The 118271-nt window shown below is 46.6% G+C and overlaps 4 protein-coding genes and 1 non-coding gene across 6 annotated transcripts; 4 read left to right on the plus strand and 1 right to left on the minus strand.

The window, feature by feature from the left end:
• Positions 1–9321: 9321 nt before the first annotated feature.
• Positions 9322–15924, minus strand: LOC129329956 (forkhead box protein D3-like). Its single transcript, XM_054979723.1, has 3 exons — positions 15607–15924; positions 11131–11303; positions 9322–9619 (listed from the first exon to the last, which is right to left on the minus strand). The coding sequence occupies exons 1-3, from the start codon at positions 15922–15924 to the stop codon at positions 9322–9324; spliced, it is 789 nt and encodes a 262-aa protein (XP_054835698.1).
• Positions 15925–23424: 7500 nt separating this feature from the next.
• On the plus strand, positions 23425–56526 carry PIAS4 (protein inhibitor of activated STAT 4). Of its 2 annotated transcripts, none has more exons than XM_054982011.1 (11): positions 23425–23504; positions 33495–33945; positions 42795–42879; positions 43534–43575; positions 46051–46141; positions 47052–47180; positions 49788–49893; positions 50857–50930; positions 51565–51725; positions 52717–52859; positions 55529–56526. In XM_054982011.1, exons 1-11 carry the CDS (start codon positions 23478–23480, stop codon positions 55735–55737), a joined length of 1518 nt encoding a protein of 505 aa, XP_054837986.1. In that variant the 5' UTR covers positions 23425–23477; the 3' UTR covers positions 55738–56526. The 2 variants fall into 2 exon arrangements, with proteins under 2 accessions (XP_054837986.1, XP_054837987.1); XM_054982012.1 differs by having other exon boundaries at positions 23452–23508.
• Positions 56527–64816: 8290 nt separating this feature from the next.
• On the plus strand, positions 64817–77993 carry EEF2 (eukaryotic translation elongation factor 2). The gene is made up of 15 exons (XM_054981938.1): positions 64817–64958; positions 66854–67068; positions 68122–68303; positions 68648–68859; positions 69336–69514; positions 70177–70282; positions 71335–71448; positions 71687–71825; positions 71976–72171; positions 73257–73515; positions 74065–74172; positions 75337–75690; positions 76224–76406; positions 76494–76626; positions 77753–77993. The coding sequence occupies exons 1-15, from the start codon at positions 64956–64958 to the stop codon at positions 77944–77946; spliced, it is 2577 nt and encodes an 858-aa protein (XP_054837913.1). The 5' UTR covers positions 64817–64955; the 3' UTR covers positions 77947–77993.
• LOC129331557 (small nucleolar RNA SNORD37) lies at positions 70363–70431 on the plus strand. The gene has a single exon (XR_008597206.1). It is a non-coding gene; the product is annotated as a small nucleolar RNA SNORD37 (small nucleolar RNA).
• Positions 77994–81680: 3687 nt separating the features above from the next.
• DAPK3 (death associated protein kinase 3) lies at positions 81681–107817 on the plus strand. The gene is made up of 9 exons (XM_054980833.1): positions 81681–81787; positions 83277–83417; positions 87871–88231; positions 93549–93678; positions 93810–93858; positions 94277–94303; positions 95561–95713; positions 101832–101877; positions 103371–107817. The coding sequence occupies exons 2-9, from the start codon at positions 83356–83358 to the stop codon at positions 103911–103913; spliced, it is 1371 nt and encodes a 456-aa protein (XP_054836808.1). The 5' UTR covers positions 81681–81787; positions 83277–83355; the 3' UTR covers positions 103914–107817.
• Positions 107818–118271: the final 10454 nt, after the last annotated feature.

Below are 118271 nucleotides of genomic sequence, written 5' to 3' on the forward strand. Positions count from 1 at the left end.
TTTGGGTGAGCTCCAGTTGGACAGTTTCCAGAACAATTTTTTCTGGCTGCTAAAGGTACCGATTGACCAGTATCTGAGATGCTGCTAACACGGCTTCTGCTCCCCTCTCCCCATCTCCAAAGGAATTTTGCAACCAGTTTCTAAAATCTTCACATTTTGTGTGGAAAAGTATGGATTTGTTTATATACTTCCTTTATACTCCACCTTTATCACCAAGGGTGACCCAAGGTGGCTTATATAATTCTCCTGTCCTCCATTTTATCTACACAACAGTCCTGTGAAGTAGGTTAGGCTGAGAGTATGACTGGCCAAAGGTCACCAAATGAGTTTCATGGCAGAGTGGGGATTCAGATCTGGTTCTCCAGGATCCCAGTCCAACACTGCACCACCCTGGTTCTGAATTAGAATCAAAGAATCATAGGGTTGGAAGGGACCTCTAGGGCCATCCAACTCCCTTCACAATTTTATTTTGTATTTATTTATTTATATTTCAATTTATATACCGCCCATCCCAGGGGCTCTGGGCGGTGAACAGTTTAAAATCGGTAAAAACAAGAAAACAACAATACTAAAATCAATATACAAAACAATAATGAAATAAATTAACCAAGTGCAATGGTGGGGAGAACCCTCCCCCACCCCAAAGGTGGGAGGCCGACATGGCACCGCCCCCTTCAACCACCGAATGGCTGGCGGAACAGCTCTGTCTTACAGGCCCAGCAGAACGATAATATGTACCACTGGGCCCGGGTCTCCATTGACAGAGCGTTCCACCAGGCTGGGGCCAGGACTGAAAAGGCCCTGGCCCTGGTTGAAGAAAGGCGGGCTTCCTTAGGGCCGGGGACCACCAGTAAACAATGCAGGAAATTCATAAATACCTCCCCCCCCCACACACACACACACCCAGTAACCCTTACTCCATGCCCAGAAGATGGCAAAACACAGTCAGAATCCCTAGCCAAACTGGACTGGGGAAAATTGCTACCTGACCTCAAGGTGGCAATCAGCTTTACCTTGGGCATGTAAGAAGGGACCGCAAGAACTAAGCACCAATGTAACCCTTCCTGCCCTCCCTCTCATGATCTGCCTGGGTTCACAGAATCAGTATTGCTGTCAGATGGCCATCTAGCCTCTGCTTAAAAACCTCCAAAAGAGGAGAGCCCACCACCTCCCGAGGAAGCCTGTTCCACTGAGGGACTGCTCTAACTGTCAGGAAGTTCTTCCTAATGTTTAGCTGAAAACTCTTTTGATTTAATTTTAACCCATTGGTTCTTGTCCGACTGTATGGAGCAGCTGAAAACAACTCCACCCTTCAATTAAATTGAATATGTATGCTGAATTGAATATGCATGCTGGTTTTTGATAAACCGGACAGCCCTTCTGATTTATGACAGACTCACCTGAACGTCTGTCTGGAATGTAAGCTGCAAAGCTGGTCTCAATCATGGTGAAGTCAGTGTTGTGAGTTGTAATCAATGTGTGTAATTCAGGTTTCCAGGATGGTCTATTTGAAGTGTCTGTGGATGTGTATTGCCTAGTGCCAGTACTGTCAACAACTTTCTGTTATACCCTACTGCCAGGGCTTTTTTTCGGCGGGAACGCGGTAGAACGGAGTTCCAGCACATCTTGAAAATTGTCACATGGCCAGTGGCCCCACCCCCTGACCTCCAGACAGAGGGGAGTTTAGATTGCCCTCCACGCCGCTCCAGTGGCACGGAGGGCAATCAAAACTCCCCTATGTCTGGAGGTCAGGGGGTGGGGCCATGTGACCATTTTTGCTGAGGGCGATTTAAATTTTAAAAAACTCCCACCACCTCTTTTCCCAGAAAAAAAGTTCCACCACCTCTTTTCCCAGAAAAAAAGCCCTGCCTACTCCTATCTTTCCAAATTGTGAAATCAATCTTTGGGGGTCAAGAAAATGGTTGCTACTGCTCTTAAAAGCTTTCCTCTGACGACACATGAGAGAGATGCCTCTGACCCCTGATAATTTATTAAGGGCTGGTGGCACAGCATGGCCCATATTCCCCCAATTTGCCATAAAGGAGCTTTCCTGGCTCTTTTCCTCCTAAGCAGCTTGTCTTCGGTAGGGCGAAGTAAGTGTGCCTTGATGCTGGATCAAAAACACAAAAGGCTGTGTCTAATCTGCCTTTTGCACGGATTACAACCCAAGAAGCTCGGCTAATTCTGGGGCTCACGGTCGGTTGAGGAGCTGAGTTAGAAATGCCTCTTAGCTGGGGGACAAGCTGTCACTCAGCGGGGACTGGCAAACAGATGGTGACAAATTTAGAGTTGGGGGGATTTGGAATGGGGGGGGCAGGCTGCTATCTTGGCTGGGGAGGTGGAATTGGTGGAAGCACTGGAGGTAGAGCCAGAATGGGATGGGACTTCCATGTACAGAAGCAGTCTATCTCTGAATGGGCTAGTAGCAAGAGAATGCTAGCCCTTTGATTCATTAAACATAAACTTTCCTGGGCCAGCATTTTGCTGTTTGCTCTGCCTAGATACTTCGTTTGATACTTCAAGGGCAACTCGGATGTTCTTATGGGGACCTTTGAGTTCTGAGTTCAGTTACTATGATTTGCATCAACTACCAATTAAAAAAAATAAAGATCTTCTCGCCCAGATCTTTGGAGACTGAAACTTAAGCCTCTAGGTATGATAGTCAACACAATGCTCTCAACCAACAGGAGCACTGGGGGGGGGGGGGCGGCACAGGAAAATAGAGGTCATGCCTATGGTTTTACCATAGAGTTTTGGAGGACTCCTAGAGTAATCGCATCACTTCCAGATTCATGCCAGAAGTGACATCACAATATCAGTATGCCAGCTATTCCCCCCATTTTCCCCTACTGTGGGCAACTAGGGCTACTGGGCAGGGTGTCATCTGCCTTAGCCAAGTATCTGGCAGCCACAGGGCCGGTGCGTCCACGGAGGTGTGTCCGGCAGCCGCCTCGAGCACTGAGGTGATGGAGGGCACCGGGGGCGGGTGCTGTCGAGCTGGTGGCGGCAGCACTGGCAGCTGAGCGGGAGGGCTGGGAAGCCACATGTGCGCCACCCTGGCCACCTGCTGCGCCCGGCCAGAAGCACGTGCTGGCGGTGGCAGCGCGGGGCAGTCTGAGCAGGCAGCCTCCCAGCCCTCCCAGTCAGTTGCCCCATGCTGCTGCCACCACCTGCACAAAGCTGCAGGCCAGGCACGGCAGGCAGCCAGAGCGGCACGGGGCAACTGAGCAGGAGGGCTGGGAGGCCACCCACACAGCGTCCCAGCTGCCTGCCATGCCAATGGGGCCGGCTTGTAGTGGCATGCTGCGCAATGACGTCACATACAGTGACATCATCACGCAGTCCGGGTGCGCGCATGCGTGGGGGCAGTAACAGCCCCGAAGCTGCCCCTGGCCTCAGGCGCCAGAAACTCTGGCACCGGCACTGGGCAGCCATATCTTTAGGCAAAGCATGTTTTCTAATCTGTATCCCCTCTGACATTGCTGTAGATGTTTGCTCATGAATATATAAAACCAGCTTCTTCTGAGTTAGACTATTGGTCCATCCAACGCAGAACTGTCACCTCTGCCGGATAATGACTTTCAAGAGTTTAATTTGAGCTGTGAAGATCCCCAGATCAAATTCCTCATCAGAGTAAGTCGCTTGTTTGTCAAACCCTGCATTTGCAATATGACGCAGCACTGTGTAAATCAACGGTTCGAATCCCAGGCAGCCTACTTTTCAGTCATTCTTAAATGACTAAAAATCGAGCTGCAAGAGCACTGTAGAAGTTAACATTGCATCTAGATAGAAACAGGTTTCAAGCGGACTCTTCTTCCCCGATAACTCTGGCGAGCTATATAGTTGGAGTGGGTGGGTGAGTGAAGAGTCTCTAATGGAAACATTTTTACGAAACATTCTACAGTGGCTTTAGATTCTATACTGAATCAGAACTTCCTGGGTGGGTACAAGAAAGATGCCAGGCCATTGGCTGATGTTGCTATGTCCTGACAGGCAGTGGCATTCAGGTGCTGGGAGCCCTGTCCTCCAAGATGGAGAATCCAAAACTGGAAGCTGGGACTATCTGCAAGCAAAAGGTGGCCTGCTACTCTACAGCTGTGCTCAATGAACGTTCAGGCTAAACGGTCTCCTGCAATGAATACACCTGGTTAAGATTTGCAGGATCCAGACTGGTTCAAGACTAGGCAGCAGCATGGTTAAAAGGGTGTCCACCACAGTGCTTCTCACATGAACTGGGCACATCCGGGGATGCCGTACCTGCCTGACTCCTCCCCGGTTTGGTTACATTACCTTTACCTCTTCCTTCCTTTGGGCACAAAGGCTGACACCACTGTTAACCGATTAGCTTGTGTCATAAGCCTCCTATTTTTCGAGGCCGCGATCAGATTTAGGGGGGCTTAGCTGGAGGGATTACAGGGCAAAGTCATCTCCTTTAAGGCCCCTTAAGTGCCCTGGATCTGCGATTTGCATTAAGAGCATCAAAAACAATTAGCAGCCAAACAATTAGGCCAGACCTTCCTTGTGTATTATGTATTCCTTCAGGGGTTTTATTTTTCTCAAATAAAAAGGCAATCAAGCAAATGGAATGATAAAAATCCATCCTCTCAGCTCGTGCACAGAAGACGAGTGATTGAAGGCTCCCCAAGAGTCCCATGATATGCTCCAACAGACTTTTAAAAAGAGCATGATAGACCCGGGTTCAAATCCCTTCTCTGCTGCAAAGCTCCCTGGGTGACTTTGAGCCAGTGACACTCTCTCGTCCTAACCTACCTCAAAGGGTGGTTGTGAGATTCAAGAGGGTAGGACAGAATCATGTATGCTGCTTTCATCTCTTTGGAAGCAAGGAGGGATAAAAATACCGAAAATTCGGTTTGCATGTGACACTTTTCTATTACTATGAGCAGCTCAGAAAGTTTTTCCAGGTCCTTTCCCATCCTTGTTCAGCCAGCCTCTGGCCAGAGCCCAATTATTAATTTTGGGGGCCCAGTACAAGCTTGTAAAATGTCCCCCACTTACACACTCACCAACCCCACAATATTTCAACTCATACATACAATCGTGTGGATCCTGAAAAACGTTTGTTTTGGTTAAGAAATGAGTTACATATTCTACATTTGAGAAAAATGCCATTTTTGCAATTTCTGTTCAGTAATGCCCAGCCTGAGAGTCCTAGATTTTTAACTATTTTGTAACTTTTTGTTCACTAAAAAGGGATTACCTTGTCAATGTCTTGTTAAAAAAACTTCTAATGGACCAACTCGGCTGCAAAGATTAGGCCAATTAAAGCTTTATTTTTCCTGGTCTTTTCCATTGCAAAATCATGAATTATTCCCACCAAAGTCAACTTCTCTTGCAAGTTAATACTCAATAGACAAGAAGGGGAGGTGGCTTAACCATTCTTACCTCACTGTATAACACATGCACTTCTTTAAGCGATGTCATCATGTCATTGGCCTGCTGGAACTGTTCTGGTATATGAGCAAAAACTCTGGCAACCCTAGTGCTAGCTTACTGAAACTTCTTTCATCTTCTACCACTAGGGTTGACTCCCCTGGCAGGAGATTGGGAGCCTGGCGCCTACCTTGTTGCTGCCCAGGTGCTTGTTTTCGTGTGCGCGCATGCTCCTGGCTTGTGTGATGACATCACTTCTGGAAAGTGAAGTCATCGTGTGGAAGTGATAACATCACTTCTGGAAAGTGATGTCATTGTGTGGGGTCAAAGGGCGGCCGGGAGTGCTCCTACGGGCTGGATTGGCCTGCTGTGGGCCACGATTCGGCTTGAAATGGGCCCATGGTGGGGCGTGTTTAGGCCTGAATCGAGACGCTGTGGGTGCAGGGGTGTGCTGTGCTGCCCAGGGGTGCCCTGGGAAGTAGGTCCCCCTGCGGGCCAAGTAAGTGGGTGCGAGGGGGGGTGAAGGATGGGAGCAGGGGATCCCCCATCCTGGGTGGGGGAATGGCAGCCGTATCTATCACAATCACTGGCACAATCAGTTACACAGACTCAGTCTTGATACTGAAATCATTTTTATTTTAATTTTGTTCATGTAGTGACCGCCCTCTTCCACCAAGTATCCCAGGCCAAAGTGCGGTGCGAGTTTGGAGTTTTGCACTCTCCGAAGCAGCCATTTTCTCCAGGGGAACTGATCTCTGTTTCCTGGAGACCAGTTGTAATTTCAGGAGATCTCCAGCCACCCCTTGGAGGCTGGCAACCAACCCTAGCTGCCCAGCACAAGGCAGGAACCACTGAAGGAGAAGGGGAAGGCTAGGGGAGTCCACAAACCTACTTAAAATCAAAATGATGGTTTCCTGGGTTGCTGAGTTTTGAAACCTGCTGATTTAGAGATGAAAAATATACACCAAACTAACCACACAAGCCCACCTGCCTCCAAACTCTATGGATTTAAGTTGCTAGATATAGTGATGGCAGCTGATCTAAATGAACTTTTTGAAAAAAGGATCAAACAAGCTCATGGAGGATACAACAAATAGAAGAGGGAAAAAAACAATCCACAGGGAATACAATACTAGTCTACAAAATTACAAAAATGTATTCAGAGTGCAAAGGCTACAAAATTTCATCACTGTGTTCAAATAAATACTCTTAATACAATTTCCAGGCACATACATGAACAATACAATACTTTTTACATAATCATATAGGGCACATTGCAGTGGACATCCACAGTTTCCACAGTCTTTTTGAAATAATTATAACAATTCTTTCCAGGGCTCCCCTTGGCAAGTGAAAGAGATTTTCAAGTTTATGTTTTGGGCATGCAGGATTTGAATACATTGGAAGTTTCCTTTTCTGCTGTAAAGCATTCCACATGCTCCTGATGAAGGATTCCGATATCTGCCACAGATAGCCGGCCCCAGATTGAGCGTGGGTTGGAGTCTGCTTCACGGCTGGGCTTCACCATTCACTTGCCAAGGGGAGCCCTGGAAAGAATTGTTATAATTATTTCAAAAAGACTGTGGAAACTGTGGATGTCCACTGCAATGTGCCCTATATGATTATGTAAAAAGTATTGTATTGTTCATGTATGTGCCTGGAAATTGTATTAAGAGTATTTATTTGAACACAGTGATGAAATTTTGTAGCCTTTGCACTCTGAATACATTTTTGTAATTTTGTAGACTAGTATTGTATTCCCTGTGGATTGTTTTTTTCCCTCTTCTATTTGCTGTTTCATAAGGGAATAGCCATTTTGTTCTGCATGGAGGATACAACAGCTGTTAGTGTGACTGTTGAATGGAACCTCCCTGTTCAGAGGCAATATATCTCTAAATGCCAGTTGAAGGGGTGCTTTCCCCTTCCTGCCCTATTTGTGGGTTTCATGGAACCACATAGTAGGTCATTATGGGAAGCAGAATACTGGACTAGATAGTCTGATCCAATCAGCCCTTCTGCTATGTCAGAGAAATGTAATTAGTAGAGCCGGGTTAGGCAAATGGATCCTCCATGTTCAGAAGCAGCAAACCTTTGAATACCAGATATTGGTCAAATGCACATTACTCATTCTAAGTCGCATGTTCCCTGCATTCCCCACGCAATCCTGCGTGCCGGTCACATTACCTCATTAAACAGACGCATTTCATTCGCATTTCTCCCGAATATGTGGTCACAGGTTTTCAACGGGAGTTTCACGGTGGCCGTGAATGGGCCAATGCGCAATTTATGCGTTTTTTTAAAAAAACCACCCCCCTTCCTGTCTCTCCGGCCGTTCCGAGAGTTCCTATTGGCTGATTCAACTTGCAAGTGCTCCGTAGTCTGCAAAAGACTGTTTTTGACTTCATAGCATTGGATTTATTGATTATGCTGTTTCTGAATCAAATCTAGTAGTTTGAAAAATCATTTTGGGGTGAATCCACCCTCAGAACGGACTCGCGAAACTTCCTTTTTAACTGTTTTTTATTTTTTTTATTTTATATTACTGTAATATCGAAATTACGAAATATCGAAATAATGACACTCCAAGGAAGTGAAACTTCAGTAAAATTCAGGCACTGAACTGTCCTGCATAGGAAATGCCCACGAAAGCTTCCCACATGCTTCCAAATTTCCAAAAAAGAAACGGGAGAGAGCCATCAGTGCTGTCAGTGGGGGAAAGAGAGGCATCATTATCTTCAATGATATTTCTTTATAAGGCAAGATCGAAATAACGGAAAAGTGCACTAAAAATTTTTTTTAAAAAAATGGGCGGGAAAAAAGGTCCCGCCCAAAAAAGCAGTTTTCGAGCGGCCGTGTGACCGGAGGGACGCGCGAGGAAGACGGATTGGAAGCAGGAATGTGAACGAAGAGGGAAAAATCGCGGATTGGAGGCAAACAGAAGATATCCGATAAACATGCGGGTAGTGGGTGAATGTGGATTCGACCTTAAGCAGCAAATGACAAAGGTGGACTATTGCCTTCCCGCCTTTCCTGTGGGCTTCCAGAGTTGAGGGCATCTTGCTGAACCCGCATATGAACAGGATGCTGGACTCAGGGAACCATCTTGGCCTGTGGCTTTCGTTATGCAGTAGGGTTGCCAACATCCAGGGGGTGGCTGGAGATCTTCTGGAATTACAACTGATCTCCAGGTAAGAGAGATCAGTTCCCCTGGAGAAAATGGCTGCTTTGGAGGGTGCACCCCACGGAGGCCCCGCCCCTTCCCAAACCCCACCCTCTTCAGGCTCCGCCCCCCAAATCTCCAGGAATTTCCCAATCTAGACCTGGCAACCAGGATACTACAGCTGTCCTTCTTACCCCTATCCAGCTGCTTAACCTCTACTGGCTGGACGGGAAAATTGAGTCATCTAGCGATCTTCCTACAGTTAATTGGCGGAAGGGGGTCAGCCTGGGTGAATACAGGAAACATTTATGAGAGTAATGAGGAAAATTTGAGATTCTAATTTGGGATGTCCCTGAGAAGGAGGTGTGTACAGCTAGTGCAGGCTCTTCTCTTTTAAGTAAGACTTCCTTTGCAGGGACGAGCAGCATCTGCCAGTCTTAGCTTTATGCGAGAGCAGAGGAAGTCCCAATTCAATCCTTGGCACCTTCAGTTATGCTCTAGGGCTGCAGGTGTTGGGCAAGACCTTTCTCTGCCATAGACCTTGGAGAAGCCCTGCTGGTCGGAGATGACGATGGAGTTTGAATGGAGGTTGGGTTGGAGGGGCCCCGGTTCACTACTCAACACCTCCAGTTACAGAGATAATAGATGATATCAGACAGAGGGCTCCCTTCAGGATTGATAGGCCGGTGGTATGACAATGTGATGCTTACCTAGCCTTGCTAGGAAGAGTAACCTGCAGGTCCTTCTACAGCTCGTTTCGGCTAGAGAGGTCAGAGGTTGGTGTGGGTTTGCAGGGGTGCCATTGGGAGGGCTGGCCTGTTTCCGGTGGCCCAGCGAAGACGTTTTTCAGCTGGAGATTTCTCTGTCCCTCCTCCAGGGAAGAAAGGGTGAGGGAATAAGGAGGCAGCTGCGGGGATCAGGAGAGGTGGGTAACTCGGCAGGCAAGGCAGAGGCAGGCCAGGAAGCCTGGGGTGGGTATATGGAGAACAGCCAAGGCAGCAGCGGCTCAGGCAGCAGCTGAGTCCGTAAAAGGTGTACGGAAGATGGTAGCCAAAGTTCACTGCCATCCTGGAGAAAGCAGAAAAGAGGGGAGGGAGACAAACACATTTAGGATGAATAGTTGTGTGTGCATTGACAGCTCCATGGCACCTCTCCATCCCTCCATGTACAATAGCAGTGTGTCTCTGGGTACAAATGCCTTGCTTGGGGGCTTCCCACAGGTATGTGGCTGACCTCAGCTGGAAATGTTATGGGCCTATTCACTGTAATGGCTAAACGGAGCCTCCAAGTTCAGAGGCAGTCTACCACTGCATACCAGTTGCTGGTCATAAATGAGCAGGTGGGGGCTGATGTCTTCATGCCCTGCTTGTAGAATTTCCAGAGGTGTCTGCCTCTGTTGGAAAATGTTGGTCTGAAATCCAGCTAGGACGTTTGTGTATTTACATGACGTATTTCTAGCTTTTCAGACACTTTGCAGGTATTATCTCAAACATCTTTACAACAGCCCTGTAAGATAGACCAGTATGATTGATTATCCCTTTGTTTGCAAATGTGGGGGCGGAGGGAGAGCATAACTGGTTAGAGAATTAGTAGCAGAAGTGAGACTCGAACCTCAGACTTCTTAGCTTTACAGTGAAAATACACACCCAAGGGTTTTATAAAAGAGGTATCATTCGCATGATTTTAGAACAGTCAAAATATTTCACAGCTATTTTCTTTGCAACAACCCTATAACATAGGGCAGAATAATTTCTGCCCTATGTTACATTATAGCAGGGCTCATTTTGAGGGGGAACGCGCCGGAATGCAGTTCTGGCAGTTCCCCAAAGAGGTCACATGTCAGATGGCCCCGCCCACCTGACTCTAGGCCATTTTGGGCCTGTTTCGGCCTGGATTGGGGCCGAAACAGCCAAGATCGGGCCTTTGACGGGTGGTGGATCACTCTCTTGCTCAGCAGCGGCCCAATCCTGACTGTTTTAGGCCCCTCTTTGGCCCTTTTCAGCCCCTTTTTGCCATTTTGGGCCCAATTTTGGCCCAAGATTGGGTCCAAAACAGCCAAGATAGGTGATGTCAGGGATGTGTGGCATATGCAAATCAGTTATGCTAATGACACACTTCTGGTGATGTCAAGGGGCATGGCATATGCTAATGAGTTATGCTAATGAGTTCCTCCAGCTCTTTTTCTTTGCAAGGACCCCTGCATTATAGCTATATAATGTTATACTCTCCCTGTATTATAGAGAGGCAGAGAGGGGAATGGGTCTTCCTTTGCCAGGTCAAGGCAGAGGCGACGTTTGAACCCAGGGCTTCCCGGTTCACAGCTCTTTGTCACTAGGCTAATTCTTTCTTCCCAACTGGAGAGTGAAAGGAAGATAGTGGATCTTTCCATTGGTTCTGGAGAGGTCAGCTCAGGGTCAGAATGGAGGGCTAAAGGTCTTATCCTCCCTGTGTTCAGGGTCACCGTGGAGGTTAATAGAGCCCATTAAGGGATAGGAGAGGGAGGTCTTACCCTGCATATGGTGCGGGGATCAGGGGGAGGATTTGGGGCAGCAGCAGTCTGGAAGCTGCTGGCCTCTTACCTCCGGATGCGGCGCCGAGCCCTTCGCCGGTGATAATCGCCCTTGGAGAAGTCCTCCAGGTTGGCTGGGTGGATAGCCCAGAAGTGGCCCTTCCCGTTGTCGCTTCGGCCGGCTTTGACAAAGCACTCGTTCAAGGAGAGGTTGTGCCGCACACTGTTGCGCCAGCTTTTTTCCTGAGAACAAAAGGAGCAGTGGCACGGGTTAGCCACCAGTTTAGTTAGCTTTAAAAGGGGATTAGATAACCTCATGGAGAAGAGAGCAGTCCATCGATTAAGACAATTTGAAACCTCCATGTTCAGGGGCAGTGTACCTTTGAATGCTTGTTGCAACAAGAGTGAAAGGTTTTGGCCTCCTTGTAAGACCTCTGGGGACATTTGGAAATAGGATGCTAGACTGGATGGGGAATGGTTTTCCAACGAAGGTATCTAGAGCCCCCCTTTCCCTGGTACGCTTTTGCCATTTTAACAGTCTCTTGCTACCTTCTGCCTCAGTCCTTGGTCTAATACTGTTGCGTCAATCGAAGTGTTCCTTTCAGCAGAGTTAGATGAGGCAATAGCACCCCCTGCTGAAAATTTGCAGAATAATTACACAATGCACTGCAGGACCCTTTGTTCCTGTACAGTTAGGTATAACACAGCCGCCCTCAGCGGCTGTGCTAATAGCTCTGAATTGTGAACACTGGCTGAAATGTTCTTATGGAAGCAATGTCATGCGCAGAGAGGGATTTCAGAGGAAGTGAAATGTGAATTTTTAAAGGGATAGATGTGAATGTAATGAACGGCATGCTAGGTGCTGTACCCAACACAGATATAGCAGCCTGCTTACCGTTTGGAAGCCACAGTGCAAGGGAGCCCCTCCCAGGGTCGTCCATGGCACAGAAGGAGCAGGCACACAAACAGCTGCTGCTTCTGGTCACCCAGAAAAATGAGAAGCCACCACCACTTGCTGGCCTAGTGGCCTGCCTTCTCCAGCAGCTTGGCTGCTAGCTGGTGCAGGAGTGTAAACAAGCCTTCTTTCCAGCTATCTGAGAGAGAAGAAAAGGAGAAAGCAGAAGGTGATGTGTGAGGGAGAAAGAGTTCGGGGGCTCAGTACCATCTTTGCCATCTCTGGTTTGGGAGGGAGACTGTGGCTGGTACTCCTGCACAGTGGCAGGCCCTCTTCAGGCTATAGGGCCTTGGGAAGCACCCACCAATGCCAAACCTTTATGCCAGCCCCAGAGCAATGTGATGGAAAGCCCTGGAGATAGGAGCACTAAAAGGGTGCCAGTGGCAATTACACAAGAGTTGGGGTCTCTGAAACTTTATTGTAATTCAGGGGTCTCCAATGCGGTGCCCATGGGCAGCATGGCTCCTGCCAGTACCTTTCCTAGTGCCTACCAAGTGTTTTCAGAAAGTGGGTGAGGTAGGGCTGCCATTCCCCTGGTGGGGGACCCCAAGCTCCCAGCCTCTGCCTCCACCACCACTCACCTGGCCAGTGAGGGGAAAAGGCTTGGGGAATGGACCCAGGAGCTCCAGAGCATGCTCTGACGTGCTCTGGACTGGAGCCCTCCTTGTTGCTTCAGCAGCAGATACCACCACTGCTCAAAGATCTTCATTGAGTGACACAAGGCAAGCTGTTTGTATGCGAGGTATGAATATTTTAAAACAGTATATTCCTTTTAAAGGGCATCCTGTTAAACAGAGCCTCTGCCTGAAATCTTGAAGAGTTACTATGCATTACCTCACTCATGCCGTTCTGTGGCGGCCATTTTGTGGCTGGCTCTGCCCCCAGTGGTGGCCATTTTGTGGTTGCGCCCACCATCCAGTGTCAGCATTCCAAAGGAGCCCACAGGCTCAAAAAGATTAGAGACCCCTGTCATAACCGATCACACATGAAAATGCATTAGACCATCAGTCCTGCCTACTCAGTCCGACAGCATCTTTCCAGGGTTTCAGGCAGAGGTTTTTCACTTCACCTACTGCCTAGTCTTTTACCTGGAGATGCCAGGGATCAAACCTGGGACCTTCTGCATGCAAATCAGGGACTTTTCCAGTGAACCACAGCCCCTCCTGAATCAGGCATCTGGAATCTGCCCTGTGGTTCTGAGTGTCTCAGACCCAGACCTGCCTTCTCCACAATCTTTTCAAAAATTCCAGCATCCCACAGGAACTAGGGAAACCGCTGGAACGCAGACCATCTTACCACCTCTGGAGGGGCTAGAGGAGGCATGAGTTCAAATCTCTTCTGCATCACAAAACGCAATGGGGTTGTTGTGATTATAAAATGGAGGGGAGAAGTTGGGGCACAAATTAATGGAATGGCAAGAGAAGAGCTAAGAAAGCGGAGGAAAAGGGAGAGCTATAGCAGGAGGTACAAGTCGCCTGAAACGGATGGGAACTAGCATCGGGTTGACAGGAGGGTAAGGGAGATCATGGGAGGGGAAAATCTGACAATTCAAATGATGCTCCCCTTGTAATCTTACTGAATTCAGAGCAGCATAACAATCACCTGTTGAGGAATCCAGAGTGGGTGAGCAGATGTTTTCATTTGGTATGCCTGCCTCCCCCTTTTATTCCACTTGGATACCCGCATGGTTAAAATTATCAATTTCTATCAGTTTGTCACAAGAATGGGGAGTCCTCACTAAAGATGAGAGCATTTTCCCTTTTCTGTGTGGGAATTCCCCACCCCAGTGCGGCTTTCCTCTGAAGCCAGTTTTTCCAAACAGTTCTAAAATTCCATTTGGAATTAATTCCTTGACTTTCCTAACACTTGCATCTTTTTTCTTCCTATGCGACTAACACATACAATGTCCAAAGTGCTTCTCAAACATTATCTCACAAAGGTTTGCAACAGTCTTTGAAGGTAGGCCACTAAAGAGCAGGATGGGGGTGGGGGGGAATGAGAGGCTGTGCTTGGCTAAAAGTGATCTGGCTGGGATTGTACATGATTCGTTTTGTTGCTGGGTTTTGTACATCCACGTCAATAAAACACCACACAAAAAGAATCACCCACGCCAGTGCATCAAGATTACCTATATTGTACTCCATGGATTACAGTATTGTGCTTCATGATCTTGCCTGGCAGATTCATATGCTGAAAAATCTCACCTTCTCCAATTTTTTCATCCCTTTTCATGCTACTGAACAAAGACAATCCCACCCCGCCCTCCAACATACAATTTTCCTAGGGGCAAAACAATCAGGAAGATCCTCAAGGAAAAAACACAAATTCTTCACTCTGCATGCAATATCAAAATTAATTTCTGCCTACAGGGAAGCAAAACAGCTTGTGCTGATCCCACCGATGATGAACTCAGTGTGGCTCAGCAAGCTTGCATAATGTCTAAATGGCTTGATAAAAATGGAGCTGATATTGCAGATCTGTAGGAAACATGACACCAGGAAGAGGTGTTACGTGTCATCCAGAGTTCCACACCAAGTAAGTGTCTTCGGGAGAAAACTGATTACTTCTGTGGAATCCACAAAGGCAGCAGGATTGGCATTCTCAGGATGCTAGAGTGCAACATTCTACTCAACACTGCAGGATTGCATCTGAGCATCTATGTACCATTGCAGGAAATCAATGCAGAAAAATCTCTCCATTCACAACCTGCTTGGTAGCCCTCAAAATTATTACTACCCTTGAAACAACTGAGTGGGTTTCCTCTCTCACCGGATCTTGTCGAGGTGTGACAGGCAGATGTGGATGTATAAGGGCTAGATATCAGGAGCCGAGTGGGGAGAGGATAAGGTGGTGATACAGGTGAAACAAGGTGATACATATTCTAGCAAAGAACAGGGATTAAAATCTGGCTACAGGAACCTAACGGGCCCTAGACCCAGGGAAACCTTACGGATACGGAGACATTCAGAGGCCCAAATCGTGGCGAAAGATATCTCTGTCTGGCAGGGTTCTCGGATACCTTTCCAAGCCCTCATCGCAGACTTTCTATGGCTTGGAATAAAGGGGTATAGAAGGAAGTCCTAAGAACACTGTCCTGGGAGTAAGCCCCATTGAATAAAATGGGACTTATTTCCAAATAGACCTGCTTAGGATATGTCCATGTGGACTTCTAGAAACTAAGTTGTCGGTTTTCAGCTTCCCCAGCAGTACCAGGAAACCAAGAGAGCATAAAGCTGCCTTATAGTGATTCAGACCATAGATCCGTCAAGGTTAGCATTGTCTACTCTGATAGGTAGCAGCTCCCCAGCATCCCAGGCAGAGGTCTTTCACATCACCTATTACCTGAATGTTTTAACTGGAGATGCCGGGGATTGAACCTGGGACCTTCTGCATGCCAAGCAGATGCTGTACCACTGTGCCATGGCCCCTTGTCTCCTGTATCGAAGCCAGGTAAGCTCAAGGAAAAGGGACCCCAGATTTGGGACAAGCTTGATTTTTGGATTCCACAATGTGCGTCCATGTAGGAAAGGGGGTTTGGTCTTCTTCTGCTCAAATTCACACCCCTGTCCAAGAACCCACTGCCAAACTCACCTTGTTTTTGAAGTAGGGGTACTTATCCATGATCCACTGATAGATGTCGCAGAGCAGCAGCTTCTTCTCCGGGGATGAGAGGATGGCGGTAGAAATGAGGGCGATGTAGGACAGGTTAGGTTTATCCAGAAGGTCTAGAGACCCCTGTGACTGTGGTCCCACCACTGCTGTGACCTCTTTTCCTCTGGAGAATCCAGGGTCCTGGTGATCCCGAGACTCCGGGTCCTCTTGAGGTGCTTTTCCTTTATCAAAAAGCAGGTAATCAATGGTGAAGGAAACTCCGGGCTGCCTCGGCCCCTCAGCTCCAGTTCCCTCCATGGTTCGGCCAACTGGACAACCCCTTGGTCTCAGCTCATCTTTGAAGGTCCAGGAAAGCCCAGGAGGGTCAGGGAAGCAGTACCGGACCACTGGAGAATCCTAGTGATGGCCAGCTTGCAATTAGTGCAGATTACAAGGTTTGCTAATTGTGTTTTCACAAACGGGCTGCCTTCGCAAAGCAGCCTGTTTATCTGGCAAAGTCTTAGCTTTAGCGGGATTTGACGCCTAAGCCTAATAAATACATTGATTAATCCACTTGGGGTGGAGGAATTCTGAGCCAGGTTCGCCAACAGGTTGGCGGCAGCTGGAGGTGGGGGTGGAGCGATTGGGGGAAGTGTCAGGAAAGGGGTTATAAAAACAAGGAAGTGGGGGGATCATTGGGATAGTCTGGTGAGATGGGGGGGCATTGGAGGAAGCCCCATAGAATTCTCCAACTCTGCCCCCATGAAATCCAGTGTGGTAGAATCATGGACTAGGATCTGGAAGACCCAGGTTTGATTCCCTGCTCTGCCAGAGAAGCTTGCTGGGTGACCTTGTGCCAGTCACATACCCTTAGCCTAACCTACCTGTGAGGAGGAAAAATGGAGGAGATGAAAATGACGTAAGCTGCTTTGGGTCCCCATTGTGGGGAAAGGTGGCGTATAAATGAAGTGATTTTTTAAAAATGGTTTTTAAATCAAGGACCAGAAACCCCTTTGAAAGCAGCAGAAAGCTAACCATGGGTAAAGGAAACCAGTACAGCAGACAGCAGCATTGCCAGCTCCAGGCTGAGAAATTCCTGGAGATTTTGGGAGTGGAGCCTGTGGAGGGTGGGGTTTGGGGCTCAAATTGGGGCGCAAAGCATGGGAGCGATCCTGGGGCCTGTGAAATGGCATCGCTCCTGGGACTGACATCATCGTGCCACACCAGGAGCGCACCCCGGGAGGCCCGTTCCCCCACCTTTTTCTTCCACCGGCCAGGTGAGTGGTGGCGGAGGGGGCTGGAGGAGGCGGGGAGCAGGGGAACCAGCAACTATGAGCAACGAACTGAGACATCCTTGATTTGAATTTTGTTTATGCCCCCAACCTACTGGATGGCCTTTGGCATACTCCTCTGTCTGCAATATGGGGAGAGCAGTGACTCATGAAAGCTCATACTGAAATTAGTGTTGTTAGTCTTTAGGGTGCCAATAGATTTTTGCTTTATAAAGTGTTTTGAACACTGGGTTCATTTATCTAAGAGGTGGAGATATGACAGGTAGAAAATTTTTGCTCTTTTACCCAGTGTCTCCCCCCGCTTTCACTCTTCGTAGTCTCTGGTGCAGTATATAGGTTTCAGGGATGAAAGCCCCTTTTCCTGATCAGAATCATTGGCAGCTTCTCACTTTATGGGCGTCAAGCCCGGGTTTGGTCATAAGCAGGGCTTTTTTTCTGGGAAAAGAGGTGGTGGAACTCAGTGGTGGAACTCAGGACTGCACAATGATGTCACTTTGGGTCAGCTGGAACAAGGGGGGAGTTTTTAAAAGTTTAAATCGCTCATGACGAAAATGGTCACATGGCCGGTGGCCCCACCCCCTGATCTCCAGAAAGAGGGGAGTTTAGATTGCCCTCCATGCTGCTGGAGCGCTCTGGAGGGCAATTTAAACTCCCCTCTGTCTGGAGATCAGGGGGCGGGGCCACCGGCCATGTGACCATTTTCAAGAGGTGCCGGAACTCCATTCCACCGCGTTCCCACTGAAAAAAAGCCCTGGTCATAAGCAGAGTCACAAATACAAGTAGCAACCTAGCAGCAATTTCCACCTCCCTGGCAAACGCATCTGTTCCACTGCCACATGCACACATAAAAGTTTTTAGTTCTACAATGAGAACCTCTGACGTGAACCCCTGGATAACATAATGTGTAAATTGGCTTTAATGTTTTGTCTGCCATCTATGTATTTATTGCAATGCAAACAGGCATGTGCTGTTTGTGATTGAAGTCATCATTTCTATGTTTTGCCATTTAAACATTTAAGAACTTGGATTCAAAATTATAACTTGATTAACATTTGAATGGCTATATTTAACTTCATAATTTTTGATTCAGTACTGTATAATTGTCTTCCTTGGGTAAGGATGGTGGTCATTATAAATAGTTGGAGTTGTTTTAATAATTGTCTAATGAGTCATTAATAAATTAACCTGGCAGTTAAATGAACAGATTGTTTTATGATTCATGATTGAATGGCTTAATTGCTTGGCTCATTTGCCACCTAGTTAATTGCTTTTTTTTACTGTGTAGTTAATTGCCGAATTGGTTTGTTTACTTGTTTGCTTATTTAAGATTTTCTTTAAAAAAAAAAGAAAAGAAAAAGAAAGGTCACTTTTTACTTGCAAAGCATTATGTCTAATTGGTTTTTATTTAACAACCCAATGATACGTTCCTTATTTAAATGTCTCAGTGAGCCATTTGCTATGGGCCAATTCAGAGGGTATGCCTGGTGACAAGGAGCGGAGGCAACACAACTACAAGTGGAATAACACGTAGTGTTTGGGTAGCAATTTCAGCAGCTGAAGCTTTTCTGACAATAGACCTGTAAGGTAGACCGTGATTATAATCCCCATGTTGCTCCGAGGCTGAGAGTAGCTTGCCCAAGGAGACCTAGTCAGTTGGTGGCAGAGACAAGATTTGAAACTGGAGAACCTCCCATATCACAGATCATTTGCTTGGCCACTGTGTCATGCTGTGTGTGCCAGGGGTGCATTAGTCAGTCAGTTTTATTTGTTGCGCTGTTCAGTCAGCCATAGCCAGAGGTGCATTTTGCTGCAGGCACACCCAGGTATGACTGTTGGGCATTTGAGCAGGTATTCACCGCTGCAGCCCAAAAAAGGGCCAGCCACCTGCAGAGATGCTAGTAGGCTCCATCCACAATCTGTCTCTTTGCATCATAGCTCCCTCCCCAAAATCTCTACTCACACAGCCCTCAGCTAAACAGAAACTGTCAATTCTAGCTGTATGTAACTATTTACATATTTTATTGATGGTTGCTGTGGATTTTCCAGGCTGTATAGCCGTGGTCTTGCCCAAGACCACGGCTATACAGCCCGGAAAATCCACAACAACCATCGTTCTCTGGCCGTGAAAGCCTTCAACAATACGTATTTTATTGTTTTCACAAAAGAGCCCTTCAGGTAGGAAAAATACAGTATATCACACCTTACATCATGTAATTTCTAAAAACAAAAAGAGTCCAGTAGCACCTTTAAGACTAACCAATTTTATTGTAGCATAAGCTTTCGAGAATCAAGTTCTCTTCGTCAGATGCATGGTACAGAAACTGGTCAAATATAGAAGAGGAGGGAGGAGAAGGGGAGGAGAGAGAAGAGGCAATTAGGGTAGACTGCTTATGAACAGGAAAGCTCCATTTAGCTATGATGGCTAACAGCTCACCCTTATCTCCCCTCCAGATGTTCCCAGGCAGCCCACAATCAAGGCATGAAGGCTGCAGCCACCCCCCGTTGCTTGCCCTCCCCCAGAAGCTGATAAGCTTCTGAACATTGTGGTTCCATAAAACCTATAAAAAAAAAATGCAGCGATCAGTGGAAATGTGCCTGTCCTGAACCAATTATGGTATTGAGTGTGGGGACCAAGAAAACTGAGTAGGGGGTCCTTTTAAAATCAACCCATAAGGTTGATAAATAGATTTAACGGAAAAACTTGACTAAAGGGCCCACCCATAACAATCCTAAATTGTGATCATTTGGCAATAGGTGAAAGGCGCTCTGGACACACATAGGTAGTTGTGTTGTTTAATTATGTCAGTCTTAGAATTGTATATACTCTGTTTCTGCATTTCTTCAACTCTGTATTAGATATCTGCTGGTTTTAAAGCTTTGCAAATTTGTATTTATACCCTATTACATTTTTATTGAAATATCCTTGAAAATGACTTGTACTGACTCACGCTGCGTAATCCACCTGGAGACTCAGTAAGAAAAGTGAACTATAAATAAGGTAAATAAAATAAAACGGGAGGCCTCTCACTCTGTTTTCAAATGAATACTACTCCATGTTTATAACTCTTAAACTCTGGTTATGTTGCAGCATCTGAAAGGCACTCTTGACTTGCTCAGAGGTCTTCCTGTGCCTGTGTATTTTAGGCGAATTAATGTTCATGGCTGTCATCGTGACACATAGTTGCTCAGTAACGGCTCTGCCCATATGCCCAGGAGTTCTGTCACACAACACTTATGTACAAATACTTCTTAATGTTGTATTGTCGAAGGCTTTCACAGCTGGAGAACGATGGTTGTTGTGGGTTTTCCGGGCTGTATTGCCGTGGTCTTGGCATTGTAGTTCCTGACGTTTCGCCAGCAGCTGTGGCTGGCATCTTCAGAGGTGTAGCACCAAAAGACAGAGATCTCTCAGTGTCACAGTGTGGAAAAGATGTTGGCAGGTCATTTATATCTACTCAGGAGGGGTGGGGTTGAGCTGAGTCATCCTGTAAGAGTTTCCCAGGGTGTGGAATGCTAAGGGCGGGAGGCTTCACTGTATCCTGAGGAGGTTCTTTTGCATATGGACTGGTGCTTGATGTGCTAATCTGCTCTGCAGGGCTATTGTTGGGTATAGAGTGTTTTGTTAGCCTGGTGTTTTTCAGAACTGGAAACCATGCTCAGTTCATTCTTAAGGTTTCTTCTTTCCTGTTGAAGTTTTGCTTATGCTTGTGAATTTCAATGGCTTCCCTGTGCAGTCTGATAAAATAGTTGGAAGTGTTGTCCAGTATTTTGGTGTCCTGGAATAAGATACTGTGCCCTGTTTGAGTTAGGCTATGTTCAGCCACTGCTGATTTTTCAGGTTGTCCAAGTCTGCAGTGTCTTTCATGTTCTTTTATTCTTGTCTGGACGCTACGCTTTGTGGTCCCGATGTAAACTTGTCCACAGCTGCAGGGTATACGGTATACTCCTGCAGAGGTGAGGGGGTCTCTACTGTCTTTTGCTGATCGTAGCATCTGTTGTATTTTTCGGGTGGTCTGAATACTGCTTGAAGGTTATGCTTTTTCATAAGCTTTCCCATCTGATCAGTAATTCCTTTGATATATGGCAAAAACACTTTTCCTGTAAGAGACTGTTTTTCCTTGGTTGTTTGATTCATCCTGGGTTTGATTGCTCTTCGGATTTCATTTCTGGAGCAGCCATTTGCCTGAAGTGCATGGTTTAGATGATTAATTTCCTCATTGAGAAAGTGCGGCTCACATATCCGTCTTGCACGATCCACTACAGGAAAAGTGTTTTTGCCATATATCAAAGGAAGGTTATGCTTTTTCATAAGCTTTCCCATCTGATCAGTAATTCCTTTGATATATGGCAAAAACACTTTTCCTGTAGGAGACTGTTTTTCCTTGGTTGTTTGATTCATCCTGGGTTTGATTGCTCTTCGGATTTCATTTCTGGAGCAGCCATTTGCCTGAAGTGCGTGGTTTAGATGATTAATTTCCTCATTGAGAAAGTGCGGCTCACATATCCGTCTTGCACGATCCACTACAGGAAAAGTGTTTTTGCCATATATCAAAGGAATTACTGATCAGATGGGAAAGCTTATGAAAAAGCATAACCTTCAAGCAGTATTCAGACCACCCGAAAAATACAACAGATGCTACGATCAGCAAAAGACAGTAGAGACCCCCTCACCTCTGCAGGAGTATACCGTATACCCTGCAGCTGTGGACAAGTTTACATCGGGACCACAAAGCGTAGCGTCCAGACAAGAATAAAAGGACATGAAAGACACTGCAGACTTGGACAACCTGAAAAATCAGCAGTGGCTGAACATAGCCTAACTCAAACAGGGCACAGTATCTTATTCCAGGAAACCAAAATACTGGACAACACTTCCAACTACTTTGTCAGACTGCACAGGGAAGCCATTGAAATTCACAAGCATAAGCAAAACTTCAACAGGAAAGAAGAAACCTTAAGAATGAACAGAGCATGGTTTCCAGTTCTGAAAAACACCAGGCTAACAAAACACTCTATACCCGACAACAGCCCTGCAGAGAAGATTAGCACATCAAGCACCAATCCATATGCAAAAGAACCTCCTCAGGATACAGTGAAGCCTCCCGCCATTAGCATTCCACACCCTGGGAAACTCTTACAGGATGACTCAGCTCAACCCCACCCCTCCTGAGTAGATATAAATGTCCTGCCAACATCTTTTCCACACTGTGACACTGAGAGATCTCTGTCTTTTGGTGCTACACCTCTGAAGATGCCAGCCACAGCTGCTGGCGAAACGTCAGGAACTACAATGCCAAGACCATGGCAATACAGCCCGGAAAACCCACAACAACCATACTTCTTAATGTTATTGAGCCCAATTCAAGATATTGGCTATCACCTACAAAGCTCTTCATCATATCTATAGGACCGCCGCTCTCCTTATATTCCACCACGGCAACTTTGCTCATCTGAATAGGGTCTTCTGCAGCAGGTACCACCCCTCTCATGGGCAAAATCAACAACTGCCTGTACACTGGCATTCTCTGTGGTGGTACCCACTTTATGGAAAGGCTTACCTGAGGTTAGGAAAACTCCCCCTCTCCTGGTTTTCCATAAACGAAGCAAAACTGAATTGTCCAAGAGGGCTTTCTGCTCAGATGGGAGGGCTGTACTGTATGAAAGAGGCCTCAAGTGATCCATCAGTAAAGGGGTAAGGAGGGACCACACACTTCCCTACTATTTCTGCAAACAGTGAGGGACCATAGACTTTGCTACTATTGCTATAAGTATTATCTTCCTGGGTAATTTTTATGTTGTTTAATATATCAGTCATGGAAATTGTCTATTTCAACACTGTTAAACTTCTTTCTTTCTTTCTTTCTTTCTTTCTTTCTTTCTTTCTTTGTTTTGCAAATTGCATGTATATACCCATTACATGTATATTGAAATGTCCTAATATTGATTGTAATATATAATGTAATGCGCCTTGAGTCTCAGTGAGAAAGGGGGTCCAGAAATGACATGAATAAAATTGAATAAAATTAAAATGACATGATAAAATTAATGAATGAACGAAGTTTAAATGAAGCCTTCTCCTCACGCATCCATTTAAAGTGAATTAAATTGACTCCACCACTCGGCTCGCTTTTACGGTTGTGTCCCTTTAATGGCTCGAAAGGGGGGGGAAGGAGCGGTTTAAGGCTGAGTCAAAGCTGTTGCCCTTAGTGCGCACGCGTCGCCCTTTCAGACGACAGGCCGGAGGACCTTTCGCCTCTCTGCGCAGGCGTTACACTTTTTTAGCGGCAAGTGGGAAGAAACCTGAAAAGCGGGCTCGCTTCGTCAGCACTGTGCGCATGCGTCTCTTTTCCTCGCCGACTGGGAGGCCCCCCTCGCAATGCGCAGGCGTTGCCGGTCTCCGAATCCCTCCTCTCCGAGCGGGACTGCGCACGCGCCCGCCTTTTCTCTCCTCCATTGGCTGCCACCGCCTCCTCTGAGGTGCCGCCCCGCCGTCTGTCACGTGACGCTGGCGGCTGCGAGAGCTTCCCTCCCCCTCCCTCCCTCCACCTGTCCCCGGCGCGTTGGACGCTGGAAGCCAAAATGGCGGCAGAGCTGGTGGAAGCGAAAGTGAGTGAGTGAAAGACGGGAAAGGGAGAGGGAAGCGGGGCCCCGCTCCGCCCTCAGGGGGGCACAGGGCTTACCGGTGGGGCTCTGAGGGGGGTCCCCGCTCACCTGAGGGCAGGGGGCGTGGCTAAAGGGAGGCGCGCCCCCTCCATGCAGGCTGAGGCCCCGCCCCCTGACCCCAGAGGTGGGAGGGAGGCCCCCCCGGCCTAGTCTGACCCCCCTTTCCATGAGTCCCCTAGCAGCCCCCTCAGGGAATTGGGGCTTCCAGCCCCTTCCCTATCCCCCCATCTCTTCACCCCCCCTTAGGTCTGTCATGGATTTATTATCCTCATGCTTCACCTCCATCTTCCCCACCAACTGTTCCTTCTCAGTTTTAGAAGAATCCCCCCCAAAGAGGGGTTTTCTCCTCTTCTCTTAGATCTTTTAATAACATCATATTTCTCTCTCTCTCCCCTCCCCCCATCCAGTGCCCCTCCCTGTTCCCAAGGTACTCCCCTTCCCCCCAAGATGTTTGTCCCCTTCCCCTTCCATCTCTCCTGCTTCTTCTTTGGAAGACCCGTTTGAATGGGATGCTGCCATTGCCATTTCATCAGGCTTGTTATTTGTATCTTTTTCTTGAAGTTCTGCCCCGTATGTCTGCCTCCACCTGCCCCCTGTGAGGTGGCCATCGTCCTTTTATTTGGATCGATGAATGCCATTGGCTTTATAGTTACTTTCCAACAAAAAGGGTTACAGCCTGTGTGTGTGTTTAATGACAGGTAAGCATGGTGTGTCCAGGACCAAAATACAGCAGCTTTGCGGTATGTGTTACAGACAATATTTAACCAAATGTTGCTTGCATTGGTCTTATTGTCAAATCAGAACACTGCTGTTTTTTTAAATTGATTGTTGTATTGTCAGCTGTGGAGCCCCTGGTTGTGTTTGTCTGTGAATTCCAATGATAAGTTCTTTTACAGCTCATATATTGCTGTAAAAGTTTAAATGTTTTCCAAGGCTTGGAGAACTGGCAAAGGGTTACCTGTAAATTCCAGGGTCTTCAGTTCCTGTGGAATGTATATTTTTTCCAGTGCTTTCCTTCCCATTGATTGTCGGCACAATACTGATATTGGCACACATGCTAACTTTTATTTCAAAAACAAGTAGCAGAGCTTATAATATGTGTCTGTGCTAGGTTGTGTTAGTATTTCACTGGTAATGTTTTTGAAATTTAAGTGGTTGTTTTATTAAACAAAATTTGTATTTTTGAGAATCGGTAGGTAGGCTTAAGCAAGTTAAGGATGGCTTTACTTGGAGCCCCTCTGCAGCAATATGGGGAGAATGATGCAGGCTTATTTTACAGGGTTGTTGTAAGGGTTGCATCAAGATAATGTATGCTGAGATTTTAGAACATACCATGATGATTCTTCATGCAATGGCCAGTTCAGAACTTGCCTTGATCTAACTTGGTGGCCTCAGCTAGCTGTTATTGGCCTTGACACACATACGCGTCTATGAAATGGGCAGTTGTCAGCCTGCCTTGCCTTATGGGCCAGTATGTGAAATGCTTTCAATCTAGTGGCTCCATTTCCTTTCTCAAAAGGAACTTATTTTCCATTCTCTGTACAAAATACACTAGGCTCTCACCCTAAGAGATGCCGGGTTTTGGATCAAATCCATGTGTCTGTATAAAGGACCTGGGTCAGTGGCAACTGTTGATTTATAACAGGCCTTTTGTTTTTATTTGTGTGAGAGAGACTCAAGGCCAAATATTGTCAATTTGGTATTCTGTATCCACAAAGTAATACAGGTTAATACTCAACAGCAACATAATGGTAAAACTGGTGCAGATTCTGGATAGGAACACCACCTTCCAATTCTGTCCTACATCACCCTCAGGAGTAAATGGTGCTGCATTCAGTGTCTCTTGTTCTTATGGAAGTGCACATGAGATATGACTCCAGGAGGATAAGGTTATCAAAGATAGCTAAATAGAACCTCTGTTTGCTGAGGTAGACTGCTAGATATCTGGAATAATGGAAGGGGAGGAATGTTTCTTTGTTTATTGGGGGGGGCATTTTTCTGGAATCATCCTGTTGAAGACAGGACTAGGAACTTGCATTTATGTTTCAGACCCCCGTGAGGGATGTCCTCTAGAAAAGAGAAACTGAGTAAATCCTGATGAGTCCCCACACACACCTTAACATCCCACTGTTGCAAGTAAAACTGTTCATGCTCCTTAAAATAAGGTGTATGTTATCTTCTGCATCAGCCCCACTTGGTAGGCCAGTCTTGTTTAAACAGTACGGGCATCTGTTTCCTCCTCTGTTGTATACTTGCTTTTATTTTGGTGAATGTGGCTCCTGCCTGCCTCTCTGTATTCCTGTGCTATTCTGAGCTTGGTGTCTGCCTATGTGCATGCACACGCAACTGTGAAGCATTGGTGAGATTTTTAGTAAACGGTTTCAGTAGTTAAGTATCTCCAGGGGACTGTCAAACTTTGCAGGCTCTCTATGTGGTAAGCAGTGAAGGTGCGACCTGATTTTTTAATTAGACAAAAGCAGAGGAGGCTTTCAGAAATGCTCCATAATTTCAGAATAAATCATATTTACACAAATTATGCATTATTGAGCCACGCTTGAAGTGGATCAACTTCTAGCTAACCTTTGCAGCTCTATCATGGCAAGATGTTTCTCCATATTGGGGGTCCTTAAATTTGTGCCTTTGGGCATTTTTGGAAAGGGTAGTGGGTGCCACCACGAAATTATCACTGAGAGGGAGTAATCACAATACGTTGGGAGTTTCCAAGCCAAAAATCGTCCTATGATGGGAGGCTGCTGTTTCAGAACGGCTCTTCTGTGCAGTCCCAAGGATGATGCCTGATGAGGTTCTCTGAAGCAGCTGCCTCAGTGAGGGCGAGGAAATCCAGGATTAGCTCTCTGCTTTGGAGGATTGATTCCTTGGGGGAGAAGTAAGTGGGTGCAAGGAAACACTGGTACACACCATGGCACCCCCAAGCACCACAGACATCATTGCCCCATATAGTTCCATCACACCGTCTGCTCCCATAGAATCCTTTCTGGAAAGTACATTCTCTTCTGAGGCTCTTCTGTGTTGCCCCTCACATTCTGAAGTTAGGTGGGTAACTGCCAGAGAAAGGGCCTCTTCTACAATAGCCTCTTGACCAACAATCTCTCCTTTGAAGGAGGGTGGTGTGTGTGTGTGTTTCTATCCTTTTTGCTGTAGGCCTGCCTTGTTTAATAATAATTTATTATTGTGTTTTCACTGTTCAGAAAACTATACATAAGCATGTGCCTTTACTTGCATTCAAACGTCACAGTATACCATAGCTTGTGCAAAAACCTGTGGTTAGTGTCCCAAATGTAAGTAACAAATCCCACTTGCTGCCTAAGCCTTGATTTGTCCATTGTTTATATCCTCCCAGTCAGGAGGATTATCTCCCTCTCCTGCCATCTTTGTGGCCAGGCTGCTGTGAAGGTGGGCTCAGCAAAATATTGTTGTGAATTTATCACAGCGAACCGCAATTAGCACACATTTTGGTTTACAGATTCACTATAAAACCTAATTTGCAGTCCTGGTGGGTAGGTCTGCCTGTGTTCGGACATCCCCGTTGACTGGGGGTTGGTAGAATATGATTTAGGGGATGGTCTGTGGCTCAGTGGAAAGCGTTTGATTGGTGGGCAGAAGGTCCCAGATTCAGTCCCCCAGCATCTCCAGTTAAAAGGACCAGGCAGTAGGTGATGTGAAAGATCTTTGCCTGAGGCCGTGGAGACTGGCAGCCAGTCTGAGTAGACAAGACTGACCTTAATGGACCAGGGGTCTCATTCAGTATAAGGCAGATGGATGCTGTGTTCATGAATTATTGTGATGTCTGAATGCAGCCACTATATTGCCATCGTTATAACAGCCCTCTGTTATTTTCCTAGGATTGCAGATGGTGGGGAGGGGCAAATTGCGAAAGAGGTGGCTTGCCTCAAGGCCAACGAGTGTGTCCGTGGGAACAGAGAACCAGGGACTGCCTGGATGAGGGCTCATTTTCTTGACCCCCCCTAGGCCACATCAACTATTCCCCCATGCTTTGGGGGCATCGATTCGTTGAACTGGTTGCTGTGGCTTTGTATGATTCACTTTTCTGGTTCCATTTTTTATACCATCTGCTGGCTAGCTTCGTTTTCCTTTAAAATACTCCTTTTTACTATTTTGTTTGTGAACTGCTTTAGACTCATTTTGATAGAAAAATAGTATGGAACACTTTAAATCAATTAAACTTCTAAGATGGCGAATCAAGTTTCAAGTCTTCGATTTAAAAAAGTATGGCCTGTTAAGGTGGCAGGGGGTGTGCCAAACCTGTCGCAGGAGTATGGATTAAATCACAATATCCTCCAATTATACACAAGTATTCTAGTGAACTTTGTATGACTTCAATGAAGTTTGTTAGCAAATTGTGTAATACACAGCTGTTCCTCTTATCTTTTGACAACCCATTAAAAGTGGTTGGACAATGGTAGATTAATCATGCTTTAATTTCTAGAATAGACCACTAATAATTTGCTCAATTAACGTTTTTGGACAACTTTCAAGATTTATAGAGTTTATCATGTACCTGCACGATAACATCACACTTGCTTTAGTAAAATGACATATGAGGGAAAATCTGAAGAATCAGCTAAATCTAAGACCATATTTTTGTTTCTGTCATGTGTAAAAGATCTTAGAGATTTCTTTATAGATAGCACATGTCAGTTAGTATAAAAGATGACACCCAAATAAGAACTTCAGTGTCGTTTCCACACATCCTAACATCGCGCAACTCTTGCAGAACTAGGGCATCTTCATGGTGCAATTTCTGACATTATCGCACCACGAAAACGGGATCATGGTTCGATGACGTCAGAAATTGCGCCATGAAGATGCCCTTGTTCTGTGAGGACGTGCGGTTTTGATCCAGGTTTTGGTGAAGGAAATTTCATGAAGATAATTTAAGTGAGAAATGTTTTTGTCTGAGTGTTTATTGAGAATCCATTGCATTTCATAGTAGACTTGAGTATGATCTGGTTCTAAATCATTCTTGGCTTTAATTGAGACACATTAAGAGATTTACGTTTTATTGCGTACATACATTCATCATTATTGGTTTCGTTTTAATAAGCCTTTATATTTTAGTATCTTGCTTTATTAAAAATATTAGAGCTTATTTCAATAAAGTATAAAGATTAAAGTCTAAAAGAAGTCTCTGTGTGCCTTGGTGGCAAGGGTTAAACAAAGAGGACTCACATTAAAATTATTTGTACTAAGCAACAGGTTCTTTAAAGAAAGATCTCTGTCTCTAGACCTTATATGAAACTCTTTGAGCTGTTCAGAATTTGGGATATAAATCTCAGAACTGGACAGTTTGGAACCCTTAATGAAGTACAAAGAAATCATTCTGTACAGACCTTTTACAGTTAAAGGGCAAATTACGTCAAAATTCAGAGCAAGACGTCAGCAAAGAGCAGATAAGAAAGTCTGAAACAGTACAGTTTAATATTGTGAATAATTGGCATGTTGTTGAATAATCAGTAATGTTTCTGCAGCCCAAACACTGGTTGCTGCAAGTGCTCTGTTTGGTAGTGGCACACATGAGGCCCCACAATAAGTCATCAACTTATAGTAGAACCCTGCACAATTGTTTTAGTGCACTGGCAGAAATCTCTGCATGGTTTGTTCTCCCTCACTTCCCTTTTGATAAAGCATCTCTAAAAAGCCCTTTAGTTCCATAAAATCTTTGCCTGTTCCCTTCCCAAACTGCTTATTCTGGTCCCCCCCCCCCCGCCATCTCCAATATACCTTAGTTAAGGATGTGATTTGTTGAAAAGCCACATACAGGTTTCAGACCTCAGCGCTATAAATCACACTGAGTTGAGCCGCACTGAAGCCTGGCTTGCAGGCTTTTGTGGGTCTCAGGCAGCATCCAGTGACCATGTCTGCAAACCTGTCCTTGCCATGCTTCCTGAAGTGATCTCCTTTGGCCAAGGGGGGGGGGCACAGATTCTCCCCCCAGGCATTCCTTCAGTCAAGGCTTCAGATTTTAGTGCTATAGATAATCTGTGCACAATGTGAATTTTCAAAGGACTTTGTGCTATATCTTGTTAGGCCCTGCAGAGGGTATGTTGGTGGCAGTATCCTCATATGGTTGGCTTTTGGGGATAGGCTGAGATGAAGTGGTAGTCAGCGTCTTGTGTAATTCGGGGGCATCCTATCAAGCATGCGTTGTTGCCCTATCACCATACTGAGTCCCAGTATGGTGTCTAAATACTGATTTTTGGCTTCTCATGTTGGATGGTGACTCTTACAAATTCTGGGCAAAAGTGCTCTCTGATTTGACATCAGCCAGTAAGAATCTTTTGTGCTACTGGGTACCAGAATTGGATTTCTTGAGTCAGCTTTGCGTTTTTAAGTAGTGCCCTATACAGGGCGTGGGAACATCAACTTCTGCAGAAATACCTAGACACTTTTCCTGGCCTGCTATGAAGGTATTTTTCTTGTTTCTTAGGACTCCTATGGATGCTTGCAGGGTTTCACATGCTGCTTTGAGATTTTGCCAAATGATAGGAGAGGGCCAGAATTATGATTGCTCTCAAAGCAGTCATTCTAGGAAATAGGTGCATTGGCATGGCTGAATTTTGATCATGGAAGGAAAGAACAATGCACCCTCCCCCTTAAAAAAATTCATCCTTCCCCTGGCCGTTGGGTGTTTTGGTGTTGGCATCTCTGTGAATATATCACGGTGCTGCAGAATTTGGGCTGGATTCTGTTTCAGTAGTTGAGGAAGTTCATGTTGAAAGGCAGTGTAAGGCATTTCCACCTATAACCATGCACGTGTAACACACATGGACTCATGAAGCCGCCTTATAATGGACCCTTGGTCCATCAAGGTCAGGACTGTCTCCTGACTGGCAGCAGCTCTCCAGGGTCTCTGGCAGAGGCCTTTCACATCACCTAGTACTTGATCCTTTCAACTGGAGATGCTGGGGGTTTGGACCTTCTGCCAACCAAGCAGATGCTCTACCCCAGAGCCACTGTGTGTCAGTTTAACTGCATTGGGTCTCCCCCCCACCCCACCCTGAAGTCTGGGAATTGGAGTTCAGTGAGGCTTCTGGCAGGCCTCTGTTACAGAAGTCCCTAGTTAGCTGATTTATGAAATATGAACGTGCGCTGAGGAGAAGGAATACCTGCCCAGGTCTTTGGAGAAGGTCTCATGTGCTTTCCTCTTTCAATTATGGGCTGCTGAAACTGCGGGAGAGTGATTAGAGGGTACAGATACTGTGACTGAGCTTTATCTGGCTTGTTGGTCATGGGCAATTTTAACGGAACCTGTCCTCTCCACAGAGTGCAGGTCCTCAGGAACCAGCATGCATGATTCCCTGTGTGAAAGTGGAGGGAGGGTTGACTGTGCCGAAATGATGCTGTCACCTTGTGCCAGCTTGTGACAAACAGAGTTGAGTGCAGGCTTTTGGAGAGTTGGTCCTGGTCGCATCCAGTGGGCCTGGCAGATGCTACTCCTTCATTTGGTACCTGTTTGAGCCTCTGCCTAGTTCTTCTGTGGTTCTTAAAAGCTGTCCAGACAACGCTTGTATGTCTGTAAAGGCTGGAAACGTATTTTGTTAGGGTGGGAGCAGAACTGAAAACGTTCTGAATGAAACCTTTATTTGTCTGTGAGTGGTAATTTAGACGGGTGGGTTGTCTTTAAGGAAGACAATTCCTCTCCCACAAAGAACAGTGTCGGCTGTCTATTTTGCCTCCACCTCTGCCTTGTGAAGTGGCATCCCTCCTGCCAGGAGGTGTCCAGACCAGCGCTGACTGGCTGCAAAAATGCTCAGCAGCACTCACTGGCCAGTAGGTGCCTAGATGCCTGAAACATAGCTGCTGCCTTTAAAAATTTAGATGGGTGGATCTGAAGCTGATGATATGAGAACTGGAAATCTTTTTGCAGAGATGTTCTCGCCTGTGCAGTGAATCAGTTTAAACCAGAAATTAAGTCCTCCCTACTTTAGCTTGCATCTTTCAGCTCTTCATCCTAAAGCACAGCAATGACAATTAAAGCTGTTTTTTACTTACTTCAAAAACCTTTTGTTCGTGCTGACTGGGAGCGCCATCTGTACCACAGAATAATACCTGGTTAGAGATGAGGTGGGCAGGTGGAAAATGAACGGATTTCCGTTCTCTGTCCATGTGCAAGGATTCTAAGCCAGATCAATCAGTTACTGGGCAGAACAGCTCTTCCCCATGAGTTGGAGAGTTAGGTGTTTTACAGCTTCCCAAGGGTAATATGTCCCATCTTCAAAACTGGACATCAGGAACTGGATCTCTTTCCCGCTGGTTCAGGAGAAGACAGCTTCCCCCAGTTCATATGAAGACCGTTGGCCTGGGTCAGTATTGCCTGTTTTGACTGGCAGCTTCCTTCCAGGCTCTTGAGCCTGAGAAAGGTCTTTCCGAACATCCAAGATCCTCTAACTGGAAAGGCTGGGAATTTAAATTGGGCCCTGCAGCACGCAGGTTGCTTTGCCACTGAGCCACAGCCTCCTAATGAAGTTCCGTTTGCCTTAGAAGAAGAAGAGCATTCTTTAGCTCGGTGTGTTTGGTAGAAGGAAATGGGTTACGTTTAGGCAATAGCTGTAGGCTTAACATGTTTGTGTTAAATACAGATTCCATTCTAATCCGTTTTTTGAAGAACCTTTCCTATGGCTGGAATTGCAAATGAGCTGAGTGTAAATATTTTTAAAACTTGGTCTATTTCTTTAAATCCACCTTCCTTGGCCACCTGATGAGATGTTACAGGTGGGCAGGCAGTGTTCTTCCAAATGCAATTGTAATATAAAGGGAGAGAGAGGTAGGATCCTGGCAGTTCAAGCAGACTTGCATCTGTCCAAGTGTGTTGAAGTCAGTTGCCTTAAAACAGACCTTGACCAATTTTCTTCAGTTTTAGGAGCCAGACTTTTTTTCAGACTTCAAGGGTTGTATTTTAATTACCATATTTCCTAACTGTTGCTACCACAAAACCTAATTCTAAGCTCTTCTCAGCTGCTCGTCATTTTTAAAAGCTCTAACAAAAGAGTTGTGGTTGTTGTCATTACAAAAGTTAACCTCTATCCATCACCTTATTAAGTTTTGTGCTTTTGCTGAGAATCACCAAGATGCATTATAATAAGTGACCCCTGAAAATAGTAGGTGCCATAATGAAATTTCTAGAGACCCTGGAGCCTGGGATTTGTCAAGCCCTACTTTAGGATTGCTCTGTAAGTCTCTGCTCACATGAGACTTGTCAGTTTTCCCTTCCTGTTTTAGGGAGCTATGTTGCACTCCACTTTGTTCCTGAGGGTCTAATCCCCCCAGTAGTATTTTGGAGAGCACCATAGGCTGCTGTAGGAAGGGAAAGCAGAAATGGTCTGTCCTATGAATGCCGCTCCACTCATAAAATTAAGAATCCAGCTCATTTTTTTCATACATCATGTATACAAAACAATGTGTTTAGTGTAAATGTTTTAAAATGTTTTAATTGTATTCCATTTTGTGTCATTGTGAGCCGCTTACAAACATTTACTCAGAAGAGTGGGATCATTTTTATATAAGATTTATGAACCTCAAAATGAAGAAGAAATGGGGCAAAAATATAGGTTGCGTGCGACATTTCTTCGCTTAATTAAATCCAACTGTTTGGAAAGAGGGAGTCCAGATTATTCAAGCAGATGTTTTATCCTGTTAAATACATTTTTTCAGACTTTTCACCCAAGCAGATAAACTGGCAATCCCACTTCTGATATCTAGGGTTGAAATTTAGACGTCTAGCCTCTCAAATCTTGCAGTTCTGTCAGCAGGCGATGGGTTCCTTGCAGGAGTTCCTGCTTATGCTGTGCTGTTATAAAGAATATTTGCAGTCTAAGTCACTGCTGGATTTCTTCACTGGAGGAACAGCTTTTTGACAGTAGGTTATTTTTGGTTTGTTCTTCTCTTTCCCAGAACATGGTGATGAGTTTCCGAGTCTCGGACCTCCAGATGTTGCTGGGATCAGTGGGCCGGAGTAAGAGCGGTCTAAAGCATGAACTGGTCACGCGGGCCTTGCAGCTGGTCCAGTTTGACTGTAGCCCAGAACTGTTCAAGAAGATCAAAGAGATCTACGAGGCCCGCCATTCCATAAGCGCTGATCCAGGCCAGCCACCACAAGCGCATCAGCAGCCGCCCCCAACGCACCGACCTCCTCCGGAAGCCCTCTCCTTGCATTCTTCCTATGACCGTAACTCCGTTCCCAGGACTGCCCTTTCCACCCCCAACATTGACTATCCTTCTCTCTACGGGAAATACTTAAACGGACTTGGACGGTTACCTCTCAAATCCATGAAGCCGGAGGTGCGGCTGGTGAAGCTTCCCTTCTACACCATCTTGGATGAGCTTTTGAAGCCTACTGAGCTTGGTGAGTTGGGGGGCATGTGTGGTGGTCTCAGAGATCCAGGTGTTGTGCCATTTCAAGCTAGCAAGGGGGTGTTGGTTGACAGAAACAGCTGTCATAGAGTTCTCTGCAGGCATGTGGTGAAGTGTGGGGGGGGTTCATTGACTGGAGTGTAAAGTGGGATGTCTGGATAGCATAAACCATTCGGCTTTGCTTGTCTGGTACTTGGTTACTATTTTCCAGGCTGTGAACCTTGGAATCAAGGAAGACACAGCTTTCTATAGTACTGAGGAGGGGGAGCTCTCCGCCACCATCCCTGGTCTGTCTTTGGAGCATCAAGGATGGACTCAAGACATTGGAGGGATGGGCTACAATAAAGGGGCTGTCATGAGGTTTCATTGAGGAGACTTGACAGATGGGTTTGCAGACACTAGGGAGTCCAACAGATAATAACATTCGATTTATATACCGCCCAGGGCAACTTAACGCCCACTCAGAGCAGTTTACAAATTATGCTATTATTATCCCCAAACAATCACCCTGTGGGGCTGAGAGAGCTCTGGAGAGCTGTAACTGACCCAAGGTCACTCAGCTGGTTTCAAATGGAGTGGGGAATCAAACGCGGCTCTCCATATTAGAGTCCCACCGCTCATAACCACTACACCAAACTGGCTTCCCCGCCTTGCAGTGTAAATGGCTTACAACTTTCCCCGTTGATCTGGATGCTTTTGCCTACGTTTTGGGAGCCCTGTGGTTTGAAGGACTTCTGGGCCACACTCCATGCTGTCCCATTAGTTGGTGCTATGCACCAGAGTGGCCCCTCGCATGGTCATCTGCACCCCAGGCTATATTTTTGTCTTATTTTTTAGCACAGCTGTTTTACTTCTTAGCCCAACTGTTGCTTCCACTTTGGATCAGGCTGAAGAAGAAAACATAAAATAACAGTTTCAAGCGGGTAGTTGTGTTGGTCTGCACTAGAAGAGCAAGATTCAACCAACCAGACCAACAAGATCTTCAGGGTTTAAACTTTCAGGAGTCAGTGCTCTCTTCATCAGATATAAATAGGAATGGAGATACCTGAGCCCTTATATCCCGGTCAGAAGGTGGGAGGGGTGTCACAAAGAAGAGAGTCAGGATGCAGTGGGTCAATACAAAATGTAATCAGCTTGATGAGGGAAGGGGAGAAATGCTTACAAGGGGATTACGTTTTGCATTGTAACTCTTCATTATGACTCCCTTCTTTGCAACACCTCTCCCACTTTCTGACTGTTATATGAGGGTTCAGTGATCTCTATTCCTATTTATATCAGACAAAAAGAGCTTTTTTTAGGGGCGTGGTTGTGTTGGTCTGCTGTAGAACAGCAGGATTTGACTCCAGTGGCACCTTTCGAGACCAACAAGATTTTCAGGGTATGAACTTCTGAGAATCAGAGTTCCCTTCTTCAGATACCTTCTTCAGAAGGGAGTTTTAACTCTCAAGAGTTCCTACCCTGGAAAACTTACTGGTCTTTAAAGTGCCATTGGAGTTGAATCTTGGTCATAAATAACGTAAATGCTTTGAGACACATTAATCTCTAGATTTTCCTCATTATAAAAACAGCAGTGTGGAAAACAATGTTGTAAACACATTCGCCAGTTGATCACCAGCCAAAAATAAATGATTTTGCTGTTCTTCTGGAATGCCAGCGGGTGGGGCTCTTGAGGGAGGGAGGAGCTACTGAGAAAGCCTTGAGGCTTCTGGCAGATGGCTATTCCTGCCTCTGCATAAGATGGCATTGGAGACAGGGCCTCCCCAGCCAATCCTGAATTTCAGAGAGGTCCTTATGCTCCTGTCTGCCCTCCCCTTCCTTCAGCTGTGCCTTTAAAGAAGCCTGGCACAGAAAAAATTCTGCAGGTGAGGCATTTCCCTGAGATCTTCTGTTTAAAGACATTGGGAATTGAACTTGGGATCCTCTGAAAGCAAAGTCAGTCCTTTTCCTCTGACAAATGGCCCCTCCCCGGTTGTCCAAGAGCTGCAACAGTTAAAGGGCAAGACTAGACCCCCCATCCTGTGTGATGGGAATACTTGGTGGTGCATGCACGGCTGGAATGTGGAGTTACTTCCAGATTGGGTACAGCAGTGGTAGCCTTCATCGTGTGGCTTGCCTTCCTCCTTTCTCTGTCTTCTTCATTTCCTCCCCCTCTCCCAATCCCTGTGCAGCTTTCCAACTTTTTAAAATGGCCCTTTGATTGACACCAACCTGCGTGGCTGAAGGCCTGATATCCCCAGTGCGAACAGCAGCAGAGAATTGGGCATAGGCACCGCAGGTATTTTTAGGCATCTCAGGTGCTTGCTTGTGAGTAAGCACCATTGAGGGAGCCACTGCAGAGCACATTGGCAGGGGGTTGAAGAGCCCTTTGCCCGTGTCTTGGCTTGATGAAGTCAGTGGAGTGCAAATAGTGTGTCTGCCTGTCCCTGGGGAAATACATCAGTCCTGTATAGTGTGCATCAGAGGATGCTGCATAAAAGTGCAGGGAGCTGTGGCTAAAAATGATGTGGTTAGGAGTCCTAAGAACCCTCCTGCTGGAGCAAAGCAATATAGTTCATCTGTCCCAATAGCCTGTTGCTAGCATTTGCCTATCACGTGCCTCTGGAAAGCCTGCTAGCAGGGTGCGAAGGCTGCCGTCTCTTTACTCCTCAGCAGCTGATACTCAGAAGTACACTGAAGCATGGAGGTTCTGTTTAGCCCTTATCCCAGTAGTCCTTGAAGGGCAGAACCTGGGAGGTACAACAAAAGTCATCTTGTCATGTTGTGCTGAACTTTTGGGGCGCTCAGAACATATCCGCAGCATGAGGTCAGGGGCGGATCCACCACTCTCCTCCCAGCTCCAGGCTGGGCCCCCTTATGCTTGCTGGAGTGGGCAGGCACCCCTACAGGCTGAGCTGCCTTGTAGACATTGGAGTATAACCTCTTGCGGCCCAGTGGTGATACATAATGTGTGGGATCCAGATCTTGTAGTGAATGGTGACATATTAGGGTAGAATGATGACACAAGGCCTTTATTTGTGGGCGAGTCAGTCAGATGGGCCAGAAACATTGCAGAGAGATCAGAGCCCAGCAGTGTATACTGGGAGTTCACATGGTTAATGTGACCTGAGGACTGTTCTGAAGTTAAAAGAGCTTGGGGACCAGACAGGCATGGTGAGAAAGGGGTCCTCTGAGGTGGACAGGGAAAACCAGTTTTGACTTCTAGGCACTTACATCAGAGATTTTAAAGTCCTGTCTAATGCTCCTTGCAGGCAGCATTGCCTAAATTTGACCCCAGAGATCCCTTGGGTCTCTCCAGGATGGCAGCCATGAGGGATTCTGAGCTTTAGAGTAAGGTTGTATGTCAAGAGCCACCGCAGTCTCTAGGAGTAAGCTTACTTTACCAAGGACTTCCATATCGATCCCATGTTGTTGGAAGAAATGTGGGTTTATAAATATTTTAAATGTGTGGTCAGGATCTCAAGTAATATTGATGCTACCTTGCTGTAAGGTCTCACGATCAACCAACAGTATGCTCAGGTCATGGCTAGAGTATTGTATGTAAAGCCAACTTTGTATTAAAAGAGAGTATGTGTTTTCTAACGAGTCCAACTTTTACTGCTTCATGATCAGAAATGTACTAGAGCTGCTCAGGGCACCAGCTAGGACTGAACTATGAGCTGGTTTAGGCTAAGAGTGTATAGCTGGCCCACGATCATCCAGCAAGCTTCTGTGGCAGAGTGGAAATTCAAACCCGGGTCTCCCAGATCCTAGCCTGACATCCTAACTACTACATCACACACTGTAGCAGCAAAGCTGGAGATGGGTCTTACAGGCTGTACTAGATGCTGAATTTAGGCTAGATTGGGCAGTATTAGTGGTTGAAGGGCACCGGTTTTTAATTTCCTTTGTTGCTAGTGTGAGATCTCTTGCATTGGTTGTGAATAACCTAAGAGGTCTGCAAAGAGCTTTCAAATTGCTATTTTGAAGGCCTACCCTTAATGGGGGGGATGGCATCCTTCCTCTCTTTTTTCCTCACTCCCTCACCTCCTCACCCAACTAGAGGCAGAGTTCTGTTAACCCCTGAAACTAACTCACCGTGTTGCGATTTTTTTACTTGAAAAAAGCTTTCCTTAATAAAAAAAATATTACACTGCTGTTCCCACTTAGAAGAAAAATTACAACTGCCTAAACTAACTGGCTGTGGATTTGTGTCTCTCTGTCGTGCTTCTCAGATAAGAAATGTTGCCCGAAGCAACGTGCAGCAACTAAAATTCAAAGCTTGGCATCTGTGGCATGTAAGCACTTGACTGGGAAGACTTGACTTCTGTGTAGCATCCTGGTGTAGCTGAGGGATAATGGTTGGAGTGGGGGCTGAGGGCAGGGAGAGAATCTTCTGTCTGTCCCTAGGTCAGAAGTTTGAATGTGCCTCTTGGACTCTGTAGCTGCAGTGGAAGGCTGAGGCAATGTTGATGTTTTGATTGCAGAAGCTAGGGAGCTCCCTCTGAGGAATTGCTGTTTCTCTGGCTTAACGTCACTGCTGCCATGCTACAGCCTGGATTGGTCATTTTCAGCCTGTTTAGATAAAGAGGCTCATCTTGAAACCACGACATGAGGAATCCCACTCCCCCCCCCCAGTGTATCCTTGCTCGTATGCTGATTTCTTTTCTATCTTGCATGTGAGGAGCAAAGGAAGGGGGGGCGCCTATGTACAGACTTGGTTCTGCAAATCCATTCTGCCAGCGCGTTCCTTGGGTGCAAGGAGTCCTCCCCTGACACAAAGACCTTCTTGCGTCAAGTGAAGGCTAGTGACGCTGGAGAAAAGTGTCATGGCACATGGGTGGATTTACAGGATCCAGCCCTGAGGTAGGGATTGGTAGCGTAAAATCCACATCTACTTAAATGCCTCTTTCAGCACTGCTCTTTAAATATTAAGGAGCTCAAGTCCTCACTTGCATCTAGATTACCCCCGCAGCGCGTTTTTCACTCTTGTGCCTTCATCCTTCTCTCTTTAAAAATAAATCCCAAGCAAGTCCGAAGAGAACAGTGCTGGCAGAGTTGCTATTGTGACCCACCTTAAGTTGTGGCCAGACCCTCTTATGACTCACAACCAGCTGTGTGGTGTTTGAGTAGGCCCCCTCCACCAGCAAGCTACACAGCAAAGCAGGCATGTTTGGTGACTTGCTCACAGCTGCTTAGTCCTCCTGTCTTTGCAGCCTACCTGGGACCTCAGTGAAAAAGGAAGCAGTTGTGAAGCACCTGGCAGTGCTCAGTCTGGTGGCTGCATTCAGCTGAGTTGTGCGGGCCTGGCGTAGAGACTGCTAGAGGGAAGGGAGGGTTTTTATGAACAAACTCCATTCTGTGCCACCAAGCTGAATACACCGTAGCTTTCTTCTCCTCTTCTCCCCACTGCAGCCATTACCAGGCCAGCAGGAAAGACAGTCCTTGGGTTACCCAGCCAGCATTTGTGCACTTCACCCCCCTGATGATGCACTTTGCAGTGCAGGCCTAGCTCTCCCTTTCTCTGTGTCCCTCCCGACCCTTTCCACATTGTGCTGTCCCTCCTTAAATTGCCGCCCTGCCACCGCTTCCTCTCTCCCCTTCTCCAAAAGTCAGTTCCTGGAACTGTTCCCCCCCCACCACCTCCATGTCCAGAGAAGGTTCTGATATGATTCAACCAAACCCGAACGACCGGCGATTAGTGCCACCCGTGGAAGTTGCATCAGGCTGCTGGCTGAACAAGTTGGCGCTCCATAATTAACGTATTTAAATATAGGCTGTGCTGGGACAGTGCCGCAGAGCGTGCAGGCAGGGTGCCTGTGTACTTGTGATGTTCTCAGGGAAGCTGCCTCCTGCGTTCCTCAGATCTGAACTCCCTATGGCTGAGGGTGGCAGCTCGTTTTATTCTCCCCCGCCCCCAGTGTTCATTGATGCTGCAGCAGGTGGGGCTGTGTGTTCCGGGAGGGAGCATATTAAAAAAAAAAACCTGTTAAGTTCTTTCCACAACTTGGCTGGTACAATCACTCTCCCGTCTTATCACTAAGACTGCAGATGCCCCTCCTTGAGCCCTGATGCTGGCTTCCTGGCTGCACTCCCTGATCAGCTCCTTCAGAGCTGCCTGTGGAATTGTCCCCTGGTCTCTCTGCACTCGGCCCCCCAAGCACTCCTCCCTGTGTCCTTGGCTCCCACCCTTTCTCTCTTACTGCCCCTTATTCCTGGAAGTCAGATTTCCTCACTTACTTTAAATGCCCCACCTGAGACTTCCCTAAACTTAATTGCAGCATAAGTGAATGCCTATTCTTTCTGTGTTACTCCTGCTTCCATCATTATCCCTTCTTTTTCTTATGACATGTGGTGAATTTTAGATTGTAAAGGGTTTGGGGAAGAGGCATTGACCTTCTGGCATTGCTTGGCATAACACTGGCACCTTTATGGCACTATAGAAAGAACAAGAAGCTGTGGAGCGACTGCGGTGCGAAGGCAGCTCCCAGTGTCTTCTTCGTGATCTGAAAGTTATAGTCCTTGGGTGAAATCTTGAGTGGTTTTTTAGAAAGAGGGTCGGATCTTTCAGATCTGTTCTGCTAGCAGTAATGCTTTTCTCTGGTGGCAGGAACTTTTTTCCTTGACGAGTGAAATAATCCTAGCACAAGTGGAAAGTGCCACCACTACCAGAACAGATCTGTGGGATCCAATGCACAACTTAGAGGACAAGAGATGAAATGTTGCACGTGCCAGTTTGTTCTCAGTTCTCTTAACACCATGAAAAGTCAAAGGATTAGAAATTGAGAGAGTTGGGGCTTTGTAGGCTGTGTGGAGTTTAGCTCCATGGTTATAGCCACTTTGAAACTTCCCCAAGCTCAGCTGATGTGTTGACAGTGTGGGTGCATTGAATTGTGGGCTTTGGAAGTGACTTGGGGTATTTAAAAAGCACTGTGCGGAAGGGAAATTAAAACAGAGGAAAGATACATTTATTTGTTCTAGGGAGAGAGAGAACACAGAACTTAGGAACTGATCTGTGACACAGAAATGGGCCCTCCCCACCATTTCCAAGCTATCTTTGAAGCTGTTCTGTAGCCCCGCCCCCCTCGGGCCATGCTGACTGGCTGCGCTACCTCATTTTGGAAAGTACTGTGTTGAAATTGTATTTTTTTGCTGTTTTAGCAGTCAGGTTGGGATTTGTAGCAAGGCCAGAAATACCCAACTGAGACTCCCCTAATTTAAGGTTGGCTGTGCCCATTGCTTCAATGTGGACCTAATTCTGCCAAACACCTGCATAAACTTGAATATTGAGGATCTTGGTTCTGTCCTCCCCCTCCCCACCATCAAGGACTGCTCCAGTGCTCTGTCCGGTAACGCCAGCTGTGCTTTGGCTTCCTCCCATATTTCTTGATTCGTCACCAATCGCCCTCCAATTGTGTTTGTTTTGCCACGTGTGAGAGAGAGAGCTGTAATGGACGGAGTGATTTTATTTGCCTTTGCAGCTGAAAAATTGAAACCGATTTATCCCACAGCAGATTACTTTGTTCTTATCGTCTGCTTTTGGAGAATGGGCCCCCCCAATAGCAGGACCAACACTCCAAATTTGCCAGTCTGGAAGGTGCCACAGGACTCTTGATGGTGGCTTTGCTATCTGTAACTGATGAGTATGTGAAAGATAAATTATGATTGACTGTCAGTGCTGGGAACCACACTGAAGCAGCAACAAAGCATTTCTTAGATGGAACGACTCCAGGCAGTGGGGTGGGAGTAGAGGAGCTTCCCTACATGAAGAATGCTACCAAGTTGGAGAAGATGAGTTGGCCTAGTCCTCTCCCTGACATGCTTTTTACACATACCAACTCTCACACACACTTGAAGGAATACAAACTAGGGAAATATTCACTGCTTGTGGATGGCCTCCAGGTACCTGAGCCTGTGGCCGAACCTCTATACAGGCCCTGTTCTACTTGACTACTGCAGGCGAGTCAAAGTTGCCCTAGTTGGCTGTGGCCCACAGATTGCCCCACTCGGTTCCAGTAAGCTGACCGTGGGCCCCCCCTGCTTGCAGAATGATACAAAATATTGTGCAAGCTTTTGAGCTTACCAGAACTGGATGAATTGTGTGGATTTTGTTCCTTGTTCTAGATTTTGTATGGGCCAATACAGCTTCTCTTTTTTAACATACACACACATACCCCTTTAGGCTTCCAGAAGCTGATTAAGACTCATTTGACTCTGGAGGGCTTTTATAATTTCTTGACATGCTTTATGGTTTTAATTCTGGGTCATCTTTGATGGCAACAGTGTGTTGATTTTAAGAGGCTTTGTGGTGGTTGTTTTTTTAAAATTGCTGTCTTAATTTTTGTCTTGATCGATTCTTCATTGTGATTGTTTTGCTTTTTATCTGTTTTTGACATGTGCTGCTTTAAGCTGTGTTGCAAGAGAAAAGTGGGGTAGAAGGGGCTGCATCCTGCCAACTCCATTCATCTTACAGTGATGAATACCTAACACAAGAGGCAGTGCCCAAGTGCTAGGATACAACACAAGGGGTGTATGGGGGGTTCTAAAACCAGTTGTATGTGTAATGAGACCCTGCTGGATTGGACCACAGACCCAGCGATTGCCCTGTTTCCCATTGTGGCCCACCTGGTGTTTCTGGCAGCAGAATTCTACTCTGTATTACAAACTAGGCCTGTGGATGGTGGAAGGAAATGCAGAGGCCTGCAAAGGAAGCTGTAGCACTTTGGCCCTTTTGCGCAACTGCAGCCTGAGTGCGACCCACCTTTCTCGCTTAGAGCCTGGGGTAGGTTTGTCTGCTGTTTCCTCTCTCCTCAAGGCTGTCCACCTGGTTTCCTCTCTCCTTCTTTTTTGCTTCCTTGTTTCCAGTCCCACAGAATAATGAGAAGCTTCAAGAGAGTCCGTGCGTCTTTGCGCTGACACCGAGGCAAGTGGAACTGATCAGAACTTCCAGGTACTTGGCTGGGGTTCCCTGCAGCTCCTGGGCTCTCCATCCCCTTCACATTAGCCAGAGAGAAGGCCTTTTCCTGCATTGTGGGCTTGCCATGCAAGCTAGTCTGTTTCCAGTTTGTTTATTTATGTCATTCATAGTCCACCTTTCTCACTGAGACTCAAGGCGGATTACACAGCATGCGATTTGGGAGTGGGAGGGGCGCTGTGTGCCTGTGGCATCTCCTAGTGCTGCTAGCTCCTGCCAGTTTGTATTCAAAGGGCGTTTGAGTAAAGTGTACAGCATCAAAATTGGGAGAGGAGGAGTTTCAGCTGAGGGCGGCAGTTGCCCTTGCGGCCTGGAAAAGCGCCAGCTAGGCTGCAGCATCACGCTTCAGTTCTCCAGTCCATGAAATAGGAATAAGGAACTGACCTCATAGGGTTGGTTTGAGTTAGAGAATGTGAAATTAACTACTTCGCCCCCCTCACACGCACACAGTGAATGAAATTAAGGAAATACGTAGCTTCCCCCCCCCCCCTTCCAGGTGTTAAGGAAAGTTCTCTTTTCAAGTTTGTTTGAAAAATCTAGCTATTGGTTATCAGTGTGATGAGAGTTTCTCTTCCTTCTATGTAAACTGGATACTTATCTGTGTTGTGTATTTTTTTTCCCATTTGGCAGGGAGTTGCAGCCAGGTGTGAAATCGGTCCAGGTTGTCCTCAGGTAAGCCTGAAAGCTGGGGTGCTAATTAAAACCCTTGAGGCGGGGACATGTGGGTGGAGAGAGATTAGCAGAACCAAGGCCGTGACGTCGGAAGAGATCCTGAGCTGACAAGCACAACAGCTTGGCTGCAAAGCAATCCTCCTGCTTCTAGGGCTGTACCGTGCCCTGAGCTTTGCCACAAAGGGCCTTCTTCCCTCCCATAGTGGAGCGTAACTGGGAACTAAGAATACCACACACGCAGCATTCCAAGAATCGGGCACAGTTGAAGGACATGGCATTGAGGCAAGGCTGTGTGTGCTTTAAAGAGAGGGCCAAAACTCTTTTTCTGCTTCTTCAGTAGCCCTCACTCCATACCTCAGCTTCTGATTTTTTGCCAGGTATTGCACATATAGACACCATAGGAGCTAAAAACTCAGATTCTCTGGAAGGAAATTTTGCCCTTCAGTGGAATTGTAACATATACAAATGATCACTGTGTGAAAATTAAAGGACTAATAAATCTATTGTAGATTTTTATAGTCAGTCATAAATAATTATTATTTGAGATGTTTGCTAGGATATGTAGGTTAAAATCCTTAGTGTGCAAGTGCAACTATATTTAATTCACAAGTAAACTAGACAACAGAAAATCAGCTAAAGTCAAGAATAATTACATTCAACTGCAAAACATATGTACATGACAGAACATCTCCATAACACTCAAGTACAGAGTACCCTTCTTATATGCAAACAATACCTAAGAGAAAGGTCCAACTTTTCAACACCATTCAGATGTTGGTTAGAATATTCAATAACTTATCAACACCATTAAAATGTTGATTAGATTACACATCTGCGGGCATCTGGTCATTCTCCCGTTTCAAAGAAAAAATTCTTCCTCGGGTTTGAAAATCCTCATGTACAATGTTGTGCTGTTTCTGTGCTTATAGTTGTCTTCAGATTTTACAAACTTAAATATAAGAAGTACATATCATACCTACATCCATGAACATACACTATCATCCATTTTTCATACTGTGTAGCATCATTGAGTCATAATTGCCACTCACTAGTCATTGGCATGAGCCTGTGAAGTTTCCAATCTCAGATAACAAGAGATTTCTTCGGAAGAGGAAATATGGGGCTTGTTCTGGCTATAATCTTTCAAGTGTCTCTCTGTAGCCTTAATGGCTGAAGCCTTGGCATAGCCAAATTTTGTATGAATGTGGTGCAACTGTGGAATGCAGCCCAGGATGGGGTTTTTAATTTTAACACAGTATTGCTCCCTATAGAAGTCCTGTAGGTCTCAGGTGAGGCTTGGGGGTGCTGGTCTGTGAGAGATTTAAATATATGTGCAGATAGCCACATACAAGACCAGCCATAATTGGCATAAGTTCAGGAGCCATTCACCTCAAATGGGCGACATAGACGGGGGGGGGGGAGCGGGGTTGAGTGGAAGAAGGAAGAACTAACAGGGAGAACAGTAGAGGGAGGGCAGGAAATAAGATTTCCTCTCTCTTGTGATTCCCCCCCCCCTTTTTTTTTTGTTCTCCTGTCCAGCATTCTGTCACTTCAGGCATGGCCTTGGTAGTCTTGAGTGCACTGAGGATGGTAGAGATTATGGTGCTTTACAAAGTCCCAAGTAGCCTAGGAAAGAGACCCTGTTCACATGTTACAGACAACTAGCCAAAAGTATGAAGCTAGGCAGCTTCTTGTATGCTTATACAACCTGCATGTACACTTGTTTGTAAGAAACAGCCAGCTCTTGTTTACTTTGCAGACAAAACCAGGGACCAGTGCCTATGGTTTCAAGCACACATTCAGCTGTACATGCATTGAATGAAATATGAGAATCACTCAATGCACATATTAAGAACCATCAAGAGCGCACTATACACTGATTGTACATGCGTTCACTGTAACTTGTGAAAGGAGCTCTTATAATTGGATATGAAGAAATCATCCATTTTAGTCTGTTTACATGCCGGAGAGGAAGCTAAATCATCTACATCACGGCCTCTTTTAAACGCTCCCATTATTTGGAAAAAACTCACTAGCTCCAAATACAAAAAGACAGAAGGAAGCGTCAAATTGCCAGCTTGGGCTCAAAGTGAAAACTCCTCTTCTTCAGTTAAAAACCAATCACCCTGACTCTCCAGCCGTGGACTCTCGGCACTACTGCCAGGGGGAAGTGAGACAGCCAAAGGATGTAAGAAATGCATTAAAGTTCCCTGGGAAAGTGTCCTTGAAGGTGCAAAATCCAAACAAACTGCAGCTTTATCAAAATACAAAGTTCAGCACAGACACTTATCTTAAAGCCGGATAAAAGCAGGAGCGACGCGCTGGTGTGTCTACTCAGGATGCCATCCTCCATGTGTTGACCATTGCGGGGGACAGGGTCATTCCCGTTACAGATTGATGACTCTGGGTGGGAAGAAATTCAGGCTTGTGCATGTGCCTTTCTTACTTGCATTTCTGTGGATGTCTCTTTTCCAGAATCTGCTACACGGATACCAGTTGCCCTCAGGAAGACCAGTACCCCCCCAATATCGCTGTGAAAGTGAATCATAGTTACTGTTCTGTCCCGGTAAGTCAGACAGAAAGTGGGGCAGTCTTTTGTCCATTTGGCTTTGGAAGGGGCACTCTTCCACCAGTATTCTGTCATCAAGAGAGACTGGGGGTTGCCTTGCTTCATACTCTTGGATGGCAAGGAGCTGGAAGATCTGTTACTGCTTCCGAGGCCGTGAGTTCCTCTTCACATCCATTTCTTGCCCACTCCAGCAACAGCTGCCACTGAGTTGTATCCCACAATGCATCAGCAGAAAGGGCTGGTGGTTAACTACCTTTCCTGCATTCCCTTACCCCAAGCAGCCTTTCCAGACCCCAGGAAAGTTTATTCTTGGTGGTGCTAGACCCTCATGGTAGCCCTGCGGATCCGGAGGCTGAAATGGGGATGAAATCTTCCATCTTCCATCAGCACAGCTCTACTTATGAGAGAGAGAACTGAGAGTATTCCCCTCCCCCACCTCTCTGGAGCCTCTCAACTTATGTGACTGCTCAGGTCCCCTGGTTATAAAACTCTTCCTGGGTTGCAAAGAAGTACAGAGGGGAGAGGAACATGGGAGAGATCCATGATCCTTGCATCTGTGGATCATGGGATTCAACCCACCACTCTCCCCTGACAAGGTAATGGAGGCGTGGGCAGCTTTCAAAAGGAATTGGGTGAAGTCACAGGGCTGGTCTGATAGTGGCTCTGAGCTGCAATAGCCAAATGGAACCTCCACATTCCAAGGCAGTCAACCTCCAAATACCTGTTGTCTAGGGGCCAAACAATGGAGGGAGGGCTGTTATCTTTTGCCTGACTTGTGGACATCCTGGAAGCATATGGCCAGAATGCTGGGTTAGAAGGTTGAACCCTGCAAGGGGGTTTTGGCATGAAGTCTCCTCTTATACGGTATCCATAACAGTAACCTGCCTGCCTTTCTCCCTCCCTCTAGGGCTATTACCCATCAAATAAGCCCGGCGTGGAGCCCAAGAGGCCTTGTCGTCCCATCAACCTCACTCATCTCATGTACCTGTCATCAGCGACCAACCGCATCACTGTCATTTGGGGCAACTATGGAAAGGTGAATGGTGGCGGGAGTGGTAGCAAAGTGCAGCCTTCCTGAGGCCAGCCCCTCCTTGTCTCCTTTTGGAGCTTTCGCTTTGCTAGCAGGTGCCATTTGCCTGCCTTGTCCATTCGTTGTGCTGAGTGGCTAGTGTGTGCACGCCACCTGCAGGACAGGTGTGTGCCAGTGTAGGGTGGGGAGGACCCAAGGCTCTTGGTTGAGGTGAGTTATTTGGAGACATTTGTCTGACTAGCAGGATAGAAACCTAAGTCAACGGAAGACCCTCCCTCTAGATGCCCTCCCTAGGAGTCACAGGGGTGGTCACTGGAGACACGGGGTCTTTTCAGTCATGGCACCACTCTTGGAATGTGTTCCCCGGGCATATTGACTGGCCACTGATTCCTATTGCATAGCTGCCAGACTATTGCCATTTTGCTAGTTTATCTGTACTTTTGTACCTTATGTTTGGAGTAGCTTATCACAAAAATCCAGTACAATAGAATGAAATAGTTTTTAAGTAGTTTAACATTAACGGTTTTTGAAAAGCTGTTGAAAAAGCAGCATGCTGTGTAATAAGGCAGATGAAAGAAAAACATGTACCGTGAATAACTAACTATACAAGCATTTCCTAACCTGTACTAAGCAATGAATAATGGACAGCTATATGTCAGAATTGATTTTTTTAGTTTTTTTCAGTGCAAAATAAGGAATTTATAAAGTGTAAAACTGTCCAAAAATGCAAAATAAATTTCCAGCTCAAACAGATACAGAGGCTTCCAATCTCATAACAAATTGTTATATATACAGCTCCTTTAAATCCACTGTCGATAACAATGTCACCAAAGTTAAACCAGTCCATCTGGACTTAGTCAGTAAATACTTGGATATAAAGTCCACCAAAATTAAAGTCCACAGAAATTAAGAATGGAAGACAAATGTAGCTCTGGAAAAAAGAGCTATCGCTGGAATACAGGGCAGCTCCATAGTCCTACAGGTAGCCAGCTTGCAAACCTGTTTCAGTTGATACCTTTTTCAAGGAATTTGCTGAGCCATCAGTAATTCTTGCTGTGTACTTCCTACGTCAGTTACATTCAACCGGCTGAAATAGGTTCACGAACTGGCTACCTGTAGGACTACAGAGCTGTTCTGCGTTCCAGCTACAGCTTTTCTCCTGAGCCAGAAATGTATGCTGCCCTTTTGGACACTATTCCACTTTATGAATTCCTTATTTTGCACTGAAAAATACTTTTTAAAAAATGTATTTTGACGTATTACTGTTAATTAATTGTTCATTATTCATTGTATAGTTCAGGTTATGAAATGCTTGTACAGTTAAGTATTCGTGGTACGTGTTTTTGTTTCATCTCTTCCTGTGAAACTCTTTGTTTTTAATCTTTGCATAATAAGACAGAGCAGTCGATAAAGTATAAAAATCAGTGAATACAGCAGTTGCGTAGAATAGTTTCTGCCTTCAGGGTTTAAGGGCCAAAAGAACTCGGCAACGGCTATCCCAGGTGAATAAATATAGCAGGCGAGATTTAGTTCTGCCAGAAAGCTGCTCACAGCCAAGGTGCCACCACTTAGAGAGCTCTGTCTGCAGTTGCCAGTGTTTCAGAGGGGGGTGCACAGAGAAGAATTTGAAATACTGATTTTAACTGCCGGCCCAGTCCATACAGGAGAAAGTCGTTTGGGTCTCTGGTTCCAGGTCCATTGGAGGTTGGCACCAACAGGTTGTGTTGTGCCCAGAAACAAATTAGTAGCCAGTGTTGCTGTTCTGTACCTGATGCAATACATTCTTTGCAACTTGTGTTGGCTGGTGAACTGGCTGTTACGCTTGATGTTTCAAGGGTGGACACATGTAAACTGTGTGGCAGTAACCAAGCCTGTGATGAGATTGCAGTTTAAATGTTCAGTTCTTGCCCACTTTTGATAGAACGTGGCTTCTAGATACATGTTAAGTTTTTTACCCTATTTATTTTAGTTTTATTAACTGAATTGTAGCTTGGTTTGGTGTCATTGTATAAGCTGCCTTGGCCTGGGAGGCAGGATGGCTTATGAGGAAAGAGAAGGGCAAATGTTTTTCAAGACGGTTGCAAAACACCCATCAGTTGCGAAGGATGGCTTGTGTATTGCACATATCACTGGAGTGGGGATGCAGTACATTGTGGCACTCTTGCTGGGGGAAGGCTGCCATTGTGCTGTAGGAGTGGGTGGCTAATCCTGTCTTGGCTGGCCCCAGCCATTGCAAATCAAGTCTGTTCCTTTTAGCATGGTCCCCATCCAGGGTTCTCTTGGTCCTGACGGAATGTCAAGGATTGGCTTAATGTATCTGCCCCAGTATCCCTTTTGGACACCTGTTTCCATTCCACTTCAGAGTCTCAACTGTGCAAGTCCCTTGGCATGAGGTGGGAGGGAAAGTATGTCAAGCAAACAGGCAAAATGAATCGGTCTGAAAAGCATCAGAAATACACAGTTTGAGGACTTCATAAAGAGCTAGAGGAGTGACTTTAAAAAAAGAAACTTCAGATAAGTGTCCTGTGCACCAGTCTGGAGTCAGTTAAGTTGTCTTGCAACTTCACGCACTCTCTGTTTTGTACCCCCCCCCTTTTTTTTTCTGGTGCTCAGAGTTATTCTGTGGGCCTGTTCCTAGTGCGACAGATGACATCTGCAGAGTTGCTGCAGAGGTTGAAAACGATTGGAATTAAACACCCGGAGCTCTGCAAAGCACTTGGTAAGTGTTCTTCTCTCTTGAGGATCATGGGCTGGCAGATAACTGATTCACAGCCTCAGTTAGGACTGGGGGGTGGGGGGTAGTTGCTCACCTCAGCAGAAATCGGGGAGAGGAGGGAGGCTGGATCTCTCTGAATCACACCTTAGTTTGCATTTTCCTGGAAAGGTGCGGGGGGGGGGGGGAGTCCTTTGGACAGCATGGATTCTGGGCTGCTTCCCCCTCCCCCTTTGGTTTGGGTAGAGGATGCAAGTTGCCAATCTAACTCTGTAAAGCCCAATGTTGCTACTGTTACAGAGGATGCTTTAGGACAGAGTAACTTCCATGTATGCCAAGTAAGTAAGAAGAAAGGGGATATGATTTCTACTGTGTTTTGCTGGGGAAGGATAGAGTTCTTGTCTAGTCTGCCCCAACCATGGCACACAAGATTCAGCACCAGAAGAGCCAGCCATCTGCTGTCTCTGTGATCTGGCTGTATGAATGTAGGAAGCTGCTTTGCCCTCTGGCTCTACCATTGGTCCATCCAGCCCAGCATGGTCTCTTCTGACTGGCAGTGGTTCTCCAGGGTCTTGGGGTGTAAGAAATTTTTCCCATTGTTTGCTACCCAAGACCTTTTTGATGGAAATGCCTGGTGTTAAACCCGGGATATTCTGCAGACAAAGCATGCAATCTGCCGTGCTTGATGCAAATAATCTTGGGAAAGGGCTGTCTCACTAGAGAATGAAGAAATCATCCACTGTGTCTGGCTGCTCCCATCTCTGCTATTGTTTCCTTCCCAGCTGAGGGACTGCAATAACACGGAGGGGAGGGGATGTGGAAGGAGATAGGAAGAAGTTGAAAGAGTTGAGTACCCTGAGGTGGGGAGGCTGCGGGACTGCTCTCGGGAGAAAGTTCCAACTCCACGGCAAGCAGTGGAAGGTGCTAATCGAGTATGGTCTCCGCCTTTCTTCCTCCATCCCCATGCAGTCAAAGAGAAGCTGCGCCTGGATCCAGAAAGCGAAATCGCCACCACGGGGGTCCGCGTCTCTCTCATATGTCCGGTAAGTGGTAAGAGCGGTGCTCTGGGGTGGGGTGGGGGAAGCATAGGTGGCAGGTCAACGAGAAGGTATCATGGCAGGAAACAAAATGGCTCTTGGGCATTTTTTTTTTTTTTTTGCCTGGGATGAGTCTTCAACTTTTGGGAATGGAGGAATGGAGAAACCATTTTTAAACACTGGTTATTTATTGGCAATATTTATAGAAAATGATAGCAATACTATGATAAAGAACATGAATAAAACAGTTAATTAACTATGAAAGAAGGACCAGTAAAAACAATAACCAGTAGTGTTCCAAACTAGGCATATGTGGATCAGTGAGTATTTTATGTAGTCACATTATACAGAATTTGGGTGCTCAGTGAAATATTTAAAACGCTCTAGATTTGACTACGTTAATGAACCAAGATGCTTATTTAATCCCTCCTCGCCATATCCTCATCCCCGCATCATATCCTAGGTGTCTTGCTTCCCGCCCCCTCTCCAGCCCACTGGGCCAGTTTCTAAAAAATAGCACACGCCAGAACCCAGGTGTTGGCCATCTTTGTCCTAGACCACTGGCACATCCTGAAAGCTTGTCTTAGCTGGCTGTTCTCTTCTATACATGCATGTGCATCTCTAAATGTCTCCCTCAAAGCTGGTGAAGATGCGACTGTCCGTGCCATGTCGAGCGGAGACCTGTGCCCACTTGCAGTGCTTCGATGCCGTCTTCTACCTGCAGATGAATGAGAAGAAGCCAACATGGATGTGCCCAGTGTGTGACAAACCAGCCACTTATGACCAGCTCATGATTGATGGGTGAGTTGAGCCAGTGGGGCTGCTGGAAGGAGTGTGAGGTGTGCCTTGGCTCCTATAATGAAGTGGATGGTGTTTGGATTTGGGCTAGAGAGAGCTTAGTTTGAGCCATCCCTTTGTTCATGACACTTGTTGGCTGACATTGGGCCAGTTTCAGCCTTAACGTAACTCACAGGGTGGCTGTGAAGATAAATTGAATGTATTTCCCTCTCTCGTAACATCAGAACTTTGAGGGGGGTGGGGGAGAGTGTTGGAACGAATTGTCCTGAATCAACAACCAGACTAAAGAAAGTGGAATTTTCTGCCACTAGTTATAGAGAGAGCCTCTGGCTTCGATTGCTTTAAAAGAGGGCTAGCCAGATTTGGCTACCCAGCAACAGCATTTAATCATAGTTGCTAAATGGAGCCTCCTTAGCCAAAGGGTAGTGTGTGTCTCAGAACCAGACATGGAGTTGGAGTGGACCATGGACTATGGGGAAGGTTTATGGCCTTCCCAGAAACCTCTAACTAGCTATGATTGAAACAGTGATATATCCCCCAGCCCGGTCCAGCACGGCTGTGAAGAGGCGGAAGAATTTGTTGGCTGTGAGAGCTAAAAGGAACCTCCATACACAGTGGTGGTGTATCTTTGAGTCCTACTGGAGAAAAAGAAAGATGGCCTGTCAACCATTTGTGGGCTTCTTGCTGGATGCTGGACTAGATGAACGTTGGGGTCTGATCCAGTAGGGTTGTGCTTGAATTCTTCACCCCTGTGTGTACTGTACTGTGCTCCTTGGAGGGAAGAGGTACTGCAAAGCATTTCTGTTAGTGTCCCACAGCGGTTTGATGCTGTGCATGGGTGATCCATATGGTGCCCTCCTCCCTCTGCTGAAACAGTCTTGAGAGGGGAATTCTTCTGCGCAAGCCTCCTTGAGAAGACTGGGAGTTGCTGAGGGTGAGAATGGAGTGCCACGTTGGTTTTGGAACCTGAACTGGTGCCGGCGCTCTCCTCTAGGCTCCTCTCGAAGATACTGACTGAGTGTGAGGATGCTGATGAGATCGAGTACTTGGTGGACGGTTCCTGGTGCCCAATCAAAGCGGAGAAGGAGAGAAGCTACAGCCCTCAGTGCCCAATACTGGTCGTAGGTGGATCCACAGGTGGGTCTTGAAGGCCTAATTGGTATCTGGTGTTGTGTTTTTTAAACATTTCATCTTGCCACGGAAAACCCACACAGAAGAACAGCTTGCACAGTGTTCACACCCACCAACATTTGCCACAGTTGCCATAAGGGACAACCTACCATTTGCCTGTTTTTAGTCACAGTCCAGTTTGTAGGGTCATGCTACATTAACTTACCAGTTTTTCAGTAGTTCAATTCCTGTTTACCTTTTTCAGTTACTGCGAACTGATCGTTTTCAGGATTGCATTTTATCGGTGTTTTCCCCTTCCCTAAAGCAGAACATACATTGATTTAAAATTGTTGCGTGGATAACTTTTCCATTAGTTCCCTTTTGGGATTTCCACTTTTTCCCCCAAGTCTATTCATGTCTTGAACTGGTTCTTTTTAGACCACCGCAGCTGAGTCTGTAGGGAAGATATATTTGACTAGTTTCTGTACCATGCATCTGACGAAGAGAACTTGATTCTCGAAAGCTTATGCTACAATAAAATTGGTTAGTCTTAAAGGTGCTACTGGACTCTTTTTGATTTTCCCTTTCTGAATGGCTTTGATAGAACCCTCTTAATTATTTTGCACTTCACCTGCTGGCATCTTGACTTGCTTGTAAGAGTAAGCAGCTGACGTGCATGTAAGGAGAACTGACAAGACCTCTATGGCTGGTTGTACTGATACAGCACAAGCAAAAGGTACCCAAGTCATGGCTGGACAGTGTGGAAGAGTATCTGATATTCAGAGTTAGGAGACGAGGGGATAGAACATTTTGCTCATATTGCAGCTTGAGAAAAGGGGGTGCCTGAAGTATTTTTTTCCATGGGGGGGGGTGATTGACCGTGGGATCAAAGGGCCAAGCTTGAGGGCTAAATTGGGTTGTCAACCTGCTGTCTAAAGTGTGTGTGGAAGAGAAAGGCAGTTGAGATAAGGGAGCACAAGCCAGAATTGTCGCCTAAGCCAGTGAAATGGAGATGGTTGCAATGGGTCGCAAATGCCTTTTTTTCAAGGGCGAGCAATGTGTGTGGCTTGGATCCTTGCAAGATTCCTAAGGGAGAAGGAAAACCCCTGTTGCTGGTGGCTCAGTGGGAAACCCAGAAGCCACATGCGGTTCTCAGGAGATCCGGCAGGCTTTGGCCACTGCATTGGGACCACTCAGAAGATAGGCATGCTGAGGCAAGGATCCTTCAGAAACCCTGGATACCAGAGTGAAGGGGTTGAGGAAGCTGGGAAATTTGGCTGGGATTTCAGAGAATAGCTGTGTTGAGAAGCTGTGCCTCTGGGATTCGGAAGCAGAGAGAAGCCAGGTATGAAGTCACTCACAAAATGGCGGCGGTGAGGGGCAGCAGTGCTAGTTGGTATCCACTACTTCCCCCTCCAGTCTTTCCATTAAGGTCCAGCTATCGGAAAGGCTGTCTGTTACATCCAGGAAGAGTTGTGCCTCTACCCTGTGGCGACCTTTTTTTTTTTTTAAAGGCTACACAACTGTGATGAATTTGGGTTGGATTACACACCACCTCACAGAACTTTACCCCATTATACAATTTTTCTGCCTTCCGCGCTGTGCTGGAGCTCCCAGTGGGAAATTGAAAAGAGGAGATAGAATCCAGCCTTACATTAAATGCGAGCCTGGATTGATAACTGGGGGAGGATGGAGTAAACTGGCAGGAAGAAGAGAGTTTCCTCTCTAAGAGTGAGCAAGAACAGTATTTTTTCAGAAAGAAATTGTACAACTGAAGTAAGTATTAACCCTCAACCAGGAATCATGGGATGAAAAAAACCTTGTCTTAGGTAGGTTTATCGCATTGAAATACAGCGTTTTGCTAGATCCAGCAAACCTAGGGTTGCCAAGTCCCCCAGGCATGAAAGTGGGAGACGGGGGAGTCATGCGGGGGTCCAACAGGAGGATTGGGAGCCGATTTTTACCAGATGAGCCCCACGAGTGACCCATCGCTTCTGTGTCACACCAGGAATGACTTCATTCCCTGTGCGACACAGAAAGCCTCTGGAGCACATGGGAGCACACTGCAGGGTCCCTCGACCTGTTCCCGTACCTCCCCCTCTGCCAGCCAGGTGAGAGGTGGCAGGGGGCAGAGGCTGGCAGCAGGGCATCCTCCCCTCCCCCACTGGAGGGCTGGTAACCCTCAACAAACCCTGCTTGACATAGGATAAGGCCCCAGTTACCCAGTCAGGAGAGAACCAAAGATTTGGTGTATCCACCGATCTTATCCCTAGTAAACTAACCCTTCTCTCTCATTCCCAACTACCAGCCTCTAACTCTCAATCCTCAAAACTTAACTGAAACCTCCCCTTGTCAAATCTTAAGTTGTTTCGTGGTACTCAGCTCCTATTGGCTGGTTCAGTGCTCCTGTTCTGCCTCTCGCTGCTCTACTTGTTGCAACCAGGTTTTTGTCCTTTTTGTTGCAAGGAAAAACCTGGTATCTCTTGATGCGTGTCACTTTTGGTTTTATCACATATGGCGGTTGGTAGCGTGTATGTGAAATCTAAAATATATTTCCAAGTTCACAATTTGGGTGGGTGGGCAGGAAAGAGTCCTATTCAAGAATGCTGGCCCTGGGGGTGTGGGGGGGGGGATAAGGTGGGCCTCAGAACAGCCAGGCTTTGCTTCACAGCTGCGTATTCTGTATTTTTCCTCAGGAGGGACTTCTGATGTCAATGGGGTACCTCCCCCTGCTCCCAGCATGAATGGGGAGAATGGCAAGGTCCCTGCTGATGTAGTGGATTTGACACTGGACAGCTCGTCCTCTGAAGAGGACGAGGAGGAGGACGATGACGAGGACGATGACATGGGGCCCAGACAGAAGCGGCCCCGCCTGTACAAGAAGGATCTGGCTTCTGCCTGCTGACTGCTAAGGGCACTTCAGAACTCCCAGTGGAAAAGCTTGAATACTCTGGTGCTTATTTGGATATGGGAAGAGGGGCTGATCTCCCTCCACATACACAGACACACCCATCTCGCCCTTCTCCAAAGCGGACCTTCCACTCCACAGATCCAAGAATAAGACTACAAAGGATGCACCGGGGAGCTGCTGCATGGCTGGAATTCGCTCCCAATCCCCTCCCCGTCCCTGTGAAACAATCTCAGGCTCTTGCCAGCTTGACTCGAACCATGGTCAGAAGCAAGGGACTCTGGCAGCCTGTCAGGAATCGCCACTGTCAGTTTCCCTTCTTTCTCTGTCCTCCCCCCCCCCATTGCTTTGTGGATAACCTAAACTGCTGGCTGGTTGCAGCTTGTCTGGACACCAATGGACTGTTTTGAGCCTTGTTGTGTCTCTCTGAAGCTGTGTGCATCCCGCCCCCCTCTTGTTCAACAACCATTCCAGACTCTCTTGAAGCGCCTCGTTGGATATATGAAGTGGGGTGTTTAGGGGATTTTTTTTTTTTGTGGTCCGGCTGGGAGGTTTCTAGAACTCAAGAGAGCTTCCAAGTTGGGTTTTTCTTTCCAGGGGCATGTAAAGTTTTTTATTTTAAAGGTGGGGAGGGGGGAGAGAAAATTGTGAGAGATTGGAATTGCTCAGTGTTTGAGCAGCTTGTAACCTCATGTAAAGAAAAGGTTGGAATCCTTTTTAGCCACTTCTGAAAATAACGTAGAATTCTTGCATAGTGATTCCTTCTTTGTTTTTAGTTGAACAGAAGCCATGGGGTGGGGAGGGGGGGATACGAGGGAGGGGCGGTCATTGTTGGGGGGGGGCTTGGAATGCGGGAAGGGCTCAAACCACAAATCTGTCTTTTTTTGAAGTGCAATAATTCAGTGTGTTTTGGCAGATGAAGAAGGCTGAGCAAGTTCTCATTGGTCACCAAAGGGTCTGCCTCAAGCCTGGCGTGTAGGGGAATGGAGCAGTGGGGAGGGGGAAGGGTGGGGGTGGGATTGGTTGGTGGGCCTTCCAGAACAAAAAAAATGCCCAGTGGATGAACTTAACCTTTCTTTTTACATTTTGGTTTCTAGCCAACTACCTCGGTTTTAAACAAATAAATAAATTACCCAATTCAGGTTGTTGCTCAGTTGTGCAAATGGCGCAGAGCCCAAGCCAGGGTGGCCCAGCCCACAAGTGACTATATTTTTAAATGGCCTCTGGATTGTGCGCCTTCTGTGCCGCTTCTCTCTGTCCGAGAGTGTGCATGTGTGTTTATGGAACCTTTTAATATCCCCCCAGCACTGCCACTTGCCTCTTATCTACTCATCACTGATTCCCCCCACACAAGAAGCTGTTGATATCTGTGAAGACATACGTATTATCGGGGGCGGAGGAGACTGTCTCTTCGGGCATGAAAGGGTGGGCTGGATCAACGTACACCAGAAGTCCTCTCGATGGACTCTTTGGTGCATCTTCCCAGCAAATCAGCCACGTTCTGTTGATGGTTTTTCCTCCCTGGCTGTTACCTGCCACTTCTGTGTTTTCGCCATGTTGTGCAGTCTTGCTTCTCTCCTCTGTTATAACTTGTTATATCCCCCGTTACAACTTCTTAGCAGTACTTCCTTCCTCCCACAGTGAAGAATGTACATCCCTTAATTATTTTTAAAAAGAGGCAAAGTATCACTGCTTCCTGGTTATTTTCAAAAGAGAAAAATGCTTATTCTCCCCCCGTCCTCCCAAATACAAGGAACTGCCGGAGGCCAGTTGGAACCAAACCAGGAGATTCTCTCTTTCTGCTTCTTCTCACCTTTTGAAAGGTACCTTCGTCATCCTTACGGCCTTCTTGCGCCTTCTCCTGGGGAATCCAGAATCTAAGGTGCCTCACCAGATTTGCACCCTGCTTATAGGGGAGAAACCAGACTACTGCAGATGGGTGCTTTCCCCCCCCCCCCCCCGCTTTACCACATCAAAGCAAACATTCCTGTCCCTTTGCTTGACTTTTCCTTCTATAGAACTTTTGCCAAGACTGCCAGAGAGACCCTACGACAGGAGGCAGCAGCACCCACCACTAGAAAGCCGGAGCCTAATACTGTTCCTTCCTTTGGAGAGAGGGATGAAAAGGGTAAGGGTGCTGGCTGGGGTCTTGTCTGATTCATCCGGGTTTCTCTGTGTTCAAACCCCATAATAAATTTGGCTGCTTCCCCGCCCCGCCGCTGTCAGCTGAAACTATCTTATCTCAAAGTAAGCAATACGCTGGCATTTTTGTTAAAAACCACATAGAACCTTCAGATTTGTTTAAGAGTTCAAAACAAAATTTTATTGTATGAATGTTCAACTTTACATTTTAAGCCAGGCAGTAGGGTTAGCTCTCTTCCCCTGTCTCCCCCAGTTTTCTAATTTAATTGTGTGTTAACTTTCCATCTCCTTGGATTTTTCTTTCAAAAGCCGACTTGACTTCTGTACTACCCTCTTTTTTCCCTAGCTGGCCAGCTTTCCATTCTGTACATAACAGCATTTGGTTGGTTTTTTTTCGTTGTTGTTGTTGCCTATATCCTCCTCTCTCTTCTCCCCCCTCCCCCTTTTTGTAAAGAAAAGAAATTATTTTTCTTTTGTTCAATACACATTCTTCAAAAATTCAAGATTATAGTGTTTGTTAAATAAATAAAAGGAAAGATTTCAATTTAATATCTCCTTGTGCCTGGTGTCGGTTGACTCTTTTGCAGTTACTTCTAGAGGTGGAAGCTGTGAAATATAAAATAACAGAAGAGGTTGGCTGGATCTGACCTGAAAGTCATCTAGTGTAGCCTCCTGTATGCTACAGCAGCCAGTCAGCTAACCCCTTATGAAGCCCCCAAACAGGACATGGAGGCAATAGCCTCTGCTCACATTCCCTCCCCTGTCTCCTATTATGGAGGTTCCAAAGAGTCAGCTACTATTGACGAATAAACTTACCCATAAGTAGATGCCTGCTCGACATGGCTGAAAGTGTGCTAGTCCAGCCAGCCCCCTCATGGTCATAAAGAAGTGTGTGGAGGTCATGATTTTTCTGTTTCTCCCTAGCATCTGATAAAAGCAACAGCAAACCAGATAACTTGAGTGGCTTATCTGTTACTGAGAGATTATGCCTAACAAGTGTATACAGAGGCAGCATGTTATCAACCATTTTTAGAAAATATTCTAGATACCATGTACCCATTTTACAGGTAGGAAATACTGATGTGGTTGCTAGTCTCAAGAGACAGTAGACTCTGCCGAAGGTTTCCAATGTGTTGGAGCTAATAACTTGAGGAAAATCAAATCTATTTTTCTTGCTGGTATAAATATATCTACAATTAATTTTGCAGATGTGAAATAGAGACCCCAAAATGCTTCGCTCAACAACTCTATGGCAATAACATTCAGCATTTTTGCAGTGCTTCTGAATGTTCACAGTATGTAGTGTATGTTACTTTGGGAGTCCTTAACAACAATCGTGCCAGGTAGCACAGATTGTGCTTCCACCTATTGCACATGGGGGGGGGGGGCTGAGGCAGAACATAGCTTTTCTACAGATCATGCGTACTCCTGGCAGGATGCATTTTGAATCGGTGGCCTTCACGGCTTGTCTCAACGAATAGGCAAAGCCATCAATTGTACAAGTCCATCTGCTACAGGAAGACACCTTTTGCCAGAGTTCATCTTCAAGGACATTTTTATTTACACCTTTAAAAACGTTCTGTCCTTCCACTGAACATGGCACTTGCAGAAGTTTTAAGAAAGCATAAAAATAGCAACCACGATTACAAAAACCGGCTCAGATTAACTGATGGCCTTGTTTTTAATCATAAGGGCCAGCAGAAACTCTCAAATGCTGATGGTTTTGACCTATCAGTGTTTCATCCTATTCTTTCTCCAATGAGATTGGGGTGCTCCATTCCCCAGCTTGATCCTCATAACTGCCCTGTAAAGTTTGCTGGGCTGAAAATCTAAGGTTGTCTAGCCATCCTCCACATGATAGCACCATTCTTACCTGATTACGGTAACTCAGAGAGAAGAATCAAAAAGAGTCCAGTAGCACCTTTAAGACTAACCAATTTTATTGTAGCATAAGCTTTCGAGAATCACGTTCTCTTCGTCAGATGCATGGAGGGCAGAAGGAAACTGGTCAAGGAAGGAGGGAACTGGGGGGAAGGAGTGGGGGGAAGAGGGGAAGGAGGAGAGGGGGGATGTAAACAACAACAGTCCTCCCTGTCAGATGCATCTGGCGGGGAGGACTGTGGTTATCGAGGGCTTGTGCTGCAGTGCTGCTGAACTCTTTTTGATTTTGCTACTACAGACTTAACACGGCAAACTCCTTTGAATCTTTACACAAGCAAACTGATCCCCACACCAAAAGGAGCTGTCTGCATCTCCATATCAAAGGAGTTGTTTACATCCCCCCTCTCCTCCTTCCCCCCTTCCCCCCCTCTCCTCTATATTTGGCCAGTTTCCTTCTGCCCTCCATGCATCTGAGGAAGAGAACGTGATTCTCGAAAGCTTATGCTACAATAAAATTGGTTAGTTTTAAAGGTGCTACTGGACTCTTTGATTTTGCTACTACAGACTAACACGGCTAACTCCTCTGGATCTATGATCAGAGAGAAGAATTTCTATTCCGGGAGCAACTTAAATTCCTAGACGAGCAGTAAATTCATGATGGCTTTCCATCTTTGCTTGAGAGAGTGCAGAAGTTACAAAACAAAGAGGGGAAAGGGGGTAATAAACTCTCACAAGAAGAAGACCAGCAATAAACTGCTCAAATGTCCCGCTATCCTAGGCAAGAGGGTTGAACTACAATTCCCATGAGTAGCTATTCTTAAAGAGACAGCACATATTTTTAATTACACCAATACAGAGGCTTTCTAAGCTGTGGCTACGGCACAGACAGGTTAAAGAGTTTCCCACACTTTAGAAAAAAGATGATGGGGCCACATGATAGAAGCTTCTAAAATTATGCACAAGATAGATTCTGTGGACAGAGAGGACTTTTTTCTCCTATAATACAGGAACTCAGCATACCCAATGAAGCTGATTCTGGAGAGACAAAAGGAAATACTGAGTAAATGGTGCGTTATGCTGTCCGTGGATATAGTGACAGCCACAAGCATGGATGGATTTAAAAGGGAACATGACATATTCATGGAGGAGAGGTCTATTACTAGCCATGATTTATTCTCGTTTATTTCCTACCTTGCTCCCCAAGCCATTTACATCATTCTCCATTTTGGGATTAAAAGGAAACTCGACATTCAGAGGCAGTTAACCTCTGAAACAGTGCTAGGTGGCAAGATCAAGAAGGTCTTGGTTTCTCTCTGCCCTGATGCAGAGTGCAACTGGTTGGCCACTGTGTGAAACAGGATCCTGGAAAGGATAGACCTGCTGATGCAACGGGGCTCTTTAAATGTTCTTACCGGCCTTGTATATTCGTTTTGAGTTCTAACGAAAAAAAGATCTGCTGCAGCTAACTGGGAAAGACGATTCTACTAGACAGAGGAGATAATACAGTACTGGATTGACCAGCGGTATGACTTGACAGGAAGCAGCTCCATGAGTGTAGGAGCCCTCAATGCAAGGGCAGGCTGCAGATTCAAATCCCTCCTATTGCTGGTTTGGATTATCAAAACCTGAGATTTCCCCCTTGCCTTTGAAAACTGCTGCCAGGCACAGCAGGTGAGTACAGTGCCTTTCCTGAGGTTGGAGCCCTATTGTGTGACATCAGAGCGGGACAGGAAAGGTTCAACTATAGTTATAACCCTCTGTTGTATCACAGCTGCGAACCTGGGAGAATCGGAGGAGACACGAAGCACACCAAGAGGTGAAAGGAACAAGCTAGGAGGGGTCAAATGGAACAAACTTCACTGCCCCAACTGGTTCCTTTGATTTTTCAACACATTTACCCTTCATAAATTGCTCAATAGGGGATGTGACAGAGGGAGCATATCACTTCCATTCTAAGTCGCTCCGTTGGCTTCCCATTAATTATCGGCCTCAATCCAAGGTCATGAATATTACATTCAAAGCCCTTCATGGCCTCGGTCCTCGTATCTGTGCAACCGCCTCTCCCCCTATGTTCTGCCATGGCAGCTTCGCTCATCTGGGCAGGGCCTTCTGCAGATACCACCCTGTAGTTCGGCAAAATCAACAGCTGCCCACGTGCTTTCTTTGGTAGCCCCCACCTTATGGAATGGCCTGCCTGAGATGGTCAGGGAAGCTGCCCCTCTCCTGGCTCTCTGCCAATTATGCAAAACTGAATTATTCAAGAGGGCTTTCTACCCAGATCGCAGAACTGTGTCATACGAAATAACTCAGTGAGATGCCTTGACAGGGGCGGGGACTAAACACTATGCTATTGGGTACTGTCTGCTGGTGTAGATATGCACCGGCTCGGGGCCTTCCACACTGCTAAACATGCTGTGTTCTGCATTGGAATCGTTCTGCATTGCCTGGATAGATTTAATCTCTCTGCTCAGCTTTATGGTTGTTTAAAAAAATTTCTGCAACCATATCCTTTGTTATCTGTTTCCCAGAATGTCCTGTCATTCGTTATTTTGCTTGGCTCAATTAATGTCCCAGCTGTTGATTATATTGTATTTTCATTGTGTAATCCACCTTCAATCACCGTGAGAAAGACGAACTATAAATAATAACTATAAATAATAACAACAACCCATCTGAGGAGCCTGATCCCTGGCCTATAGGAACTAAGGAAGGAAGGAAGAAGGGGGGGAACCCCACAAACTCAACCAAAACAAGCAGGGGAACAAAAGGGGTTAAGTAAGAACCTGTGTGTGTGTGTGTGTTTGTGTGTGAGAGAGAGAGAGTGAGAGAGAGAGAGAGTGCGCGTGCGCGCACACAAAACTGACCAGACGCATGTCGGCCCTTAGGCCTTCCTCAGTGATCGATTGTAAACAATTTGTGATCAAACCCACACATATGGAAACCAATGATGCAATGCTCCCGGTGTTTTATCTAGAGTTCTAGTATTGTGTGATAAACTGCAAATATCGCAGTAGACCCAGGACTGCATTCACACTATGCTCTTCATTTATTGTTGCACTCTGAGGCTTAGTTTCCAATGTATACAAGTGTGTTACATCAATCTACAGTAAAGATACTTGTTTTTATCCACATTGGTGCACATCTATAATAAATACTTTTTAATATTTATATACATACATACATATACTTTTAGGTTGTTACTTAACTGCTTTTGTTCCCCTATAGGAACTAAGGGCCTAACTCTCTAAGGCAGTTTCATGATTCGAACAACACTGTTACCACTAGCCATAAATGCTGGTGCATTTAAACTCCACCTTGGGTCTCAATGAGGGCTCAACTTCTATGGGGTTCAAACCCCTATGCTGCCCCAAAGCTCGCTTGGTGGCCTTGGGCAGCTCACGTGCTCTTACTCTAACCACCCTTGCAGGGTTGTTGTGAGAACAAAAGGGGAGAACAGAGCTCCTTGCTGGAAAGATGGATCAAAATGTATTTGTTCGCTGTCTTATACATTTTTATCTCATCCTTTTGGCAGGGAGCTCTGCAAAGAAACAAGATGCCATCTGGTGTGATTGAACAGTGGGGCTTAAGGCTGGCTGAGTCATGGTACGTTGTGTGATTTTTGTTTTAGCTGTATTGAACCCTTTCAGGTAAGGTACAGAAAAGGGAAGGAGTCCAGAGGCTGTGGTGTTAAAGTCTTAAAACTGTAATGAAGTAAGCCCTTTGCTGGTTTAGGCCTTCCATAAAAGATCCTGAGCTACACTGAGGCATACTGGGCTGCTGAAGCAATGGAGGCACTCCCTTTGAGAAAGCACAGCTGTCCTCTTGCACTTAGTATCATCGGCAATTCTTAGAGGAAACTTGTGACAGTATTTGTGTAAAGGGCAAGACTCCAGTCCAGTAGCACTTTAAAGACCAACCAGATTTCCAGATTATGAACTTGCAAGAGTCAAAGGAATTTGACGAAAGGAGCTTTGACTCTCGAAAGCTCCATACCCTGGCAATCTAGTTCATCTTTAAGGTGCTTCTTCTTTATATCGCCCTTCAGGGCAACTTAACACCCACTCAGAGCAGTTAACAGTCTGTTATTATTATCCCCACAATGAACACTCTGGGAGGTGGGCAGGGCCGAGAAAGCGCCGGGAAGCTGTGACTGGCCGAAAAGTAGGGAATCGAACCCGGTTCTCCAGATTAGAGTCCTGCCGCTCTTAACCACTAGAGCAACACAGCTGTCCACCTTGCAACTATTGTATAAAGCTGGAAGTTCATTTTAGAAAATATACTGGATCCAGATCTGAAAGGCAGCATGGGGCAGTGACTAGAGTGTTGGCTTGGGGCTGGGTTCATATAAAATATATGCTCAACCAGGAAGCTCATTGAGTGGCCTTGGGCCACAAACTCGCTCTCTCTCAGCCTCATCTCCCAGGGTTGTAGACTACAACCTACTACAACTTGTGATAGGGACGAAAGAGGGAGGTGGAGTCTATATACATTTCCCCCCTCAAGTGACTTGAAGGAAGGGTTAAAAAAAATCTAAAATTATGTAACTGCCAACCTACTTTTCTCGTTTTAAAATCAGAGGAGATATACTGATCACATGCTACTAATCTGCTTCATAGTAAATAAACGAATTGTTAGGGAGACAATGCGTAGCAAGCAAACATTGACAGTAAATTCTTAACTTACGCAATTAAATAATAAATTACCATGAGAGGGAAAGGGCACAGGGCGGCTACCCGAAACTATTTCCCTGGAGGAAAAATAACCCTCCCTCTGGCTGCACTGCATTGCAGCCACGTGGTCACAGCATGCACACCCGGTTCCGGCCTGGCTAAAAGCCGCGCACAGCCGCAACTGCAGAGCGACAACAGAAACAACCCCACCTTTCCTCTGTCCGATCGTAGAGTCTACCCTCCGAGATAACAGAGCGGACGTAGAAGAGACGCGAGAGACCTTTAGCGCATGCGCTTCGACATCTTTCTTGAGGCACGCACTTTGTCCTCCTCGAGGCCCCGCCCTTGCCGGCGTTGAGGTATAAAAGCGAGGCCCGTTGACGTCAGCGTCCTCTTCCGCCCGCTCGGCCCCTGCCAACGAGACAGGGCTGCCGGAGCCGCCGCCATTGTTGCCGGCCTTTCTCCCCCGCCCCTTGTTCATCCCTTTTGCGGCCTTCGGAGAATCCGACGCCATCCGCCAACATGGTGAGCCATCCGAAGCCGGGCTTGGGCTGAGGGGAAGCCGAGGAGTAGGGGCGAGCGGACGGGCTTGTTTTTGGGGCCCGGGTGGGAGTGAAGCCGAGGCCTAGCGGGGCAAGAAAAGCCTTAAAGAAGATGTGGCTGGTTTAAGGCGGCTTCCAGGCGAATGTGGCCTAACGATACTATCCAAAAAGGGGAAAAGCCTTTTCCAGTCTATGCTCGCCTGGAGCTTCCAATCCAAAGGGACGGGTCGGTGTGGCCTTATGGCTGAGGATCAATACGCTATCGGGACAATCCTAAACTTTGTCACTCCAATCAAAGCCCATTGGAATCAGTGGGCTTAGATTGGAGCAACTCTGTTTAGGATTGTATTGAATGTTTTAGCGCTCATAATTCTTTTCGTTGACGGAAAGAGGCCTTCGTTTCCTTGGCTTGAGTTGGGGAGTGTCTGGAGGGAAAGTGGGATAGTTTAAGGGGAGGAAATCTGGGCTGGGGAAACAGTGGATCCCCCCCCCCCAGCATCTCTTACGTAATGTCAAAAAGAGACATGTTTTGCTTACGAGGTTTGCCCTCTGCTTCCACTTCCTGGTTTCTTAAACTGGGGTGGTGGGTCAGGAGGTTGCATGCTGGCTTTCCTGGTTGGGGAAGTATTGGGGTGGCTTGAGACGCTCTTCTCTCCAAGTAGGCTTTAGTTTTGATCACCTGGCTTCATTTGGGCTTGGTGGGGTTTCAGTTGCATTCCAGAGACAAAATTATTTTTCAGTCACGTGTGGTTGATATTTCTTAGATTAGTTGGGACACTGAAGAATTACAGTTGAATTTCAGGGAGCTGAGGGAGGGAGACATTTCGAGCTCTGAGTTATGTGGCAGCAATGCCTGAAGGATACGTGTGGAAAGACTGGGGAGGAAGCCATGGATGTTCCCTTGGCCAAAGGGAGGTACTGCAGCAAACAGTGGAATTTGGGTTTTTCCTCCTTCTCTATTAAAGCCATTGTCTTACGTAACTCTGCAGTCTTTGCAGAGAGAGACCAGAAAGCTCAAGGTCTGGTTTTTCTTTATCGGGTCTGGCGGCTGTGGGTTATACAGGGTGCCATCTTGTACCAAGAACACTTGAGCTCTGAAGGGCATGGGAGGAGCGTGTATAGCAGCGGCTGCCGCAGCATCTTTGTGTGCAACGTGACATTTCCCACAGAGCTGTGTGTTTGGCCGGCTCATCTGTATTTTTACCCCCTCCCCCAAGCTTTTGCTTTCTGTGACTACCTCATCATGTCTGTGCCAAGTTGGCACTGCTAGCTGGTGTAACTGGTCAAGGCTACTTCCACCTTTACAGCCTGTCTCATGGTGCCCTTTCTAGTGATGATCACATGGAAGCAAACAGGAGAAGAGTGTATTGTAAAGGTCGGCTCAAACTGTTTGGGCTAGTCTCTGTAACACTTGGCTGTGACCACAGTTGTAAGAAATATAACAGATGCCCATTTTGTTTTCTGTAATGGGGGGGTTGAGGCTCATGTACTGTGGCAGGCTGGTGAGGGCTGCCTGTATTCCCATGGACAGGCTGTTCAGGGGTGTGAGCCATAGCTTGCCCCTACTTAATGAAACGAGGGGGGATTTGAAGCTTCACCACTATGAATTTAATACCTGTTTTGAAGGGTAGCTGCAATTAGTTTTTTTTTTTTTTTAAATTGCACCCTTTGGACGTCACAAGAACCAGCCAAATTGACTCTTAAAAGTTGCTGGCTATGTAGGCTTGAGGCCTATTGCACCACTGTTGTGCAAAAAAGTCTGATGATATTAAATGATGAAAAAGAAACACGTTGAAGTTTGCTCTCTGATCTCCAGAAAGCAGTACGTGAAGTGAGCATATGCGTGTGGCTGTATCATTCCCCTTTTCTCCCTCCAAGGTGAACTTCACCGTAGACCAGATCCGGGCCATCATGGACAAGAAGGCCAACATCCGGAACATGTCCGTGATTGCCCACGTGGATCATGGGAAATCCACCCTGACTGACTCACTCGTGTGCAAAGCTGGAATCATTGCTTCGGCCCGTGCTGGAGAAACACGTTTCACTGACACAAGGAAAGACGAGCAGGAGAGGTGCATCACCATCAAATCCACGTAAGTCTCCCTCTTCCCGGTCCCTTTTCAGGAATCCTCATAGACTGGCCAGAGATGGGAACTGCTCTGGGTCTTCCACATCCTGTTGGTTTCATTTGCAGAGACTGCATTTTGCATAACTTTCTGTTGGAATCACTAAGGCTTTACAGGACTTTGTTTTTCTCCTACGCATTTAAGAGTCCTTTCTCATCCTCTAGCAGAATGCTCCTAAAATACTCTAGCAAAAACAAATGGTGCAATACTTGTTTATTACAGGGAGCCAGAATATTGCAGGACACTGAATAAAATTCGCCTATACTCTTTGTCAGGTGACTTACCTTTGGGAGTTCACAGACGCTGCAGATAATGAGGTGCTCTGGAAATTGAGATGCAAGGGGCTGTGTCCTCAGTTGCTTCCTAATCTATGTGATGTTCTTGCCATTTCAGACAAGGCCCTCTAATTTTGCGGATTTATAAGACATTCCGTAAAAGATTTGGGAGGGGATCATGTTGGTATGAGGTGATCTTTGAGAACAGAGTTGCCAGTCAGTTAAGGAACCCTTTCTGAACCAAAGCTGAATTGTAGGGAGCTTCCTTGCAAACCAAACACCATCACCCTCCTGTTTGCAATGCCATAGTTGAGTGGGGATTCCAGTTAGGTGGCTGTGTTGATAACCATCCAGAATTGAACATAAAATAAAAACATCTGGTTAGCTGGAGCAAGCGATTTTTGTTGCTTGTTTACCTTTCTCTCTCAACACGGTGTACCCTGAGCATGTGTCTTGTGTGAACAAGTGTGTGCTTCAGCTTTTTTTAAAAGATACCTTCTGTGTACATATCCTACCTGATAGGATATGTTTTTCTGTTGGCCAGCTGGCTTGAGCACCACTGCCTGGGTGAGGCTCTGCCTGCTTCTCTGCTCCTTTAGCTTAGAATAGCTTCTGATGGTCCATAGTAAATTGTTTACAAAGATTCTGCTTGATAGAAGGACCGTCTCGTTTCATTCCCTCCCCCTAAGCAGTGAGGTGCGTATGGGGGGAATGGATAACTGAACGTTTCGGCTTCTTCCTCCAGGGCCATTTCTTTGTTCTACGAGCTGTCGGAAAATGACTTGGCGTTCATCAAGCAAAGCAAAGACGGCTGTGGGTTCCTCATCAACCTGATTGACTCCCCGGGCCACGTCGACTTCTCATCCGAGGTCACTGCTGCCCTGCGTGTCACTGATGGTGCCTTGGTAGTTGTGGATTGTGTTTCTGGTGAGACTTCTTGGATTTGGCACTGTACCCTCTGCCCGGTAATGCTCATGGGGTGGGGAATGGTATCTAGTAGGCTAACCACCCGCCTCCAGTTTCATTGTCTTTTCGTATGCCCCAGATTGGTGTTCTGGTTGCAAGAGGTTTTGCAGCTTTGAGCTTATCTAACGGGAGGGAAGGCAGGAGCCAACCATCCCCCGCCGCCCCATCACACTTGTGTTTGCATTTAGACTTTGTAAAAGCTGCTGCTTTTTATACTGTACATGTCAGCATCTTTTAAATTGTTCAGTGACGCTGTAGAATATAGGCCGGCTGTCAACACAACTTGCCTCTTTCCCCCCCCAAAGGTGTGTGTGTCCAGACGGAGACTGTCTTGCGCCAGGCCATCGCTGAAAGAATCAAGCCCGTCTTGATGATGAACAAGATGGACAGGGCTCTGCTAGAGCTGCAGCTGCAGCCCGAGGAGTTGTACCAGACTTTCCAGCGCATTGTGGAGAACGTCAATGTCATCATCTCCACCTACGGTGAAGGCGAGAGTGGCCCGATGGGCAACATTATGGTAAGGGGGTGCGTGGTTGAGGGGCACCTTCCCCAACAGGCATGTGGTAATCAGAAGTGGAACTGGTCATCTTCACTTGATATAAGCTCTGTGAGTTCTCAAAAACAGCATAGATTAACACGCGATTGGTCTGAACTTGCTAGGCTCAGATCGTAGCTACCCTCAGTTCAGGGACTGCGATGTGACTCCACTGAATTGTGGCTTAGACCCAGAGGCCTGTTGTCCCACAGATTGGGCTGGAGCTTGGTGGTTGGAGGGGGCGTACACAATGGTTCTGAGTCCAGTCCTGTGAAAGGGTTATCAGTGGCTGCTTGGAGCTTTGGAAAGAGCAGTAGTCAGCCTGGAATATTTTCTCTGTGGTATAAGGAAATGCAGCATAAAGTTCAGTGGCCTTGTTGCTCTTAAAGGGATGTGTTTTTCCTCTCTTTAATTTGAAGTTTGGTCCCGTTGAATATCTTCCTTGACTTGCCTTTCAGATCGATCCAGTTCTGGGCACTGTTGGCTTTGGTTCAGGCCTGCATGGCTGGGCATTCACCCTGAAGCAGTTTGCTGAGATGTATGTGGCCAAGTTTGCAGCCAAAGGCGAAGGGCAATTGAACGCTGCTGACCATGCCAAGAAGGTGGAGGACATGATGAAGAAGCTTTGGGGAGACAAGTGGGTGCCGCTGCCCGAGCATCTGAAGCCAAATGTCTTGATCTTGCGGAAAGAAGTTCCTGACTTGATTTCCTTGCCAGTCTAATAATGACTGGCCCAGTTACGCTGCATAGGCTTTTCCAAACCAGTCTGTTGTTGCTGCATGAAATGTGTGTGCTGTGTCTGTGACACTACGCCTTTGGCTCTTGACCAGGCCACCCTCACTTGCCACTAAGACAGGTAGCCCTTGAGCAAGTGAGAGAGATGCGGCCCTGGTCAGCAGCTAGGAAGCATGTCATTTTGGGCAGAGGAAATCCCAGCAGAAATCCCTTGCTGCTCACCAATCCCTGTTCTCTGCTCCCTTTTAAAAAAACAGTTCCAGTAGTCTGAGATGAGTCCACTGTAGCTCAGTAGTCAAGCATCTATTTTTCCTGCAGAAACTCACATTCAGTCTCCAATATTTTGAGCCTATGGGATCTCTGTTGAGGAGGAGGATGAGTCTTAGCTGCTGCTTGGTTAAGTCTTGGTTACTAAATAACCTAGTAACTGGGCTCCATATATCTGTCCACAGTAATGTACAAGTGCCCTGTGGCCTAGCAATATAGGAATTTGTGTAGTTCTTAAGACATGCTAAGGAGAATAATTATAAGAAGTTAGGCACAGATGCTGCTCTCTCTTTTCAGGTACTTTGACCCGGCCACTGGCAAATTTAGCAAGTCTGCCACCAGCCCGGATGGAAAGAAATTGCCTAGGACTTTCTGCCAGCTGATTCTGGACCCAATCTTCAAGGTAAACTTTCAAGCAATCCGCTGCCAAATCTTGCTTCCTTCAGAGAGCCTTTTGGCCCTTGTACACACCTCACACCTGCATGTGATGATGATAAAAATTTCTTCACTTTGACCTGACGTTTGTCTGAAGAGATTTTCAAACATCTGACGCAAATGACTTTTCTGTAGTTTGAAAGTTTGAGAATTTCTGCGCTAAACCACCTTCTGCTTCTTAACCCATGAGTAAAGTGTGTGTGTATTGCCTAAGCCCTTCTTGAAAATCAAGAAATGCATCCTTTCTAGACCTCCCTCGAAACATTTAATAGGAAGATCAGAGGTGCTTCTATAGCCGACATCCTACTTCTTGGTTGGATCCCACAAAACTGTTTCTCTAGCAATGTCACAATCCTCTTCAAGCCTTTGTACATTAAGGCAGGGGTCCCCAACCTGGTGCCCATGAGCACCATGGTGCCTGCCAACACTTGCAGGCATCCACCAAGTGGGCAGGGCTATTGCCCAGCAGGATTTCTGATTGGCTGTGCAAATTTTTTTAAAAAAATTCTTTAACAGCAGCTGCCCCTACAGCATGAAGATCGTCCCTGTGTGACTGAAGAGTGTATACAAGAAACTAGTTTTGAACCGTATGTTCATTTTAAAAGGCATCCTGTTGAATAGAGCTTCTACCTAGAGTGTTGAGATTACTGCAAGAATTATGCTTAACTGGGTTGTCTTGACATTTTGTGGTTGATTCTGCTTCATACAGCATCCATTTTGTAGGTGCACTTCCCCATCCTTTAGCAGAATTCCAGAGGTGCTCGCAAGCTCAGAAAAGTTGGGGATCCCTGCATTAGGAGATTGAGTGACTTTCAGTGCAACATGCCCATGGGATTCAGTCGCATTTTTTTGACTGCATCTCAGGGGGTCTTAATGCCAAGGCAATACAAAGAAGCCCTAAACAGGCTGGAGCAACTCCCAGTTAGTCACTAGCTAGTGGCCACATTTGCTTCATTTCCCTGGCAAGGGGAGATGAAAGAACGGCTTATTGTAGCCCCACACCTGTTCTCGTTTTCAAAGGTGTTCGATGCAATCATGAACTTCCGGAAAGAGGAGACGGCCAAGCTGATCGAGAAGCTGGACATCAAATTAGATAGCGAAGACAAAGATAAGGAAGGGAAGCCCTTATTGAAGGTGAGTCCAGCTGCTTGAGTGCAGTGGACCTCTGATGGGGGGAGGAAGAGGTCAGTGTTGATTTGCTGACTGGCTGAAGCCCCAGCAGGAGAATCAGACTTTCCAGATAACATCAGAGGGGGCATATTTGGGGGGGAAGGGGGGAGGCTTTAGTTGCTTAAATATACTCTTCATGGTGACCTCATTCTATTCTCTCCAATATGGTATTTGACCCCCTTGTGGGTTTTTGCACCCCCAGGCCGTCATGAGGCGTTGGCTGCCTGCTGGTGAGGCTTTGCTCCAGATGATTACCATCCACCTGCCTTCCCCCGTCACGGCTCAGAAGTACCGCTGTGAGCTGCTGTATGAAGGACCCCCCGATGATGAGGCTGCCATGGGTAAGGCAGTGGCTTCTCCCAAGGGGGAAGAAAGCCCTGTGCCCTTTTCCTCAAGGGGTGGGGTCAGCGGGCATGCATAATTCAAACAAAGTTCCTCTATCAAGTCAACCTCCTCTCCATTAAGATTAATTTCTTCTGTCTTCTCTGAAGGTATTAAGAATTGCGACCCCAAGGGCCCCCTGATGATGTACATCTCCAAGATGGTGCCGACTTCTGACAAAGGCCGCTTCTACGCCTTTGGGCGCGTGTTCTCTGGGGTCGTCTCCACTGGCCTGAAAGTCAGAATCATGGGACCAAATTACACACCAGGCAAGAAGGAAGATCTTTACCTGAAGCCAATCCAAAGGTCTGTTGCCATTTCCAAGTTTTGCCACTAGGTTCCTTCCTATCCAGTTGAAAAGAAATGGGCAGGGTTTCACCAATCATGCCCCCACCACCTCCAGTTTTCGTTGGGAAAGTTTTCCTGTATTCCTCTAGGGAAACTTTTTCCCCTTTGCTTTTAAAATATGTTGTTTCTTCACTTGCAGTCTTAATACCAGTTGCAGTGCAATCAGAAAGTTAAGCCAGTTTAGTGTAGTGGTTCAGAGCGGCAGGACTGTAATCTGGAGAGCCAGGTTTGAAGCCAGCTGGGTGACCTGGGGTCAGTTACAGCTCTTCCAGAGCTCTCTCATCCCCTCCCACCTCACAGAGGGATTGTCATGAGGATCATCATAACACACTTTGTAAACTGCTCTGAGTGGGCGTTAAGTTGTCCTGAAGAGTGGTGTATAAACAGAATGTTATTCATTTTAACTGTGGGTTTAGATCCCTCTTAGAAGGACAAGTATGCAATACAAACCTGGGGGTTGGATCCCTCAGGTTTACTTCAGCACCAGAAGCCTTCTCCTAATACAAGAGCTTCATGCATCATGGGAGGGTCGCTTCTGCAAGATCCAGCCCAAAGTGCTGAGTGACACACAATAAACTGTTGATAGAGTCAGCAGTAACCAGCCTGGTGTCCCCTCTTTTTTCCCAACACAATGGTCTGCGTGACATTAACAGGAACAAAGAAGTGGCATCAAAAGTTGCGCTTGAAATCAGAATTGGAAAGGGGCCCTATAGCATGACTGGGAGGAAGGTTGTTCCAAAACCAAAAAGGTGTCAGAAAGTGTGCCCCCCCCCTTCCTGTGCAGTCTTCAAAGGCTGATGCGTGAAGAAGGGTTTTGTCCCTGCCATGGGACATACTGAGTTCATCCCTGGGGAAGAGACCTTGAAATATCGTCCAGCACCTAGAATGCGCACAGTGTGCGTGGGAAGGAGAGAGATCAGGCTGTGTGGAATGTATTAGTTTGACCCTTGGTTAGTGTTATGGTGCTTGTGGGGTGTTGGGTCCATCTCAGGCAGCAGTCCATCATCTGTCATGTCACTTGTCTTTTTCCTCCTCTCCCTCAGGACAATTCTTATGATGGGCCGCTACGTTGAACCCATTGAGGATGTGCCTTGCGGGAACATTGTGGGGCTGGTTGGTGTTGACCAGTTCCTGGTGAAGACGGGCACCATCACCACCTTTGAGCATGCTCACAACATGCGTGTCATGAAGTTCAGCGTCAGCCCAGTGGTGCGAGTAGCTGTCGAGGCCAAGAACCCAGCAGATCTGCCTAAGTTGGTGGAAGGCCTGAAGAGGCTGGCCAAGTCAGACCCCATGGTGCAGGTCAGTAAGCCGCTCTGAAGGCTAGTGTGGCTGGTCCATGTTCCATTCTTAACTTTAGTATCTTTGTGGCATGTAGATTCTCTACATCTGCCACGCACAGACCACCCACCCCCCCCGGTCAGTTGGCATTCTATCTTGTTCAGGGCCAGCCCGAGGAATTTTGGGTGCCCAAACCACCCATGCTGTGGGAAGGCAGGAAGATGGCACCCACCCATCTTCCTTCCGCTCTGGTCAGGCGAGACGTGGTGGAGGGAAGGGGGGAAGTGGGCCCGCTTGGGCTGGAGGCATCTCCTAGTGCAGCCCCTGAGGCTGTGGGTGGCTGAACTGGATGGGGCCCTGGGTGATTGAGCTAGTGGACGGGGGCTGCCCTGAACTCATCTCATGGCAAAGAGAAGATGGGCAAGGAGTAGTTCTGACTAAAGATGTAGTGCAACAGGGTGAGCTGCTGTGGGTGGAAAACGAGTGTGACTCCATTAATTAGCATGCCTTGTTCATGAAAGCGGGGGGAAGCAAACGTGCAGGCTCATTCTCTGGCTCTTTCCCCCTTAGTGCATCATTGAGGAGTCTGGAGAGCACATCATAGCTGGTGCTGGGGAGCTGCATCTGGAGATCTGCCTGAAGGACCTTGAAGAGGACCATGCTTGCATTCCAATTAAGGTACACTGTAACACCCAGCCTGGTTAATCTGCACCCCAGACGGCTGGGGGTGTTAGGAGACTTACGTGAAGGCAGGCCGCACCGCTTCACACCCAAACAGCGTGAGATGGCTTTGAGCTCTGGCTTTGTCGGCTAACCCTGCAGAATGAACTTCAGCTGCCTGTCTTGAGGCGGTTTTCTTTCTCCTTAAAACCTCAAGCTTCTGTTTCTTAGTGTGGCTGCCTTGGCCTTGGGGAAAGAGTGGGAGGCAGCCAGGAAAGCTGCTGCTGTTCAGAACAGTGGGTTATAGGACTCATCCACAAGACCATTCCTTTCTCAAGGATACCTTTTCCACTGCAGGAAGGTTGTGCCTTTTGTTTGCTCTGCAGGCAGGATGTATGTATACTAATTGTGAAGCCTTCTACTTGGGGGCAGAACCCCGTGCTCTGTGAGAAGGACCCACTCCAAATGGCTAGCTCATGGGGGGTGGGGAACTGTGCTTCTCTCTCAACTGTGCCTTTCTGGGGGGAAAGGAAGCCGAAGCCAAGTATTCTAAACATTCCGCAAGTCTGAATTTGACTTGGCAGGCAACTTCCTGAAGCACAAACCTGGGTTCTGGAAACCTTACTCTTTTGCTTTCATCTGCGAGAAGGTGGATTTACTGGCAAGACCGGGCCTTGTTGGTGCTACTCTCCAGGTTGTGAGATTCCCTACCTTAAGAGGTACATTGCGGAACCCTTCTGTGCTCACCTGCATTTATTTAACATTCTCCTTTGAAGAGCCAGCGTGGTGTAATGGTTAAGAGTGTCTGGCTAGGATCTGGGAGACCCAGGTTTAAACCCCACTCTGTTGTGGAAGCCTGCTGGGTGTCCTGGGGTCAGTCACACACTTATCAGCCTGGCCTACCTCGGTGGATTGCGGTGAGCCTAAAATGCAGAAGGGGAGAATGTTGTACACTGCTTTGAGTCCTTGCTGGAGAGTATGGTGGGTAATAAATAGTCTGATTTGTGTATTTTGTGTATAGTGTTTCAGATACAAGTGTGTTTGAGAATTGATGTTACAACAGTAGCTTCCTTGCGGATGGCTAAGTTAGACGATAAACATTTGCAGTAGGTCTTAAAAGTAGCTGTAGGCTATAGACTAAAAACCAGGGGAGTGGATTCATTCTTTGGTTTGTCTCGGCAGAAATCGGACCCAGTGGTGTCTTACCGCGAGACAGTCAGTGAGGAATCCAGCGTGCTGTGTCTTTCCAAGTCCCCCAACAAACACAACCGCCTGTACATGAAAGCCCGGCCCTTCCCCGATGGCCTTGCCGAAGACATCGACAAAGGCGATGTCTCCGCCCGACAGGAGCTGAAGCAGCGTGCCCGCTACCTGGCTGAGAAGTACGAGTGGGATGTGGCAGAGGCCCGCAAGATCTGGTGCTTTGGCCCTGATGGCACCGGCCCCAACATCCTGACAGACATCACCAAGGGAGTGCAATACCTCAACGAGATCAAGGACAGCGTGGTGGCCGGCTTCCAGTGGGCTACGAAGGAGGTGGGTAGCAGCTTCCTTTGGACGGTAATCGTTCTTTTCCCCATAGCAGGGAGACTTAAGGAAAACTGTCTTCGTGCCAGACTGAGAACAAAGCTGCCTTAAGGGAGGAGAAGGGTGTAGAATGTCTTGACCAAGCAGGCAAGCCTCGAGTAGATTCTCGATGGAAATTCAGGAAATTATATCAGACTAATTGGTTTGACCAGACTTTTCAAAACCTCAAGGAGTGTGTTGGGAGTTTATTGACTTCAGAACACACCGTGATGGTTTTAAAAACCTACAGTTAAGATGTCTTCTGCATCAAGCTGGGGGCAAGGGGAAAGGAGGAGAGAGAATAGAAGCATGTTACATTTGCATGGCCCTTGGTGAGCCAGTGGAGCTCAGAGTCTAGCCTTGCAGGGCTCTCGAGTCTCTAGCAGAGAGGGGGCTGTGCCCCTTTATGTAGCGGGCAGGGAGCCTGCATGCAGCTCCTTGGTCATCGTAGAGTCTGTCCTGCACACCACTTCCTGCTTCCTTTCCGCTTCTGCTGCCTGCAGGGGGCCCTCTGCGAGGAGAACATGCGTGCGGTGCGCTTTGATGTGCACGATGTGACGCTGCATGCCGACGCCATCCACCGTGGGGGTGGCCAGATCATCCCCACTGCCAGGAGGTGCCTCTATGCCTGTGTGCTGACCGCCCAGCCCCGCCTGATGGAGCCCATCTATCTTGTGGAGATCCAGGTGCGTGGAGCGAGGGAGGCTCGGGTGCTTCTGTGGGCCGCGAGGTAGACACCCCGTGATCACTTCGCCCTTGCTTTCTCTTTCCAGTGCCCAGAACAGGTTGTAGGTGGAATCTATGGAGTGCTGAACAGGAAGCGGGGCCACGTCTTTGAAGAGGCCCAGGTGGCTGGCACGCCCATGTTCGTGGTCAAGGCTTACCTCCCTGTCAACGAGTCCTTTGGTAAGGAGGATGCTGGCAACAGCATAACAAGCAAGAGTTGGGTCACTTGCGGCGGCTGCCTACACAGCTATGGCAACGTCAGAGCTGGCAGCTGGTTTCTCCGCAGCGTCTGGTAGCTAGCGGGGGCTGCGGCAGAAGACTTGGCATTTTTTTCTGACACGAGAGACTAGAAAGGATCCCGAAAATGAATGACAGCCTGCTTGTGGTTGATGGAAGGCAACTCTCCTTGTAGATCATAGGGTTGCACCCTGCAGGAAAGAGGCCAGTAGAGTTGGCTAGGTAGGCAGGGATGTGCTCTAATTAGTGGGTTGAACCCAGACTGAACTGTTAATTTCCACCAGTTTCCCCTTCCTGCTGCACCCCTCCCATCAATCCTCGTGGTCTCCATCTCCCAGGAGGATCAGTGAGAGGAGGGAGGCAGGCAAGTTCCATGCTGATACTGGAAAAATTAGCCTCGGTCCATCCCAGTATACTGACTCCTTCCTCAGACGTATATGTACAGTTCTTCAAACAGGCAAACGTATGCAGAACAGGCAGAGATGTTTCAGCCTGGTGGGCCTGTCTGGAAAAGCAGTAACGTGGCCATCTATCATAGCAGGCAGTATCCAGTTTTGTCTGTCTGCAAGATCCTGCACCTGGAGATTAAAATCTTCATTGCTTTGGGGGGAGAGTTAACATGCTCAAAATGCATACTCTCCTACAGAGAGAGTGTCAGAGATGTGCATGGTGGCAAGCAAATGACTAGGGCGCTGCACTCCTGCATAATAAGGGGATTTCCTGATGGGAATGGATTCGGGAGAAAGGACTGGACACGGTGCATATTTGATGAGGGTCGCTGCTCCAAGGTCCTTTTAAAATGAAGTTCTATGCCAGCTCATGACAGAAGAGCAGGCAGCTGTTGTTGGACCCCTCTGATGGCTGTATGGAAGCTTCTGTCCAGGGGTGGTCTCCATGTGTTCCTCATACACTTAGCAGATACCTAGCATAAGAGGCACCTGGTTGGTCAGTGTGGGGAAGTGGAATGCTGGATCAGGGCTTCAGAGGCCATCTGGGAGGGCTCAACTTCTTTTCTTGGAAAACCAGAGTGGAATATTGTCAAACTTCTGTTTATTCTTCCCTCTCACAGGCTTCACAGCGGACTTGAGATCCAACACAGGGGGGCAGGCTTTCCCCCAATGTGTGTTTGACCACTGGCAGATCCTTCCCGGCGACCCCTTTGACAACACCACCCGCCCCTTCCAGGTGGTTGCTGAGACCCGCAAGCGCAAAGGGCTGAAGGAAGGCATTCCAGCACTGGACAACTTCCTGGACAAATTGTAAAGAAAAAAACACGCAGCACCAGATTTAAAATAAATTTACAGAAATCACTGTTGTGGGACTCTAAGTCAAATTCAACTAGCATTACCGCAGCAGGGCTGAAGGCAGCACTTAATGCAACGGATGCATTAAGTCCAGAAAGGGAACTGCATCTGTATTCAGGCTTAGTGTTTCTCATGTCCACATGTCAACCAGCCAGGGCTCCTTTTGACCAGTACCATTACAACTTTAAAAAAAACCCAACATTTACATTTGACATAAAAGGGGGTGGGGGAGTGAGGTGAATAAATTGCCTGTTTCTCCATATTTATTTGACAAATTGAGAGAGGTGAAAGCCCTGCTTTGCTCGTGTATGGGCTGGGGGGGTGGGGGGGTGTACTTGAAGGAAGTAGGGAAAGAGATGGGTGGTTTTGGCAGGGGTGTGCATTTGAGGTGGGGATTGATATGGGACCATTAGGAGGGGAGGGAGTGAAGTCTTCTAGAGGGAAGAAAGTAGAAGGTCAGGGGCCTCGATACAAGTGAGTGTCATTGTGCAAAATCCATGTATTAGAACCACTGGAATAAATTTAATAAGATTGATTCAGGCTTCCTGTGGCATTGAATGAATGCAGAAAGGGGGGGTGCTCCAAAAAGTTTTATTTTGAAAACAGTCTGATGCCTCTTGCTGGAGGGTGCCATAATACGACAACAGATCTTCCCCATTGTCAGGGTACTAGATGACTCATGTTCTCTCAATACAGTGCATTTGGTACATTGCGCACTCTTTCCTGCAATGACAATTAAAGCTGACGTGTCATGGATTAGCTTAACTGGGCTGCCGGAAGCGGGTATCTGTACGGCTTTCTCAAATGACTGTTCAGAAAGCCAGGTTGCTTTCAGCCTGGGGAGAAAGCTGGTGCCTTGATTCATCTTGTACATAGGCCTCTGGAAGAGGTGCAGCTGGAACATACCAGTTGTCCCTGTATCCTGGCAGAGCTGCCGAGAAGCTTGTTTCTCTGTAGCCTCTCAGCAGGTGAGCTGCAGCAAGGTGGACTAAATTCTACTAAATGCGCTATTGGGATCTTGCCATGGCCGACATTGGCTGTGTACTACTGTCTCAAAGCTGGTGCCTGCTTTTTATCCAGTCTTAATATGACCTGAATCTCATGTGTGAGCTGCTTGTCTCGAGGCAAAACTTCCACCAGAAGAAAGTACCACAAGCGGTGGAAAAGATCTATATGGTGTCAAGTCTATCAAGTGCAGAGTTCTCAATGTTCCTTTTATAGGGCACATTCTGGTCTTTCAGCCATCCTTTTTAAGGTGATGTTTCTATTTTGATATGTACAGAGGTGGGATGTACCTGAGATCTTTTAACTTGGACCCCCCCCCCCACACACACACACTATCTCGGTGACGGCCAGTGTGGCAGTAAAGCAGAACTATGGCCTTGCCTAGGAAGTGTTCTTGCCTAGAAAACCAGGGAACCAGCGCTATGGATTTTTTTCAGGCCTATATCAGAGGTGCCTGACCCTGTCTGGTCTGTTAATACGGACTGAATGATAGCAGCTTGGCCAGAAAAACCCGGCCAGATGAATCAAGATGGGTCACCCTGTTAGAATGTAGCAGCAGTAGAAAAGAGCAAGAGTCCAGTAGCACCTGTAAGACGAACAAAATTTGTGGTAGGGTATGGGCTTTTGTGAGCTACGGCTCTGAAGAAGTGAGCTGTGGTTCACAAGAACTCATACCCTACCACAAATTTTATCAGTCTAGATAAACTCATCCATATCTATGAACCAAAAAGCTTCCACCTGACAGCATAAATGACTATTTCCACAAAAGGCAGCCATGGCACCCAGTTTGTAATACCAGAACAAGGCAGTCAGTGATACAACATTGGAAATGTACGCTTGTAGCCTTAAGACAACAATGTTGTGCTTGTACCTGTGCAATAAAGTCCTATGGAATACAAGGGAGGCTTACTCTAATGCAAAAGATTCAGAGGAGTTAGCTGTGTTAGTCTGTTGTTGCAAAATAGTAAAGAGTCCAGTAGCACCTTTAAGACTAACCAACTTTATTGTAGCATAAGCTTTTGAGAGCCACAGCTCCCTTCGTCAGATGGATCTCGAAAGCTTATGCTACAGTTAAATTGGTTAGTCTTAAAGATGCTACTGGATGCAAAAGATTGGGTTTCAAATTGAATAGTTGCTGGCACGGAAGGGAAGATGCAATGTATTTTCAAAGAGTACAGAAGGCTGCGAGACCCCAATTTTAATTAGGGGAGGGCTTTGCAATCACACAATCCAAAGGAAGGGGGCAGAGTCGAAAAGTGTCTGGCTTGATCCAAGGGCATCTTGAACTAGATTTCCAGGGTATGAGTTATCGAGTCAAAGCTCACTTTGTCAGAAGTGGAAGTCTAGAGTTTTATCCAGTAAGGTTGGGAGGGTTTGGATCAGTAGTTTCAGGGGGTCTTTGGCTCTTCCTTCAGATCGCAGCAGTAAAATCTTAAAAAGTGGGGCCGGAATCGAGGTTGGGAGAGGGGGAAGAAAACTATAGTCCCTGCCACAGCCACCAAGTGCTTCTCCCCGGGTGCTGCTTCCTGGCCAGGTAACGTCCCTTATTCAATGCTTGTAGCTCCACCTCCTTGCTCCAAGGCTCCTCCCACTACATCCGTATGGCGGGACCTAAGGCTATGAGATTGGCGCAGCTGCCCTAAAGTTTTTTAAGGCGGGGGGTAGGGAATGAATGTGAGGACTCTTGTGGGCTCCCAGATGTGGGTTCCAGCCTAACTTTGTATGGACGAGAGCTCTTGGGTCAGACGTACGTGGCTGGTCCTTCCTAGGCAACCGCCTAGGAAGGAGCCTTCAAAGCTGCCATTTTCTCCAGGGGAATTGATCTCAACGGCTTGGAGATCACTTGTAATTCCGGGAGAAGTCTGGGCCCCACCTGGAGATTGGCAACTGTAGATACGAACACCTTCAGTTGTGGCCAAACGCTCTGTTGTAAGCGTATTTACTCCTTCGGGGTGGTCAGGGACAGGATTTTTAGGCGAGGACTTAGGCTTCCTTTGCTGAGTCAAGCCAGCTCGTTTTAGGTCTTCCTCTTTTCCTACTGCCTTCAACTTTTCTTCGCATTATTGACTTTTCCAGTTAATCTGGTCTTCTCATGATGTGGCCAAAGCACAAAAGGCTTAGTTTAGTCATTTTAAAATAAAATAAATATTCACTCTCCCCTCTTGGTCCAGCCAGGCTCTAGATTCACGGACAGCCTCTGCTCCCTAACCTGCCAAGATTAGGTAGCGGTGTTAGTCTGTAGCAGCAGAAAAGAGCGAGAATCCAGAAGCACCTATAATAATTATGAGCTTTCGTGAGTAATCGCTCACTTCTATCTGAAGAAGTGAGCTGTGTCTCACGAAAGCTCATTCCCTACCACAAATTCTGTTAGTGTCACAGGTTCTACAGGACTCTTGCTTTTTTCTACTTCCAAGAGATGTCCCTCCCCCACATTTGTAGCCTCGCCCCCTTAAATACTGGGAAGCCTAGACTGGAGCCACCTTTTCGGAGCGTCCTTGCGAGGGAAGAACAGCGGCGGCACCCGCGGCCGAACTGCATTCACGCATTCCTTCCCCATTGACGGAAAAAGGCCGTCTTCGAAGCGCTGACGTCATGCACTAGGCAGGCGGGGAAGAGGAGGCGGTGGCGACGAGCGAGCATTGTGACGTCACCTCCGCGCTTTAGCCAATGGGGCGCTTCCCCCGGCGGAGAACGAGAGGCGAGGGTTGGAATGCGGTGGTCGGCGGCGTCTTTCCCGGCTACCTCCTTCGTGCTCGCGCGCCCCCGCTTTTCCTGGCGCGCTCCCGGCACCTGAGGTGGGCAAGGAGGGGGGCAGTCTAGAAAGATTTCTGTGGAGATTTTTTGGGGGGGGGGGTTGGAAAGCCTGGGGTGTGGCTGGAATTTGGAGGAAGGAGTTGGGTCAGGTTAAGGAGATGAGGAAATGTGGGGTTGGGGAGGGGGGGTGTGGGATTTCATAATGGGAATGGGGGTGGGAAGAGATGGGGGAGTCTTTCCTGTGTATCTGTGGGGGTGGGGTTTGCAGGGTCGTTCATCTTTGGGGATGAGTGTTGGGGGAAGGAGGGGGTTGGGGGCTGAGAGAATCAGGGGGTTAGAGATGTGTGGGTGGAAAGGAATGGGGGGCTTGGACAATGTGGGGCACTGAGGGTTAGGTAGGGTTGTCAGCTCCAGGTTAGGAAATTCCTGGAGATTTGGGAGGTGGAGCCTGGAGAGGGAAGGGTTTGAGGAGGGAAGGGGGCTCAGCAGGGTATTTACCCTCCAAAGCAGCCATTTTCTCCAGGGGAACTGATCTCTGTGGCCTGGAATTCAGTTGTAATTCCAAGAGATCTCCAGCCACAACCTGGAGGCTGGCAACCTCAGAAAAGGTGGGGTAGGCACTCTGTGGGGCTCAGGTTACATGGAGGGATAAAGAGAATATAAACTCTGGAGGACTAGGAAACTTGGGGAGTTGTAGTCCCTGATGGGTTATTTTTAATCTTGAGGTGATTGAGGGGGGCCTGGTAAGGATGGGGTAGGTGGGAGTATGGACAGTTGTGGGAGGTGGGCTTGTGAAGGGAAACAGTCTGAGGCTAGAGGTAGAAAAGAGCAAGAGTCCAGTTGCACCTATAAAACTAACAAAATTTGTGGTAGGGTATGAGCTTTCATGTGCCACAGCTCACTTCTTCAGAGGGGCTAGAGGTGTGTGTGTGGATTGGGGCTGTGAAGGCTTGTGGGGCTGAAAAGGAGTGCTTAGAGTTCGATGGGGCGCTACTTGGGGTGTAGGAGCAGTTTTGTGTCCTTTAGGGTCTGAACCTTTGGGATGTCAAAGTTAAGGGGAGGTTTTGTGGGGAGTGGATTGGGTCAGGTCAAATGACAATGGCAAAAGGGGGAAATGGGAGGCTGTTTCCAAGGCTGTGGGTAGCAGGAGAGGAGAGGAGTGTGAGTATGAGGTTTGTTTCAACCACAGGCTTTACGGGAGGGGGTCTCTGCAGGGAGGCATGCGGGGTTAGGGAAGGGAATTTGAGGGTGTATGCATATGGCGAGGGAAAAGGGGTGTTTGGTATGTACTGAGTTGGCGAGGCTTTGTGGTGATGGAAGGGAACGTAAAGAGGGGGCTGCAATGAGGGAGAAGGGCTGGGATTTTCTAGTTTTTTTGAGAAATGTTAATATAGATATCTGGAAGTAGGAAAGTCCTATGAGGATTCAAGTTTATCGAAATAAACATGAAGATTTGCAGAATTTTTTTTAAAAACCTGCAGCAGCTACCCCTTGATTGAGTTTCTGAATTGTTCTATATCTATTCTTTAGTATTGGTTTTGGTACCTGATCCAGCTAAAAGGACTCGGGAATCTGACGGGCGGGTCATACCCTTTCCTGCTGAGGCACCATGGCCACCTTCCGGCAGGAAAATGTGGAGGACCACTACGAGATGGAGGAGGAGCTGGGAAGGTGAGCTAACTAGGCCTTTTGTGGGCTTCATCTGCATACACCTATTAATGGTTTAGGGAGACTTCTGTTTCTCCATTCTTCTCAGGAGTTCATGGCAGCGTAATACGGCTTTCTCTTCCTCTGGCTTACCTTCAACAGCCCTGTGATGTTGATTAAGCTGAGAGAGTACCTGGCCCAAGTTAAGGGCTGAGTGGACATTTAAACCTTGGTTTCCCTGACACTTTAGCTACTATGTCATACTGGCTTTCTCAGGGGAGGGCAGCAAAAAGCCCAGCCTCAAACTCCAGAATACTCTTTGCCCTTTAATTGCTTTATTCTTGCTGGCAAGCCTGTCGAGGACCATAAAAGGGCAGCAACGGAATCTTCACCAACTGCATGTAGCTTCTGTAAGGGGAGCAAAAGAGCAGCTGAAGCCAAAATAGCCAACCTGATGTAATGGTTACAGTGTTGGCCTAGGATCTGGGGGAACCAGGTTCAAATCCCCCCTCGGCTATGGAAGCTTGCTGGGTGACCATGGACCAGTCCCTTACTCTCAGCCTAACCTACCTCACAGGATTGTTGAGACAAGAATATAGAAGAGAAGTATTATGTAAGCCACTTTGGGACCCCATTGGGTAGAAAGGTAGGGTACAGAAGTAGTGAATTAATAAATAACTAAAGCATCCTTCACAGGGCCCTGTTGACTGGAACGCTGTGCTGCGGTAACCAGTGGGAGACTGAGGACGGTGTGGTGGTTGGTGGGATGAACAAATTGGTCAGATTTGCAAGGAGTCTATTGGATAATAAAATCTATGTGACTGTTATGGGTGGGCGGGTGGGAAGCAGGCAAGTGAAACGAAATTGCTCTGATTTCATACTTGAATGCTCAAAAAAAGCTCGCATCGGCTTCAGCGGTGTCTTGGAGTTCGTGACGCAAGGTTTGATTACTAAGGATGAGGTACGTTTCCTGTCTGAGAAATTCTGCCCTGGCACCAGTTGTCCCCAGAGCATGATAAAAGAAGTTGCTTTTCTTGTGCTCGGAAATCTGTGTGTGTGTGTCGCAATCCTGGGAGGGGGCGGGATGTTGCCAAAGTGCTCTGTTGTATCCAAATAACTTCTCATTACTGAATGCCATGTTGACGGGATGTTAAACCCATGTATATCATGTACTTCTTGTTACCCAGCTTTACCCCAAAGAGACATCCAATGAGTCCTGCTTTATCATACTCAAAAGGTCCGTGTCGCCCAGCATCCTACTTCTGACAGATCCTTATAAATGGGGCATCTAGTATTCAGAGGGAAACTGCCTGTCAAAAGGATGGTTGTATTGTGCAATCTCGGTTAATATATCCTCCCTCGGAGGAGTCCTGCTGGACAGAGGTCGAAGACCATCAAAATCCAGCATTCTGTTTCTGAAAATGGCAAATACGATGCCCGTAGAAGGCCCACAAGTAGTAGGGAGCCAGTGTGGGGTAGAGGTTAGAGTATCAGACTAGGATTTGAGAGATCCCTGCTCTGTCGTGGAAACCTGCTGGGTGACCTGTGGCCAGACACAAAACAGCCTAACCTACTTCACAGGGTTGTTGTGAGGATAAAATGGAGATGAGGAGAATAATGCAAGCTGCTTTGGGGAGAAAGGCTGGGCTGTAAATGAAGTCAGTCAATACAGTAATAATAAAAGCAACAGCTCTTTTCTTCCCTTTTCCTAGCAATTGGTACTCAGCGGTAGACTGTCTTTGGACATGGGGGCTACATTTACCTCTCATGGCGAACATAGACACCTCTAGGAAAGTGCCCTTCAGTCTCTGTAAAAGCTTGTCGCTTCCACTGCATCTTGTGGCAGAAAGTTATTCTGAGGACTTTGAATCTGGAGGCATGTTTATTTGGAGTAAGTCCCACTGACTCTGAAAGAGGGTCCTCGGGGCTGTGGCTGGAGGGTCACGAAGCAGCCTGGGCTGGGACAAGGTGGATTGCAGACCTCCATGTGTGTGTGTGTTTTTTCCCCCTTTTCTCTTGGAGGCGAATCATGAAGCATTGTGTCTGTAGGGTGGAAAAAGCCCCATACATGAGTCACACCAGGGAAGCTGGTTTCAGGGATTATCCCTGGCCGGTTTTGCTGACAGGCGACAGAACTAAAACCTGCTGGGCTGCTTTTGCTTGGCTCCTGCCGGCCCCTAGCAACCTTATATGGGAAGCCAGTGTCTCGCTGGCATGATGTCACTGTTGGAAAATGTAAACAATGAAAAATCTTTCCCGGTGCCCTCTATTTTCAAAGCAGCTGCAGAGAAGGTATTTTCATTGACCTCCTTTTGCATACAAAAAGGGTGCCTGAGTTGTAGATGAGGAAGGCTACAGACTCTTAGGTGGCTCCGAGGCAAATTCATCTCTCTCAGCTTGGCTACAGTTCTGTCTGTTGCTATTAGTCTCAATGCCTAGACATCACCTCCATGTTCAGAGCCTGTAAGGACCTATATATGTATGTCATTTATAGTCCGCCTTTCTTACTGAGATTCAAGGTAGGTTACATAGTGAGAGATTAGTACAAGGAGTATCAAGGACATTTCCATACGGTATCAACAATATTTCCATACAGTGTCAAAGGACACTTCCAGAAACAATGCCATAGGGAAAATAAATACAAGTTTACGAAGACATAGCGTTAGCAAAAATCCAGTACAGAACTGAAGAATTGCTGAAACAGAACATAAATCAATTCTAGGACTAACATTAGACAACATGAAGCACAGGTAGTATATAAGAGTACATATTTAAAGCAACAGATAATATGTAAGGCAACATAGTGGTGAAGTCTATGGTCCCCAACTCATTAGCGAAGCATCAGAACCGCCACCCCCCAATACCGCCCTCCTATCTGAGTAAAAAGCCTTTTTGAATAACTGAGTTTTGCATCGTTTGCGGAAAGCTAGGAGAGTGGGGGCTCTCCTGACGTCCTCAGGCAGGCCATTCCACAGGGTAGGGGCCACCACAGAGAAAGCCCATGTACGGGCTCCTGTTGATTTCGCCCATATGCAGGTTGGCACCTGTTGCACTGAGAGGCTTTGGTCTCTGTGGCCTGGCTTGGGGGCCTTCTAGGGAACCCAGCTCCCCACTGTGTGAAAGATGCTGCTGGATTAGTTGATCCCTGTTTGCTCTCTCAAAAGCCAAAGCTTCCCCTTTTTTGTGTCTCCTCCTCTCAAAATCTGGTATTTTGAGGCAAACTAGGGCCGTTTCCAGACGGCCCCCCGCCTCGCGAAACGTCGCGCGTCGTCGCGCGTCGTTGCGCAGAAAACGCGAAATATCGCGTTTTCTCGCGCGAGTTTTGCGCGACGTCGCGCAAAACTCGCGCGAGAAAACGCGATATTTCGCGTTTTCTGCGCAACGACGCGCGACGACGCGCGACGTTTCGCGAGGCGGGGGGCCGTCTGGAAACGGCCTAGGTGAGAAGGCCTGTTGAATAACGCAGCTGGAGGCTTATAAGTCATAATGCAGGCGGCATGGCACCCATTTGGGAGCACCCATTTCTGCTCAGATTCCAAGCCTGCCTCTTGCCCTTGGAAGTTCAGAGCAGGATATTTTTCCATCTTCAGTCGCAGCATGGAAATAATGCTGGCCTGCCTTGCAGAACCGTTGTAAGGATTTCAGGAAGAGAGCAAGCTTGAAGGGTGCCGTATACGTTATAAGCAGGGCTCATTTTGAGAGGGAACACACAGGAACACAGTTCCGGCAGTTCTCCAAAGAAGTCACATGTCAGGTGGCCCCACCCACCTGATTTTTGGTCATTTTGGGCCCGTTTTGGCTTGGATCGGGGCTGAAACAGCCCAATTCAGGCCCAAAATGGCCAGGATCGGGTCCAAAACAGCCAGAATAGGCGATGTCAGGGGGTGTGTCATATGCAAATCAGTTGTGCTAATGGCACATTTCCGGCGCTGGCAAGGGGCGTGGCATATGCTAATGAGTTATGCTAATGAGTTCCAGCAGCTCTTTTTCTACGAAATGACCCCTGGTTATAAGTATTTAAATGTTCTATCAATGTCACCGTTTTGCACTGGAGGAGACTGGGAGTGAGTTGACCAAGGCCTCTTTAGCAAGTCTGTTGCAGAGCTAGGATTCACTGTTATGTCTTCTAACAGAGTCTTGGATAGTAACCACAGCTGTAAACATCTGTGCCATTGTAGTTATGGGGGGGATGGACCAACAGCCTGGGCCCACAGGTATCTCGATGTGATCTGTGCTGAAGAGAGGTTTGAATATGCTGTGGGCTCCCTGTTCTCAGTATGCGTGTGATTCTGTGCCAGCACAGAACATGGCATTTCGTTTCCTTGAGATTCTCTGCCTCCATGTAAAAAAAAAAATTGGAAACCCGCCAAGGGAGTCGATAGTCCTCATGACTGTGAACGTACAGTTGGGGGAGTAAAATAAAAAGGAAGGAAGGTGCTGTTTCCCTCAGACTCCGTGTTTCTCTTCTCCCCCACAGTGGCCAGTTTGCGATTGTGCGGAAGTGCCGGGAGAAGAAGACCGGGCTGGAATACGCAGCCAAGTTCATCAAGAAGCGGCGCCTGTCCTCCAGCCGCCGAGGGGTGAGCCGGGAAGAGATCGAGCGGGAGGTGAACATCTTGCGGGAGATCCAGCACCCCAATATCATCACTCTCCACGACATCTTCGAGAACAAGACAGACGTGGTACTAATCCTGGAGCTGGTCTCCGGAGGGGAGCTCTTTGACTTCCTGGCTGAGAAGGAGTCGCTGACCGAGGAAGAAGCCACCCAGTTCCTCAAGCAGATCCTGGACGGAGTTTATTACCTGCATTCCAAACGCATCGCCCATTTTGACCTCAAGGTGAGATCCCAAACGCATCCCGAAAACCTGGACTACAAAGGACCCTTTATCTGGGCTGCCTTGTGCTGTCAAGCCTTTGTTAGACCATAGCAAGAGCCCTCCTGGCTCAGCCATGCGGGCCAGCTAGTCCAGCATCCTGTTTCACCCAGTGGCCGACCAGTTTCTTTGCAGGGCCAATAAACAGGGCACAGAGGCTAAGAAATCCTGTTGCTTCCTCACACTGGGTGTTAGAGGTTTACTGTCCTCAGTATATGGGGACACTCTTTGGTCCTTGTGGCTAATAGCCACTGATGGACCTCTCTTCCGTGAATCTGTAACGAGCTTTTGCCTGTGTCTGAAACTAAGCTTCTACTAGCCAAAAGAAAGATGTATCTTTTCTCTTGGAAAGCTTTCAGCAATTAGTTCTCAGACCTGTCAAACAGATAAGTTCTTTGAACCACCTGTTTATCAGTACATTTATTTATATAGGGTTCAACATTGCTTTGCAACTCTTTATCAAACACACAGACACCTGTCTAGAGTTTATTTCACTTTATTGAAAATACAGCCTAGTTTTTTAATGAAGCAAGTAATCAAAATATAAATGCTTACTAATATAAATCCTATAAAAACAGAACAAAGGAAGGCAATAAGAAATAAGTTTGCTAACATTTCCTAATAAATTCCAAGTTTAACATAATCAAAGTTTCTATGAACTGCATAGGTAAAAATAAGTTCTCTCCTAAATTCTCTCAAGAGATTTCTTCCATCAGAGCTCTGCCATTCTATCTGAGTTTGCAATTTTATACATCATCATATGCAAATATCTAAGGTCTAGTCACATGGTAAACAAACGATAATTGGTCTGATGCTTCATTGAATATTCATAATTTCTATTGTATAACTTCCAATTAGTAAAAAATTACATTATACTCAAACTTACAAAACTATAAATCTCTGAGAAGGATCAGAAAAAGTTAAGTTGAGAGATCACCATTGGTTGAATCTCTGATAGAGGAACATTAATCTCAATAGAGTCCACTATTTTAATTAACTGTCAAAAGATTAAAGCACACCTGTTAGAATTACCTAACACTTAGAAAAAACACACAGACGGTTCATGCAAAGTCTGAAAGTTCATCTAGAATACAAGTGCTTGGCCTAGTATTGCTCAGTATTGTTTATCGTCATGCACTTTTATCTATATTGGTGCAACAAATCTGTCCAACCTCGTTCTGAAGCCATCTGTGCTTGTGACCATCACTGTCTCCACTGGCAGTGAATTCCACAGTTTAATTACTCATTGAGTAAAGAAGTGTTTCCTTTTGTCTGTCCTGTACCTATTTGTTGGGTGCCCCCTCTATCCCCTTTCTCCACCCCGTGCCTAATTTTATAGCGCTCTATCATGTTCTATCCCTTAGCCTTTTCTTTCTGAACTAAAAATCCCATGCTTCTTGTTTAATCACTTGACTAAAAATATATGTGCACTCTGCTTTTCTACCTCAATAGATCCCCAAGGCAGTTTGCAACCAAGAATCCAGTGCTCACCCTAATAAAATCCTAACCTAAGATACAGCTCAAAAAGAATGAATGCTCAGACAGCAGAATATTTCTTTTATTTTTTATTTATAGTATTTATTACGCAGTGTAAGTCAATATGATCAACCACTGGGACATTCAATAAACAATATAATAGAGTAAGGATTGTAGAAATTTGAGAACAAGCAGAAATCCGATGCAGAGATGAAATAATGCTAGAACAAAATATAAGCCATTTATTTATTTATGTCATTTATAGCCCACCTTTCTAACTGAAACTCAAGGCGGATTACACAGCATGAGATTAGTACAGTCAGTTTCAAGGACATTTCCATAAACAATGCCATAGGGTAAATAAACACAATTTTACAAAGACATAGCATTAGTAAGAATCCAATACAGAGCTGAAGAAATGCTGGGACAGAACATAAGCAATCTTATGGTTGACATTAGACCACATGAAGCACAAGTAGCTCATAGGAGCACATATTTAAGACAACAGGTAGTACATAAGGCAACATAGTGGTGAAGTCTATGGTCCTTAACTCATTAGCGAAGCATCTGAGAGCCCCTCCCTACAGTACAAAAACCTTTTTGAATCATTTGGTTTTGCATCATTTGTGGAAAGCTAGGAGAGTGGAGGCTGTATTATGGTATATTAAAAAACATGGAAACTTACCCAGTAGGAGCATACCCTCAGCAACAGACAGTACACAGTAGTATAGTCGACAGTCTCCCATCCCTTTTCCAAAGCATCTCTCTGAACCATTTCCTTACAGCACAGCCTGTTATCAGTGTAAAAAAGCCCTCCTGAATAATTCGGTTTTGCACAGTTTGCAGAAAGCCAGGAACATGGGAGCTCTTCTGACCTCTTCAGGCACACCGTTCCATAAGGTAGGGGCCTCCACAGAGAATGCCCATGCGTGGGCCATTGTTAATCTTGCCCATTTGCAGAGTCAAAAGGTAGTGAAAATACTGTAACAGGTCATAGGAAAAGAGGCGGTCCTGTAGATATGTTTGATAGCCAAAATCTTGAAATGAGCCTGGTAACTGATGAATAGCCAACGGAGTGACTGCAGAATGAGAGTAATATGCACCTAGCTCCTGATAATAATCGAACTCAACTAGATCAAGGCAATTACAGGTATAGATAACAACTCAAAACAGGACAGACGCCCCCGTAATACAACTAACAATTGACAATTAGAAATTAATATACTCTGCAATAGCTGCTATTCGATTTATATTCTCTCGGAAATCCAAATAAGTATACATATACATACAATTAGCATTGAACAGTAAACGAAACAGAATGTATTGGAGCTTATATATCGTAGCTCAGTCATACAGATATGTATACAGAATTTCCAATTTGCAACAAATGTTGCAAATATAGGTATAACCCACAGGTACCTATTTGCATGTCAATTTGCAACAAATGTCAGTTTGCAATAAATGTTGCTAATAAAGGTATAAACCGTAGATATCCATTTGCAATGTCAATTTGAATTTTCAGGCTACAGTTGCCAGTTAAATGGAGGATTCCCAACTTCTTCCCTGGGTAATCATATAACAATATGAAATTCCGACAGGATTCCGGTTAATGTCCCGTTTCGTAGTCCTTCCTCTTTATCACAGGAATTTTGTTTGTTTCTGCAAAGAAATACCATGTGAGGAATCTGCCACAGTTTTTAACCTTTAACATAAGGTATGACTACTTCCTCTCCTCACTATGTCCCGGCACGTAAATTCATAACTGCAAGTAATGCTTGGTCTCAGGCTGGTGACGTTTACTTTCACACTGAACCCTTTTAAGCTGGTATAATGACCTTTCCCACTGATGATGTATATGTAATTGGTATCTAACGTGAGTTGGATCATTGTACCTTTAATATGAAAGGTCATTATACCTGCTTGAAAGGGTTCAGTGTAAAAATCCTGATAATAATCAAACTGCTGTGTTCTGCACCAACTGGAGTCTCTGAGTTGACTTCGAGGGGAGACCCTGGTAGTGTGCTTTACAGTAGTCTAGCCTTGATGTTATCCTGGCACAGATCCAGGTGGCCAGATTCTTGGAGCTGTGTCAAAGTAGAGGGCCATCTTCCAGGCTGGTCTGAGTTGAGAGGAGGCCTTTTTTTTTTGCAGCTGCATTAACATGCTTCTCTAGTAGCAGTGCTGGATCCATTATAACCCCTAGGCTCTTAACCGAGTCTGCAAGGGTCAATTGAACCCCATCAAAAGTGGGAAGCACCATCTCCTTCAAGATCTCTGCTTTCCCAGCCAGCATCACTTCCGTCTTGTCTGGATTCAGTTTCACTTTGTTTGTTTTTAGCTGTCAAGAAAGACCTCTGTTGCCTCACTCAAGACCTCTACTGCATCACCACACTTGAATACCAAAAGTCAAGGAAGATGTGATTGTTGTTTTAGCTTCTTAAAAATGATAGCCCCAAGTCCGTACCCCCCCAGGAGGGTATTCCACCAATGCCTCATTTCCAAAAGTGGGGGACAGATGGAGGAGAGCCTTTTGATAAAGACTGGTCACTTATCTAGGAATTCACAATAGTTTTCTGTAAAATGCATCGAAACAATAAGCATCCCCCCAGTGTATTGATAATGCATGTTGGTGTCTGCTTTAGGATAGGCAGTGGTACTCTAAGAAACAGTTGAACAAGCCTGCTGTGCTGTGCTATGTCCATGTAGGATTTGGAAGCAGACTGTATGCCCTGCTTCTTGCCCTGGGTGCCTAGTGTGGTTACATTAAAGGTTCCTTAAATCTTTGAGTAAGTTTTTTCATTTTCTTACATTCATTGTTGAACCATGAGCAGTGAGATAGATGATTGAGTTCTCAATGGTTTACAAGTAAAGGGTGGTGTCAACAAATCTAATAACGTAACCAAAATTGACGGAGTGTGCACTGTATTCTGTCTGTCCTGTAGCTCGCTAATAAGTGTTTGAGCTTCAGGGGTTTCAAGAAGAGCGTTAGCTCTTGCTTCTACGTGGTGGGCCCAACAAGCTGGCTTCAATAAATTGCCCTCTTGGCAAAGGGGGACCTCGTGGGCTAATAGTAGAACCTCAACATTCCCTTCGATTGAAAGTGAAAGGGGATTCCTTAAATTGCAGTATCTGTCTTGGTGATCCAGGTCAAATGTTTGCATGGCATGTTTTTGCAAACAGAAAAGCAGCTCCCAACATTGGGTTACTGGTGCAACTGAGAAATTGGTGGTGTGACTGTAGCCTGTCCCTCAAATCGGAGCAGCCTAACTTGCATATTAATTGTTTCCATGTTATGCAGGTCAAGCATCTGTCTGTATCAACTGCATTTGTCTACTAGTTGTTTCACATCTTCCGTTTCTCTCAAAATTTGAGGGAAGGTCTAGAAGAAGCACCTTTCAGATGAGGTGGTTCTCCCATCACTTTATCCATCTCAAGCATAATTGTATCAATTTTTATCAAGGTGCCACGCCTCTTCAGTTGTCTCCCTCCCCTAAGAGAGTCAGAGCCTCCAACGTTGCTAAAGATGTCAAGTTAATTATGCTTTAAGGTTTCATCAATGTGTTTGGCTTTATGCAAGTATTCAAATTTGCTGCTACCCTATCGTATCTGTTTTCTTTGAATGTCTTAACTGTTAATCATATTGTATTTTTGCTCTGTGAAGGTCCTAGCTATTGATTATATTGTATTCACTTGTAGTATGTAATCAGCCTTGAAAATCTCAGTGAGAAAGACTGACTATAACAACAATCAATTGTGAGTAGCTGATCTAATACCTCCTTTTTCTGGGTTTTTTCCCCCCTGCTAGCCTGAAAACATAATGCTCCTTGACAAAAATGTCCCCAGCCCTCGTATCAAGCTGATTGACTTTGGGATTGCTCACAAGATTGAAGCAGGCAATGAGTTCAAAAACATCTTTGGCACTCCAGAATTTGTAGGTACGAGCAGAATGGGGACGTTCTGAGAGTGCGCCTTCATTTGTTAAGGTGGGGGTGCTGTTCTTTTTCCTGCGCTCTTGAATTGCAGTGACTTTGCTGTTCTGAAATGATCCATCTTTTTCTTTCCAAAGCTCCAGAAATAGTGAACTATGAACCACTGGGTTTGGAGGCTGACATGTGGTGAGTGAAATCAATTTGATTATAAAATGGAGAGTGAGGGTGACTTTAAATTATAACCCAGCAAATGTATGAAGCTGCCTTCTGTTGAGTCAAAACGGTTTTGTCATTATCTAGCTCGACATCTGACTGGGCAGGCAGGTAGAGGCTCTCCAAGGCCTCAGGCACAGATAACTCTTTCCCCAACCCTAGACCCTGTGACTGCAAATGCTGGGGATTGAACCAGGGCCTTTCCGCACGCAAAGCAGGTGCTCTGCTGCTGAGCCACAGGCCCTCCCTGATGCAAGAGCATGGAGATGCACCACAATTCAGTGGACATCCTCATGTGTTAGTGCGGTTCGTTGATCTGAACAAGGTGGTTGCTTACAATTTATGCATGTCCGGGGCTGGCTAATGCCTTTATATTTTTTTTATTTTGTAGGAGCATTGGAGTCATCACGTACATCCTGTGAGTCTGTTTATAGATACACCCAATTGCTTGATGCGGGGTTTGCATGCAGTACAGCTGTGCCAGGGGGTTGGGAAGGAAGAATTTCTTTTTGAGTTTCCTTTTTCCCGTGTGGTACCTGCGTGCAGGCGAAGTCAGGTGCCAACCAGCAGCCAGGCTGCAGGGAACCCAAAAACAAGTGAGCATGGAGTCTCTTGCCTAGATCTTTGCAGCTGTGGGATGTGGTAGGGTTCTCTGCTGTCAGATGTGTCCAGCAGCAGAGCCCATGAACCTGGGTATGGCCTGGAAGCAGAGAGGAGCCTTCTGGTGGGCATCTTGGTTTGAGGGCTATTGCTGACCTTGGAGCAACGTGGCAAGCAGGTGCACGTGACCGGCCCTCCAGAATCGTTTGGTGGCCAAAGGATGTTCTGAATATGTGCAGGACAGTAGCTTAAACGGGAGCTACTTGATACCCCACCTACCGTATTGGTATGGCTTCACTGTGTCTGTATCGTGTGGTCTCTTCTGATGATCAGAATTTCCTGGCACCCTGGATCAGGAAAGATCACACTTTTTGCCCATTGGGGTGCCACACCCTCGGTCCCCTCCTCTGGAAAGTGGAAGTAAAAAAACTGATGCTTCACCTCCAGGGTTCCCAGTTCAAACCCCGCCCCACCCCACCCCAGTGCCTGATGCCCCGGTCTTAAGGGTCAGGGCATATTTTTGGTGACTTTTACCTGTTAAAAAGAGAGTGGAGGCGGGGGCAGAGAGAACAGGCAAAGAGCGAGGGACGTATCCTGCCTTCCTTCAGTGCCCTGCATCGGTGTCACAGTTACTGAATGGAGTGGTAGGACTCAGCCCAGTGTGCCTGTCTCCCTTCCCTTCCCCAACATATACTTTCCCCAGTAGTCCCAAAGAAGTCAGTGTTTGGTAGGAGCTGGGCAGAGTCACCAAACTCAAGGCAGTTTCTTCCTGGGCTGTGCCCCGTACTGATTTATTGTGCCATTAAGATTTTCTGGCTTGGTTACAAAAATTCCCTGGCCTTGTCTTTCCACATGGCCTTTGACCTCAGGTAGAGGAAGCAGTGGGGTGGGTGGGTGGGTACAGATCGCTGAAATTTGCCTGCCGAGCTGTTCTAAAGGGCTGTAATTTTATCCTTGGTTGTAGTTTACCAGTTTCTTGTTAGCCTGAGCTAGGAGGCAGCTTCAACCACTGCGGGTATGAGACTGGTGGGGGCAGGCCGTGACGCTGCCACCTTCATTTCTCCCTGACCCACAGCTTGAGCGGGGCTTCCCCGTTCCTGGGTGAAACGAAGCAGGAGACCTTGACCAACATCTCCGCGGTCAACTACGACTTTGACGAGGAATACTTTAGCAACACCAGCGAGCTCGCCAAGGACTTCATTCGGCGCCTGCTTGTCAAGGATCCCAAGTATGAGACTTGCGTGGTGGGGTGGGAGGGGAGGCAGGGGAGGAACAGTTGGTATGTAATCTTAACAGGTTTTGAGTGGGCAGTTGAACTCTTGCGCAGCCTTCAGTTGAACTCTTGTAGAGGCAAGCCTTCAGATTGAAGTTGTGCAGCTGAGGCTTTCCCCAGTTCTGACCTGCTTTGGATTTTGGTCTCACAGATCAAGAGAAACCGTATGGTATTTAGTGTTCGATCATGATATGATTGAGTTATTGAGTTCCACAGGACTGTGGGCAGGGTGGATATTCAGGATAAACCAGAACAGGAGGTCTTCCCAGATGTCAGTGCTTCCCCTTTGAGCCCAAAAGAAGGGATGCCAACTGGAACTCAAAACCCAAAAGCAGTCTGGACTCTTATTGACCGAATCTCTTATAATACAAATAACTTACATCTGAACCTCCTTTGAAGAGAAAGTTCAGGGTCATAATTCTTAAATCATTGTTTAATGTTACAGCATAAACAAACTGACATGCTGCAAACATGCACTCGCAATATATAGGTTTCCAGGTAAATCCCAGTCCTGTGCAAATCCTTTGGTTACTGGTTGCCAATATTTCCTTAGAAAGCTCATTCTCTCCCTCCCATCCCGGTCCCGCAATTCTGGTCAAACTGCAACATCCCTCCAACATGGCGATATCAATGATCTATTTGCTTTATTGGTATTCTGCATTTCTTGCTGAGATGTAAGGCGGCTTCCAAAGATAAAATTATCCAATGAAACAGCATCAGTAAGCCAATAAACAATGCAGAAGGACTTGGACGGCAGGTGTTCAGAAGAACGTAACTCTCCCGGCTTTCTGCAAAAACCTGAATTATTCAGGAGAGCTTTTTTACACAAATAGGAGGGCTGTTCTGTAAGGAAATGATTCAGAGAGATGCTTTGGTAAAAGTATAGGTACTGTAGACTATACTACTGTGTATTGCCTGTTGCTGTAAGTACTCTCCTACTGGGTAGTTTCTATGTCATTTAACATGTCACCTTTAATTATGCTTTGTTTCAGCTCTGTAGTGGATTTCCGCTTGTTTTCACATTTCTGTAATGCAGTATCCCAGCTGTTGATCACATTGACTGACAGTGCAATCCATCTTGAGTCTCAATGAGAAAGGCAGACTATAAATAATGTTTCTGAGTTGACTTCATGGTCAAACCCATGCAGAGTGCATTACAGTAGTCTAGCCTCAGGGTTAGTATGGCATGGTGGATCCAGGTAGCCAGGTTGGCCGAGTCACGGTATGGAGCCACATCACAGGCCAAACGAAGATGGAAGAAAACATTTTTTACAGCTGGATTATGTTGCTTCTCCTGCAGTAATGCTAGGTCCAGTATAACCCCATGACACTTAACCAAGTCAGTGAGGGTCAGCTGAGCCATCTCAAAAGTGAAAAGAGTCCAGTAGTACCTTTAAGACTAACCAACTTTACTGTAGCATAAGCTTTCGAGAATCACAGTTCTCTTCGTCAGATGTGCATCTCTTCGTCAGATGCGCGTCTCTTCGTCAGATGCGCGTCTGATGAAGAGAACTGTGATTCTCGAAAGCTTATGCTACAGTAAAGTTGGTTAGTCTTAAAGGTGCTACTGGACTCTTTTAGATTTTGCTACTACAGACTAACATGGCTAACTCCTGGATCTATGACTATCTCAAAAGTGGGAAGCACAGTATCCAACATTATATCTTTCTTGTTAGGATTCAGTTTCAACTTGTTCACTCTTAACTATTTAACTGTCAGCAGTCAGGCAGTGGCTCAGAACCTCTATATCACCACTGGACAATTGGACAAAAATGTAAAGCCGTGTGTCATCAGCATATTGATGGCAGTTAGCTCCAGAACCACAAATGCATTCCTCTAAGGGCTTTACATATAAGATTGAATACCATAGGGGAATAAGACTCAGACCTGTAGAACCCTGCAAGGCATGTACTACGCTGGTGGAAGCCAGTCTGCAACAGCAACCCTCTAAGTCCGGGAAATGTTTTAACGCAAGCCAAAGCAAATTCCTTGATAACTACTTCTGCCTCCAGGTGTCTCAACAAGATGATGTGGTCCACTGTGCCAGATGCTGCACAGAAATCCGGTCGGAGCAACAAAGAGGCACAGCCTTTGTCTGCAATCAGATGATGATCATTAAGTAAAGCCACTAGCAGGGGTGGACTGGGAGGCAAAAAAAGGCCCTGGAAGAAGGCCTCACCTGCCCTCCTCCCCCCCATTTGCCTGCTATGGAGAAGAGAAGGAAAGAGCGATCTCACCACAGGGTGTCTGACTCTTACCTGCCTTATGCCAGGGATGAGGTGGTGGTGGCAGTTCTTGTAGGGCTGCCGTCCTGTGGTGGCAGCTTTTATCCTCCTTGTGGCAGCAGTGGCTTTCATGCACGGTAGTGGCTTCTGGCTCCAGGGAGGTGGGAGTCAGCGTAGGTTTGGTTTCCTTCTCTACCATGGAAGCTTGCTGGGGGGGTGGGCAGTCACCCTTTCTCAGTTTATTCTACCTCACAGGGTTGTTGTGAAGATAAAACAGAGGAGAACGTCATAAGCCATTTGGGGTCTCCATTGCAGAGAAAAGTGGGGTAAAAACAAAGTAAATAAATAAACAAGAATCTGTGATATAAGTGACGACCTCTACACATCCCAAGATCTAGTCAACATCCATCATGGTAACTGGGTCAAAATAGTCCATAAACTGACCAGATGATACACTGTGCCCTTTTTCTGGATGAAGTGTGTTATAACTGGCATCCAAACAAGAACGTAGTTGAGAGATTTTTTTATCAGCAGAAAGCATTGCAAAAGCATTACAAATAATCACCAGTTACTGAGAATTTCCTTCAATTTGTGTAAATTCGAAGATGGCAAACCACCACAATGCTTTAAGAGAATGGTCGTTAACGGGAAGGAGGGAACCCTAAGCCTGCAAGATACCGCCGTGCCCCTTCCAGAGGTTAACGGAGTGGTGTTCAAGGACGGATGAGGGACCCAAATGCCATGCCATCATAATCAGAAAAGAGGAATCTCATCCTCTCTTCTTTCAGATCATCCAATTTGATGCTCGATTGGTTTGCTCATGAAAAATCATTGTAGAATTAGAAACATCTGTCAGAGCTGTCAATCTTACCATTCTAGATAGGTAAATGGCTCTTAACGAGTGGGGTTTTTTTGCAAGCTAAATAACTGCCAGATGTGAATTGCCCGGATCACTGTATCCGTATCAGCGATTCTAGTTGTTTTGAGGTCAAGCCACGTAAGACTCTGGAAGATCTACAGACAGCTCTGCAGTCTGTGTTTTATTGTTACGCAGCAGCCATGGGTATGGGAGCAGGAAAGTTTGTTTTCATGATATCAAACACAGTCCTCTAGCACAGCTTTTTCTTGCCTTGCGGTGGGGAGGACTCATAGGGTTAGATCCCGTAGATCTGTTCCCCTAGTACTTTCCTCTGGTGCATGGATCCTTAACCGTATGAAGTTGCCTTCTACTAAATCAAACCCTCGGTCCGTCAAGGTCAGTATTGTCTACTCAGACAGGCAGCAGCTCTCCAGGGTCTCAGGTAGAGGTCTTTCACATCACCTGGTCCTTTTAAGTGGAGATACCGGGGACTGAACCTGGGACCTTTTGCGTTCCAAGCAGATATACACTACTAATGCGGCATGGTGGGGGATAGCCTCTTGCCCCCAAGTAAAGGCTCCTTGTGCCAGAGGATCTGAGTCCTCCAGGAGCTGCTATATACATCTGCAGGACATGCCCCCCCGCCCCAGCTGGAAATCCATTTGCAGACACCCCCTTGCTCCATCTGCTTCACCCTTGTGGTACAATTGCAGCAGCTGGCCGAATGGGTCAGGGTCATTTGCCCCCATTCATTCAGGGCTCAACATGTGCCTTTCCCAGGTGACAAGCAGCATTCAGTTCTACAGTATCAATAAATATATTGAACCTTCTGAAACTGTATTATTTTACACAGGCCATGAAATTCAGTTTTTTCTCAGTGCTGAATTTTTTTTGGCAAAGTACACACAGACGGGGAGGGGGGAGATGCAAATATAGGAATGCACTCTGGTGTTTGCTCCGTTGGAGACTTAAATTTGCAGCATTTGTTTAGTTTATAGCCCACCTTTCTTGCTGAGACTCAAGGTGGACCCCATGATATAAAACAGTGTGAACATTAGGGAGACCAGTGTCAGCACATGGCAAGGAGGGGCAGCTGCCAGGGCCTGTGACTTCTGGTTGGGTCCACTGCTTCTGACTACCTACTTGGGCCTCTCTTCTTCACACCCTCCCACTGCCTGCTTGTGAGCACTTTGTCACTTCTGCTCCCAGCTGCGTTCGCTGCCTTGTGCTACTGGAGAAGGGCATGTGGGCGATGCACAAAGCATCAGCATTCCTGGTGGCCGTGGCATTGGCACTCCTAGCTGTACCCACCACCGTCTAGGAAAGGGCGTGCAGGCAGTGCTTGAGGGGTAGTGGTGGTAGAGCTTGTGAGTGGTCAAAGGAAGAACACACAGGTAGGTGGGGGGGGTCACATGGGTGGGAGGGCAAGAAAGGGAGCCTGGTCTGCTGGACACGGTGTGACATAAAAGTGTAAAAAATGGAATTATAAAGCTTAAGCGTTCTGTGAACCACGGACCGGACTGCTGTCTGAGTCCTTTTACAAAGAATTGTTCCATTATACCACAGCTCTCTTTAAAATGCCTTCGTGAACAATTCTGTGAAACGACTGTAGTGGGGAGCCTTCCTGATGTCAGATCTGTGGCTAAATAACAGTTGTATCCAGACTACCTTCTGCAATCAGACAAGAATCCGTTGTTTTCAAAAGATTTACTGAAAGAAGCAACCATTATAGTCCACGGGCCCAGATGCAATATCTGGGCTGGTGCACGTGTATTGTTACGAATGAAAGGCAAAGAATACAGTACAAAGTATCAAGACTCAGTAGGCCCAGCCTCCCCCCATAGTTCTCAAAACAATCCCTTTGAAGCTGAGAAAGTGAAAGTTTCCCAGGGCTGGAAAGGCTGTAGCCAAAACATTCCTCTTCTGAGAGAGAGCTGCTAGGGAACATCTTGGCACCTGTGAAGGAAGCACTTAGAACACTAAAAGAATGAACATGGAGTCTCTTTGGTTACAACATATAGGGAAGCATTCTGAACCTGACACCTTCCTGTGGGCCATTCCACCGGGTGGGATTCACTACAGGGAACGCGCATGAAATGAGCATTCCCGTTTTACGCCTTTGCAGGTGAAGCTTCGTTCAGATGAGTGAAGCGGACGTGGTGGAGGGTAGTTGGACAGGCAGGCTGCAAATGTGTGGGTTCAAGGCCAGGAAGGGCTCTGTAGGTGACAACTGGTACCTTCAACTGAACCCAGGAACTGATGGGAAGCCAGTGGAGTAACTGATGAATGGGTGTGATGTGCACACGCTGCCTAGGCAAGCACCGAGGCATTCCTGACCCATGGGGGACGTCACATCATGACGTTTTCTTGGCAGGCTTTTTATTACGGGGTGGTTTGCCATTGCCTTCCCCAGTCATCTACACTTTACCCCCCGGAAACTGGGTACTCATTTTACCGACCTCGGAAGGGTGGAAGGCTGAGTCAACCTTGAGCTGGCTACTTGAACCCGGCTTCCGCCAGGATCGAACTCAGGTCGTGAGCAGAGCTTGGGCTGCAGTACTGCAACTTACCACTTTGCGCCACGGGGCTCGTTATACGCTGCCTAGCTTCCAATAACAAATGGCCTGAAATATTCTGTACTAACTGGAGCTTCCAAGTTGATTTCACGAGCAGAGCACAATGTTAGCACCCTGGGCCTGAAGCCCAGCAGAAAGTTTGATACGGTAGCTTCCGCTTCCCAAGCCCGCCAGAAGCCAGTTCACCCTAGAGTGGGTCTTTTGGGCTCGCTCCAAAGGGGAACTTCAGCTGCGTAAGCCGCCTTGTAAGAAGCAAGGCCTGTCCTTTCCCTGCGTAGCTTACATTTATTTTCAATTGGGATTGTGTAGGATAGCTGCTCTCTGGATTGTGCCCTTTTCCAGACTGCCCTTCTACTTCCCCAGGAAGGGTTTGAAATAACCAGGCCTGACAGATGCTCCTAATGTTGTTGCAGGAAACGAATGACGATTGAGCAAAGTCTAGAGCACCCCTGGATTAAGGTACAAAAAAAAATTACTTGGAATGTTGCTGCAAATCGCTCGGCTTCCTTTTGTGCAGTGTTCCGGGCAAAATTGTGTTGCCATTGGGTGGGCGTGTGCCTGGAGCGCTTGCCTGGGTCATTGGGTCCACCTTGGAAGTGGTTTTCTTGGGTCCCCTATAAAATGCGGAGCTTAAACCATCAGCTTTCTTTGGAGGGGAAGATAACAGTGACAGTCACTTTCGGTCCCCATTGGGGAGAAAGGTGGCGTATAAAAGAAGTAAATAATAAACAATAATTGTTTGCAGGGAGCATTATAAAATTATGCACAAGGTGGAGAAAGGGCAAACAGAGTTTTTTCTCCCATATTAAAACCTGATGGACAATAGGTACAGGACAGACAAAAGGAAAATATTTCTTTACTCAGTGAGTAATTAAAGTGTTGAATTCACTTCCAGCGAATGCCTTGAGCACAGACAGTCTTAAAAAGGAATTAGAAAGATTCATGGAGAAAGAGGTCCACTGATGCTACGGTCCTAAGTGACTAATGGCAACCTCCATATATAGAGGCAGCAAACATCTGGTTTTCTTGAGCAAGTCGTTGGCTGCCTTGTGAAACAAGGTGCTGGACTAAATGGACTGCTGGTCCAATCCAGCAGCCCCTTCTTAGGTTCTTATGCCGTCTATTTATTGTAAATCACGGCTTGTTTGGAGAGGGTTAGGGGGCTCTCTGCCAGACAAGTCTCCTGGTTCTCTATTCATTCTCTTTGTCTCCCTAGTGTAGCTGGCCTTGGGGAGGGAAGGTATGAGCAGGGCTTTTTTTCAGCAGGAACGCGGGGGAATGGAGTTCCAGAACCTCTTGAAAATGGTCACATGGCTGGTGGCCCCGCCCCCTGATCTCCAGACAGAGGGGAGTTGAGATTGCGGCGCGGAGGGCAATCTAAACTCCCCTCTGTCTGGAGATCAGGGGGCGGGGCCACCAGCCATGTGACCACTTTCTCCGAGGGCAACCCACTGAGTTCCACCACCTCTTTTCCCAGAAAAAAAGCCCTGGGTATGAGTAATCTATAAGTAACCCCTCTGGTTCTACAGCAGCCGTTTTCAAACTTTCTACCTTCAAAGGAAATTCTTCCCGTTGGCCACAGGACGTTGGTACATTCTAGAAGATTCCAAAGAACGTTCTAGGGCACACCAGTTCATGCAAGATGCTGACCCAGTGCAGCTGCCACTCATGACCTGGGAGTTTGCCTGGAAACAATGTTTCTGCACTGTGCAGTAGAAGATTAGAAATTGGAGAGCCAGTTTTCTGTGGAGGCAGTTTGCCCACCATCTCTGACCTTCTCGTTGAGAGACCCTGATAGCTTCCCAAGCAAAACTTCCCTGTTTGCCCAGGGCATGGTTTGAAATCCATTGAGCTGAAGAAATGGGGCAGGGATGGGCAATAAAACAGTCAGGTTGTTTTTTCCTATGGTTTTCTTTCTAAGGTTCTTCTCCCTGCCTTCCTCCTCCTCGCAGGTGATCAAGAGGCGGAACGTCCGCAACGAAGAAAACAGCAAGAAGCCCGAGCGGCGACGGCTCAAGACGACACGGCTCAAAGAGTACACCATCAAGTCCCACTCCAGCATGCCGCCCAACAATACCTATGTCAACTTTGAGCGTTTCTCCAAGGTCATGGAGGAAGTGGCGGCCGCTGAGGAGAGCTTGCGTGAGCTGCAGCGGAGCAAGAAGTCCTTCCGTGAGGACATTGAAGCCCTCCGCTCTATCTACGAGGAGAAGGAATCATGGTACAAAGAGGAGAATGAGGCGATAGGTCAGGACCTCCGGCAGATTCAGCAGGATATGCAGAAGACGGAAGCCCTCAAACGACAGGCCCAAGAGGAGGCCAGGAGTGCTTCCTTAGCAGCCAACGGCTTGAAGAGGCGCTACCGGAAGCTCGAGAACCGCTACGAGGCCTTGGCCAAGCAGGTCGCTTCAGAGATGAAGTTTGTGCAAGAGCTGGTGCGTGCCGTGGAGCTGGAGAAGCTGCAGGGCGGAGAAGAAGACTGTGGGATCCGCTAACGCTGTTCCTGGTGAAGGGCTGATTCTGTGCAGATGTGCAGATCTTGCCCAGTTTTGTTCTTTGGGGTCATGCCCCCCCATTCATTGAGTTTACCTACTTGAGGGTTGTGAGGGGCAGCTAACCCAATCCTCCTTATTTAATCATGGGTGTGGCTGCTTCCAAGACTACGCATTCCATCATGCAGTGCTCCCACCAGGATGCAACACAGTGGATTAGATCGTTGCATGCTTGGGACTTGTAGTCTTTGGCAAACTGTATGCTTATTTAAAAAGTATCTATTGCAAGTTTCTGCCCACTTTGGCTGAGGGTGTGCTTAGGAAGGGCACTTTTTTTTTGCTGGCTGATGCTACCCCTCTCTTGCCAAAGCGATTCCAAGGACCAGTTACAAGTTCTTCTGGTTGCTGGATCTTCGAAGAATCTGTCATGTTGGAGATGATTGAGAACTGTTTATCCAGCTGTTGACACATGGGGAAGTGTGTGTGTGTGGGGGGGTGCATCTTCCTGGCACAGCCTTTCTCCCCTCCTGTGAGATGTTGCCAACTTCTGCCTCCCAATGTTCTCACAAAACTCTCTGCAGCGAGTTTTGTGTGTGGTTGTGTCTGGGTACCAGAGGTTCATTTCTCATTCCTCAGGGTCTGTTTGGATCGTGCGCAGTGTAAAGTAAGCTATGAGATGATAAAAGGAGAACTGACCCAGCCGTGGTGGGGGGTGCAATTGCAAAGAACACCTCCCCCTCTTTTAATGTCAACCACATTTTATCTTTCAGCGAAATTTTTAAAAATTATTTTGGATAATGCCCCTGTGGTACAATTCTTTTCTTAAATTCCATAGGTATGCCCTTCCACAATCCCTGACAGGGTCAATTCTAGCAAATGCACGCCCATGCAAAGGCAATAGAAACAAATTAGGGATTTGAGTGTCAATTATTTTATTTTTTAGGGCTGGATGAAGGAGGTTTGAGGGTGGTTGGGAGTTTTTCAGCTTCTTTTTACATTGTAACACCAGGGTTTGCCCTTTCCCAGGATTGGTGGGGTTACGAAGGTGTGCCTTCAGAGGACAGGGAGGGAGTGCTTCCTTGGACATCACAGTTCTGCTCCTTGGGTCCCCCAAATTTGACAAGTGAACCCCAGGAAGTATGATGGAATGAATCTCAGCTGGGAAGAGGGCTGCAGGAACCTGCTTGTCCTTGCTAACAACGCCATTAGCGTTAATCCTTGTGGGATGGAGATTTCAAGGCTATTTTCAGATTTCTTCCACTGTTGCTTTAGGGTTGAAAGAGAGACTCTGAATGCAGAACGGAGGGATGAAGAGCAAGGAAAGATGTGCTCAAAACTGGTGTTACTTGGGGCGGGGGGTGGGTGGGACCTGCCCCAGTGGTGGTGGTGGTATTTTCACAGAGTCCTTTTGGAAACACTTTTGTCACTTCCTATGATCTGAAGCACCTTTTAGACTAACCCACTTTATTGTAGCATAAGCTTTCAAGAACCACAGCTCTCTTCGTCAGATGCAGAGAGCTGTGGTTCTCGAAAGCTTACGTTACAATAAAGTCGGTTGGTTTTAAAGGCGCTACTGGACTCTTTACTATTTTGCAACTCCAGACTAAGATAGCTAACTCCTGTAGATCTGTGATCTGAAGGTGTGTGCTCTGTCTTTTGGGGCAAATCACTCTGCCCTTCAGTTTCAAAGCAGCCTTTTTTTTCCAGCCATGTTCCTCTCTAGCTGATCCAAAGAGCAGGCACCCCCGTGTCCTGCCTTTAGAGACACCTGTCCCTTGCCGTTTACAGAGTACCTCAAATGTGTTTGCAACAGCAGAAATCAAGGTGGCTTCTCTCTCTGGGACCAAATCCAGTTCTCATTCGGCAGGTCAGAAATCCTCCTTGCCGGAGTCCTCACTTTTCTGGGCTGAAAAGAGGAGGGGCCCCAGTCTCGGTGTTCGGCTGGATCTTCTGTTTATGTCTCTGATTTATGCTGCCAAAGTTGCTTTTGCTGTAAGCTTATTTTTCATCTCCACTCTCATTCCTTCCTGCTCCTCCCTTCTTTCTTCCTTCTTCCTTCTGCCGATTTTAGAGTCAGATGAATCTGCCTTATACCGAGTCAGGCCATCCAGACCAGGAGCGTCTCCTCTGCTTGGCAGTGGCTCCCCAAGGCCTCCGGATCCTAACATCCAAGACATTTAACAGGAGATGCCCGTGAGTCAGGGGCCTGAACCTGTCCTTCTGTCTGTGCTGTGTTGCTGGACTGCGGCCCTTCCCCGGAGAAGCACAGTATGCTCCCGGGGGCTTGAACCCAGTGCCTTCTCCACAGATGCCCCGTGTCCAACCCACCAGGCTATCCTTCCGCCATTTTCATCTTAAACCAAAGCCATCTTTCTCTTCTGCTTCTCCTGGTCCTGATCACTATGTTGCTTCATTTCCCCCCACTTGCCCTCTGCTATCTCCATGACTCGGAAGGCAAAACCCCCTATTCCCCTCCCCTTTTTCTTAGAGGGGAAGAGAATCCCTGCAGCTGAACGTCCTCCCCTTTTTCTGGGGCTGGAGCCAGCTGCGGTGAACAGTGCACCGTGCAAGCACTTGCATTAGTTGGGCTTTCATTCAGCCTTAATGCCCCAGCATGGAAGAGCAGGAGGCGGCGGCTATGGTTGTGGAGGCATCTAAGAACATCCTCGCTCCCCTTTTACTCCCATCTCTTTAGTCCTCAGCACAAGGGAAAGCGAGTAAATTTAAAATCATCCTTGAGAAACTGCAGCTTCCCATTGTCTGCTTCTCCTTTGCAGAAAGACATCAAAAAGATTCCAAATCGGCCCTCTTTGGAGAAGGGTTTTGGGCAGCCGGTGGATGATATTCTGCCCACTTCACCTTAACTAGCCTCTGGCCTTGAGTTTGACTTAAATATGATTCTGCTGGCTGAAACGGAAGCACTCACGTGGCAGCTGGCTGAGCTTTGAATCTAGGAAGGCCTGAGTTCAAATGTCGCTTCTGCCTTCAATTCACTAGGGAGCCTTAGACAAGTTACTCTCTTGCTGCCTCTGTCTTGCCATTTGCAGCAGGGTGATATGTTTGCAGAGTTGTAGGGATTACATCAAGACAATGTGTGTGAACAGCTGAAAATGTAATACACAAAAAATGCGACATAAATAGCTAGTTAAGTTTTTAAGTAGAGGTTGCAGCATTCTGGTCTGCAGTTTGAATGGGTCCAGTAGAGGGAGCCAAGCTGCTCCAACTTCCCACCAAAGCTACTTTCACGCTCCCAGCATTGACCCCCCCCAGGTGCTAGGAAGCATTAATGAACACCAGGGGGCAGCACTGAGTAACATGACAATAATTAACTTGGGCTGATTCCACACACATTGGATAATGCACTTTCAGTGCACTTTATCAATCGTTTGAGGTGGATTTTTTGTTCCGCACATGAAAAAATCTGTTCCAAATGATCTATAAAGAGGATTGGAAGTGCATTATCCAACGTGTGCGGAATCAGCCTTGGAGAACTTGTTGCCGTTGGACGCAGCATCAGCCACTAGTGGAGAACATCTCCACAAGCAGATTTAGACATCCACAGCCATGATGGCTAAATGGAACCTCCACATTCAGAAGCAGTATACCTCTGCAATGGGCAGCTTTGCCTTCCTTGTTTGATCATTATAGTAAAGTGTACTTGACTAGGTCTGAAGTAGTAGGGCTGTTTTGCATCCAATGGGGTGCAAGTCACCTGCACCACTCCATCTTTTTTTGGCTTCTCCGGGTCCCATCAGGTTTGGCCATGCCTTCCATTGTTTCCAGATTGGGGGTGGGGGGCGCATTGTGAACTGAACTGAACTAGCAGTATAGTCTTGACCCACACTTGATATACAGTTCTGACTGGTGGTGCAGAAGCAAGCTGTCAAATAATAAACTTTTTTTTTTACAGAGAGCAAAATGAAATTATTTTGCCTTTCTTTTCCAGTGCTGTTGGGGAAACGAGGTATGCAAATATTGAAACGGGGTCTGATACGCCACTTGGAATCTGGTCTAGGTACATGTCTTAATTTTGTCTGGACAGGAGGCTGAGAGAGAATTTGGCATATAAGAAGCTGCAAGAATTAAAATGTCCCAAATTGACTCCAATTTTAAGTATTTCTCCCCACTGGCTATTCAAAGTGGCTCACAAAGATACCCAAAAATATAATTTAGCTAAACAATTTTAAAAACGTACTCAGTACTGCAGTTTCCCAGTCTGGTGTTGGATCCACTGGGCTGTTTTGTTCAGTGCCACAAGCTTTGAGCTCTGCTGCTGGCCCCACCCAGGCTTACGCACCTGGAAGAAGAAGGGCAATGGAAGCTGAGCCCAGCTCCTCCTCAGCTGCCAGAGGTGGCCCCAAGATTCCCTTTCCCTGCCTCTCTGAAATCACACACGTGCACACAGTTCTGTGATAATTTGGTTGATCCTAATCAACGGCATCAACTTGTGTGTGAGATCCTGCCAGCCATGTTAGGAGCACACAGCATGCACCCTGAATGTCGTTGACCTGTGGGTTGACTGGCTGACACTTTGAGTGTGAGGAAAAGCTGAAGCCAGATTGACGCTTTTAGTGTGAGGAAAAGCTGTGGCCATTGGGCATGGCTTGGGGGCATCAATCAGGGTGGGAGCATCTTTGTGCATATGTTTACCCACCCTGGCTTCTCATCACAAGGCCTGCACCCAGTGTGGTGGTTAAGAGTTCCAGAGCTAGAGGGTGGAGTTCAGATCCTGGCTCCATTGCAAAGGTCACTGGGGGACTGTGGGCCCTCACTCTCCTAGCCTACCTTACAGGACTATTATGAGGATCAAAGGGCAGGGAAGCAAATAGCGTTGAATCTAGAGTAGTGGTTAGGATGGGATTGTAACCATTAAGCTGGAAGGAGTATTTTTCACAAACCAGTAATGGCATTCCTATCTCAGCATGTTCTACAGGAACAGCAAGTATTCAGTGGAATAGCTGTGTATCTACAAGAAGGGCGGGGGACGGACAGAAAGGAAGCCAACTGCAGCTGTTTTCAAAAAGAATTTCCACTAGAGGGCGCCAGGTGTTTGGCTAGGAGACTAGGAACTCTTGCTAGGCCAAAAGATCCCAGCCGGTGCTCTGCATCTTTTGGGTCCAAGGGATCAAGTGTGAGACTGTCCATCTGTTCTTTGGGGATTTAGTAAAGAAGAGAGACCAGAATTTATTTGGATAGGCAAAGGTAACCAAGGTTCTGTGGATATTTAAAATCCCAAACTAAACGGGGGGGGGGGGGACACACCCTTTTTATACATTGTAGAGGGCAAGGGGAAGGCCGAGATCTGGCAAGTGAGCATGCGACGGGTTTGGGGTTCAGTCCCCTTTAAAAGGATCTTGTGGCTATCCGCTGGGAAAGAGCAGGGCTTGGCCCCAGCCACTGGACCAAAGGACAGAAGAACATTGATTCGTACATGGAAGATGAGGCGGGTGGTGTAGCTCAGTAGCGAAACATTTGTTTTGTGGGCAGAAGGGCCAGTTCACTCCCCAGTGAAATGATCTCCGGTCACAAGTATCAGGACAGACCTTTTTGTGGCCAAGATCCGGCAGACATTCAGAGAAGACAACCCTGGGCGATGTACAACCATGTTCTGACCCGATGGAAAGCAGCTTCGTGTGTCGGTGCGCAAAATCAACAGCTGAGCGTTCTGCTTTTTGGTGGAAACCCCATAGCTCAATATCGGAGTGTGGATACAGAAGATTCTTGGTTCTGTTTCGGTATCTCTAATGTAAGGGCTTTGCGTGGCAGGAAGGGGCGGTTCTTTCCTGAGATCCTGGAGAGCCACTGCCAGTCAGAGTAGACATCCCTGAGCTAGCTGGACCAACAGTCTGACTGAAAGGTTGCCAGCAGGCCCAGAGTAAAATGTCCTGTCCCTTTAATGGGGGCTTAATGTGTGGCAACAGGCAGTTAAAGTTTTTCGTTATGTACATATGCACTGTGAAGTTACAACAGATTTATGGCAATTCCAGTAAAGGGCTTTCAAGGCAAGTGAGAAGCAGAGGTGGTTTGCATTGCCACCCGCTGCAGAGGAGCCCAATTCTTCCCCGGGCAGTCTCCCATTCAAGATTCTGACCAGGGCCAGTCCTGCTTAGCATCCAGCATCTGAAAAAAGCATGCTGTTAACACGCCACCTTCTGTCTTGAGCCAGTTTGGTCTAGTGGTTAAGAGCGTGGGACTCTAATCTGGAGAACCAGGTTTGATCCCCCACTCCTCCCCTTGAAGCCAGCTGGGTGACTTTGGGTCAGTCACAGCTCTTCCAGAGCTCTCTCAGCCCCACCCACTTCACAGGGTGAGGATAATAACATACTTTGTAAACTGCTCTGAGTGGGTGTTAAGTTGTCCTCAAGGGCAGTATATAATTCGAATGTTGTTATTATTGAAGTGGTCTGTAATGTCACCTAGTAAATAATATCTTATGAAGCTTCTGTTAAAGGGGAAAGCTTTTTTCCCACTCCAGGCTTGTTGGCAACCCTAGATCTACAGCAGCACAATGGAGTCGGGACCAAAAGTCCACAGCGATACTCTTCTGCTTTTCACTAGAGCTGCTGCCCATCAGGTAGAGAAAGGTCTTTCCCAACTCCTGAGAGTCTTCAGCTGGGAGATTGAACATGGAACTAAGACCTGGGACACCCAAGTTCAAATCCGTATTCAGCCAACAATCCAGAGGAGTTAGCAATGTTAGTCTCATCTGACGAAGAGAGCTGTGGTTCTCGAAAGCTTATGCTACAATAAAGTTGGTTAGTCTTAAAGGTGCTACTGGACTCTTTAATATTCAGCTGAGAAACTCATTGGGTGACCTTGGGGGCAGTCCCACACACTCAGCATAACATACATTGCAGGCTCATTGTAAGGGGAAAATGGAGAACAGGGGAAATAATAATAACATTTGATTTATATGCTGCCCTTCAGGACAACTTAACACTCACTTGGAGTGGTTTACAAAGTATGTCATTATTATCTCCACAACAAATACCCTGTGAGGTGGGTGGGGCTGAGAGAGCTCCTAGAAGCTGTGACTCACCCAAGGTCACCCAGCTGGCTTCAAGTGGAGGAGTGGGGAATCAAGCCTGGCTCTCCATATTAGAGTCTCATGCTCTTAACCACTACACCAAACTGGCTCTCATCTACTCTCACTTCACCTACACCCAGTTCCTTGGAAGATCATGGGATTAAAAAGATTTTTTTTAAGTTATAAATACAGCAGAAAGAGGTAGACACTAGACACTCTTGCTGCTGCCCTAACTTGACATCTGTGTGTAATGTATATGCTGGCAATGGTGTGCCACCATGTGATGTATATGCTGGCTCAACACATGCCCACCACATGCCCATCATTTCCTGTAAGAGAGACACCCCCTACCCCTGCTCTCAGATCCCATAAATGCCACTTCCTGTGCTTTGGGGTGGTTGCTCAGCGGAGCTTAAAGCAAAGCTGGGCAGGAGCTCGGCAGAGTCTTTTTATGGGAGAAATTTAATTATTTTTCTTTACAACCTGCAAGTATTTCTCTGGTACTTTTTTACAAGAAAAAAAGGGGAAGGGACGGGAGAGCATAAGAGGAGAAAGGAAGAGACTCTCCAATTTCCCCACAAGGATTTGGGGGATTATTATTTTTGGAAAAAGGTTGGGGGGGGGAGGCTTGAAGGAGGTCTGTAATACAGTGCACGAAGAGGAGAAAATGAAGAGCAAGCTTATCTTCCTCTCCTGTAATACCTGGTTTCTGGGGGATGCCCACTGACAAAAGGAAGTCTTCCCTCATGCCGTGCATAATAAAACACCGCTCATCTACAAGAGGCAAGGTTTGCCGCAACGTTCCTTGGCTTTAAAGAGGGACCAGCCACATTCACAGCGAGGCTTTTCAGCAGCTGTTAGCCTAGATGGCTAAACGGAACCTCTTATGTTCAAAAGCAGAGCAGCTCTGGATAACGCTTCCTTGGGAAGAGACTGTGGCCTCCCTTCCCTGTTTCTGTGGACTTCTCTGTGGCCTTGGGCTGACCAACGGTGGGAACAGGATGCTGGGTTCCTGGGCCCCTTGGCCTGATCCCAGATTCCTGAGGTTATGTTCTTGCAAGCATTGGACAAATGTAATTAATGTACAGTTCAGCCGTGTTTCTGTCAGATGAGGTGAAGACAAAGGTGGAGTCTGAAGGGAAAGAAAGAGCGAGGAAGTCCACCATTCGAATGTTGACTGTGCCATGAATTTGCTGGTTTGGTGGTCCTCAGCCCAGGGGTAGGACCCTCAGGTGAGTCGTAGAGCCCTTTCTGCTGCTGTCCCTAGACAGCTACCATTTTCTGCCCGCCCTTTCAAGGGACCTGCGGCTAGCAAGCCTGAATCAAGAGCAGTGGCACTGCGCCTTCCCTCACCCCATGCTTTTGTCGCAGACGGATGGGGAAGTGATGTCACAGGGCAGTTTTCTAATTGTTGCACTATGTACAGTGCCTTGGAGATAGGGTTGCCAGCCTCCAGGCCATGGCTGGAGATCTCCTGGAATTACAACTGGTCTTCAGGCCACAGGGATTAGTTCATCTGGAGAAAATGGCTACTTTGGGGGATGGACTCTATGGAATTATGCCATGCCAAGGTCTTTTCCCTCCCCAAACCCCACTTTCTCCAGGTTTCACCCTCTAGATCTCCAGGAATTTCCCCACTTGGAGCTGGCAACCCTACTTGGAGACTCTGTACAAAAGGCCGCTTGGACAATTTTAAAAGCATTCCCGTTTTTAAAAACAATCCTTTAAAATGCCAACAGCCTCCTCATCCTCACACAGGCAGCAAAAAGCTTGTCGGTGTGATAACAGAAATTCCAGGAATTATCAATGGTTTACCGCCCCCGCCCCCAAACAGTGTGGAATATGATACTTTGTGGGGGCCTATCTTGAATGATTCATACCGCCCCCTTAAAAGAAAGAACTGCACAGCGTAGGCTGAGAATTTCCTGCTCCTGGTAAGGAACGGGCCGAAACATTTTCTCTAAGACCCGTCAATTTTGTGGCGTCCTTTTTTTCTTTTCATGTTTGCACAAATTCTCTGTCTAGTTTGTCTTTCACACCAGTGCTGCAAGCTCCACACCTTCTGAAGTCCTCTGTGTGATTTGATTTGTTTGCGGCGGGAGACGGACAGAAGGGAGGCCTTACTTGGGGGTCGGGGGCACCTTGAGGTTCTATGGGGTCCAGAATTCAAGAGCTAGCTGGTGGTAGCAGCAAGCAGACATTATTTTGTTTTCTGTTAAAACCATATCAATAACCATCCTTCTGTGATTTGCACATAAACAGGCTTCCACCAAAATTAGCACATTGAGTGACTCACTTTAATCAAGAAGAGAGCCTAGCCTTGAAACAATGGCTGTTTTCACACATCTTTACCCTTGTGCAAAATCACGTAAAACTCACAGAACAATAGCATCTTCTAGCGATTCCGTACACGTTGGATAATGCACTTCCAATCCTCTTTAGAGATCATTTGGAACGGATTTTTTCGTGTGCGGAACAAAAAATCCACCTCAAACGACTGATAAAGTGCATTATCCAACGTGTGCAGAATCAGCCTTCTTGGCATTATTTCGCATCATGATTCCATTTCATGGCATGATTTCTGATGTCATCACGCCGCAAAATGGAATCATGATGGGAAGTCGCACCATGAAGACACCATCATTCCCTGAGTTTTGCGTGATTTTGTGTGAGGGAAGTGTGAAAACGGCCAATAAGACCACTAAAACAGCAAGAATATCATACTAAACCTGGCAACAAATAGGGTTGCCAAACTCTGGAGCTCTCCGAGAATGACAACTGATTTCTAGGCTACAAAGATCAGCTCCCCTTGAGAGAAAAGCCACTCTAAAGGATGGACTATTTGGCATTATACCCTGCCGAGGGTCCTTTCCCTCCCCAAATCCTAGGCCCCACCCACAAAATCTCCAGTTATTTCCCAGCCCGGAGTTGACAACCCTAACAATAAATTTAATACCAGTAGAAGAGACCCATCAAGAAAGATGGCAGAGCAATTTTATAGCAGGCAAGGTGAAGAGAGAGCACTATTAACAACTCAGCAATTAATGGCAGGAGAAAGGTTTTCATTTAGTTTCTGGGAGATGAGGTCTATATGGCATCTAGTCCAACCCCTGACCCAGCTCGGTGGAATAAATCCAACAGATGGTTGTCCAGTCTCTGCTTGAAAATCTCTAGTAAGGGAGAACCTGTCCATCCCCTTAGATACTTGGTTGTTGTATTATTAAACATGCATTACTGGTAGGAAGCATCTCCTAATGTTTGTCTAAAATTGCCTGTCCTGAAATTTAATCCCATTAGATCTTGTCTTTTCTAGTTCCCTCACAGCTGCTCTTCCTAGTCTCAATCTAAAGATGTCTTTCTGGGGACCAAGATCAAGATAATCCGAACTATGGTATTCCCCATTACTATGTATGGATGTGAAAGTTGGAAGGTAAAGAAAGCTGACAGGAAGAAAATTGCTTCATTTGAAATGTGGTACTGGAGGAGAGTTTTGCGGATACCACAGACAGACAAAAAAGACAAATCGTGGGTACTAGATCAAATCAATCAAATGAATTCTCTCTAGAAGCTAGAATGATAAAACTGAGGCTATCATACTTTGGTTACATCCATAGGTGTAAACTATGGGGTGGGGGCTGAGGGGCTCACCTGAGGAGAGTGGGTTTGGGCTGAGTTTGGGCTCTTACAGGATGACTCAGCCCAAACCCACCCTCCTGAGTAGATATAAATTACCTGCCAACATCTTCTCCACACTGTGACACTGAGAGATCTCTGTCTTTTGGGTGCTACACCTCTGAAGATGCCGGTCACAGCTGCTGGCGAAATGTCAGGATCTACAATGCCAAGACCATGGCTATACAGCCCGGAAAATCCACAACAACCATAGGCGTGTGTTGTTCACCAACTAGGCAGCTACAGCCAACATGAACTGCTTTTAAGCATATAACAGTATTATTACATTGTGGCATACTTTGCATGGTGGTTGTTTGGATAAAAAGCTATAAAACACTTTGGTAAATTTGAAATGCTATTTTAAAAAGTTAGAAGCTGCAGGGATTACACCCTGCCTGTATAACCCAAGCAAGCCTGTCCCAGCAGACATTTACACATATTTGCCAAGGACCAAAATATAACATCTATTGTGTACAGGGCAGAATATTCAGACTGTGTCCAAGATTCTTTTTTATTTTATTTTTAGGTAGGTTTATTTTTGTATTATTTCAAACCTTGTCCCCCTTCAGGATCAGGTTATAAATCTCTGATCTCTGATACTATGATGAACATGGCTACACTGCTCCTATTTTAAATATGTAATTTCTCCTCCTTCAGAATCCTGATATTTTCCTTTGAATTATTTTCAGTCCACCATTCCATTTAATTTGCCATGGACAGATTTCTAATTAGAAGAGAAAAGTCTTTTCTGAATCTGTACACCTACAAGACGAATCTTGTACACATACAAGACGAACACTTGGCACTCGGCAGGATTTATTATCCTTCCACCGGGCCTGTAAGACAGAGATGTTCTGCCAGGCATATGGCGGAGGCTAGGCTGGGCCCCTGCTGGCCATACTTGACTTGAAAAGATCTGTCCACCACCCTATATATATCTATAGATATGGATATATGGGCCATGTCTGAAATGAAGTAACTCTTCCTCGCCATCTGAGGAGAAGTTTTTATTGTATGTAGTGTTTTAAATTTTATTGTCATGTTTTAACTGCTTGTATGTGTTTTTATGTAAATTAAAATGTTGTGCTCCGCCCTGAGCCCGCTTGGTAGGGAGGGAGGACTAAAAATCTAATATAATAAAATAAAAATAAATACAACATCCTGCAGTACTGTGAAGCAAAAGCCAGGACAACAGTACCAAGATTCTTGGGAAAGAACCTATGAATGGCTCTCTTATGATGTGGCAACAGAAAAAAAGCATATTGTCACATCTGTCGCTTAGCAGCAAATGACATGACTGCTCCTCTTCCAAACACATCAAGAGACAAGGGCTGTTTCCACACGGCTTACCTTCCCTCAGAACGACCTGGAACATCGCGCAAAAATGCGGAAGATTGCATTTTCTTGCACAAGATTTGTGCGACATCACGCAAACGTCGCACGAGAAAATGCGATCTTCCACATTTCTTGCGCCATGTTCCGGGTCATTCCGAGGGAAGGTAAGCCGTGTGGAAACGGCCAAGGATGCACGTGAAGCTTTTGTTCAAAATGGCTTCTCAAACTGGAAGAAGGCACTGTCCAGATTTCACAGCCATTGGAATTCTAACTTGCACCATGCAGCTGCCCAGGCTATAGCCTCTGTTAAAGCCAGGGGTAAATGCAGGGCTTTTTTTCAGCAGGAACACAGTGGAACGGAGTTCCGGCACCTCTTGAAAATACTCAGCAATAGCACGTGAAAATAATATTATTTCAAAGACTCCCGTGTGTTTCTCCCTCATTTCCCTCTTGAGAGTTCTGCCCCCTCTTTTCCCAGAAAAAAAAACTTGGGTAAATGTACAGAGCAAGTTGTCAGAAGGCCAGCAGAAGCAAATGCAAGATGCTAAAAAGGCACCGATGACAATTTTATCAACAGTAAGGTACCTTGCCTTATCAGGGCAGTGCAATACACTGCCATGATGAGCAAGAGTCAAACCTGAAACAGCTCTTGGTGCTACATGCTGAAGATATTCCACAACTGAAATTATGGTTGAATCATACCAAGTACAAATGGATTTCACCTACCATTGTGAATGAAATGCTTGAGATCATGGCCGAATCCACACTTCCCCACCTTCCGCTTTTCATGTGCATTAATCACGCTGGATTCTATCCCGCAATGTCCCATTCTGTGTTCACATCCCTTCTCTTACTACCGGTGCCTCACGCTATACTTTGTCTACATCCCTGGTAGAATTGCACAATACGAGGCGGGTTTAGATCTGACGATGCCAATGACGACATCACATTCATTTTTTTTTCAGATTTCCACTATAGTGTTTTTTTTGCTAAATTGCTATGGTGAGACCACACCCCTATGATGCCTGTGATTGGTTAATGTTATTCTATGCCTTCTTCTTTGAAATCCATTGGACCATTATTCTGGCGGGCTAATTTGAACTGATATTTAAGGTGGGGGTGATCCAAACTCTCCAAACGGGCAGACTAATTATTTGACGCTTGAATGTAATGTTAGAATTACGAATTTCCTCTATAACGGTAATTTCAACAGTTAAAAAATAATAATTTTATCAGCCACCGATATTTCTGACTGTTCATCATCCTAAAAATGACATGGAAATGGAAATGACGCCACCCCTTGATGTCTCCGTGGGGATTTTGGAGCACCCTGATTAAGATTTATGGCCGGGATTGTGCAACAGCGCTGGGAAAGTACCCTTTAAAAAAAAAAAAGGGAAAGGGAAAGGGCGGGCGGGCAGGCATGCTGCGGAGAGTCCACCGCTGCTAAAACGGTCTTTTCTGTTTTGATAGATGTTCCCTGTCACTTGGATCTTTCTCTTGACAGATGTCGTGGCCAGTGCTATGATAGAACATTGAATGTTGCTGGACATCTTAGGGGAGTACAGGCTCTTGTAAAAGCTGAGGAGCCAAGAGCACTCTATGTTCACTGTTTTGCACATGTTGTGAGCTTAGTGGTGCAGGATGTGTCAGAAAATGTTACTATGTGAAAGAACTGTTGAAGAGGGACAAAAGCGAACCTAGGATTAAAGACAATATAGAGTTACAATTTCAATATGGATGGTTACAATTTAGGCAAATTAAAGATCTATTTGAAACTGATAAAAGAAAGAAAGGCTTTAGACAGGAGCATGGGGACCTAGAAGAACTTTTGTTAGGTGATGGCCAAAAAATTATCTCTAAGATATATAAACTTTTGTTGAAATGGTACACGGAGGATGAAACAGTTAAAGTTCAAATGGTAAAATGGGCAATGAATTTTAATAAAGAAATTACAATGGACACTTGGGAATATCTTTGGAGAAACACAATGAAAATATTGACAGTACTTGTCTAAAAGAGAACGGCTATAAGATGATGTACAGATGGTATTTAACACCAAAAAACTAGCAAATGCCAACAATCAAATGTCAAACAAATGCTGGAAATGTAAAAAACATGAAGGTTCAATGTATCATATGTGGTGGACTTGTGAAAAAGCTAAGCTATTTTGGTCTAAGATTTTTGCTGAAATGTCATCAATTTTGAAAAGTAATATAGCAAAAAGCCCAGAACTGTTATTATTGGGGTTAAATATGGAAAATGTTAATGTTAAGGATAGAGTCCTGGTTTATTACATGACGGTGGCCGCAAGACTACTGTATGCT

Source organism: Eublepharis macularius, chromosome 5 (genome assembly GCF_028583425.1).
Source record: "Eublepharis macularius isolate TG4126 chromosome 5, MPM_Emac_v1.0, whole genome shotgun sequence".
NCBI classification, from domain to species: Eukaryota; Metazoa; Chordata; class Lepidosauria; order Squamata; family Eublepharidae; genus Eublepharis; species Eublepharis macularius.

What these genes read in the sequence shown, in the direction of transcription:
- LOC129329956 (XM_054979723.1), bottom strand. Translation starts at nt 15,924, where the DNA reads ATGGAGGGAACTGGAGCTGAGGGGCCGAGGCAGCCCGGAGTTTCCTTC. An exon ending in ACCCCTACTTCAAAAACAAG is followed by an intron (nt 11,304 to 15,606) that starts GTGAGTTTGGCA and finishes TTTTGTTCTCAG; the next exon opens with GAAAAAAGCTGGCGCAACAG. An exon ending in GCTCGGCGCCGCATCCGGAG is followed by an intron (nt 9,620 to 11,130) that starts GTAAGAGGCCAG and finishes TGCTTTCTCCAG; the next exon opens with GATGGCAGTGAACTTTGGCT.
- PIAS4 (XM_054982011.1), top strand. Translation starts at nt 23,478, where the DNA reads ATGGCGGCAGAGCTGGTGGAAGCGAAA. An exon ending in TCGGTCCAGGTTGTCCTCAG is followed by an intron (nt 43,576 to 46,050) that starts GTAAGCCTGAAA and finishes TCTCTTTTCCAG; the next exon opens with AATCTGCTACACGGATACCA. An exon ending in GGTCGTAGGTGGATCCACAG is followed by an intron (nt 52,860 to 55,528) that starts GTGGGTCTTGAA and finishes ATTTTTCCTCAG; the next exon opens with GAGGGACTTCTGATGTCAAT.
- EEF2 (XM_054981938.1), top strand. An exon ending in GCCCGATGGGCAACATTATG is followed by an intron (nt 68,860 to 69,335) that starts GTAAGGGGGTGC and finishes CTTGCCTTTCAG; the next exon opens with ATCGATCCAGTTCTGGGCAC. An exon ending in TCTATCTTGTGGAGATCCAG is followed by an intron (nt 76,407 to 76,493) that starts GTGCGTGGAGCG and finishes TTCTCTTTCCAG; the next exon opens with TGCCCAGAACAGGTTGTAGG.
- DAPK3 (XM_054980833.1), top strand. Translation starts at nt 83,356, where the DNA reads ATGGCCACCTTCCGGCAGGAAAATGTGGAGGACCACTACGAGATGGAG. An exon ending in ATGGAGGAGGAGCTGGGAAG is followed by an intron (nt 83,418 to 87,870) that starts GTGAGCTAACTA and finishes TCTCCCCCACAG; the next exon opens with TGGCCAGTTTGCGATTGTGC. An exon ending in CTGCTTGTCAAGGATCCCAA is followed by an intron (nt 95,714 to 101,831) that starts GTATGAGACTTG and finishes ATGTTGTTGCAG; the next exon opens with GAAACGAATGACGATTGAGC.